This window comes from Amphiura filiformis, chromosome 13 (genome assembly GCF_039555335.1).
Source record: "Amphiura filiformis chromosome 13, Afil_fr2py, whole genome shotgun sequence".
NCBI lineage: Eukaryota > Metazoa > Echinodermata > Ophiuroidea > Amphilepidida > Amphiuridae > Amphiura > Amphiura filiformis.
This window is the reverse complement of record NC_092640.1, coordinates 40,097,935-40,242,113: the sequence shown is the minus strand read 5'-3', so window position 1 is coordinate 40,242,113 and position 144,179 is coordinate 40,097,935. Positions and strand designations below refer to the sequence as shown.

General features: G+C 36.6%; 2 protein-coding genes across 2 annotated transcripts; one reads left to right on the top strand and one right to left on the bottom strand.

Annotated features, from left to right (window-relative positions):
* The first annotated feature begins 63,444 nt into the window (after positions 1–63,444).
* LOC140168341 (cartilage intermediate layer protein 1-like) lies at positions 63,445–85,147 on the top strand. The gene is made up of 14 exons (XM_072191713.1): positions 63,445–63,535; positions 66,304–66,515; positions 66,807–66,923; positions 67,902–68,048; positions 69,373–69,432; positions 70,261–70,575; positions 71,609–71,785; positions 72,554–72,868; positions 75,533–75,641; positions 75,784–75,935; positions 78,606–78,937; positions 79,332–79,470; positions 79,987–82,582; positions 82,628–85,147. The coding sequence occupies exons 2-13, from the start codon at positions 66,362–66,364 to the stop codon at positions 82,188–82,190; spliced, it is 4,221 nt and encodes a 1,406-aa protein (XP_072047814.1). The 5' UTR covers positions 63,445–63,535; positions 66,304–66,361; the 3' UTR covers positions 82,191–82,582; positions 82,628–85,147.
* A 1,004-nt stretch (positions 85,148–86,151) lies between these two features.
* Positions 86,152–143,877, bottom strand: LOC140167655 (uncharacterized). The gene is made up of 27 exons (XM_072190952.1): positions 143,568–143,877; positions 140,362–140,588; positions 133,947–134,157; positions 132,905–133,104; positions 130,312–130,370; positions 129,507–129,717; positions 128,172–128,291; positions 127,449–127,500; positions 126,660–126,727; positions 124,450–124,600; positions 123,529–123,655; positions 122,992–123,128; positions 118,562–118,679; positions 116,453–116,534; positions 113,201–113,247; positions 112,785–112,790; positions 111,823–111,979; positions 111,008–111,117; positions 110,494–110,569; positions 108,974–109,052; positions 107,670–107,785; positions 107,436–107,530; positions 102,789–102,923; positions 99,871–100,000; positions 99,219–99,364; positions 92,101–92,203; positions 86,152–91,241 (listed from the first exon to the last, which is right to left on the bottom strand). The coding sequence occupies exons 1-27, from the start codon at positions 143,704–143,706 to the stop codon at positions 90,960–90,962; spliced, it is 3,384 nt and encodes a 1,127-aa protein (XP_072047053.1). The 5' UTR covers positions 143,707–143,877; the 3' UTR covers positions 86,152–90,959.
* Positions 143,878–144,179: the final 302 nt, after the last annotated feature.

Sequence of the window (144,179 nt, the reverse complement as noted above, 5' to 3'; positions counted from 1 at the left end):
TTCTACCAGTTTGCCCACGCTTATATCAATTGTTGCCTGATCTACGTTCGTACAAAAGAGCCGATTTTTGAGATTTTAGCACAATTGTAAACTGTTTAAACTTTCATTCCCATCTGAACTATTACCGAGGATCACGTCACTTTTTTCACGTGTAGGCCTACATACGGCAACATCGTCAACATAAGCATAATTGTACATAATATAAATATAAACACGGACATACTGACCATGCGCATACTTGATCAATTCTACTTCCGGCACCGCACGCAAGCATCATTGTATATAAAATTGAGCTTCGAGCATTCGCTACAACTTGGCGCACGCCGCGACAGCAGGACTATTTTGCTCCAGGATCTGTGGCCGATGAAGATGCAGATGTGCGGAGATAGCAAATTTTAACGGAGTTTAAAAGTTTAAAAACAACGAATTTACGGGAACTTTAATTCTAAAACAGGTTCGTGAAAGATCTTTTCTATAATATTGATTTCTATATACGTAAGAATAACATCTTGGTAGTTATTGTTTAATGCCATGAATTGAATGGTAGATCCATCAAAACATGTAATGTTAGATAACTCATGTAGCCTTCCTTTTATTTCTTGCGGGTTTTTTTCTATTAACTTATGATAGGTCAGCATATTTTACAGGCTTTCTTAGCCTGGTTTATGCATTTTGAAGGGGTCTGGTGTTTAGATCTCCCACTGACCCAAACGTGTGTGTTTATATTGACCGACCTAAACAGACAAATAAACTTTGAGAGTATTTACAAGATTTCGAAGACCCGGAGCAATTCTTTCTCATCTCCAGCATTGCCTTGCTGTGGGTTTTGTTTCTTTTTGGCTGCCTTGTGCTTTGATCTCATTTGTTGTTTATATTTATTTATTATGTTAATGTTGTTATTATAATTATAATGCTTATCGCATTGTAGTTTTTTGCGATTTTGTGCGAATAAATGAAATTGATCACATATCATATAAAACGGGTCCTATACCCCCTGGAAAAACGTTTGTTTGCAGAAAATTGACAACCACTCCATTTTGGGTTCAAATGTATTGTTGTCTGCCAATGAGCATTTCATACTTATTCATTGTATTTCTATATGCATACTGAATTATACGGCCGAGCGCACACAATAATACTGACTGTTTGGGCGCACTACAGTGCAGTTCTATGGCAAATTTAACTTGACACTCTGCTTTTCCTCATAATCATTATTAATTTTATTCTCCTCTAGATTTAGGTTTTCATGTACTTTAGTGATTGAGGATGCCTATCCTTTCTAATTATGCAAGAAGCAAATCTTTTGACAGTTTTAATAGCTCCTCTTCAATTAAAAAATAATACTATCATGTTGGTGTGCCCCATTTTCACATTATAAAAATTGTTTCTGCTTTGAGATAACGCCAAAAAGTTTTTTTGTGTCAATAATTAAAAATTTCAGCATTTAGTAGTAAGTTTGTGGTGTTTTTACATAAGAATATTTTGAAATACTTATGAATATGAACAGAAAAGCACGTCTTTTGATAAATTTCAGCCCATCTCCATTACATCCATATGGCAGGGTTAGGCCTAAGACCAGGGACCGTTGAAATATCAGATTATCTGTTACGACCATCGATACCATGCAAGGGCTAGTGTTGCGCCGATGGCGCGATGTTTGAACTTTTATTATGAACTCATGTTGCACTTCACAATTTAAAACAAAATCATCACAATATTCCAATATTTTCTCATGTAAAAATTGAGCCAAATTTCTACAATTTTTCGAGGATAATGTCTGGGTAGCGTTTAAAATCATTTAATCATGATTTTGGAGAAAAAACCGCGATAATTTTTTGGTTTTGGAAGTGTAGAATGCTAGAACAAGCAAAATAAAATATATCCTGGAATGTGTACACCGTACGCTTTTCATTCCTATCCTCCTGATTTGATACTGAAATAATTTTTAAAACAATGTCCATGATTTCACAAAATTTAGTTTTAATGCCTATGAAATTTCCAGGATATATAAAACAGGTATGATTTAATTGTTTTAAAAATATATGTGTTCTCTTTGTTCATAAACTGGCCGTATAGGGACATTTTAGGTCTAAATGAGCCATATTTTGTGTCAATTATAAGCAAACCTTTGGTATTTTACAGTTTGAAGTCCCCTTTTTATATATTATATGTAATGGACAGATTCCATTTTGCTTTTTGTAAAGGAAAATACCACTGGGCAGTTAGACAAAAGAATTATCTAAGTTTTACAAGAAATTGCACGGCTTCATTTACTTGTGTGTACTTACGCCTATGCGTGACTAGCCCATGCAGCCACTGAGCATACCCACTTACCTGGAGTTTTGAAGTCAGAACTTTACATAACTTACGAAAACGAATGCGAATATTCACTTGCTTCAACTTATTCGTAAGTGACAAAAGGCTATACTAAAAAGATTGGTCACACCTAGGAGGCTAACACTTCAGAATAACAATGACGAAAACGAATACGAAAACAGAAACTAACTAGAGTCAACAGACGCTGAATACAAGCCGCAATTTGACCCCTATAACTTGACCCCTGGGTTACGGATGGGGTCAACTGCTCTTGCATTGTGCTTAGCATGTCATAAGAAATATTCCTGGTGAATTTCAGCTTAATCGGAACTTATACATGGATTTTGATTTTTTGAAAATTTTTGATTGACCTTTTGACCCCTTTAATGACCTTTGACCTCAATGTAAAAAAACCTTATGTACACCGACAAAATGTATTGTTCCAATTTTAATTAAAAAATTCTAACATGTTCAGTTCTTGAGATAAAAATTCTTGAAGTTATTCAGCTAAAAACAGGAAGTGACCCCTTAATGACCTTTGACCCCCAAAATAAAAATACCATGCATACATCAGGGAACACTAATTCATGTATGTTGGTTATATTATTCTGGTCTGTTTACATTTTGAGATAAAATTTTTTTGAACATTTTTGATTTTTGACCGGAAGTAACCCCTTAATGACCTTTGACCCCAAACCTGTAGGCATCCTAAAGACCCTGGCTAGTAGCAATGCATGTGTGCTAATGGCGACTCTCTGCTATATATTTTGTAAAGACAGTGATTTTTTGAATATTTTTAGCTTTCAGACCGGAAATGACCCCCTTAATGACCTTTGACCTCAATTCTTTTTAGGAAGTTTTAAGCACTGCCACATGTTGATTCATATGCATGAGTCACATGATCATTGCATGAAATTTGTGGAAGGAGTAGCATTTTTTGTGAAATCACACTTTTGACCATTATAGCTAGGTCAAAGGTCACAGCAAGGTCAAAGTCAAATGGAAGGTTTGGCCTAGTCCAGTGGTCATTTGGCTCAAGTATGGTTGAAATCTGTCGAAGCATAAGAGAGCTAGGGCGAAACGTGGCAATTCACGCAAAATGTCACGAGGTTGCCAGAAGAAAGAAGAAACTAGATCTGGTTACAGATCTGGACCTAGCCAGGGCCGGAAATGCCAGTCTTAACTTAAAGTTTGACCTTTGACCGGCTATTATGGACATCTCACACCATTAATGGTGCATCACTGTAGCATGTAGGGCTTTATCCGTCTTCCATAGGCTGAGATACAGCTACTTTTCCGTAATTTTAAACATTTTTTTGCAAATTTGACGTTTTGACCTCCTTAATGACCTTTGACCCCAATATAAAAAAAACCTTATATACACCGAGAAAATGCATTGTTACAGTTTAAATTAAAAAAATCTACTATGCGCAGTAATGGAAAAAAAAAAAATTGAAGTTATTTAGCTTAAAACCGGAAATGACGTCTAAATGACCTTTGACCAAAAAATAAAAATACCGTGCATACATCGGGTATCACTAATACATATATGAAATTTATGTCACTCTGGTCTGGTTACGTTTTGAGATATAAAAAACGAACATATTTGATGATTTTGGTTTTTGACCGGAAGCGACCCCTTAATGACCTTTGACCCCAAAACTGTAGACACCCCAAAGACCCTGGTTGGTAGCAATGCATGTGTGCTAATGATAACACTCTGCTATGTAATTTGTAAAGACAGTGATTTTTTGAATATTTTTAGCTTTCAGACCGGAAATGACCCCCTTAATGACCTTTGACCCAAATTCTGTGAATGATTTATAGGCACTGGATATAGCCGATGCATATGTGCAAGTGACGTCATTATATGATGTAACATGTAGGAGAAGAAGCATTTTGAAGATATTTGGTTTTATACCGGAAATGACCCCTTAATGACCTTTGACCCCAAATTTGTGAATATCCTATAGACACTGGATATAGCCGATGCATATGTGCAAGTGACGTCATTGTAGGATGTAATATGTAAGAGAAGAAGCATTTTGACATTTGTTGCCAGAAGAAAGAAGCAGAAAGAAGCAGAAGAAGAAAGAAGAAAGATCCGATAGCATCACAAGACCTAGCCGGTGTCCCGGCTAGGTAACTAGAGTCAACAGACGCTGAATACAAGCCGCAATTTGACCCTATAACTTGACCCCTGGGTTACGGATGGGGTCAACTGCTCTTGCACTGTGCTTAGGATGTCATAAGAAATATTCCTGGTGAATTTCAGCTTAATCGGAACTTATACATGGATTTTGATTTTTTGAAAATTTTGATTGACCTTTTGACCCCTTTAATGACCTTTAAAAAACCTTATGTACACCGACAAAATGCATTGTTCCAATTTTAATTAAAAAATTCTAACATGTTCAGTTCTTGAGATAAAAATTCTTGAAATTATTCAGCTAAAAACAGGAAGTGACCCCTTAATGACCTTTGACCCACAAAATAAAAATACCATGCATACATCAGGGAACACTAATTCATGTATGTTGGTTATATTATTCTGGTCTGTTTACATTTTGAGATAAAATTTTTTTGAACATTTTTGGTTTTTGACCGGAAGTAACCCCTTAATGACCTTTGACCCCAAACCTGTAGGCATCCTAAAGACCCTGGCTAGTAGCAATGCATGTGTGCTAATGGCGACTCTCTGCTATATATTTTGTAAAGACAGTGATTTTTTGAATATTTTTAGCTTTCAGACCGGAAATGACCCCTTAATGACCTTTGACCTCAATTCTTTTTAGGAAGTTTTAAGCACTGCCACATGTTGATTCATATGCATGAGTCACATGATCATTGCATGAAATTTGTGGAAGGAGTAGCATTTTTGTGAAATCACATTTTTGACCATTATAGCTAGGTCAAAGGTCACAGCGAGGTCAAAGTCAAATGGAAGGTTTGGCCTAGCCCAGTGGTCATTTGGGTCAACTTTGGTTGAAATCTGTCAATCCTTTGCGAAGCTAGATGCAGTTGATTGGTTGCCAGAAGAAGAAAGAAGAAAGAAGAAGAAGAATTGAGAAGAGACAGAACAAGCCGACATCCGTCGTCGGCTTGTAAGAAGAAGAATTGAGAAGAGACAGAACAAGCCGACATCCGTCGTCGGCTTGTAAAAAGATAAAAGGACCCATAGCTTACACGCATTACAAACAATATTCATGATTTCCTCGTGTGCAAATAATATTTCTTCTTTTGAATGATACCGCTCATTAATTTGGCTTATATGTTGTTAGGATTTTCCAACTAAACATTATGATGTCATAGTGGCGTCATATGGAGAATGTTGATACTTAAGGGTACTCGATCTTTTGTGCGTAATTATAGAGGACCAGGGGATTCACTCTACCACTAAAAAAATTACTTGAAGAGCCCTAGGAATAAAAACTGTAGTGTAATTCACGCCAGATACAATTTCTTTATACGACAAAAATTAATTTTTGTATATATCAATTTTTAATTTAGCCTGAATCCGTAAATATGATACCTCTCGCCCTTTTTTTAGGTCAAGGCTATTTTTACCATTATGCAGCGAACCATTCTTGAAGCTATTCTACATTCATGTACAAAACATTCTAGAGAAAGAATGAGGACATATAGTGTTGAAATATCTTTTGTTGATTTCGAATGATAATGTCATGAAGTCGTAAATTTTAAGGTCAAATTCCTAAAACCAAAACAAAACATTGCGACGCAGATAATTCCCGACTTACGCAATTTCATCATCACATCAGTGTCTTTATTATTTGTTTGAAACCTTTCCCAAACGTTCGTGCTATTTATGCATAAAACGGCTAATCTATCTTTACAAACGCGTCTTTTGTTAGTAAACAAAAGGCTGAAGATGGCATTATGAGATTTATCTTTTATCATTACACTCATCCGCTCAACTGCTACGGTGGCCGAGCGGTAAAGCGCTAGACGCGTAATCGAAGGAAGTTTAGAATCGATGGTTTGAGTCCCAACGAAGCCTGTGGAAACCTTCTTTTTTTCTTCAAAATTCATGATCGCATTCCGAAATGAGTCACTTGTCGGTAAATCATGTATCGTATCCTTAATTTGTTATCACTGGATAGAAGATACCCATATAGCTATCTCTGTTGGTATCAAATGGAACAGCATAATATAGGGCGTTTGTTATGAAGTATAAAGAAATCTACAAAGGACAGTGTGTAACCAAAAAAAATCAGTTTAATGAACAGAGACTTGAAAGGTCATATTATATTGCTCGGACAACATCATATCATTGGCAAACTAATATTATGAAGACAATGAAAATGACTCCTTTTTTGAGAAAATAAGACGTTTAAAATTGATATTCTGCAAAAACCAACTTAAGCGGTGAGTTCCTTCGAACGAGACAGATTTGACCTAGAAACAAATTGACGTCATGAAATGAGATGTGTCTGCTTTGAGAAAAGGGATTGGAAACGCTCTCAATGCACAGAACGTATACTGTTGTTGTCCTCAGAAAAAAAGTCTAATCAAGTGTTACAAATTTAATGGTTTTTAAACATATGGATATATTCAGCCGCTTCTTTGTTTATATATTAGTAAATTGAGATATTACTATTCATGTGTTTATCAAGTTTTTGGAAATATTTGGACTAAACAATAAAAAATAGTTTAGACCAATTTTACCGTGCAATTTTAGAACTTGAGCGTGATGTATATCGATGTTGTATTTATGATGCAAATAAACAATTCCAATGGCCTTTTGTTCGAACTTTTCCGATTTCTCGTGGAACAAGGTCGCATATTATACACATGACTGAATGTCAAAAGAGCTCATATCCAGGGCTCATGTATATATAACGATTAAGCTTCATTTACTGTGACGTTACCAGTCTCCTGGAAATCAATTTTGCTTCGATGGGGGGAAGGATCTTAAAATGGTGTATGAGGCAGAATTTACAAACACAATTTCTCTTTTTTCAGTAGAATTTTTTTTTTCTATTTTCTTTCTTTTTTTTTTTTCTTTCTTTCTTTCTTTCTTTCTTTCTTTCTTTCTTTCTTTCTTTCTTTCTTTCTTTCTTTCTTTCTTTCTTTCTTTCTTTCTTTCTTTCTTTCTTTCTTTCTTTCTTTCTTTCTTTTACTCTTTTCTACTTGCTTACTTTCTTGCTTTCTTTTTTTTTTCTTTCTTTATTTCTTTCTTTCTTCTTTCTTTCTTTCTTTCTTTCTTTCTTTCTTTCTTTCTTTCTTTCTTTCTTTATTTCTTTCTTTCTTTTACTAGGTATGTCACAGTGGCTGCACAATAATTCTGCTACACTGTGCATGCAAGCATAACAGTGAATTGAAAAGGGCGCGCTTCAAATTTGGCCAATTTTAGAAAACATCCATGTCGATAAATGAATTTCTTAATATGCTTCATTTATCCAAATTGTTTAAATTTTTAATATATGATGTGTGAAGCCTTTCCGAGGCTAACATCGGGTCCTCCAAAATTAAAAATTGTTTTGTTTAAGAGCTACTGCCTGTTTTTATGGATATAAATCAGTAAATATAGGCCTATTGAAGTAAAGGAACTACCACCATTTAGCTGAAATACTAATCTTTCTTAGCATGTAAATTAATTCCGTCGACAACAAATGAAACACTTCCCTAAAACAAGTTGAAGCAAAACATTAATCAATGTTTTTTTTAGGGAGTAATTTTCCAAACCACAATAGCTCTAAGCCATTGTGTGTGTCCAAGGCCATACTATTTTTGTATACGCGGTACAGTAAAATTGCTGTTCACTTTACCGATTGTCCTCCCACGTTAATCCAGATGACAAAATGTTAATTTAAAGTCTCATTGCAACTGAATTTTAATTTTTACTTTTCGGACTTGGCTTTGAATAATGGTGACACATACCATGTTTACAGTAAAAATGAAAATTATATTCTAGACACCGTCAAAATGTCAAACTTTTTATTTTTTTTGTATTGTTTTTAAATAATTAACTGCAGTTCATTTATTCAACCTCATAACAGGATCATATTTAAAAAAATTATGATGAATGAACAGACGTTCATTAAATATTGAAAAAAACCTAAAATTACTCATGCCTAATTTGCATAATAATAGCATAAATACATAATTAGCTGCAATTACCTAATTGGCATAATTAATTACTTTTTGTGTATTTTTTGTTATCAATTGAAAGAACGTTGTATACATATGTGCGCAAAAAAAACCCGCACCTTTATATCATGTACGGTGCATATCAATTTTGCATATTAATTAGCTGAACTTAGTCATTTTTTGAGATATAATTTGTCTGCAGATTGGCCGAAATTGCTCAAATAGTATATTTGGTTAATTTATTATGATTATTCAATGATAGATTTTTAATTTTGTTTTCTGTAACGAAGTCAGGAAAGATAGGCATTTAACATGTGATATTCAAATTAACGCTGCTTTTTCAAGCAAGCGTCCAAATATACCTTCAAAATCTCGAAATGTGCCAATTTTGTCATACAGCCATTTGTGGCAGGATTTCATTCCATCTACGAGCATCTTTAAATTGACACTACATCACAATGCATTGACCGATTTCAATTCTGTTTTTTGATTTTTGATGCTTTAATAAAGCTCAATAATGTAGGAACATTAAATAACGTGTTTCTGCTGCGATTATTTTTGAGGTGATATGCCTACTTTTACTCTATCTTTTGTTCTTTTCTTTCTTAACTTTCTTTCTTAACTTTTCAGTAGAATTTTTCTTTCTTTTTTTTTTCTTTCTTTCTTTTTCTTTCTTTCTTTCTTTCTTTCTTTCTTTCTTTCTTTCTTTCTTTCTATCTTTCTTTCTTTTTCTCTTTTCTTCTTGCTTTCTTTCTTGCTTTCTTTTTTTTCTTTCTTTCTTTCTTTCTTTCTTTCTTTTACTCTTTTCTACTTGCTTACGTTCTTGCTTTCTTTTTTCTTTCTTTATTTCTTTCTTTCTTCTTTCTTTCTTTCTTTCTTTCTTTCTTTCTTTCTTTCTTTCTTTCTTTCTTTCTTTCTTCCTTTCTTTCTTTCTTTCTTTCTTTCTTTCTTTCTTTCCTTCTTTCTTTCTTTCTTTCTTTCTTTCTTTCTTTCTTTCTTTCTTTCTTTCTTTCTTTCTTTCTTTCTTTCTTTCTTTCTTTCTTTCTTTCTTTTACTCTTTCTTTTGTTCTTTATTTTCTTAACTTTTTAAAGCACATCATATCGGGCAATATATCATAGTTTTGGCAGAATTTCGGTTTTGATTGCACCATTTTTCAATTCCGACTACCAATAGTGTCAAAATCAACTCGGGAATGTATCCATGGATGGATGATTTTGCAAGCCACAATAGAAATATCGATTATTCTGCTTCCAATTGCAGAAATCAAAGTTTTCTGGGACAAACTGTTATTCATCTTCAGTGAAAGTATGAATAACATAAGACCATCGGATTATAAAATAGATAATGTGGACCAAACTTAATAAGATACATAAACTTTAGGAAGAGGTGGGCGAGTATGAAAAAGCCCCTGTTGATCAAACTTGGAATGAACTGCATTGATGCGCGCATTGTGTAATTGTTATTTTCATCGCAATGGGTCAACCGAATCAAATATAATTTTCGTATGTGATGCACAATAAAAAAGGCTATACGCTATACATTTTAAATTTTTTGATTCTGATGTCTATTTCTCGACTTACGTTTAATGTTATTCACTCGATAATTTTTTCTGGGACACCCTGTATATGAGGTATATAATATTATTTGTAAAACAATGACATGTTTATGAGGGATCATTGGAATACGCTTATATATTTTGAATGACTACATATTCATACTGCAAAAATGTCCAATTTGAGAAATTGTTTCATTATTTTGTAGAAACAACAAGAAATTTGACGAAGGTTTTACACCCCTTCTGGTACTGATGGATGAGAAAGAAGAAATTGGCAAATTGTCGCGAAGTGGCGAAGTTACTGTGAACAACCCAGTATATGAGAAAAATGATGCCGAAACTCAAGGTAAATACCGGAATTAAACAATTCAGAATAGAGAGGCAAATTCAAATTGTTTTTTGTTGTTTGCTTGTTGTTGTTGTTGCCAATTAGTTGATTTTTTCTTTTTTGGCTTTTATTTAACCCAAGTGTCCTTTACACCATATATGAAGTGTCTAGCAGGTTTAATAAGAAAAAAATGTTTTTGGTGCACACCTTCCCTTAGCCCAAGTCATTTGGTAGTTCTTACGAAATCTCTCAGAGACCATCATGATGCGGCAGTGAAAGTTCTCTCAGTTTAAAGGCTTGTAAACGAGCCTTTCTACACTAGTACAAAAGTAACAGAAATATGACAAAATTTAACATGTTTAAAAACAGTTTGACATGTTATTGTTCCACTGTGCACAGATAAAGATGGAAGAATTTGCAACTGCCGTTTACTTATTATTCTGCTGGTGATAATTGTGGTAGCTATAAATTAATTGTGGCAGCTATAATTGTGGCAGCTATAATTGTGGTGGTGGTCTTATTTGTTGGATCGACTGCGGTGTCTCCTTCAAACAGATCAGGTATGCGAGCTTTGGCCAAAAATTCACAAATATCATTCAAAAAATGTGTGATGCGATCAAGCAAAATCAATCGGAACTCGGAGATATTACATTTTCAGTTTCTTACAGGATAGTAAAAAAAATCTACACAGCTGCATTTTCCAGAAAACCCCGTTCCAAAGATATGAGCAATTAAACATTATTATTATTATTATTATCGGTATTTTATTATATCACATATCGTGGCCAAATGGCCAAATTACATGTAAAATTACAAAGCAGTTATACATATTAAAACATTAAAAAGATTGAACACTTAAAGAATTTTAACAGGCTTCAAAAACAAATTGCACACAAAATATTAATTTTTACCAAATATTGCACATCTTTTTGGAAAACATCAAAATATACTAAATTTCAAAACAATTATAATTAATATTGACATTAAAGAATTACAAATATTATAGCAGCTGCACCAGACCATTAAAACACCATTCATGGCACTGAAGAACAATCCTAAGAGGAGATTACTGATTTAAAAGATCAACAAAATATGGGATAGGACTCAGCCGAAAGCGCTCGGTCCTGGCACGGAATTTGGAAAAATTGTGGGAATTACGCAAATTGCGACCATGGCTCTGAAGTCTGGTAGGAGGGATTAACGACTGTGTTCGTTCATTGTTAGGCAGCCCTTCAGCAAACCTACGACAGTGTTGCACCCTCCTATCAGACAGGGAGTCAAGTTTACAGTTGAGCAGCGCATCATGATATGAACTGTAATCTCCTCCCAGGATTGTTCTACAGGCTCTTTTTTGAATAGACTCAAGGTCTTTGGATTGTTTAATTGAAATACTAGAATGCCACACAACACTGGCGTACTCGAGAATCGGTCTAACATAACCACTGTAAACGACACTCAGCTCTTCACTATCAAAGCCAAACCTCTTGAGGGACCTTAGCATAAACAACCTCTTATTGGCTTTTTTAAGCATGTTACTAACCTGGGTGTCCCACTTGAGGTTGTCCTGAAGATAAATACCAAGAACCTTAGCTTCTGTGACGTATGACAGTGGTTCTGCGCCAATTCTCAAGTCGCCAGCCTGGGGCTTATTTTTACTGAAGCATACTTGGAGGGCCTGACATTTGGAGGGATTTAATTTGAGCAAATTACCCTTGGACCACTCAGTAAACTGATCAAGATCAGATTGTAAAAAGCTGGAGGGTTGTGATCCATTTACATTCTCTGCAAATGTCAGGTCATCCACGTATTTCCAACAACTAGAAGTGGAATTTTGAGCAGCATCGTTTATGAGAATCTGAAAACCAATGGGACCGAGTTTCGTGCCCTGAGGTACTCCCCCATGAAGTGGAACATAGTCTGAAAGAGTGTCATTAAAGCGAACACATTGCTGCCTATCATGAAGGAAATCACAAATCCATGGAACGATGGACCCACGGACTCCCAAGCGTATTATCTTATCAACAAGGATGGTGTGGTCGACCAAGTCAAACGCTTTGGAAAAATCCGTTAGGACCACCGTTCCAACATTGTGACTTCCTTCTGCGCCTTGATGCAGATGGTGAAGAAGGCTAACAAGGTAATGGGATGTCGAAACACCTTTAACGTTGCCAAATTGGCGCTCATCAATTTTATGCTGAATATCCTCAAGGATCCACCCCGCAACAAAACCTTCTGCAACTTTAGCAAAAACAGAGGTGAGTGACACTGGTCTCAGTTTTTCAATAGTGGGGGGTAGTTGCTTAGGAATAGGCACAACTATTGCTTGTTTCCATTGTTTTGGAACTTTACCTTCTGAGTAAGAACTATTTAAAATATCAGTCAGGGGCACACTGAGTTCATATGCAAACTCTTTTACTAACCGGGGAGGAATTTGATCAGGCCCTGTTGCTTTGGCAGGTTTCAGTTTACCAAGCTCAGCAAAAACCTCCCATGGATACAACTGAGGAGGTTTTTCAGCAGGTAAGTAAGCAGGCAGATGACTAAAATTTAAAGGGTCAAGGCCCTCAGATACCTGAGCAAACTTGGCATTGATGGCATTAGCTTTACCTTTCAAGTCAGAATCGTCAATACCTGGGATGTCCATGCTGAGCTTAGTTTTACTGGAGTTGGTAACAACCTTTATTTGCTGGTGCCATTTTTAGGTTCAGTTTTCTGTAAATTCCTGATCCTATTAGCATGGTAAGACTCCTTGGCCTTTTTTATTTCACGTTGAACCTGATTTCTCAATTTACGCCTCAGCTCATGATTACCCGATGCAAATGCATCTTGTCGTTGAGAAATCAAGCTTTTAATGCGGCTTGTAAGCCATGGCTTATCATTAGAGTGCATTTTTGATTTAACAAGAGGAAAACACAAGTCAATAGCCTGTTCAAGCATTTCATAGAACACATTGCATTTTTCTTGAGTATCACAAGACTGTAAGATTTCATGCCAATCCTGATCTTGAACCCACACCCCAAACGCTCGTAAACCAGACTCACGTAATGGACGAGAAACACGGATCTCTTTTTTGTGTTTCAACCTGTTGTGAACACTTGGCTTCCATAGGACACACAGATGGTCACTCTTACCAATTGGTGACAAAGGAACAGGTTTTTTGTAGTGAGTCTTGAGCATGTGGTTTGTGAGTAAAAGGTCAAGGATTGCATCCCCTCTAGTTGGAAAGTCAATAAGCTGATATAAGTCATTGCCATTAACAATTTGCTGTATATTCATTCTGTTAAAGTCACCTAAGATAACTATACCAATATCAGGATACTTTGTTCTTAAATAGTCAACAGTCTTTAACAAATGCATCTTAAGTAAATCCTGATAGGGGGAGTCAGTTACAATATAAACTGCGCAAATTGCTAAAGAAGAAATTCCACGGGGCAGTCTATTAGGGCGAATGTTGACCCAGAGGCATTCAAGAACAACAGGAAACAAAAGGAAATAGTTCCTTTGTTTGGCTATATCTCAAAATCAATATTTCCGAGTTCGACTGATTTTGCTTGATCGCATCACATATACTTTAAAAGGGATTTTCCTTTCTACAGGCTAACATTTTTTTTTCAATGATTTACACTAAAACTGAGTTAAAATTAATTGGTTGAATATTACAGAAATCCCCAAAGGCTTCTGCGATTTTCGGTCTATTAGTTCTTCAGAATGTAGAGGATCAAGAGAGAGAGAGAGCTGTCGGCATAAAAATGGTCATAACATTTTTTCAAGTAGGGGACTTGCATATTATAAAAGCAAATGACATGTCCGTGTGGAATGTCAATGAGTTGATGGATAAGAAGCATCCTAATAGCCTTTAACAGACATTGAACGATCAGATAAAAAAACATATATAGTTTTATCAGTTCATAATAGGCGGGAAATGTTGGGCTTTTACCACTACGCCGCAAAGTAGACCCACGTTAAGAGTGCTATTAGTTTGACCTGCCTGGTCTATAATTTTTGTGTTAAGAGAGCAGACAAAGTATATGACTTGAATTAATAATTTGTGATACTTCTAGCGAGATGTCACAACACCTCAAAATATCATATTTTGATATTAATCCGCGATGTTATAAGGCCCGCCGATTACCAGCTGATCAAAGTATATGCCTAGTTAATTATGTTAAAATAATCTCACCGTGGGCATGGGGGTGTAGATGTATTCCAGGGGAAGGCAAAATTAAAGCATTAAATGATTGATTGCAATTTTTGTCATAACAGAGATACCGACCATTACTTCACCAACCGCTCCAAGTGCTCCAACCCAAGGTAAGTTTGAAATAGGCTTAATTTTTTGGATAATAAAAACCCTTTAACATATCTAGTTTAATGAAGGGAAAAAGGCAAAAGAAAAAACGACAGTTCAGGTTTTGTCAAAACTATTGAAAATTATAAATACGTCGCAATGTGTGTTCGAGAGTCTGATTCAGCCTTGAGGGGCAAAACCCTCAAAAACTAATGGGTGAAAAGTTTTAAATGGCCACGATGAAAGAGTCGTATCCCAGCAAAAACAAAAATGTTTTTTAAAACGTTACAAATGCGTTTTGGTTTTGGTCAAAATTGTTCATGGTTGTTTGATGTCATGTAGAACTGTATCTACCAAAAAACGTTGACAACGTAAAGAAATCAGCAAGTTTAAAAAACCCACCTCGGCTCACTTTTTGAAACTTGGTCCCATTTGTAAAAGATACTGATTTAAACTTTATCATATTTATATAAATTTAAAACATTTCCAGTAGTGTTATATGTATCTTTAATGTGCAAATGCGATTTTAATTTGTAAGCTTTCTGAAACGGCTTGAAAGGTTATTATCTTGTTCTTGCATGGTAAACCAATATCCTATTGTGTTTTGTTTTATAATAATCATGATTAATGATTAAATTAAACGAATAACAAGTAGGCTTGTAATCTTGTTGGAAACGCTGTATTCTGTTGAAATAAAATAAAAACAGTGATTTGGTGTTGGTGTTCAAAATGGGACCAAGTTTCAAAAAGTGAGCCGAGGTGGGTTTTTTTAAACTTGCTGATTTCTTTACGTTGCAACGTTTTTTTGGTAGATTTCTTTTCTTTTTATGACTGTAGCCAATCAGCTCCAATCTTGTAAAGTCATCAAGTTACGAAGTGCTCCATAAAACGAATAAAACGAAAAATAGATGTTTGAGATTGCTATTCTTGATTCATGACAATAAAAAATAAATTAAACAAAACTTTATCAGTCGTTTATTTTTAAAACTTGCTCGTCACGCGTGACTGTAATGTTAATATACATTTTAATACACGTAAATATGTAAAGAAAATGTAAATATGAACAACACACACCCACTGTTAACAATGCCAGAGAGACACAGAGAGTAAGTCCGATTTAGGCCTACTTCAAGTCGGAACTGGTTAATGCGCATATATTTAAGCCTATACTACGGAAGCGTCTAAATGCCCCGACTAGGCAAGATAATCGTGTTTTAATGTTTGTGGTTCTTTGTAGCCCTGCGGGGCAATTTACTTGTCTATCCGAATTTCGCGGTTTGTGGTTCTTTGTATAGACCTTCGGGGCAACCTAGTTGGATATTCCTATTAAGCGGCGGTTGTCGGCGATCTTTCGTGGTTTGTTGTTTTCAGCAAGCCCTGCCCTCTATCGGGAGCTAATTTATAGTTTAAGCTTGTTGGATATCCAAATTTCGCGGTTTGTGGTTCTTTGTAGCCCTGCGGGGCAATCTAGTTGCATATCCAACTTTCGCGGTTTGTGGTTCTTTATAGCCCTGCGGGCAATCTAGTTGGATATCAATATTGAGCGGCAGTTGTTGGCGATCTTTCGCGGTTTGTGGTCTTAATTTGTTGGATATCCATATTTCGCGGTTTGTGGTTCTTTATAATCGATAGGCCTGCGGGCAATCTAGTTGGATATCCAAATTTCGCGGTTTGTAGTTCTTTGTAGCCCTGCGGGGCAATCTAGTTGGATATCCCTATTAAAAGGCGGTTGTCGGCGATCTTTCGCGGTTTGTGATTTGAATTTATCTTATCAAGCCCAGCCCTCTATCGGGAGCTAATTTATAATGTAAACTTGTTGGATATATCCATATTTCGTGGTGTGTGATTCTTTGTAGCCCTGCGGGGCAATGTAGTTGGATATCCAAATTCGCGGTTTGTGGTTCTTTATAGTCCTGTGGGGAAATCTAGTTGGATATCAATATCTAGCGGCAGTTGTTGGTGATCTTTCGCGGTTTGTGATTTTAATTTGTGACAATTTATAATATTTATTCCAAATATAATTTCAGTCTGAGCTGTGAACAGAGCCACTGATAAATTGTTTGTTTGATGAAAAAATAATATCACCATACCAATGGGTGTTCAAAATGGTGTTATTCTTGATTTATGACAATAAATTGGTTAATAAAACATTGAAAAAAAGGTGGTGGGAAGTTTCGAACTTGAGCAAAAGTCATAAATGGATTAGAAGTCCATGGCCTTAACCGCTTCACCACGGGGACGTCTCGATATAACGACGTGTAAAAGTGGAGTATTTATTAATATGAATGTATGCTGTGGTCAGGAAAGAATAAAAGAATTGTGAAAAACTTGATTTTTTTGGCGAATGGGATCCAGAATTTGTATGGAGGGTATCCAGGAAAATGCTAGGGTATATTTGGAAGTGAATCTCAAAAGGTAGTGCGACAGTGACAGCCATGTATGGCTGTAGCAGTGTCGAAAGATTCTGGATATCAGTATGATTAGCCATGATTTGCCACTAATTTTGGCTATAAAATACCGCGTGAAATGAAGCAAGAATGTTTGTTTATTGTCAAACAATCGGATTGACTGTAAGATTGGTGTAACATTTGAATTAATGAGTTATTAAAATATTACACTTTGGACAGTAAATAAGATTTAGCATGGTTTTAGATATATTTTGTACCCAGCGAAAAATATCATAGAACAATAGCGTTTTGTTTCGTGTAAATATAGTCCCGCGGTGCATCTGTTTATTCTTCTTTATCAGTCGTTTTTTTTAAAACTTGCTGGTCAAGCTACCGCGTGACTCTAATTCATTTTAAAGCAAAGTAGAACACTGATGGCGCTATTTACTTTTAATCTTGTTTGCATCTTTATGGCATTAAACATCATAAAATGGGAAGCATATAGCAAGGAAATTTGCTTTTTATGAAACCACGTTCGTGAGATGAAAGGAATAACTCATATTATTTGGCTAAATTTAATTTAAGATATATGTATAAATTTGCACACAAATATACAGTTTATAGAATAAAATGACCACAAAAAAACAGAAAAAGATGAAAAATTTGACAAAGAAAAGAAAATCTAAGTTTAATAATAGCTAAAAATATAATGTGTATATTAGTGAGACAGCTGTTGGTATTGTGAAGGTCTAGAATTGAAAATTATGCAATTTTGTGTTAGAAACATTTATAAATGATCACATCAAACAGCCGTGTTTTAATAATATATAAATGTTTGGTTATATCAATTTCATTAAAACAATTCAAAAAGTCTTATATACAAACACAACATTTTTAAAATGTTGTTATTGCAAAATACTTAAAATGTTGTTATTGCAAAATATATTTGGGCAAACATTTTTGCAAAAATATTTTGGCAACACTTCATGTTAGAATGTTTTGCAACAAGTTTTCAAAAATGTTTTCTGAATGTTACTGTATTGATTGATTGATTCATTGATTGGTTGGTTGATTGATGTAGTAATTAATTGATTGATTGATTGGTTGGTTGATTAATTGATTGATTGATTGATTGATTGATTTTTAAAAGAAATTGTATGGGCTTGGTCTTCATGGATGAATTGGGGTCAGTGTGACGAAACTTGTGACAAAGGTGTACGACTCCGACAACGAGTTTGCAGTTCCAAAGTCGGCGATGAAGATAACTCCCTATGTGCTGGAAGACCTACGGAGAGTGAAGCATGTTCCGATTGGCCATGTCCAGGTACTTATCAGTAAATTTTAATATAAAGTTATAGACATTTTGCTTTACTATTATTATTATTATTATTATTATTATTATTATTATTATTATTATTATTATTATTATTATTATTATTATTATCTTAGATTGTAACCGGCAATGTGACGTAGGAACCCTAAACCCTGCTTGTGACGCATGTGTATGTGAAACCCATACGCTAAATGGTTTTGTACATGATGCTGATAACAGACCTTTAGTGGGCGTCACTATTGCCTACGAGGACAGACCCTACATCTATCTCGTAAATGACACAGATAGTACGGGTGTGTTTTCGATAGCCGGAATATGTGCCACTCCAACATACATACTTACCACTAAGGCGCTTTATGGAGAACAAACGGTATTAACTACTGTGGTTGACTCCATCACTTCAACGGCTGATATCACAATGACCCGAATGGGTGAGTTATTAATTCGAATTTTATAAGTGGATGAACACATGAATTCAGTTGAACTCGAAATTATACTGATGTTTATTACATCAAAATAAAATACTAGTAAATGGTTATAATTTTTTTTTGTATAATTAGTTATAGTAAAAGTAAAGTATACATAGGCTTATATTATTGAATGCAACATATCTTAATGTCATAATTATATTAATAGGCTCACTTCAATACTGAACAATTCTGATTTTATAGAATTTACCAGTTTATTGATCGCGAAAGCCCGAGTAAAAAACAAACAAACAGAGGGAGTATGGTGACTGAACAGATCAGATGTGAAAATCTATCAATTGTGCACAAATTAATACGAATCAGAGTTTTAAGCTTAAATGCAATAGCCAGATTATGCACAATGCAGCTGATAATGGGCAAGTGGACTACGGAGAAGCCTAAGGCTAGTAGTACCGCCGCCAGCTTAACAAAAAACTTTGTCCTTACAGAACTGCCGATGATTGTTAACAATCCAAGTAGCAAAATGCGAGCTTTTGGTGAAAGTGTTGCATTTTGCTGTTCAGCTACAGCTAGTCCTCCAATTGCACAATACGAATGGTAAGAAGAAATAATTATTAGCTATTATTGAAATATAAAAAGCTTTATTTTTTTTAAATTATCCAACACTGTGCATTTCAACACTTTTGGATTTACTTGGTCCTAGTTTTAATTTGCTTTATGGCATTGGTTTTAACATTAACAATAATGGAAAGTCAACACATTTTAATTTTTTTTTTTTGGATTTGGAAATCTAGGGTTTAATTGTGACGTGTCATGTCAAAAGGAGACACTTTTGGGCAGGATCGTAAATGGAGAAATGGCCAAAAATCTCCCCGGGGATGATTTTTTCACAATTTGAGTTTGTTGCGAATTTGTGATGTTATTAATGTTAAAAATAATGTCTGATACTTTCAGACCGGAATATAACTGGCATCTTGTATTTTTTGAGACATTTTTCAAGGTAATTCCTATTCTCAGCATTGTCAGTAATATTTACAAAGGTCAATATATCTATTTCAAATTTTATAATACCATAACTTACGAACTCAATATCTTCGCTTAGGAATGTCCGATTTCATTTGGGAAAACGGCGTTGTGGAGCAAAATATGTCTATAATTAAGATGTGTAAAAACCTCAAAATTGATAACCTGCCCAAAAGTGTCTCCTTTTGACATGACACGTCACAATTTACTAAATATTATGTGCAATAGTGATCGCTACAACATTTGTTGTTTTAATTTTACCAACTTTTTAAGTCGATCGACAACAATAAAAATCATTTTACCTTTCCCATACAATTACAGGAAGATAGTAATTTGCTTTCATAACAGTTTGATACAGCAAAAATGCCTGTTATAAAACATCAACAAAAAGACAATGATTACCAAAAGGACTTTATTTTACTTTGCCATTTTAACATAAAAAACATACGTTTTACCATTTGCAAAGGTTTCGAAATGGCGACATCTTAGAAGGTCCCGAAGCAAGTACAAGTACCCTTATACTCACAGAACTGGACTTGGAGGACAGTGGGGCTTACAGGTGTAGGGTAACCAACAAGGCAGGGTCAGTGTACTCCGATGAAGCTACACTAACAGTAGGTAAGGTAATAAATAAATAGGAAGTTTATCAGACAACAATGAAGACTGATTTTGAATGACTTGCCAGGCAAAAATTAACATAGATTTACTTGATCGTTGCCAAATCGATTAAGTGACCCAAGAATCGCTAGTACTATGGAGTGAAAATCAAGGATGAATATGCATGAGCTGTACCGCAAGATGCTATTGTCAGCATTAGAGAGGTGTCTAAAGTTAATTTTATTTCAGCAGAACGTATCTGTCAATTTCCTTCCTTGCCTTACTCTCTAAATGTATCAGAATGAAAATCCACTCTTTTGGAGTGATCTTCGGGACCACTTGGAAAAGAGTGACATTTCACACCTTTAGCAGAATTAAAATAATGATTACTATCGCCAATTTACAAAATGACGAAATCTCTATTAAAATAACACTCTTCAACATGCAATTGGACTGTTGGATGTTATTTTTATTCAAGACCTGTTCAAAGATTAAACTTTTCTATCTTTTGCGAGTGGGCCTTCAGATCACTCTGTTACCATGTTTACTATTTTACTATGTTACAATACATTTAAAGAGAGTAGTTGATGCTTCTAGTGGATGTTTTAGCAGTCTGGTGTAACAGCCATTTAGTCAAGTTCTTTAAGAAGTCTGTGGGCGAGTGTCAAATCCTCGCACCTATTATTATCCATTATAGAGTGTAAATATTCTGTACCACTTTCGCTGTACATCATGTTCATGTAGGCGGTACGCTGTTTGGTAGATTGATGACGTAATCCCGTTATATGCTGTTACTTTATGCATTGCTATTTGCCTAATTGTTTTCTCTGCTCTCCATACATACTCATAAGTATTTTTTAAACGACCCTCTTCTACATGTTCTGGCTTTTATTCATCTTAGCTTTATACTCTTATTGTGTATTAAAACCGAGTTTAAATCATCTTTTCTCCCTTCAAAAGCTACGATATCTTTGATGTTATTTATGATGCGTCCTCAGCTCTGACTGTGCATGTGTTTGACATAAGGCATTTTCGCCCTTTGATTTTGGTGGTACAACTTTTCTTCTTCATATATATCGTAAGCCATATCTATCAGAATGCAAGTGGGCCCAGTCGAACGGGAAATTTCTCGGTCGTTCGGGTAAAACACGAGCGACTGGCTATTTTAACCAATCAGCGCAAATAACCCACTCGTTCTTATTTCATTCCACTCGAACGACATATTCACTAAAAAGGACCGTCCATTTTCAGCCTATGTTTCACTCGACCGGGATAAGAGGCGTGGCCTGTCCACGTGATTCTCCGTTGTTATCATGGTTAGGGTCCTAGTTCTTCTTTTCATTCTTCTCCACCAGTGGCGTAACCAGTGGGCATAGCCCTCACTTTTGTCAGTCAGTCAGGGAAAATGCACCTAGTCGTGGGAAAAATTTGGGGGTTACGGCGATCGAAGCGAGCCGAACATGTTTGAACAGTCAGGGAAACCTGTGGACACCACTATTCTCAACATGTTACTTCATGTTGTCACTACGGTTGTGCGCAAAGCGCATTCAAAAACATCAAACAATGCTACTGGCTCTTAGCATTACGTTAATTTTGCCAGAATTTCATTTTTTCTGTGTTACAGATAATGCTAGCGGACGTAACTCTGAACCAATTCCTAAACTCGTACAACTTCCACCTGATTGTGTGCAACCGGAGAGTGGAGAAGCAACATATGACGTTCGAACGTGTCCCTATACCAGCTGTGTCGGAATACAAGCAAATCAAACGCAATGCCAGGACCCAACCGAGTATTACTGTGGTGTAGCTGATATTGAAATGGTTAACATTACGTGTATGAATTATGAGATATCCCTACAAAGAGTTTTAACATGCGGTTGTACGGTCTGCCAGGTATTACCGGTTAAAATATACGGTAGAGCTGTTGCTGCATCTGATAATTCACCACTTCTTTTAGGCGATATTTTGCTCAACGATGAGCAAGTGGGTAGAACAAATCTCCAGGGATTTTTTGAGGTTCAAATTTTGGAAGAAGTGACGCGTGTTTCATTAACATTCAAAGATTCCTTTTGCAACGATCTTGTAGAAAGTACCCGTGTAATAAATGTAGTAAGTGGTGCCGACATCTTCGTGCTCGTTAAGATGCGAAGTCGTCCAATTCCGTTGAAATTTCAAGTAATGTTGAAAATTCAATGTCCTTTGGGTCGAATGATTATGATCCTTTTGCTGAAATTGCGATACCGCCAAATTCTTTTTACGATGAAAATGGGGACTTATATACAGGACAAGTCAACGCATACGTTACTAGTATTGATATGCGTAAAGAGTCTGATCTTGAAACTGCTCCGGGAGATTTTACTGCTGTAGATCCTGAAGGAGAAATGGTAAACTTAGAGTCATATGGAATGTTCATGATGGATTTTACAACACCCGATGATAATAGTTTATCTGTTGCAGGTTCAGTTCCAATCTATATAGATCCAAGTGTAGTTCCAGCTGTGGGTAGGGACGTAGGACCTGATGGGGTATCAGATGTCGAAATGTGGGTTCTGAACAAGAATACTGGAGTTTAGGAAGTGATAAGCCAATTGAAACCTACGACAGGACGGCGACGTCGAAGGCAAACCACCCGATACGTTGGGGAGATAGAAATTAGCAAGTTTCGTACTTACAATATAGATAGAATAAGGAAGAGGGGAGAGATTTGCCTTGCTAAAATTATACCATATGCTACAAATGCCTATTCAGATCCAGTTTACATCTGTACTTCAAGATACAACTGGCGTTGACATTCCCTTTGGTTCGATTGGAAGAGGAAACTCTTATTCTAGTACCGGGGCAGGGGTAGGTGCCTGTATACAAATTGGATGTACTAAATCGGGCTCTTTACAGACCTTCATCTCAGGTTCGCAGAATGGAAAGCCCCTGTTTCCTGAAAGGGACCCTAACCTTCTCGAAATACCTTCAAGCATTTTGTCAAACTTGAATTTTGCAATAAGCAATGGCGCCAACAACGTGGCTATAAAGTTGAAATTTCCAAACTCAGTCGTTGCATCATCCTCTCCACCTGTGTATCCGTATTCGGACTATAGCAGCAGGTCTGACTTAAACAGGTGCCGAGCCGCAACAACTGGCATGTACCATTTCAAGTTTTATCTTTCAAAAGAGACCCAACTTTCAAAGATGGTGACAAAAATCAATGCTCAGTCAGCTCAAACATGTCACCTTGGTAAAGACAAACTTGAAACCCCCTTATCTTTCTATCCTCGCAATAGTGCTTACGATTGCCCAACTGATCCGTGCTATTTGAGATTCTCTGTGCAATCAAATCGCAATAGACTTCGCGTTGTTGCGAAAAGCTTTTCGGGCACATCATCAATCGATGTCTTCTATGGAAGCCGTCAAGTCGATGTAAAACCAGATGCTAATGATGTAGCTCAAGTTTGCATTGAGTATAAATGTCCAGGTTTAGTCTTTAACGGAGTAACAAACAAGGGACATGATACAACCAGGATTCAGTTACAAATTTTGGATGTGAATAACAACCAATTAAGTTGTAGTGCATGTTCTGCTTCTGGGTTCATGGATAGGATAGCACATATGAATTCAAATAACATGATTCCTGCCTGTAATATGGCTACCGTTTCTAAGCCTTCGTGGGAATTTATAATCAATAGTTTTTATGATTCCTCTGTAGGAGTTTATGGAAAAGAGGTCGATATTAATGATAAAGAAAAGATGGATAATCATGATCTGAACAACTGTCAAGAAAGTAGTGGAACTAATGCGGATGCGTTGACTTTAAATTGTTAACTATCTTGACAGGCAAAGCAAAACAAAACAAACAAACAAACCAGCAAAAGTTCAAAAATAATTGGGGCTAAATTAGAACTGGTATAGGCCAATAAGGAAGACAAAGAAAACTTCAGGGGAATCTGAAAATTGATTTAGTAAAAGTAGACAGTCCTCTCGTCCCATGGAGTTTTTAATTGTTTTGTTCTGACTGGGGAAACTTGGGGAAGTCTGTGTTGGGGGTAGAGGTGTCCCTCATTTCGCCCGTAATGACGTCACTGCTTGACACCAAAAAGACAATAGTTTTAAAAATATGATTTAGGAACTCTCCTATCGATCCGGTTGTTCGTCACGGCCCGACGTATTGTTCGTTTGTAATAACATTAGTCTTTTTCAAAGTCTAACATGATATTTTCATATCATGATTGTTTGATTTCGCCTCGCTTATCTGTTATTGTTACCCTAATCTTCATGATCTGGCCATTGACTATCATGACTAAATCATTTATCGATTGAAAGACTGATCATGCTAATATAGGGATAAAAGTTATACATTTATCATAAATTTATATTCTGTAATATCTTGTTTATCCATTTTATCTGCTTTTTCTAGAAACATTCCCGCTGTGATTATATAAGAACATGTATAATATCCAAATATCTACCAAATTTAATCACTCGGGGAAAGATGTGATGTTCCATTGTTCTCGCTGTACCGGCTCGTGAAATGGAACAATCCATCATTCACCGAGTAATTATATTTTAACCTTTACATTCACTCATGCAGACAATCATATTTGTAAGGTTTGTAATTTATCAACTGCTGTATTTTTTCATATAATCATGGTAGAGATATGATGACTCGGGATAAATGTATGAAGCGTTTTCTTCCAAAAGGGATTGAATGAATACATTTTGTATTGTTTTGAGAAAATCAACGTTTTAAAAAAAAATAAGAATGTTGCACTTCTTTGAAATAGTTTATTTTTGTGCCCAATGCAAGATACCAAATATTAAAGCTTAAATACCGAGTTGGTTTCATTCTTTTGTTTTCACTGTATTTTCTATGTATTTCTTTATTTTTGGACACAAATGGATTTTAAAATCCATTTTGGAAACAAACATATTTGACAAATTTTCAGGAAAAACCTTTTAAACACAATGTGCACCTGAAAGTCAATGTCACAGAAAACCGCATTTAAATACCTTTAAAATTGTTGAATTATAAATTATTTTGTGAAAAAAAACCGTCAATATTGTGCATATTGTTTTGAAACAACAGCAATTGCGTTCACGTCTAATTTAAAGAAATCCATTGATTTGTAGTTTTCATGATGTCATTTGATTAAGAACATTCCTAAAAGAATCACATTTCATTTCCACCATTTTGGCTTAAAAACCATGAAATAGTGGATTGCATTCAAATTTACGAAACTTTTCTGAAAATACCGAGGGCCATAAATTCGGACCTGGCATGCTACAGTATGTAGAATAATGTTACAATGCTTGATTTGTAACTCTTTTCGATGTTCTGCACATAATTTAATTTCGACAAAAAGTGGTTTTAATAAACCCAAACGCCATTCTAACTTCTGGTTTTTGAGAACAATTTTGGGACACTTTGACCTCTGACATATCGGGAAAATTGACGTAATTATTATCAATTTTCTTATTGTTGTCATAATGTTGATCATTAAAAATACTAAATAATTAATTTATAAAATACTAATATTTTTTATATTTGTTTTAATTATTGTAAAACATTTTAGATTATATTTTGTACGTACAAAAACCCAATATTTCTGAATTTTCTGAAAGGTCAAAGGACAAAGTGACCCAAAACTGCAAAAACTGTCCTACAATGCATTGCAAACTTCCAATGCCGAATGGGCTTATTCCTTTTTGATACAAGCTCTTCATATAGTTTCATTCCACGAGCTGATGTCTACTGTTAAATATTAATGATTTAAAAAAAATACTAATTACACAGTTTATATTTGTATCATATCAATAATATCTACCACTACCCCAACAATGTCGTGTTGTATAAAAGGTATAAAACGTTTATTAAAATCCAGAAAAAGAAAACATTTTTGAAAACCTACTGCAGCATAATGTTATTAAAGAATTGACAAAACATTTTGCAAAAATGTTTGCCAAGAATATGCAATAACATTTTGACAACATTTACAAAAATTGTGTTTTGTTCATACAAAATGTTTTTAAAATGTTTTGTTCTAAACCAAAATGCGTTTATAACACGTTTGTAACATTTTAAAAACATTTTTGTGTTTGCTGGGATTTATACATTATACAGGGTGTCTCAATAAAAATAGGCCCTGTGGATTGGGGGACTTAATTTAAAATGCTGGCAGTAAAATGAAAACTTTTTTAAAGATTCAAACACCATGACGTTTCTTCTTCAAAATGGTTCACAAATCATCAACATCCGTCACTGAGAAAATTGAGATTATACAAATAGAACCATTTTCGGACCATTCCAATAGGGCAATACACATTAATTAAACACCAATGTGCTGCATTTAAACTACAGTTTAGAATGTCTTAAAGTAAACTATCAGTCTTGCTGGGTACGAGGTGATAAAATCGACCAATCAATTAATCACTCGAAGAATGCTTTTCATACCTTTCTCTTTAGGTTAACAATATGTGAAAGTATGTCTTCTAAAAATATTGTTCAAACATTACTCAAGCAACAACAGGGCCACGTAGGTCACTTAAGTTTCATAATATGCTCATACGTGGCCAGAAAACACGAAAAATGGTTCTTTTCCAAGAATGAATCTCACGAATGGCGTTTAAAGGGTCAAAAACGCTAGTTGATGCACGACTAGAGATTGTCCAAATATCATGCACCCCAATCATGATTTGCGCTTTTGAGGAATTAGCGTATTGTAAGTAGGATTTTTTATCTGAAAGGTACCACCAATACAAGATTTTTAAATGTTTACAACCTTTATATGTATTTTTACCATTTTTCTTTATTTATAATGTTGCAAATCAGTCGAGGAAACACGCTTTGCGAAATAGCGTGATCAATTAAATGACTCATAAGCGCATCAACTGGCGTTTTTGACCCCCTAAACGTGATTCGTGAGATTCATTCTCTGAAAAAGACCCCTTTTTTCTTGTCACGTATGTGTACATTATTAAACTTAACTGACCACCATGGCCCTGTTGTTATTTGAGAAATGTATGAACTATTTCTTAGAAGGTATACTTTCACATATTGTTAACCTAAAGAAAAAGGTGTGAATACATCCTTTCAGAGATTGATTAATTGGTTTGTTGATGTTTTCAACTGTACCCAGCAAGACTGAGAGTTTACTTCATTTCTTTGTTCCATTCTAAACTACAATGCAGCACATTATGTGTATTGCCGCATTGGAACGGTCCAAAAAGCTACAAAAAGTTACGATTTTACTGCCGACATTTTAAGTTAAGGGGGTTCGAAACGATGTTTCTGGAAAACAGAAACTGAATTTAGAACCATTTGAATAGATTGAATAAGTTAAGCTAAATACACTGAGCAAAATAGTTTTTGTTTGAAGGAAATCGGACATACGGTTGTCAAGATGTATATGTTTTCAGTTTCTTTGTATTCTATTGTTTTTGCCAATATATTGATGAAGTTAATGAGGAAAATTGGCAAAATATGCTCATGAATATTCATGTTTACCAATATTATACCAATATCTTATGAATAAACCTTCATACTACTTTTATTTGATATAATTTTGACATGAAACTTTGCCAATGTGTTTTTATGGCCTAAAACATTAACATGTGATTTTCCCGCCCATCTAATTTGCATATTTGCATAATTAATTAGCATTATACTTAAGACTAATTAATTATGCAAATATGCAAATTAGATGGGCGGGAAAATCACATGTTAAAGGTTTAGGTCATAGAGACACATTGGCAAAGTTTCAGGTCAAAATTCTTAAAGGTAAAAGTAGTATGAAGGTTTATTCATTAAATATTGGCAAAATATTGGCAAAAATTAATATTAATAAGCACATTTTGCCAATTTTCCTCATTAACTTCATCAATATATTGGCAAAAACAATAGAATACAAAGAATCTTTCAACAGCAATATCTCAAAAACCGTTTGCATATCTCTCTGCAACAAGTCTATTTTAACCTCAATCAGAGCAACTTGATTTTGCCTTTTGTGCCACCTTAACACGGAATATCTCATAGAAGCAGACAGACCGAGGAAAACGAGGGTAGGCAGATTTCTTTCATGCTTTGATGGTTGAGCAAGTGTCCCAAGTTATGCACACTGGTAACATTAAAAAAATCTCACGACCCCTCTGGTACGAGATACAAGACCCCCTAAAATGACCCCTGCCTCCCCTTTCCAACAAAAAAAGCTAGAAAATGGGTAGTTTCAAGATGATCAAATATATAGAAAACCTTAGTTTGTAAATTAAATCTAATACTGGAACTAATTTGCAACTCACTTTGCTACGTTGCGTCCGAAAACATCGGACTTCGTCAGGCATCTGATTGAAGATGTTGTGATGACGTCAGATGTTGTGACGTCAGACGGCGAGGAATGTCTCGTAACGCCGGGTCCCATGCACGTGACAACTGGAAGCGGAGTCCCCCTTTTCTGTTAATGGCGGGATCCTCCACTCTCTCCCATATGGATTCTCTGACTCCTCGCTCAAACCACTTCTCCTCCTTATCTAGAATAACCGCTTCCTCAGGGTTGAAGAAATGTTCAGTTTTCTTGTTGCAGTGGTTGTAAACCGCGGAGTTTTGGGCTTCGCTGGAGCTAGGGCGCCTGTGTTGGTTCAAACGCGCTCGTAGAGATTGTTTTGTCTCGCCTACATAGGAGTCACCACAGTCCGGGGCAGCACAGGTAATGCCATAAACTAGATTGCACTGTTTATCTCTGGGGGTTTGTCCTTAACATGCACGAGCTTCCCCGTAGGATGTTGGTAGGTTTGAAGCACGTAGTAATGCCGAAGGACTTGAAAGAGTTCTTGAGCCTTTCCGATAATCCAGCGATGTATGGGATGGTTACCTGTGTGCGATTGTCATGGTTTACCTCTCCTGTGGTGGATTTAGTGGAGTCTTTGGTTTTGTTCGCTTTGGTAAACGCCCAACCGGGGTATCCACAATTTCAAGGGCTTTCTGTAAGTGATCTTTTTCCTCCGGAATGTCCTCAGAATTGCTTATGACAGTGTCCGCACGGTATTGGAGGGTTCTGATCACGCCTAATTTGTGGATCAGCGGATGGTGTGAGTCAAATTGTAAATAGTGATCGGTATGCGTGGGCTTTCTATAAACCGTTGAGTTGAGGGTACCGTCACTGTTCAAATGAGAAAATATAGAAAACCATTCACAATGAAAAATATACTCTGCAGGTATTAAGTTGACATATTAATCTTAACGGATATGAAAGAAAAAGTAAAAAATCTTATTGGGTTGTTCCATTTTTTAGGAGGGGTGTTTTCCTATTTTTCACTTTTTGAGAAAAAGTGAAAAATGCGTTTTTTACCCACTTTTGACGCAAAAAATAAAAACCTTCATAACTTTTAATTTTTTTTATTTTCACATGTAAACTAGTTTCATGCAAGACTAATTAAATAAAGAAATAAAAATCATGGAGAGTATTTTAGTTTATGAGATATAAACCCCGGAAGTAGACTACTTTTTCCATATTCTAGAATGCAGATGTTGTAGAGATATTGAGTTTAATTGGTTTTTTGAAGTCTTGATTGTGTATGTTTAATAAAAAGAAATTGTTTCTCCTTTATAATGTCTCAGATGACAATCAGAGGTATTTTGAAGCCTGGGCTATTCCATTATAATACAGAGGTATCACTCTAGAACATCTTCAAGTTTGCTTTAATGGGCCAATTACATCTAAAAAGCTAGAAAATGAGTATTTTAACGATTATCAAAGATATAGAAAACCATTCACAATAAAAAATATACTCTGTAGGTATTAAGTTGATTACCCTTAACAGATATGAAAGAAAACGTAAAAAAATCTAATTGGTTTGTTCCATTTTTAGGAGGGGTGTTTTCCTATTTTTCACTTTTAAAAAAAAAAAATGAAAAATGCGTTTTTTACCCACTTTTTGACGCAAAAAATAAAAACCTTCATATCTTTTAATTACTTTTATTTTCACAGGTAAACTAGTTTTATTCCAGACTTATTAAATCAAAAAGTAAAAAGCATGGAGAGTATTTCAGTTTATCGGATACAGGCCCCGAAAATGGACTACTTTTTCCTAATGCTAGAATGCAGATATTGTAAATATATTGAATTTAATTGGTTACTTGAAGTCTTGATTTTGGTTTAAATAAAAAATGATTTGTTTCTCCTTTATATTGTCTATTATGACAATCAAAGGTATTTTGATGTGGGTTAAACCATTATAATACAGAGGTGTCACTCAAGAAAGGTACTTAGTAACTTATAATGGTCCAATAACATCAACAAAGGTAGAAAATTGGTATTTTCACGATGAACAAAGATATAAAAACCCCTTCTCAATCAAAAATATAATCTGCATGTGTTAAGTTAAATTGCTCCTTAGGAATATAAAAAAATGGGTAGTTTCAAGATGATCAAATGTATAGAAAACCATTCACAATAAAAAATATACTCTGTAGGTATTAAGTTGATTACCCTTAACAGATATGAAAGAAAACGTAAAAAAATCTAATTGGTTTGTTCCATTTTTAGGAGGGGTGTTTTCCTATTTTTCACTTTTTGAAAAAAAAAATGAAAAATGCGTTTTTTACCCACTTTTTGACGCAAAAAAATAAAAACCTTCATATCTTTTAATTACTTTTATTTTCACAGGTAAACTAGTTTTATTCCAGACTAATTAAATCAAAAAGTAAAAAGCATGGAGAGTATTTCAGTTTATCGGATACAGGCCCCGAAAATGGACTACTTTTTCCTAATGCTAGAATGCAGATATTGTAAATATATTGAATTTAATTGGTTACTTGAAGTCTTGATTTTGGTTTAAATAAAAAAATGATTTGTTTCTCCTTTATATTGTCTATTATGACAATCAAAGGTATTTTGATGTGTGGGTTAAACCATTATAATACAGAGGTGTCACTCAAGAAAGGTACTTAGTAACTTATAATGGTCCAATAACATCAACAAAGGTAGAAAATTGGTATTTTCACGATGAACAAAGATAATAAACCCTTCTCAATCAAAAATATAATCTGCATGTGTTAAGTTAAATTGCTCCTTAGGAATATAAAAAAATGGGTAGTTTCAAGATGATCAAATGTATAGAAAACCATTCACAATGAAAAATATACTCTGCGGGTATTAAGTTGACATGTTAACGGATATGAAAGAAAAAGTAACAAATCTGATTGGTTTGTTCCATTTTGGGGAGGGTGTTTTCCTACTTTTCACTTTTTGAGAAAAAGTGAATAATGTGATTTGTTACCAATATTTTGATGCAAAAATAAAAACCTCCATATATTTTTTTTTTTTGATTTTCACAGGTAAACTAGTTTAAGGGCTCGGATAGTGACGTTTGCACATATTTCTTTGTGGGACTTGAGAGCACATGAGCCTTCTGATATCAAATAATTGTGATTGTGATATAATAGATTTTTTTTTTCAAATACACCAAAAACATTTAGGTCTTTTTGGGAAAATATATCTTTAATATCTATATGAAAGGTCAAAATGTTCAATTGATCGTCGGCTTTTCATCCCAGCTACATAGGCCTACACTTTAAGTATATATCGTTAGATTTATAAAGTTTACTTCGAGGAATGTTAAATATCAAATTTTAATAATTTGCCATCAAATTTGTATTATATCGTAAATTTCAAAAATCAAAATTATTTGATATCGGAAGGACATTTCTCGTAATCAGAATGCAATAATTTGGAAATGTCGGATGTGCTCTCAAGTCACATACAAAATACGTGAAATGCCGCTATCCGAGCCCTTAATTCCAGACTAATTAAATAAAGAAATACAAGTCATGGATGATATTTTAATTTACGAGATACACACAAGTGGACTACTTTTTTGAAATGCTAGAATGCAGATGTTTTTAAGATATGGGCTTTTAATCTTTAATGTGTATTTGTAATTAAAATATGATTTGTTTTCAGTGGGGTGCCACGGGGGTGCTATCCTCAACAAATGCCCCTAGTCAGAACTCTTTCCCCAGTTGCCTCCCCCTAAAGCTGGCGCTGCCATTGTTTGTGTCTCCTTTATAATACTTAATATGACAATTAAATGTGTTTTGACATCTGAGTTATTCCATTTTTATAGATGGGTGTCATTCTAGAAACTAAAATGGAGAACATTTTCATGACAGAAATAAAAAAAAAAAAAAAAAGCTGAACACAGTGCATCTGAATTCCAAATCAGTCATAATACTTAGTCATAGTCACAAGGTGCAAATGGTAAATTTTGTTTGAGGCGAGTGATCATACTCTCTCTCACGCCACAGCTTGCCCAAACTCAAATGCTAGAGAGCAATTTTCCACTCACCATAGATACAATTTTATGTGAATGTAGATACCTTTACATACTTTCATTAAGTATTACAGCTTCAAATCTATGTAGCATTTCTTATATAATTTATAGTTGAGATTTGGACATACCCTCGTTTCAACTTTTCTGTTTCGGGAGCTCTATTGTTCAGAAACGAAAACGCAAGGGATTAAGTAGGATGGTGTGTAAGTTGACTTCATTGTTACGTTTGGGGCATCATGCTTCTCATTTGAAGAGGTAATAATAGGTGCTGTCAATCACACTTATGTCTGTCAATAAAGGTTGGATAAGTCAATTATATGCAACACTGGCGTCTCAAGTGGGCAATCTTACTCACTCTTCATCATCATCATCAGTCGGCTGCGGAGCAGGCGACTACAAGCTTTCTCCAACTAATGCGATCTTGGGCAAGCGAAACAATTTTGTTTGGCTGCAGCATCCCTTCAGTATCTCCCAGGAGGTGCTGGACATACTGTAAGTACAGTGTGCGCGGCCGTCCCGGTTTCCTCTTCCCATGTGGTGGAATATAAAGCGCATATTCTTTCACAGGCTCGCCATCTTCAAGACGCAGTATATGGCCGAGAAATTTGAGTTGATGAATCTTGACTCTGGCAACCAGTGGTGTGGTGTTGGTCAGGATGTAGATGGTTTCGTTTGGAATCCGATCCACACGCTTGATGTTTAACATGACTCTGTAGCAAGATGTTGCAAATGCATTGATTTTGTTTTCCATGTCCTTGGTAATTACCCATGACTCGCACCCGTACAGAAAGACAGTAACACACGTTGTCTGAAACAGCTTGATTTTTGTTTCGATTGGCAGGGACGGGCTTCTCCAAAGGCGTTCCAGTTTCCAGAAAGCTGCCCAGGCTAGTGCTTTTCTTCTTTTAGGTCTCCAACACTAGAGCCCATCTTGGAACCCAAATACCTGAAGTCTGTGACATGGTTGATGGTACTACCATAGACTTCAAGTGCTGGTTGGGCGTTACAGTTTGCAGTCATATATTCTGTCTTAGGTGCGCTGATTACAAGGCCTAGATCTGCTGCTGCAGTTGCAGTCCTAGTAAGCTGTGACTGGGCCCGGTCTATGGAAGATTCCAGCAGGGCAATATCATCAGCAAAATCCAGGTCATTCAGCATCTTGGCAGGATACCTGCTTGACCGACGTGGGTAGGTAACAATTCCAGCGTCAATTCCAGAAGTTGATTTCATCAGAAGGTAGTCTACCAGGATAATAAACAGGAATGGTGCCAACACATCACCCTGAAGCACTCCAGTTGTTACTTGGAAAGGCTCTGAGATACTGCCATCTACCATAACGGCACTATTGGAGTCTTTGTAGAGCACCTGGATGGCATTGACCACAACCTTTGGTATTCCATAATGCCGCAGCACTGAAAACATGACGGACCTGTTGATGGAGTCGAAGGCTTTTTGAAGTCCACAAAAGTGACTGTTAAGGGAAGTTGGTACTCCTTGAAGCCTTCCATGATCCTCCTCAAAATGTGTATTTGCTGAGCACAGCTGCGACCAGATCTAAAGCCAGCCTGGTTGCTTCTCAGTAAAGGATCAATGTGGGGTCGGATCCTGTTCAGAAGGATCTTGTTGTACACTTTTGCGGCAATGGACATAAGCGAAATACCACGGTAGTTTGTAGAGGAATGATTACATTCGTAACCCATTGACGTGGTGGTGTCAGCGTTGAGAATACTTCCATACCGAATTCGAGAATCATATCAATCATGCTATCCCCTCCTCCCTGAAGTGCTTCTGCAGTTATAGCACAGTCCAATCCTGCTGCCTTGTTGGTCTTCATGGCTGCTATTGCTTTGACTACTTCTTCACGAGTTGGGGGCTCAGTGATAATAGGAAGATCTTCAACAGCTGGTGCAGGAAGTTCTGAAGCTGCTGTGCCACTGTCGTTGTTAAGGAGTGAGCTAAAATATTCCTTCCATTCCTCAAGCAGTTCATGGTCACTGGTTGGAGCTGATCCATCTCTCTTTTTGACTTTCACCCCTTTCCTTGAGTTCTTCCCAGAAAGCGAGTGTATAATTTTCCAGGTGGTGGTATAATTCCCCATCTCGTCGGCCAGCTTCAGGTCTTCCATCTGCTTATTGAGGGTAGCAAGCTCATCAGATTTATAGGAGTTGTTAAGGCTGGTGTTCAAGTTCCTCCATCTTTCTCTAGATTGACGCGACTTTGAAATGGAGTACCGCTTTTTGGCCTCATCCCTTTCAAGTTTAAGTCTGATGGTTGCATCTGATACCCAACTTGGTAGTCCGCATGGCTCTTGCTTTCCAATAACTTTCTCGGCAACTTCACGGACCGCTGTTTCGAAGGTCTCATACCTGTCAGAGATGGGTGTGGTGTCATCCATGCTCAAGACCTGGAATCTGTTTGATAGCTCCAGCTGAAATTCCTCCTTTGTATCAGGATCTTGCAACTTCTTCCAGTTGAATTTTGGTCTCTTGCAAGGTTTTCCTTTGCTAGTTCGCAGACTGGCAGCTAGACGGATGCTCACAATACGATGATCGGAGTCCACTTCTACTGAGTTGTATGCTCGACAGTTGCGGAGAGAATTTACCCACTTGCTGTTTATTAGTATGTGATCTAGCTGTGCATGGGTTGATCCAGCTGGATGGGTCCAAGTCCAGAGACGGTTCCTGGGTTGCGGGAATCTCATCTGGGCCGGTCTGAGATTGTACTCCTGGCAGGTGTTGACCAGACGCTCACCATTGTCATTTGTTGAATCATGGTAGCAATGTGGACCAATGACCCAAGGATGGGAAAGATGACTGTCTGTTCCTATTCTGGCATTAAAATCGCCGAGGATGAGATGGATGTTGTGTCTTTTCATACCATCCAGGTGGTCAGATAGAGATGAATAGAATTCCTCCTTGTCAGAAGATGTTGCGCACTCAGTGGGTGCATATACAACAGTGATGCTGAGCTGAGGGTTGCCATGGAATGTTACAAATAGTATCCTCTCGGAAACAGCTTCAACACTCTTAAGACATCTGTGAATGTGCTTGGACATGACCAGACCAACTCCTCCGTGCCTTTGCTTGGTAGCAGAACTGAATGATAAAACCCAGTTCCTATCATCTGACCAAAGTTCATCGGTTGGGCTTGGTGTAATGAGACGATGTTCTTGAATTCCGGCAATGTCAATACCTGCATCAGCACAGCCCATGAAAAGCTGATGCATTTTCCCTTGTTGATTTACAGTACGGACATTATAAGTAGATATTACAAGAGGTTTGAAGGTAGACAGGCGACAATAATCAGGGCCAACAGTTCGTGATGGTGTGCCGAGTTCCCGCTGGTCCGTCATGAAGTCAACAGTAGACTGCCGCTCATCTACCCTCGGTATTTTCGAAGATTTGCTTGTAGTTTTCGTAATCATGAATTTTGCTGGGAATTATTTTGGTCCAGTCCCAGCAGCTTTACGGGTGATCAGCCCTGTTTCAGCTTATTTCTGGACACACAGCAGCCGAGATCTACCAATATGTAGTAGTTCGCCCCTGATCTGGAACATGTTGGCCAGTGTTGGAAGGTTGACCAATGATGACATGTTCAACACCAGCCTAATGACCGTTGAGAAGTAAATCTTCCTCTTCCGCTCTTTGGCCCATGATGAAGGTTTAGAGCCATTGGGATAGGCTACTCCAATATGGGCAAATTTTTTTTTTTTTTTTTTTTTTTTTGAGACTCTGAGCTGCCCAGTAATCAGAGTCCCCCTCTTGGCCTCGTTGATGTAGTCCAAAGGAGAGCAAAGCAATACGTTTGGCATCAACTTGGATGCAGGAGCTGCCGGAAGGTGTTGAAGTTCATTCACCAGACCGCCTTAGGGGCTCCACTCCGGATTTGTGTAAGGTTTACTCCCTAGCCTTTGCCTCTCCCGAGGCGCTCACAAGGCAGTGAGGTTCATCCACATTTCTACACAAAACTCTATGATTGGGACAGGAAGAAAGAAAAGATGAAGAGGAAGAGGTAAGAATAGACACAACACAAGCTGGCACCCACACTAGCTTTTACCCGACAAAAGGAAATGGACGATGATGTCCGTCTGTGGACAACCTTTTAGTCCACAGTCCGGATTTAATTGACGGCATCGCCCATTTCCTGATGCCCGTGGGTGGGGTTACGCTGTCACCTTCACACTGGGGATCTGTGTCCTGTACCGCCAGTGTGAAATGATTTATGTACCCATCAGTACTGGAATTCAGCGCCTTTACCCTACTATGTGGAATAAGAACTCCCATCCTCTACGAAACTTAGGACGGAAGCTCCAATCCAAAAACAACACCAGACAATAAAACAAGCTACCAAGCCAACTAATTTGGCTCACCTTTCCTAACCAGCTGTGTTGCGAAAGGAAGTTTCAAGGTAGAGTAGGTAGACAGATAGAAGGATGAAAAGTAGAAAAGGATGAAATATAGAGTAGTGTAGGTAGGAGCATCCAAAAGGGACAAAATATAGTACCCATTTGGAGAAAAAACAGCATAGATGGAAAGAATTGGCAAAAAGTGCCAAAAAACTCACTCTTACTTTTAAAAAAAAGGACCCCTGCCTCTTCTCCTCTCGCTTTCTTCTCTTTCTAGTCTGTCTGTCTCTCCCCCTCCCCAACTCTCACCTGTGCCATCTTTTGAATAATGTGGATATCTGAATTATATTGGATGTTGTATTTCCTTTACCCTTCTCCCCCTCTCACTGTTTTAGCAGTAGGCCTATGATCAACGTGGAAAAATCAAAATAAACGGAATAAACTCCTCCCTGCTCTGCTCGCCCCTCTCTTCTCTCGATCTCCACTCCTCTCCTCTCCTGTCCTCTCCTCTCCTCTCCTCTCCTCTCCTCTCCTCTCCTCTCCTCTCCTCTCTCTCCTCTCCTCTCCTCTCCTCTCCTCTCTACATTTAAAATAGATTTTGAGTCTGGCAATTTTGCCTGAAGCAATTATCAGATTACCAATTCCAATGAAAGAAATCCTATTAGTTTCACTTCAACGCACTTCTCTGGTGTTGCATATTACCAAGTTTTAAGGTGTATTTGGGATGAAAACAATTCCCCGTTTAATCGCTACATAATCATAATATAACCGATTTTTGTGCGATTGCACGAACAAGTACGTAATTCTTGACAACACTGATTACTCGTGTTAATGTATATATTTCTACGTTGGGCAATTTTCACAATCTACTCCCGCTTAGGCTGGAGTACCTATACACCAACGCAAGTCAATTGAAGCCGTACAATTTATCGCGAATTTACGACCGTAAAATTTAGACACTTCTTTTGTCTAGATTAGCATCAACCCTCTCATCTCACTTTTTTCCTGCCAGAAATTAACATAACTCCCGAAACCGAAACAGAAGTTATCTTCGTTCAACTTTTCTGTAGTCAACAAAAGACTAGAATAAAAGGATTGTTCACACGTACCATGCTAACACTTCAAAATAACAATGAGATCCGAAACCGAAACCGGAAACCGAAACCGAAACAGAAAAGATGAAAAGACCCATAGAATAAAGGACATCAAAAGACATTTTTTGAGCCTTTTGCTGCTTATTGTTAGAATTGTCATTAACCTTTGTCACGGATGTAATACCGTATGAGAACTTCATGGCTTGGGGCAATTGGTAATGCAAAGAAGTTGGCATTTCTCAGCGTGGAACGTAACTCCGCATAATATAAGCATTTTTACTTGTGGAGTTCTTGCAAGGTGTCCAGATCGTGTTTTGATTGAACTTTGGTCAGCATTTTGGTAGACCGTTTATGTATTATCCCTTCAATGTTAGACATACGAAACAGTGAAATATGGCGAAAACCATGATAATTAAGTTTTCTACAAACACCCCAGTGACATAATGTTAATTGGATTTTTTGTTGAAATCATTACCATCTGTTGTGATAAGGAAGTAGTTTGTGTAAGAAACACATGAAGAAAAACAAATGCTTCATTTGACCAATTGTTAAAAATGCACTGCATTTGGTGGACATTGTTAGATGCTATGGTATTCTCTGCAATGATATGACTGTATATGTGTGCAAACCGCAATAATGGGGCAATGCTAAAATGCACTGTACTGAATTGGTGGACATGTAAGTAAGATGCAATGGTTGTCTCAATGATATGACTACATATTTGTGCAAACAGCAATAGTGGAATAATGTTTAACAAAAAATAAAATATTTTCCTATAAAAACACACAAATTAAAATTAGGACTAACTAAGGCATTTTGAACATTTTGAACATGGAGACCTGGATATTTAAAAAAAAACCCATTTTTTTAAAACCCTTTCGTTATTTATTGTTATAACCATATATTTGTTAAGTTTGACCAAGCTAATGCAACTCTCCTAATTAGCATCATACGGTAGAGATATGAGCATTTAGCAGACCGTACAGCTATTATCTGCTCAATATCAGCCATTTTACACAGTGGAATATAGCAAAAACCTTGATACCCCAGTTTTCTACAAACACCCCTTTGAAATAATGGACTAACCCTGGCTAATATTCCATGTTTGTGTCACCGTAGTCATGTGGTATAGAGTGATAAACAAAATGTTGCAGTTTTGAATTGAAGTCATCATCATATGCATTGATATGGAAGTAGAAGTGTAAGTAACACAAATGCCTCATTTGACTAATTGTTAAAAGTGCCCTGAATTGTTGGACATGTAAGTAAAATACTAAAGAAGTTTCCATGATTTTGAATGCATTTTTGTAAACATCAATAGTGGGGTAATTTATGACAAAAAAATAAAAAATAAAAAAAAAAGATATGAAGGTTTTTATTTTTTCCACCAAAGATTGGGGCAAATTAGGCATTTTCAACATTTTAAAAATACAAGAATATAGTCTCACCCCTCATGCTGAAAATGCAACATCCCAAACAATTTTAAAGCTTGCTGTGCATTTTCATATTGTGAAAATATGTAATATTACATGACAGAAAAAATAAACTGATAAACCATTGTGTTATATTCAAACATGTCATCTGAAATGTGTCCAACATTCAATATTTTCAAATTTGTCAGGGGTTAACAGAAGCATATTTTAGGGCGGTTTTAGGGGGGTCTGGTATCTTGCTCAGGGGGGATATGAGAATTTTTCATCACCATTTTCATGAATACTTTAAGGAACCTAATGAAACTTCAAAATATGAGTAAAAATGCTGACCCCTCTTTTCCTCGATTTTGCTATATTGTACTGTTTTCTGAGATATGTAGTGTTAAGTCCACCAATCCACAGGGCCTATTTTTATTGAGACACGCACTAAATATTGCCTGTGCCCCAAAATGAACTTATAAAGCTGATTTGCTCCCAGAATTGATGCTATCCAGCTATATCAAGATATCCAGCTTCCAAACCTTTCATAATTCCACATCCTATTTGGTGTTCTCATTTTGGAAACAAAAATCCGTTACAATTAGTAGAAGAAGTAGTAGTAGTAGTAGAAGTAGTAGGTAGTAGTAGTAGTAGTAGTAGTAGTAGGAGTAGTAGTAGTAGTAGTAGTAGTAGTAGTAGTAGTAGTAGTAGTAGTAGTAGTAGTAGTAGTAGTAGTAGTAGTAGTAGTAGTAGTAGTAGTAGTAGTAGTAGTAGTAGTAGTAGTAGTAGTAGTAGTAAAAACATCTATCCAATTTGTATTTTTTCCTACAGGGTGATTTAAAATGAACTGTACCCAACTTGAAAAATTAAATTAAAATACTTACTGACATTTAAATAATATGTGTTTGTAAACTCTAACAGGATAGTATGTTTCCTATTGTTGGTGAAAATATCATATCTTTGCCTCTAATGGTTTTGAAGAAAAATACATTCTTAGAAAACACACCAAAAACGATGTTGCACATGGATGAGTATTTTATTCAAACTATCTGTTCTACAGCATTTTGCTCACTCAACTGCCCTCAGACACTTTTAGTAAATTGCGCATGTTTATATAAAACTGAAAATCAGATGAATTGATAAATAAATACAATTAAAATTAAATACTTACTGACATATTGAAAATAATTTTATTGCAAGCTGTAATAGGGTAGTAGGCTATGTTTCCTATTATTGGTGAAAAAATCAGGCCTCAATTACGAGTGTATGGATATCGCACCAGCACCATTTCTATTTGAATTCAAATTTCCCTCTACAACTTCAAGTCAATGGGTCCTTTGTTTTACATAATATTATTTAACATGTAATCTTTGCAAACCTGACATTGTAATTGAATATCAATATTATTGATTTAATAATGCGAAATAACATTTGTCTTGGTTTTGCTGTACATGTACAACAATTGTATAGTCATGGTAGCGGTAGAGAACACTCATAAACTTAGTTCAGTGTGTTGGTCTAAATATGGGATGATAACTTGAAAATGCGATATCTTCTGACTAAAACAACTTATTATCAAAATTCAAAATTTCTACTACAGAACACTTATCACTGCTTTCTAAGATGGTTTTTTGATATGTACAATCTCCGCAAATATATATAAAAAATGGGTGAAGTTGGGTACAGTTCATTTTTAAATCACCCTGTATTGTATTTAAATGTTAATAGATGAAAATAAACAAAGTGAATTTCGGTCTGAGCACAGGCAAAATAAAGAGTTTATACCAAATGCTTATCTTTTATCATGTTTATTATCTCTATGTGTCAATTAATCCCCATTATATGCATTCAAGATGCAACATAATGTTCCTGAGTTATAGTTGAAAGGGTCAAAGCTGGGTTGGGCAGGGCAGCTTCTTTTTATTTTTGTTTGTTTGGCCACACAGGGGTCAAACATTAAAAACGATCCGATTTTCACGAAAATTGTCTCAAAATCGCTCGTCGTGTCAAAAACAGGTAAATAAAATAATGATTTTCACTGTATATGATTAATGCTCGACCAACTATCATTGCAGTGATCTTGTGATGTTTCCTATGTAAAGAAACCTTGATTTGATGATTTGTTTTTACTTGAGCAATTTGTGACCCTTTCGTTGAAATTTGGGCATTTTAATTTTCGACCCCTGTGTGACCAATCCTTGACATGAGAGGAATATTTTCAAAACTTCGAAATATATTCATCGGTTTATGTTATTTATTCGATGTTTAGTACTTTTGTCGTCACAGAAAGTGTTTTAATAATAATTCGGTCTGAATCCTAATAAACATAATTTGCCCTGAAAAAATTGTATCTTAACAATAATAGATAATTAACCAGCATCGATGTAAGACACGTCCTATGAAGCTATTTTTAGACACGGAGACACGACTGCTGATGTAAAGTCCAAAGTAAGACATACATAACAAACCCATGTCTCATTCTTTACACCACCTGGCTAGTGAGGCAATAGCATCTGGTTGCAAATCGCCGTTGGTATTCCACAATAGCTTCTGTATAAAGTCAAATAGCATATCCTTTGTCGCCCTGGTCTCCTTTTGCCATGTGATGGAGCATAAAGAGCATATCTTCCAAAGGGCTCCTCCACTGGCATCCTCGGGATATGTCCGAGGAAGCGAATTTGACGCTGCCTTTACCATGATGATGAGAAGCTGGGTTTCAGACATATAGATTCGAGCGTTGGTCAAGATGTGTCGAATCTAATTTTCCATATCACCAGTTATTACCCAAGATTCACAGCCATATAAAAGTACTGTTGCACGGGTGGTGTTGAAAAGCCTGATCTTGGTTGCGATGGCGGCGATAGATGGGGTTTCAAAAAGCAGTCCAAGCAAGTGCTTACCGCCTTGTATAGATCGCTGGTACTATTATTAATCCCAGATATTTGGAGTTTGATACATGCTTTATTGGCTCTCCACTGACACACTTGAAGTGGTGGCTGTGGTTTGCAGTTGACTGTCGTGTACTCAGATTTCAAATACGCTGATGATAAGACCTATTATGTTCTGTTGTGCCTGCTGTTGTGGTTAGTTATGCATGTGCTCGTGAGATGGAAGATCCCACAAAGCAATGTCGTCAGCAAAATACTGATTATTTATAATTCTGGCTGGATATCATCTTGATTGACGAAGATGTGTTACCACATCAGAGTCGGTAGCCTCGGTTACATTTTTCATCCAGTATTCTATCAGTGAGATGAACAAGAATGAGGCAAGAACGTCCCCCTGCAGTACCCCGGTGGATACCTGAAGTGGTTCTGAGATGTTTCTATCCACCATAACAACATTCTTGGATTTGTTGTAAATTGCACCTATACCACTGACCAAGGGCTCTGGAATACCGAAGTAGCGGGGAATTGACATGATACTCAGCTTAACTGAACCAAAAGCCTTCTTAAAGTCGATAAATGCGATAATGAGTGGAAGGTGATAGCTATGTAAGGCTTCAATGAAAAAATACTACTGATTAGTTTACCAAAATATACCTACTTCTTTACTCTAAACCAAGAAATAACGGTCTATTACAGGATGCTCTATTTGAAATAGAGCATGGGATACCATGTTGCGTGCACAGGCAACATGCTCTTGGCAGAATATCATGAGAGTTTGTAAATTCTCTATGTGTTGGTTATCCTGTGCTACAAAACGAGGTACATTTGAACCAGTTTGCATAGCCAATAATGCTATTTGAATACAGCAACGAAGGAGATTTTGAGTATATGAAGTAATCCTCCTCCCCAAAGCATCAAAGATCTTCTGTTGACTTGCTGAAGCCTGTTTTATAAAACAACACATCTGTCAATAAAGTGAAGCAGTGCAGAAAGAAGCCTGTTTAGAGATTGTCATCTACGCAAGGAGTTAGGAAGAAGAGAGCAGCGCAAGGAGTTTTAACTTAAAAGTGTTTGGAGAAAGCAGCACCATTTTTATGCGAGGATTCTATACACAAAGGAATTATAAATGCAATGTGACTGTACAATGGACTTCGCTAAAACAGTGATTTTCGCAGGACAAGCTAACAAAGAGATATACATCAGTTGTCCAGAACATTGCAATAGAAGAAGACTACTGCTTAAGTACCGATTAGTTAAAATTGTGATATTGTGATTATATTAACTTATGCTGGTTTCATACTACCCTGCCGCTTGCCGCTGAGCGGCGTGGCGCACGCGCATTGCAGACAAACGGACACAATAAAGGCTTGTCATTGGTTGAAACGCCCTGCCGCTTGCCGCAGCGGCAAGCGGCAGGAAAGTATGCTGGAGGCTTTAATCAAACAGTGTATTGTTGTTGTGCATTGGAGTGAATTTGGGTAAATGGTGATTTTGGCCTTGAGTCATTGCGGCTCGTAACAGCAGGTAGTAGAAAATCAGATGTTAATGATCCATTGCCATTGCTGAGCAAGGTGGAAAAATACTCTCTACACTCAGCAAGTAGTTCTTTGTCATTGGACGGGGCTGATCCATCACGCTTCATCGCCGTTGTGTTAGAACTGAGCTATAGGAAAGTGAGACATGGCATATCACCTGGGAATAATACGTTCTGGCTTAACCAACTCTTAACAGAATCAATAGAACATACCAGCTATCTTCTGTAGACAGCAACAACTAAACCTTCTCCCTAGTTTCCTATTGCAAATAAGCACGAGTGCCCTCATGTATTTAGCTAGTATTATATCACTAAGACGCGGGAAGTGTTTGAGGGCACCATATCACTTAAAATTTTCATTTTGGTGAGGCTGGTATCATATTTTAGTCAGGATAGTATCTTAGGTAGCAAAGGCGTGGGCAATATCCCTACATAGGTTGACAAATTAAAAGGACCACATAGCTTACTGAAAAAGTACAAGAAATAGTGCGGGAGCCCAACGAATTTTACACTGAACTAGGTCAACAAATTATTGGATACATTTCGCGTTTTTCTTTGTTTCTCTTTTCCATTTGATAGACGTAATGTTGGTGAAACCCATTCATCAATAATGCTGCCCAAGAGAACAATTACAGCTCCCTGTAATAACATTAAAATTGGTGAACTAGTAGTTATACTCTTTTCGAAAAATTGTGTGGTACTGGCAAGTGACCCACCTGTTCTCCAATGGCCGGTGCCCAATGTCTGCATTACTAGGTTTTGGCCAACATGGAGTCGCCACAGCGATGAGACCCCATTACAAGAAAAATCCTCGCGTCCATCTCAAAGACAAGAGGGAATCGTACTGCACAACAGACTGTGTTTACGAAATCTCCTGTTCAAAATGCAAGCATCTTACGTGGGTGAAATGGAGCAGATTAATATGGCGCCAGTTTCGAATAGGTTGCCATTTCACCGATACCTCTTTATTATAACCAGGGTCAATGAGCCATTGTCCCTGGTTTCATTTTTGCACATGTGCATAATGTTTCTCGGGAGGGGGAAACGTTAAAAACTTCCGTTTTGATATATGATAAGATATCCAATGATATCCAACGTCACGAAATACTCCCAAAACACCTTCAAAGAGGCATTATAATGGAGTGCTCATCTGTATAAGGGTGAAATAAGGCTCCGAAGGTGAATGCGCTGGTGCTCTACCAATGAATTACTTCTCTTGGCCTTAACTCAAGAGCTGCACGGCTTATGTTTTAGTTAAAAGACTAAAACTCGACAAATATGGCTCCTCAGCCTATTGTTTAAGCTTGTTTAGATGCCAACCAATACCGTAAAACCTCGTCTACAAGCATAATGTGTTTTTGATGAAAGCTTAATTAATAAGAAACAGCAGTAATCATGCTAATACACTAAATCGGTCATACAATAATACTTGTTTGTATACGCCTGTTTTGGTAATTTATTTGCTCAAACTCCATAATGTTATGATTTGGTTTATGAAGAGCGTCTGGATTAATTAAGCCGTCATCAAAAACACTCTATATGCTTGTGAGACTATGTCATAGTCGAATTTTGATTTAAATAAAAATATGTTATTTTTAATCATGATGAACGCATCCTGTTGGCACTCAAAATTATACTGATGTGTATTATAATTGATAGTAAAATGGTCATAAAGAGTTTATATAATTAGTGACAGTAAAAGTAAAGTATACTTTAATATGTTATTGAATGCAACATATCTGAGTCAAAGTAAGTAGTCCACTTGGGAAGCTAACAAACAGAGGGAGTACGGTGACTGAAAAGATCAGATGTGAAAATCTATCAATTTCACACAAATTATACAAAATCAGAGTTTTATGCTTAAATGTAATAGCCAGAGTATGCAAAATGGGCAAGTGGACTACGGAGCAGTCTGTTTGTAGACGAGGTTTTACGGTATTCCATAGAATATTTTATTCATTTAAAAGTTTGCTACAATTCTTTAAGGAAACATTTCAAAATGAAACCAGGCCAAGGACGATGCAAGTGTTCATGTTATTAAATGGGGCCAGTTGTGGTTTACCAATGAGCAGGCCTCATGTCCTCTTTCCCAATTGTACAGGAAATATATAACACATGGTCAACGTCTTATTATGTAAAATGTTTTTTCACTCCACTATGCTCCCTGTAGTATTAGGCAAAAAAGTGTATATATGTTTGGCCTCCATCGACTGACCCTAATATTGAGAAGTGGGAAAAGTGTTTTTACTGTACAAAAGAATACCGATCCTAAGTTATTATATTACAGTCTATAGTTTGGCATTCTAATTGACCAAAAATACGTATTTCTAAACAAAATTTATCACTTAAAACCTGTTTTAACATGAAAAGTAAGCACCACAATAGCATAATATTGCACGTTACACATTATTTTAGGTACCTGCAGGTATAATGTTTAAAAAAAAGTAATCGACCGACCCTTTTTTTTCAAACCAAGTGAGGCCAACCATACACTTGTTTGGCCTTATGTAGTGACCAGGTGATGCTTTAATAGGAGATGACAGTGCGCAGTGCCCAATCAAGCCTATCAATGTCAGTCAGTAGCCACTTGCTGATTAGACCCTCCCTCGGGTCCATGGAGAACGACTGGTAATGTAGATTACATAGCATTAAAAATCAACCCAAGACTTTCGCGTTCAATTATAATACGAGTAAATTTCTATTGCTGCATGGTTGACTGTGTGTGTAATCATTGGCGTCGATTTGTGGATGAAGAGGAATGGGTTTTTGACATTGAAGAAAATAAGGGGGGGAGGTTACAGGACTTTTGATTTTTTTTTCATAGGGCATTATATAATTATTTATTGTTACATTATCCAGAGATGAAACTGAACCGAGACTGGGGGCCAGTCTACTTGCTGATAGGCTGGGCATTACCATTTTGATAATGGTCACCAACAGAAACGTATACAAGGAAGAACAGTATACAATGTATATGCGTAGACGCTCAAACCGCGCTAGTGCATATTCTGTGCTGGACTCTGTACGAATAACAGAATACTCTATCATTCAGTGGCGTAACTAGGGGGGGCAAGGGGGCAACGTGCCCCGGGCGCTACACTTAGGGGGTGCCGAATTTACCAATTCAGCATCGATTCCGCGCCGCTCCAAGCGATTAAAGTCAAAATTTTCGCGCGCTTGGCGAGCATTTTAGCACACAATTATTTGAAAAATCAATTTAAGACCGATATTCAACTTCATTATACCAAGATAATTAGTGGTAGGCCCTATTTGTGCAATCCGCGCGCAATTGTTTCAAGAATCGGCCCCGGCGTCATTATGTGTCCTTGAACAAAACTGCATGAATGCAATTTATTTTAATATCATAATGCCGATGCCATTCCCACACCCCGCGTCTAAGATATTCTCGGTTGTGGGGGGTTAGGGGCGCCAATTTTGTTTCTTTCCTCGGTCGCTACTATTGCGCCACTGCTATCATTAGCGTACATACTGACCTTAACACTAGAAACATAGTAAGGAAAATCATTAATATACGAAATAAAAAGACATGTAATTAGCTCTGAGATTGTTTTCTCACCTATCAATTGCCAGGAATTACCAAAAGTATATTTCATTTAGAACAATAATTATTATTCCAAATGTAACATTAACATTATGAAAACGGGACATAGTGGGCGAACAGGACAGGGAGGAGTCGGGCGTCATTGACAAGTTTAGGCGTAATCCTGTCGGTACCTCAGATAACCCAAGTAACCTTCAACAGAATACCCAGAATTGACCTTTGTAGCCACTAGTCACCGCACAGTGTCATCGCCCCGATAACTTCATACCAGAAATTGGCATGATGGTAGGTCGAATCCACAGCCACGAATGGCCATTTTCTTCCGAACTGTTTAATAGTTTTGAGACGCATAATGGGCCGAGGGACATCCGGCTACGGCTATTGACAATAGCCTGGTGGTGACTAACTAGCCTCAGTGAGCACGGTACGTAATCTGCTTTTAGACTGCCTCCACCAGCGGCCTACGCTGCGCTATAGTACCGTGTATCATCCGTGATCCGATTGTTTACGAATAAGGGCAGCTGTCATTTTTTTTTGTTCTGCACATATAAAATCTGACTTTTTGTCAGTTTTTGAGTTCAAAAGCGGTTCTTTGTCAATACACAAGCTAACGACTACATAATTATTCTTTCAACACATATATTCAAGTGCAAGCCTTAAAATTGGCTTTTTTGAAACAAAAAATTACTGGAGATATTCATCATTTTCTACCCGGGTATCCAAAGATTTACCATCTGAATATCAAATCGTGCATAGCAGTTACACGTGTATTGATCTCGGGTATTGATTTAGTTTCCTTGCCTGTAAAAAATAATTATTTCCCTGGCGTCGTCGCTGTGCACCGTATTCAGCGAATAAAATGGTCTTCTATAATGTCAATGGTTGACAATCTTGTGCCCTTCAAGTATGGACTCTCGACCAAATGGAATTAAGACCTCTTTGTTTTATAAATGACATATCTCAACGAAAGCAGCCACACTTTGTAAAATTCCCACGTAATCTATGGCACTCGCCTGTATCACTGATATAATGGTATGAAACCAGTTTCAAAATTTAAGAAAAAAATCACAGATTTTATATTACATATCATTTGACATCCTGTATTTAATGTAGAGAGCAATAAGCCTATCTGAACAAGTTAGCGATCAATTCAACATACATATAACTCAATCGGAAGTGATACTTTGTTGCAAAGTACTGATTTTACTGATAACATACTATGTCACTAATGTAAACTTCATGAATGAGGAAAATTAAATGTATACAAGCAAGGGCTTAGAACCAGAACTGATTATATCCACAATAGTTAGCTTGTACTTGGATATTATACCCGCATGCGAAGCATGAACGGGTATATTGCCATCCTATGGTTGCGTATTGTGAATTTCAATCCATCAAATTGCATAGCTTCACTGTGAATTAGAGAGACTGACAACAGCAACCTAAGTCCTCAGCAAATAAGGACTGTAAGTTTGTGTACACCGATAACATGCGGGTATAGCCGTATTTGTGTACAAATATATAGCCTTCTAGTTATAATACTTTCTCATGTGCCAAAGGTGTCTGTCTTATTTTTTAAGATTAACTCAAGCTTGCAATGTTCATTTTTTTTCCAAAACCAATAACTGTGACCCAATATCTTTCCTGACGAACTTAGACCTGTACATTGCGTAATACTCGTCGTGATGATCGGGTCATAGACATGACTTAGAAAGTGGACAGCCTCGTCTCTGTTCATGATTTGTGGTGTTTTCTTCCTTATCCTGATTGATTTCATTATTTTTCGCGATCTATTGTCACATTACATGCTTGGAATTTTGACCCCTTACCAATCGATGACATGACTTTGCTGGACTGAAATCGGCTCATAACAGACTTGCTGAGTTTGCTTTCAAGTTTGTTTTCTAGTCTAGTGGAGAAACAGCGCTCTATTTCACCCACATAAAATGCTTGCAATTTGAACAGGAGATTTCGTAAACAAAGTCTGTTGTGCAGTCCGATTCCCTTTTGTCTTATGAGAGGGGCGAGCATTTTTCTTGTAATGGGGTCTCATCGCTGTGGCGACTCCATGTTGGCCAAAATCCTGCTGGCCTTCTCCGATAATCCATTGACGTAGGTAAAACAACCAATTATTTGGATTTTTCGGTGTTTTCACTTTTCTTAGATGTTTTCTTAGTTTTTTTGCTTTCAATGTGTTGTTTAACCTTGTTTAAAGACCAATTGAGATAGCCGCAGAGATGTATTGCTTTTTTGATCATTTCTTCTTCCTGTTGTTTATCATCCTTGTCAGACACTGAACCCGGACACTGAACAAGGTCATGACGAAGGTATTTTACCTTGTGTATTAAAATCCGGGCAACTCCCAGTCTGTGATGTGACTTGAAATGAAAGCATAGATATGTGTGCGAATCTTTGCGGTAAATGAGCAATTTCGACTATGAGTGTTTCGAGGAATAAGTTTTCCATCATATTCTTTTTTATATGTGAATTTGATATACCCTCCGTGGGGTTAGATCTGTGATGTTGAGGTGATTAGTGAGGTTGTCAACTTCGGATTTCACAATTTCTAAGTACTTTTTCGACATACGCGATTTACAGAGGCGGACGCGATACATTCTCTACCACCGATGAAATTGGGCTGCTAGTACATAATTATTATGCTACTAACAACGGTGCAAAAAACGACTTTTGATGATTTTTACAATTTTTCGAATGAGCAAATCACTGAATATGCCTTTAATTGTATTGTTATACATCCTGAATACTTACAAATAATGTTCTTGTTTCCTTATCTTGTATAGGCCTATTTTTAAATATTTTTTTTAATGTCAAGCATATCTAGGCATTAACAGTTGAAATCTGGAAGAACGCTGACGAAACTTCGGCCAGGCACAAGTAACCTGGAGGAGGTCGCCATATATAGCTGGTCGGGCATTTTTACGGACAGGCAAGAGTAGCCAACAATCTGGCTTACCCTGATCGGAACCGACTGTAACGAGGTCTTTTATCATGGGTCATCTGCCCCGCCTTTTACCAGATAAGCCACGGGGAGAGCGGAATTAGATTTTTTTTTGTCCCACGGGATCATATTAAATAATGAATATCTGTTAGGCCTACATCTTTTTTTCTTACATATTGTTCATAATGTGTGATTTGCTTCACAGCGACGCCCTCAATTTTACTCGGATTTCTACTTTTTGCATAATTATAATGCCCAGTGGTATACTAAAATACCACGTAAAAGACTAAGCCTGAAGTCCTTTAATAACAGTAAAATTTAACTTTTTGTATTAAAACCGGATCTACCCGGTTTTATTCAGAGTTCAACGATCGAGTACTTGCTAACATGTACCGTGTATGTCAGCTTATATGTACACACGTCGAGCGATACTCCGTGCAGTTACATGTAATACGGTCGGCGAGCGTAGTACACGCATTGTAGACGTTGGAATGAATCACAATTTTCTTCGTTATACCTCATTTGTTTGGCTCGAAATTAAAAGGGGATAATGTGATCAAACATTTAAATAAGAATCTATTCTTTATGCAAATCACACATTATTGCTTTAATACAACTCTTTGCAGCACTTATGCAAATGTTTGGATGGTACAGGGTGTCCCAAAAAAAGTGGCCCCTCATTGCGCCCTCGTTTTCTCCTATTTCTGAAAAGTTGATTAAATATATTTTGGTATGTAAAGAAACCTTTAATCGTTAGCTTTAATAAACCAAAACAATTATTTCAATCGGCTCACAACTTTTGAAGATATGTCCTTTTGAATAAAAGTGCCCATTTTCACTCTGTCCACGGATAGCAAACAGAGTGATTGGGATGGCTCATGCTGTGGAGTGGCCTGCACGATCACCAGACCTCACACCACTTGATTTATTCCTTTGTGGCAAAATCCAAGATCTCTGCAAACGTATTACTGAATGCATTCGCAAGTATCCGGCGCACAAGGATTGTTCGCAACGCAATTGATGCCATGAGGACCAGGGCTGAAACCTGTATTCGCCAAGGAGGCAACCAGGTAGAGGGCAGAGCAGCACAGTAAACTCATTTCAAAAGAACTAAAGACAAACCAAACAACCTTTTAGGTCTCTCTTTTATCCTAAAAAGAGAAATGACTTATGTTGTAAATAAAAAAAGAAAGCAAGAAACAACAAAGTAAGAAAGTAAGAAACATAAAACAAAAAGGCATAAATAACCAAGAAAAAAAAGGTAATTGCAAGTAAAGCAAAAGAAGTCCCATTCGGCATCCATTTTACCCACAAATTAATGATACTATTAACAAAATCCATTGCCCATAAACCCTCCGGTAAAGCCCATTCCATAAATAAAGTTATTTTATAAAGTTATCATTGAGGAATGTTTGATATTCATGCATGGTATGTGTACTCCTTTTTAATCTTTGAAGTAGCCAAACCTTCTCCGTGGACAGAGTGAAAAACGGGTACATTTCTGTAAAAGAGCATATCTTCAAAAGTCGTGAGCTGATTGATATAATTGTTTTGGTTTATTGAAGCTAACGATTCAAGGTTTCTTTACATACCAAAATATATTTGATCAACTTTTCAAAAATGGGAGAAAAGAGGGCGCAATGAGGGGCCTCTTTTTGGGACACCCTGTATTTTGAATCAGTTTCTTGTCTCCTTGCGGTCTCCTGAAGTTATTCCTCTCCACGCAGGTGTCGGCTGCAGACGACAATTTCAAATTTTCTTTAAAGACGCAAACAAATTCAGAATTTTACATTTTCATGACAATATTTGGAAACAGTATGAAAAGAGTATCAAGATGAGTACAAACATGTCTTGAATTGGTTTAGTGGTTCTTGAGATAGTAGCTCTTGATATTTTGATTTTTTTTTTATGTTGTAGTATATGGCATGCAGAGCATTATTGTTTCCTGGGTAGTCATGATGACCTTGGAGACACGGTATTTCCAATATCCGTCACCAGACCAGTAAACGTATTCTTGGATATTTTTCCAAAAGCGCTGCACCCTGTCAACAAGTTTCTGGACAGTTTTATAAGGGTGGGGGTGGGTGGTTCTATCGGGGTTTGGGTAGGGTGGGAGGGGGTTTCTATCGGGGTACAAGTCCTTCACTTTTTCACTTTCTTGACAGTTCCCTCTCCTTCTCAGTAGGCGTACTTTCCTTTGTATTCTTCGCCGCCATTTTAATAATAATAAAAATAAAAATAAATAAATATGTAAATAGTCCTTGAGGTTTTGGGACCTTAAAAGTTCACGTTTAAACTTGATAAGATCTTCGGAGCAAGATAAATCAATTGAATGGATAAAGCCCACTTTCAGATTGTCTACTTTATTCAGGCTGTCACATATACAAGTTCCCCCAGTAAGTTCACAAGTAGGGAACGTGGCACTAATCATGCTCAGGGCGAGATAATACTTATGACACTTATGAAATGGGGTCTAATGAACTATGACCCATCAAACACAACAAATACTTGCAAATTATCTTGCAATTAATCTTCTCCACATTGATTGTATTTAATACTATACAGCAAACCTGACTTACTCAATCGTTATTTATGAGTTATAATCTTCTTAGTCTCATCTCAATTATCTCAGTACATGATTATTTCTAATGGTAGTTATTATTTGATCTAAAAACTATTGGGCTATATTAATTTTTGAATATATACCTGCTAATGTCTGATGCATGGTCTACTCTTTGCTCAGGGAATTTGCTCTCCAGCTCCTTTGGTTTTTCAAATCATGCACTTGACATTGCAAGTTTCAACATTCTTCTGCTTCACATGTTTGTTTTCTTAAATCTTATTTGACTTCACTCAATGTGTTTATAATTATTTATCATAATCTTCTTGATATCATTTCATTATATATTATATTACAAGTGATCTCAGTTTATGATTCTTACTGTATAGTTGTCTTTAATTGATCTAAACATTATTGGGTTATGCTGATTAAAGTCACTTCATTATTCTTGATTAAAATTTGCTATATTTGATGCATGATTTACTCTTTGCTCAGGTATCTTCTCCAACCCTTATATGGGCCATTCATCTTCAATCATGCACTTAATACCTGCAAATAATCTTGCAAATAATCTTCTCCACATTGCTTGCATTACCATACAGTCTATACAGCTTATGGTTGATAATTTTTTTGAAATTATTTTGTCTATATTTGTATCCAAAATGTTTTTCGAGCTAATGGGTTACTATATCAGTCTTACTTACAAAGTTTGCTAATGTTTGATGCATGATTTACTTTTGCTCCGGCAATTTGATCTCCAAATCTTCATGGTTTTTAAATTATGCACTTGACATTGCAAACATTTTCCACTATGCCTAATGGTTGACACTCGACCTACTAAACTCATGGTTTATAATTTATTTAACTGATCTCAGTTATGACTAATTATTACTGACTGGTTGTTATCATGGTTATTATTTGATGGTTTTTCATCTAGTGGTTGCTATGCACAGTGTCGACGCCCTATACGATAAATATATATTTAATACTCCGTTGGTGAGCGACGGGTGAGTGGTATTTCACCGAACGCAAGAAAAGGAATTCTATCTGATTGGCTAGCAATCGATCGCTTATGTCGCTCAGTAGTCAACTACAAACTCAAAATGGAGAATTGTATTCAATTCGATTGAAATCGATTATTCTATTATTGACGTAGATAAAGAAAGTGATAGTGTGTCAATAATATACATTGTATTGCACCTGGGTTTTACATGCTTTCCTTTATATAATTATTTTCTCTAAGAGTTGAATATATCCAAATTTTTACCCGGGATTTCAAATTTTTTACCGCAAAATTGCAGTTAAACATATCCACAGCAAACTACCGGTCCTCACTAATTAGTGCATTTAATTTCCAGTTAGTGCATTTAAAATAAAACCTGTGATTTACCTGACAACAAATAAAATTTTCTTGCAATAGAAATATCATATAGGATACTGATATGGTAGGCCGCAACAGCCACAACGTGGAGCTGCTATACGCGTAGCTGACTTTTTGCTCCGTGGAGCCAAATTGACCAATCATGTTAGAGTTTTTCATTACTCGGAGGTAAAACTGACCAATCAAGTACGACTTACTCATTTATTCATTAAGAATTTGCCAGACGAGCTTCACGTAGTTGCAAGATATCCTCGGTCACGAAAGTTATGATAAAAGTAGTTTATGAAAAGTACGAACCGTTATTATTAAGATGGACATGCACTCATAAGAAACTCATACAGTATTGTACATAACTATAATAGCTAGGCAGAGTGGTGGTAAACCATGCACACAATTCTGCGATCTGCAGTGTATCGCCGGGAGCTAATTTGTACAACTTGCGCGGCGTGGCCTGCGGAATTCGACCTTCAGCAAACCAGTTCGGATTTACTTTATATACTAGTAGTAGGCCATTACATACTGTAGTTACTGTCCGTTTTCCTATACACAATACTCAGTGCGCTCACCACTGACGCGTGACCTCTACAAATAGTGTATGTTAGAAGTATAGGCCATTGCCTAGTTGACGTCACTGTATAAAAAATAACCGGCCAATATTTAAAGTATTCTCTGAAATTCTAGAAAATGTCCTAAATTTTTAGCTAATTTAGGTGTTTGGAAATATTGGTACTTTTGTGTTTTAGGAAGGATATGTAAACGACAGATAACACCAAAAAATATGAAGAAATTATTTCTAAACCGTGTTAAGTCTGCAAACCATTATGCTTCTCATTTTCAAGAACGCTGGTAACAATAAGCAGACTATTGTCTCATTTCGTAAACACTAAGCCCACACAGTATTGTTACCTTGCGTTCGCTTTATAATCGTTCACCCAACTGAAACTATAATACCAGCTCATTGCTCATTGCACAGGTAAAACAGACACAAGTGCAGTGTGTATTTAACCAGAGAAGATCTGATGTAACATAGTTGAGCTGTTTTCATTGAGTGTTATCTTGGTTTAATAGCTTTTAATGGGGTTTAAGTCCTTCAAAGGTCGTGGTGAATTCTACTGTAGACATGACTGCATCATGATTATTTTAAAGTCAACAACATTCAACAATATGATCACCGTGATAGTATGACAGTATCAGTACCGTGGGTGTCAGTGATCCTGGCCTGACACAGTAGACAAACAAACAAACAAACACGCCACACACATGACACATGCATGCAAGGTAACATTGACTATACACTAATCAAACAATGGTATTGGTCCTGTACAACTGGTTGTGGTTTATTTACATTCGATTCATTTAAAATCCCCATAGTAAACATTAATTTTGGCAAGAGTTTTCTCTCTGGAACGAGGATGCATCCACTGGCTCCGCGTAATGAAAAGATCTAACATGATTGGTCAATTTAGCTCCGCGAAGCGAAAAGTAAGCTACGCGTAGCAGCTCCACGTTGTGGCGGTTACGGCCAGCCATATACTGATCATGCGAAAATCGTAAAAACATAGAATAGAAACAGTGTGACAGGCTCTCAAAATCTCAAATTGTATGCTTTGCCTGAGTCGCTCGGGCTATCTCGAATAAAATCACCATGCGTAGCTGTTGAAAAACGTGAGGATTCATCGTACTATCACGGCAATTTTTAACACGAAGATATAGGGACGATAACGGTGTGCTATGTTTCATTATTACTTTTATTTTATGTATGACATGTGTTATCATGCATTTTGTGCAGCTTTGGGCTCTCTGAATTGATTTCTAGATGTTTATGCTCAATTCGACCAACTTTTGATCTCTACTTTGATAATATTACCAGTGCGTAAAGTGTGACTAGGCATACTCTTTTCCGTGTTTATGCTTACAAATCTTGTTTCCGTGACTATATTACTCACAATTCTATCAACTATTAAAACTGCCTAGTAAATAGTTGCATGTAACTTCCTTGTTTTGAAACACTTATGCTTACAAATCTTGTTACTCACACATTATGTCATTTAGGCGTTCAAATTGCTGTACTTAGATGGTTGAGTATCTAATTGTTGATGTGCTCCAAGTACATTATTACTACCACTTATTCCTCTGACAGCTATGTTAGTAGTACTAGTTGTACATGGTCGATTGAACTGGTCTACGTTGCTCCTTCGATACTTCTGTGACGCTCGATCGATCCATGCATGACTACCTGACTACCAGTCTTTTATGTATCACTATTCTTTTGTGTTCCATAATTGCTTTAACTGTTTTGCTCTGATGAACACTACTTTTATGGTTTCTGTACTTGTCAATATTTAGTAAGTTTATTTAATTTGAATTGATCACTTCTTAACTAAGTGATTATTTTTGTATTTTACACAACTTTTTTTTGCTATTGTTGTTAATTGTTTTATGTTCTATATATATGTCCGATTTCATCCCTGATATCAAATTTGATCCATTTTCATTCAACTGTTCACTTAATTCACATAATGATTTTTTTGATGACTCCCAGAATCTTAGCTATGACAAAATCAATAGCTGCAATTATCTAGGTGGTGATGATTTGCCTGACGCAACCGATTTTAGCACCAGTAACCTCTCAATCCTGCATCTTAACACCAGGAGCCTCAATAAACATGCAAATGATTTTTCAAATTATCTCTCCATCTTTGATCATCACTTTGATATTTACGGCTTTAGTGAGACATGGTTTAACGATCAACATGAAGCCGACTTAGTCGACTTGACTAATTATTCATCTGTAAATTGCATGAGGCCAGAAAGACAAGGTGGTGGAACGTCGCTTTATATAAACCCAAACATAAATTTTCGCGAAAGAAATGATCTTAAACTTGAGTGTAGTCATTGCGACTCAGTGTTCGTTGAGATAAATCACAAGTCACAAAACACTATCGTTGGTATCATTTACAAGCCAGAATATGTGATTTTTGACGATTTTAGGAACCAACTTTCTAAAACTTTGGACATTATCGCCAGAGAAAAGAAAAATGTTATCTTTTAGGAGATTTCAACATCGATCTCTTAAAATACGATCAATGCTCAAAATCCAACCAATTTGTCAACTTGATCTTTTCGCATGATTTTTTCCCATGTATTGATCGTCCAACCCGTGTGGTTCGCAATCGGCATGGCGTCATTTCTTACTCATTAATCGACAATATATTTACAAACGATGTCTCAATAAACATAAGTCTGGCATCACTATTACAGACCTCACTGATCACTTCCCAATCTTCACTATCTCAAAGGGCGCCAGGTTCAATTCGCCACCCAAACCAACTGTTAAACGAGTCAGGCAACTCAAGCCTAATAACATCAAATGCCTCAATAACGCCCTTTCTCTAACTAACTGGCATCTTGTGTATGATACTGATGACCCTGAGGTAGCTTACAATATGTTTAATGATAAATTACTTACTTTACTTGATATTCATTGTCCTATAAAAAACACTAAATCTAATAGCCGTAATAATCCAAAAAAAGCCATGGATCACAAAAGGCCTGATACAATCTATTACAACTAAAGATAAATTATACAAAATATTTATATCTAAACCCACTGATGATAATAAAACTAAATATACTAAATATAGGAACCACCTTAATAGTCTCCTCCGAATTGCCAAGAGATCCTTTTTCACCAAAGAAATTGAGCTCCATAATAATAACATGAAAAAGATGTGGTCTACTTTGAACAGTCTACTTGGAAGAAACAAACATTCTAAACTCCCTGATTTTTTCACTGATAGCTCTGGTACCAAAATCACTAAACCACATGAAATTGCCACCAAATTCAATGAGTTCTTCACCAACATTGGAACTAACCTTGCTGATAAAATTCCATCTCCTGACAGGGATTTTCAGGCTCGATCCACGCCTTCCATAATGAACAGCATTTTTCTATCTCCAACAACACCAGATGAACTAACTAAATTATGTGCAAAATTAAACGCTAGTCATAGTTTGGGTGTGGACGGCATCAGCACTATTCTATTAAAATCAATTATTAATAATATCAGCAAGGTCCTCTGTCATATCTTTAACTGTTCAATCAAAAACGGCATTGTTCCTGACAAACTAAAAATTGCCAAAGTAACTCCAATTTTCAAGTCAGGGGACTCCCATAACTTTTCAAATTACAGACCCATCTCAATTCTTCCAGCTATTTCTAAACTACTTGAAAAGGTTACCTATAACCGAATTTATGACTTCATTTCATTTCACAATATCCTTAGTCCCAAACAATTTGGTTTCAGACAAAAACGTTCCACCTACATGGCTATCAATGAACGCTACACCAAAATTACCAATTATCTAGATAATAGGCTCCATACAGTTGGTATTTTCCTAGACCTTAGCAAAGCCTTCGATACACTTAACCATGAAATTCTCTTAAATAAACTTGACACTTATGGTATTAGAGGCACTGCTAATAATTGGATACGCAGCTATCTTAATAACAGAAAACAATATGTAGTTTTCAATCAGATTTCCTCTGATATGACATCTGTCACATGTGGTGTACCACAGGGATCGATATTGGGCCCACTTTTGTTTTTAATTTATATTAATGACCTTCCTCTTTGTTCCAACAATGCGGACTTCGTCATATTTGCCGATGACACCAATATTCTTTTTTCACATAAAGATCAAAACTCCCTTGAAACTCTAGTTAACCATGAACTAGTAACCATTTCGAACTGGTTTAAACTAAATAAACTTTCCTTAAATATCAAAAAAACTAATTTCATGATTTTCAAAAATAAATATAGTAATATTCATAACAAAGATATTAAAATTCTCATAGATAATCATATTTTAGACAAAGTTCACACAACTAAATTTCCAGGCATATTAATTGATGACGATGTTTCATGGAAATCTCACACTTCCAATGTATCCAAAATGGTCTCTAAATATAATGGTATTATCCGTAAGGTTCGCCCCTATCTACCTCAGGAATCATTACATACACTTTACAACACTTTTGCTCTCCCCTACTTATCCTACTGCAACATTATCTGGGCTGACAAAAATAATTCCCATATAAATTCGTTATTCCTTATACAAAAAAGAATTATTCGGACATGCACCAACTCTCTTTGGCTTGCCCATACAGACCCGCTTTTTAAACAACTCAATACTCTCAAGGTGCAAGATATTTATTTCCATCAACTCGGTACATTTATGTTCCAATACCACCACAATCTCCTCCCAAAAGATTTGTCCATTAATGAGCTTTTTAGAACTAACAATTAAGTATTCACCATCACCATACTAGACAAGCCAATGATTTCCACGTTAAAATGTCCAACACCAAATTGGCTGATAATATAATTAGTATTCAAGGAGCCCTTTATTGGAACTCACTTCCCCAGTCTATCAAATCTTGTAGTTCAGTACCATCTTTCAAATCCAACTCTAAAAAAATCCTCATCAGCACATATGTACAACACTGATTAGCCTACACCTGCAGTTGTTGTTTTGGGTTTTTTTTTTCCTTTTCTCATTTGTCAGGATCTACTTTCATAAAATTAATTCAGTATATATTTTCCACATCAAATCGGACCCGTTTGTCTGTCTGTTTGTATTGTTCCAGTCTTTAGTTATTAGTATTATTATTATTTTGTTATATTAAAAATATGCTATTTGATAAATTTTGTCAGCTCGCTTAGCCTTGTATGCAGACTATCACTTTTGCATTTAATTGTTTTTTGCTCTGCAGAACTATACACCATTTACCATGTTAATTTATCATTGCATTAAATATCTTGGTGTAGATTTAATTTACAAAATATTACATTAAGGTTATTAATTATTTTAAACTGTTGTGATTTGGTAGTTCACAGCATCTTACGAATGGTAGTGACCTTTGGCAAAAACTGCATTGCTCAATTCATAGCGAGCGTGTAGAAGAATTAAAATATCACAGATATACTTTTATAGGTGCTGCGGTTCTTGAGTTACGTTGTAAAGAGGGCTGAAACAACAACACTTTTGTAAAACGTACATAACTCATTAACAACAATAAATCAAGCAAGTTTGCAAAGTATACGATTTGTAGAATGAACTTTTGCAAAACATCAAGGTGTTAATTTTCAATAATATATTGATCTAGATAATGCCAATCGATTTTTAGGTTGCTTCGACCAACAATACCTCGTCTACCCTTAAATAGTTACCTGCTATGTAAGTTATAACTTAGCTCATTATTTAGACTCGTTGCAAGTGCACGTGCAATCATGTGCTTATGCTTTCACCCGGGCTAAATACATTTTTGTTATTATTGTACCGTAATACTTATGCCATGCCTGAACTGTTTTATATTATATTGGGATTTTACAACCCCTTTACACCCTCCTGTGTAGGTTTGGTTGTTATTTTCACCATCATTACTCATTGATTTATTTTTTTTTTTTTTTTTTTTTTTTTTTTTTTTTTTTTTTTTTTTCCAGTGTACATTTTACAATCATAGTTTACTCAGATAAATACAGAAATTTTGATTTCTATACACCAGGTATTTTTAAATATTAAACAATACATAAACAGTACCAGCACACACACACTCTCACATACATATTTATATAGCATTTGATTTGTCTAGCTTTTACAATAAGAACAAAATGTTTAGTTGAAAAGTCCCTTCCAAACCTGCCATTTATTTTGATAAACTCGGTATTTTGAATCTTTTAAAAGAATGAATCTTTCCAATTTATGATAATATTCTATTTCCTTCTGAAGAGGGATAAAAGAAAGGGTTGAATTTTGGCATCTTTTTCTGTATATATAAAACTTAGTTAGAATGAGAATTAAATTGATAGCACTATTTAGTTTTCCTAAATCTGTCCCGAAAAGAATATGATTTCGGTTGAATGTGATAGGTATACCGAGTTTTGTAAACACCAGGTTTCGAGCTGAGACCAAATGGGTTTAACCTTTTTACAATCTGATAAAAGATGAATTATCGTTTCGGGTTCCTTGTTGCAAAAAGTACATATATTATCATTTCTTTTGCCAATTTTAAACATAAATGTATTTGTGGTAAGAATTCCATTTAAAATTCTGTACTGAAACCACCGTAATTTTGTATCCATTGTACATTTAAATGGCAACAAAGAATATACCTTCCATTCATCATCTGAAAAGCTACTATTTAATTTTACTTCCCATTTTCGTTTTGCTCTTGGTATCTTTGAGGACATAAGTTGTTTACAGATTGATCTGCAACCTTTTTATCTTTTAAAATAAAACTGAAATGAAATGGGATAAACGGCTTAGGAATTGCAATAAATGTAGCGTTTTCCTGAAATAGATGCTTGAAATTACTCTTAATTGCGCAAATTACACTGTTGTATTCCAAAAAATTTAGCCGTAATCCATAATTTGTTTCAATTTCATGAAGAAAGAGAAAACGGTTTTGGTTAACATGGACAAGGTCAGAGACAAAATCAATACCTGCTGTCCGCCATTTTTTATAATTTATTTCTTTACCACCAATCTTAAACCATTCGTTTTCCCATAAACATGATCTTAACACATCATCAATTGTATTAGGATTGTGTTTTTCTTTACCTTAGACCAAGATAAAGAACTTCTTTCCAAAAAACATTTTGGGAATTTTGTGCTACTTTTAGTGTATAATTTGCGCCCTTTTCAAGATCCTTAATATGTATACCAGTTGAAATAGAAAAAAACATCAATCCTTTAGCATCAATACATCCATTTACAATTCGTCTAATCCATGTACATTTCAGTGCTTCAAAGAATAAATCTACTTTAACCAATCTTAATCCACCTTCAGAATAATCATTTGACAATTGATCTCTACTTATTTTATCTCTTGTACCTTTCCAAATAAAATTATAGATTTTCTTTTGTAAATCTTTTATAAAGTCTTTTGACGGGTTAGGAATTGAAAGAACAAGGTGGTTAAACTTTGGTATCAGTAGGGATTTGACTATAGTTATTCTTCCAAATATGGGGTGATTTTACAATTAATATTTTCAACTGTAATACCACATATATCAGTATTTTTTCGTATGAGACAGCCCAACATTTCAGCACAAATTAGAAAGATATAAGGGGACAAAGGGTCCCCCTGTCTGCAACCTCTACCTAAATTGAATTGTTTTGAGGAATGTCCATTTACCAAAACTGAGGATTGACTTTTATTATAAAAAAGTTTGATCCATTTTGTAAAAGATGGACCGATATTTAGAAAATCTAATGTTTTAAAAATGAATTTATGAGAAACGGAATCAAACGCTTTTTCAAAATCTATAAGCAATAGCATACCTGGTTGGTCATGTAATTTTGTGTATAAAATTAAATCATAAAGTAATCTTATATTTTCTCCAATATACCTTATATAATATTACTCATTGATTTATAATTGAAAGCTTAGCTCTTGTGATAATAAGTTTAATATACCTAACCCACAAGGCATATATCTTGCTATTGTATTTATTATTATTCTAAAATTTTGTTTATCATAATTATTTAATACTAACTTTTGTAAAGGGTGCCACAACAACACGCTCTGCGTTCAGTGGCATCCTCATCATTTTCACCATATTATACGATGTTTGTAAAAGCTTTTTTATATTGTAATTATTTAATGGATGGAATTTGATGAAATAATAAAACTGAACTGAACAAGAAATGTCTTTAAAAAAGACAACGACATGGATGAAGACAATGTTCCATAACTAAAAACGTTTAAAAATTAATATCGGGTTATGTAAAGGATATGTAAAGGGTATAAACCGTTTTTATAATATTAAAACACATTTTTGAGAACTTGCTGCAATTCATTCTATCATAATGTTATGTAAATATTGACAAAATAGTTTACGCGTGTGGGAGTATGTTGTGGTTTAAGTAGGACAGCTCCATGTCCTCTTTCATGCTCTATAGGTCGGAAGTCCACATTTTAGGAATTCAATCGGATACGATGGATATGACATTAACCGGATTAAAGGCTCCGTTTACATCATATATAGCAGGTTCAAGTTCATCTTAGACGAGTATCAATTTGATTCTGAGTTGGGATAGAAGACCAATGACAAAGGTAAGATTTTATTCGCTGTAATTTGTCACTATGTTTGTTTGTTTGTTTTATACTTTTGTTTCTACTTTTTCTTTCCACATTCATGATTGTAACTAAATATTATTGCTATTGCTATCTTAAAAGCACGTGTGCATCTCCCAATTTGCTAATCAATTGGTTCTACACCCACTGTGTTGACATATGCAGTTGCCTGTCGATAGAGCTGAAGCTCTTCAAAGATCGGGAAAAAAGACCTCGTTACAGTTGGTTCCGATCAGAGTAATAAGCCCATTGTTGGCTACACTTGCCTGTCCTGTAAAAATACTCCGACCAGCTACGGCGACCCCTGCACCCGATCACTTGTGTTTAGCCGAAGTTTCCTCAGCGTTATCTCCTAGATTTTAGCTGTTTATGCCTATGCTTGACATAATATAATAAGATCACTGACTGCATCCCTCTCGTTTGCCATACCAAACTTTTCTAAATGAACTAAAGATCGCTTATTGAGGATCCTTCACAAACCTTGACAAAGGATATATCCCCAATTGCCAATGGCCATATGTCTTATATTTGGACCCTTAAAAGGGTGGCGGCGTGACATTTTTCTTGATGATAAAATGATAATTATATTTTCAAAATGAAGATGAATACTACACCCATCATATTGGTCTTGTTTAAAGCTTGGGTCTTTCTTTTGAATTTGACACCAACACCAGAGTTTTTCATTGATGCTAATTAATTTTATAATCAATTAAGCTAACAAGCTTGCAGGGTGGCGGATGTGAGAACACGTTACCATAGAAAGTCTATGGAAAATGTTCATAACAATTTGATGACATAATTTTTGCCTTTTATGTTGAGTTGAAAATAATATCAATGATTATGTAGTACTCACGGTTGTTTGATCGGATCATTTATTAAATTTTCTAACAAAACATTATATAATGTTCAATTATAGACCTGGACAATACCAGTAACTATCACACTAACATTTTCAGGTCTTTTTAACATAGATTTTTGTTTCTTTTCCAAATTATTCATCTTTTTCTGCTTTTTTGTGATATTTTTTATTCTATAAACTGCATATTTGTGAGCAAATTGAGGGCGCTATTTACACATATTTTGAATTGAATTAAGCAAAATAATATAAGTTATTCCAAACATTTTGTTGCTATTTGTTGCTCTTTTTCTGATGTTTTAATGCCATTATATCAATGTCTACCCCTTGTGAAGATGAAAACACGATTTAAGATAAATAGCGCCATCAGTGTTCAACTTTTCTTAAAAATGACGTATTTTTACATGCTATCAAACAACCGTGTACTGATGTCAGTAATTGTGGCAACTAAATAATTATGTACTTTGTTTATTTTCATCTCATTAATTAGACTAACGAGCACATTATACAGACTCGGCAATGCCTTTTTTTTCAACAGCCAATTTTCAGAATTGCACGTAATTAGTCTAAAAGTGAAAAACAAAGAGATGTTGTATTCTGTCTGGTTTGGAATGATATTTATGACTCATAGTAATTATTTAAAAGTTTTTAATCGGCTAATTAGCACTAATTAAACCTTTTGAATAATTAAGTAGGTCTGATAATGAAGGTGAGCCTATTCAAGCTCTGTTTGATTTTGTGGTCCTCAGATTGAGAAAATACTCCTGAAAAGATAAATAGCACTCCCAACCTATATATAACACATGTTCACCGGGGTTCAGGCATGTTCATTAAAAAGTTTATTGTTACACCCTGTATATCTTCTGGTACACCATGAATATTGACTCAGGTTTAGGTCATTATAATCTACGTTGTTTATGCTTTCCAGCAATATATACTTTTACACACCAGTAATTGGTACATAAAAGGTATAACCATTCATCTCAAAGTTGATGTTTTCAGCTATGAAAACGATTTGCCACGAATGTAGGTCTCAACTTGTGACACATGACCCTATCATTGCGTATAATAAGGACTGCAATCGTAAACAATCTGGTTCGCACCTCATATCCTAAGCCACTAGAGACCATTTATCATTAATTTGATCTCATGTGGTAGATTGTAATGTTTGAATGTGTCTATGTTCCAGTGTGAGACTCTTTCTTTGTTTGTGTGATATAGGCTGGCGGGTAATCCCACTCATGCTGGTGTGTTTGTGGGTTGTTTGTGCAGACAGATTACCCATGAGAACTAGACTGAAGACCCTGTTTATCAGGGTGACAGTCTTGTAGCTCAGTGGACAGCATCGGAAGCATAATCCGAAGGTCTGGTGTTCAAGCCACCGCCAGAGTGTTTCTCTGGCTTATCTACCTTTGCATATTACGTTTCTATTGTTTATAATTTCATGTTAAAATGTGCGATGCGTAGTTCTTCTTCTTTCATCTGTATTAAGAATTGCGATTGAGCATCATTACTTTAATCTCTAGTTTTTAATGTTTGAATGTTTCTATGTCCCAGTGTATGATGCGTAAGCTTGTTAATGGAGACTGTTAAAAAACTTTTACTTGCAAGAAGCAATACTTGAAACTTTGTCACGAATGATCATATCTTATGTATTAAAAGAACCCAAGGCTCCTACTCTGTGTAAATTATCACTTAAATTTAATTTCCAGCAATGTAGTTTATCGATTATGCTATTATATGTATTCATATTAGTCACCGGCCGGGCATATGTTAACGAGGGAACATTTCTGCATGCTCGGCGCGGTGTATTTCTGAGACTAATCACATCATTACGGTTTGCAGAAATATTTTGAATGAATACATGCTTATAATGTATATAATTTTGTAGAGACATCTAGAAACGGACCAGAATTTTAACGAAGGTTTATACACCCCTGCTGATACTGATGGATGCGAAAGAAGATTTTGGCGGGAAATCGTCACGAAGTGGCGAGGTTACCGTGACCAACCCAGTGTTTGAGAAGGAACCAGATGAGAAAGAAGCGCATCCTAATAGCAGTCAAGCTGAAGTCGATAACAACTATGATGCCGAAACTCAAGGTAAATAACAGAACTAAAGAATGCGTAATAAAGAGAAACACACGAAAAGCCAATTTAATTACTAAGTTGGTTTTGTTGTTGTTGTTGTTTTTGTTTTCGTTTTTTTTTTATTATTATTATTTGCTTCTTGTTGTTTTCAGGTTGTACATTTATATCATCAATGGAGGGGTTAAACTAATAAACACTTAATTGTAACCATTGAACGTTCTCTCATTTTTAAGGGTGGTAAATGAGCCTTGACACACCAGCAACAGAAATATAACCAACATGTTATTGTTCCACTGTGCACAGATAAAGCTGGAAGAAATTACAACCGTCGTTGGCTTATCATTCTGTTGGTGATAATTGTGGTAGCTATAATTGTGGTAGTGGTTGTATCGACTGCGGTAACTCTATCAAACAGATCAGGTATGCGATCTTTGACGAATGCCAAAAGTTCACCAATATCATCATCAAAGTCCCGGTAACAAAAATGTAAAGCCACAGGCTATAAAATGGCTTTTCCTTTCTACAGTCTATGGTATTATGTTAGGAATATGTTTAAAATGATTAACACTAAAACTGGGTTAAAAAGTGATTGATTGACCATTTGGACATTTACAAAGGCATTTGCGATTGAAACCCAATATACATCACCATCACATAAGTGCCAATCCGCCTTGAAATGTGTGTGGGTGGGGGGGGGGGGGGCAATCGGCTTAAATTGTCAAAAAGTGTCTGGAAAGGAAACAAAATAGGTAATTTTGCCAAAAAGGGAGGCACGTCCCCTGTCCTCCCCGGGATTGACGCCCATGGTGCGTCACACCGTCGAGCACATCGTTTCTACATCACCTACTACGTAGTTCGAAGTGCGCAGTGATGTGCGCATCGATTGCAAAGGACTCGCTGTGTAAATGTTTATGGCTGGTGAAGGTCTTTGCCTTTAGTGCAAGAGGTCGCGGGTTCAAATCTCCGCAGGACCAAAATCTGGAAAAGACGGGCAGATGGCATGATCTTGTTACATTCGGTTCCGATCAGGGTAATACGCTCGATTGTTCGCTAAACTTGCCTGTCCTGTACAAATGCCCCAAATAGCTACGGCGACCCCCTTCACCAGATCACTTGTGCCTGGCCGAAGTTTTGTCAGCTCACAGATATGCTTGACATTAAAAAATGGCAATACCTAGCGTGGACTCACGTTTGTATGTTAACATGCTCCAAATTGCGGCAGCCCATTTGCACATTTATTACTATATATTAGCATATAGATTGTATGTTTTTTTTCAATATGCCAAAACCTGAATGTTGATGAATTTGATGGTGTTTTTGGTTGAAAATCCTTTACAACAGAGTATGGATACGTTTTGACTACGAGTTCATAAGCTTTCATAATTTGATTCTTTTTAGGCCAAACTCAATCCAGACAACAATGGAGTACGTGGAGTGAATGCAGTGTGTCTTGTGGAACTGGGCAGCAGATGCGAACAAGAATGTGTAACAAAGATACTTGTCAAGGAAATACACAAGAAACAAAAATGTGCACTCCAATATGCAGTATGTTTGCTTACGTTATTATTACGTACCTTAGGCATATTAGACAAAAAAGTGAATTTTGACATAATTTTTAATACTATTATAAAACTTATACTAATAGTTCAAAGGATTCTCGATCAAGAATCGCCAGTAGACAACTACTACAATCGGAGCCCGATATAAAAATACTAGTTCGCGTCTGACGTCACCCGTCACCCAAACTCATAAACGGTATGTTTACTATTTGTCGTGGTGATTGAAATTTCTGAAGGCTGTGATATAATAGCGTTCCCTATGGTTAGTTTTTTACTTTCAAATATGCAAACCGTCTCAAAAGATTTGAAGAAGTCAATGCGATATAACAATTAATATTTTCAATCAAGCAGTCTATTCCAAAGATATCCCAGCAAACACAAAACGTTTTCGACATCATTCGCAAAAGGTTATAAAAGGTTGTCAGAAAACGTTTAAATGTCGGGTTATATAAAGGGTATATTAAGAGTATAAAATGTTTTCATAACCTTAAAAAACATTTTATGATAATCTACTGCTCAGCAAACAGGAATGTTTTACAGAAAACGTTTAAATGTCGGGTTATATAAAGGGTATAAAAACGTTTTAATAACATTCCAAAAACATTCTTGAAAACTTGATACAAAACATTCTTACAAAATGTTATTTTGGGGTTGAAAAAATATTTTGCGAAAAATGTTTGCCCAAAATATTTTCAATAACGTTTTAAAAACGTTTTCATGACCTTTATATAACCCGAAATTTAAATGTCATTAAAAGGTTTTGAAAAAAACATTTTAAGAACATTTCTGTGTTTGCTGGGTTCAAATATTTTAACATAATGTTATTTAAGTATTGACACAATATTTGACAAAAATGTTTGCAAAAATAGTTTACAATAACATTTTTTGAAAACATTTCAAAATATTGTTGTAGTTTGTTTTCATATAAAATGGTTTAAAACGTTATCATGACCTTTATATAACCCGACATTTTAATGTTATTAAAACGTTTTTACCTAAACCAAAAGCCAAAATATAACTTATTTAAAACGTTTTTGAAACGTTTTTGTGTTTGCTGGGGTGGTACTGTAGATAAAAAAGGATCTTTGACCACAAGGTCAGAAGTATCCTCATTGATTTTAACAGAATGCGAACGCTCAGATAAATATGAAGAAAATCATTATGCCAATCTTACCCTGGTTTATGTCAAAAATAATCTCACTGTATGTATGTGGGGGTGTGTAACACACACCGTGTGTTCCAAGGGCCTTGATGTGGTCCAAAGGCAAAATAAAAGCAATAAATGATTGTATGTGATTTTATTATAACAGAGATATCTACCATTACTCCACCAACCGTAACTTTGCCTCCAAGAACCACTCCAACCCAAGGTAAGTTTGAAATAAGCTTAATTATGCGGGTGTAGAAAATTTAAAAAACCTTCAACTTAGTTTAATGATGGGAAAAAGACAAAAGAAAACACGCTGTCCGATTCAGGTTTTCAAAACTATTGAAAATTATCAATACGTCGCAACGTGTGTTCGAGAGTCTCTGATTCAGCCTTGATGTTGTCCTTAATGTGTGTGAAATTTTAAAACGTCCACGATAGAGAGGGTTGTATTTTGCGACAAAGTTTGAAAAGTTAAAAAGTGACATCATTCATTCATATCATTCGACTGTAAAGTTTCTCCAAGCACCGCGATCCATAGTTAATGAGGCAATAGCATCTGGTTGTGAATTGTTGTTGATATCCCATTATTCCCTAACAATTTCTGTATAAACATGATAAAGTTAGATAGCGTGTCCTTTGTCGCCCTGGTCTCTTTCTGTCGTGTAATGGAACATACAGAGCATATCTGCTACATGGCTCCTCCACTGGAATAAACAAGTAAATAAGCAAGTCAATAAACGTAAAATATAAGTGAAAAAAAAAAAAAAAAGTAAATAATTATCACAAAACTTTCAAATTCGCATATTAACATTGTCTACAATTCGACATCTGCATTTTGATCAGTAACTGTGTTTGATATCGTTCATTTCATTTGACACCTTTCTCTATTCTAACTCTTTCTCTTTATATAAGATTTTTCTCTGCATTTGACCCATTACAACTTCTTTCAAGTTTTTGTTAGATTTCTTTCTTTTGTGAAGCACGTTAAGTGTTTGACAAAAGCCAACATTAAAAACATTAAGTATTTGCTTTAATCTGTGATTTATAGATGACGATGGAGACATGATCTTAAATTCAATGGATAACTGCCCTGTGGTGTCAAACCCCATGCAGACCGACAGAGATGGCGATGGTGTAGGCGACGCCTGTGACAACTGCCCTTTGGTGGCAAACCTCATGCAGACCGACGGAGATGGCGATGGTGTAGGCGACGCTTGTGACAACTGCCCTGTGGTGGCAAACCCCATGCAGACCGACGGAGATAGCGATGGTGTAGGCGACAATTGTGACAACTGCCCTGTGGTGCCAAATACCGCGCAGACCGACACTGACGGCAACGGTCTTGGCGACGATTGTGACACAGGTAAATAAATAGATAAAGAAATAAATAATTATACAAATAAATGAATAATAAACAAATAAACAATAAATGCATAAACAAGTAAATAAGCAAATCAATAAACGTAAAATATATAAAGTGAATACGTGAATAAATATTATATATTAATACCTAGGTAACGCCTATATGTCAAGTACCATTGAGGCCTATTGACCTTGACCTATTTTGCTGTGATACCTAGGTAACGAAACATCCAAGATGGTGCAATCCTATCCTTATTTGAATTGTTTTTATCAAAAAAAAAGCAATTAGTCACATTTACAAGGAGCATTTACGTGTTCTTTTTACATGAATGTTTGAAAGGGACGACATTTTATGTTATACGTAAGTTTTAAAGAATTCGATTTTCCCAATATATCAGGTCACCTTCCTTTACACGGCTGTTTGATGTGATCATTTATTAGTTTTTTCAAACAAAACATCATGTACAACCCCATTTTAGGCTTTAACAGCTAAAACCGATATCATGCTAATGTATACAGATGCTTTTGAGTCATTATCAACTTTAAATTTTCCCTCTTTTACATAATTATTCATTTTTTAAAGCTTTTCGGATATAAAATGTATCTATTTATGACAAAATTGGTGGCGCTATTTAGTGACTGAAAATTACTCTTTCAAGCTTTTAATACAAACAATTTCTATTATTTTTTGATGAAATGTTTATAAAATTTCTTTGCTCCTTGTTTCACCTATTCCATCTATTTTAAAGGCAGTATTGATCACCTAACCTTGCAAATTAATATAATATGATTTAGGATAAATAGCGCCATCTATAGTTGGAATTTAGTTAATAATGAAGAAAACTCTATATACATCATACAACCGTGTTTAATGGGTCCTTCACACGTGAGCCTATTATACTTAACATGCTCAGTGGCACAACCACGGGATGCTAGAAGCCCTCACTCAGGACTCGAGCACCCCGCCCTCTCCCCCTTTGAACCGTCCATTTGTTTGTTTGATTGGTTACTATTATTGATTGATTGGTGTTTAGAAGCAATTGTATGGGCTTGGACTTCATGGATGAATTGGGGTCAGTGTGACGTAACTTGTGAGCAAGGTGTACGACTACGACAACGAGTTTGCAGCTCCAATGTCGGCGATGAAGATAATTCTCAATGTGTCGGAAGATCTATGGAGACTGAAACATGTTCCGATTGGCCTTGTCCAGGTATTTAATGTAATATTACTAAACGTTATTGTGTGGAAACAACAATAACAACAACAATAACTAAAACAACTACAAATAATGAAAATTGTAAATATTTTGGTATTTTAATTGACAAAACGAAGTTTGTTTTTTTTCACAAAAATATTTCGTCCTTCACATCGGACTGGGGACTTCATCAGATAATACGACTGATATGGTCATCTTTTTCACTTCCCCGGAAACTGGACTTGAAAACAGACTAAGAAGTACCAAGGAACCAGTTTCTCGGGAGAGTAAATCAGACGACAAGATCAGACGACCATTTTCAGTCCCAGAACAACGCCAAATATGGATTAAAAGACCTTTGACCTTGGATGTACAACAGCATGTTATGATCTAATGGGAAACTGTGCACATCAACAAACACCATTTCTATCAAAAAGGCAACAGCCGATATAATTTGAAACCACATTAATTACTAGAGTTGGTTCTTCTCTTGGATTTGGACCAAGCTTTAGAATATCGACTGTTGCGTTTTGAAATAAAACAAACCAGAAATTTATCACCCATTGTAAAAGATATGGCACATGTATCGAATACATGTACATACATTGGCTGACCTTGTGGATTTCCTGGCCCAGCCATGCTAACCACATAAGGAGATTATACGATTAACCTAGTGCAGCTATTGTCATAGCAGGGTATTATTATGTAATACTCCTGATCCATATTTGGCGCTCTCTTGGACTGATTTTAAAGTATTCAATTGTTTTTTTCTTCTTATCTTAGATTGTAACCTGCAATGTAACGTAGGAACCCTAAACCCTGCTTGTGACGCATGTGTATGTGATACCCACACGCTAAATGGTTTTGTACATGATGTTGATAACAGACCTTTAGTGGGCGTCACTATTGCCTACGCGGAAAGACCCTACATCTATCTCGTAAATGAGACAGATAGTACTGGTATGTTTTCGATAGCCGGAATCTGTGCCACTCCAACATACATACTTGCCACCAAGGCGCTTTATGGAGAACAATCGGTATTAACTACTGTGGTTGACTCCATCACTTCTACAGCTGATATCACAATGAATCGAATGGGTGAGCTATTAATTCAAATTATAATATCCGGGTATAATATGGATGAGTGGGATGACCCGAATAACAGACCCACTTAAACATATTTTTTCTTATAGTTCCAGTAAGATTTATGGCTGGTGATAGCGGGATGTGTAGCGGTTCAATACCACTAATTCTCTATAACACAGTTTTCAATGGCAAATAGATCTCATGCATTAAGGTTAAATACAATTGAGTTTCAAGGCTTGATTCCAGAGGGGCGTAAGTTAATAATCGAAACAGCCATGCAGAAAAGAATGAACTCACGCGTACAATCTGAACTAGGGCCACGGACAAACCGCGGCTCGTGAGTCATCCTATATGTTGCAGGGATAGGGAAGGGGCGACCATGATAGGACCATATGGGCTGATGGGGGGGGGGGGGGGGTGATTGTGGGCAGCCGTTTTCGGCAATTTTCCTTTGGATTTTCTAAATTTTCAATTTTTAAAATGATCCTGGATGATATCTGTCGTGAAATAAATCAATGCTTCTATAGGCTATAATAGGCCTAGTATGCCTATTTATACCCTGATTATGCAATATATAGGCCTACAACAATAACTACAACAACAGTAACAAAACCAACAACCAATATTTTGTTAATCTAATTTGTAAAAATATATTCATAGGCCGCGCCTATTAGACTAGTACTGTAGGCCTATAGCCTAAAAATTCCTGAATTATATAATGAAAAAAACGGGCAAAAACAATCAATCGCTGCAGTCAGAAAGAAAGAAACGAACAAGAAAAAAGAATAAAGTGAGAGAAAAATAAAATAAAATAAATGGAATGGACCACATAGGGATTCGAACACGTACCAAAGTTTTCCAGCTCAAAACTATAGTATTAAAATAGTCGAACGTGAGTCCAGCGCGCTAACCGATTGAGCTACTGAGTGATCTGTGAAATCGATTGATCTCAAACTGACTATTATGGAATAGTGCATACCAGGCTCTTATGATAAACAATCTCATCACCGCTGTAAATGTCGGAGGTATCGATGGCGAAAAACCTCGATTTTTGCAAAAGTAGCTTAAATTTGGAGTGAAATTTAAATGGTAAAGGAATCGACATACTTTTGAGAAATAATGTAGGCAGTTAGAAATCAAAATTAATGTTCCACAATCCAGATATCGATTATGTAACATAACAGTGTTTTGTGGTACAAGATTCTCGAAAATTGTTCCCCAAAACGGGCTAATAAAATTTAATCGGTACTGTTTTTGGTTCTTCCCCATGGCAACATTATTTCTTTGGTCGATTTGTAGTACAATACAAAAAAGGAGAAAACAATCACTCGGCGTAGTTTTATACGGAGCGAATATTTGAAAAAAACTGCATGGAACGTGTTTTTGATCATGTGAACATGGTGCGTAAAAATGATATAAACGAAGGATTTTCAAACGGATTCTAAAAATGTGTATAAACACACAAAAATAATGTTAAGATACATCCATGCACCAACATTTGACTCACTGCGATATTTGATTGCTGAGAAAACGCGGTTTTAGAGAACAACTTTATACGTCTTTTATACGTTTTTATACGTTTCTTCGTGTAACCTTAAACTCGCACAGCAAATAAAACATTATCAGTCCAAGAGAGCGCCAAATATGGATCAGGAGTATTACATAATAATACCCTGCTATGACAATAGCTGCACTAGGTTAATCGTATAATCTCCTTATGTGGTTAGCATGGCTGGGCCAGGAAATCCACAAGGTCAGCCAATGTATGTACATGTATTCGGTACATGTGCCATATCTTTTACAATGGGTGATAAATTTCGGGTTTGTTTTATTTCAAAACGCAACATTCGATATTCTAAAGCTTGGTCCAAATCCAGAGAAGAACCAACTCTAGTAATTTATGTGGTTTCAAATTATATCGGCCGTTGCCTTTTTGATAGAAATGGTGTTTGTTGATGTGCACAGTTTCCCATTAGATCATAACATGCTGTTGTACATCCAAGGTCAAAGGTCTTTTAATCCATATTTGGCGTTGTTCTGGGACTGATTATTATCAAGTAAAAGTAGACCGTTGAATCCCCAAATGACTACAATTTCAGCATATTATGACTTGAGATATGTTTTGCCTTAAACCACTGAAGTGTAGAGACCACTTGTAAATGGCCTTCCTTTTTTGGGACCTGAGAGGAAAACATAACCGGTAGGGTGGGACTATCCAGTAGATGTCCAGTGGATGTACATGAAGGAACTTTTCATCAAAACTGTCAAAAAGAATTATTATAGAAAACATGTCTGCCTGTATACTCTGAAATTTGCACATTTTTGGCTATATAGCTTGAAAATATTCAGTGATTTTAAATAGTTCCTCTGAGCACTGCCCAGCTCAGTGGTAGTAACTAGAGAATGTAAGGTTCTTTGAGCTACTGCAATGCATATATTCTTGCTTCTAATATCCAAACCGGTGGACGTGGACCAATTTTATTCAAAAATTGAAACAAGAATGTTTAGGAGATGGGCCTTCATGTAAGGGAGAAAACCACCCGGAACCGGCGGTCAACCAGCGATCGAGTTTGGATTTTATTCCTAAATAAATGAGATCACTCGCTTTTTAATTGCCGCCAAAAGTTATTGCAAAGATAGTATACTAGTCTAACAAAAGGACTTTTGTCGTTACAGAACTGCCAATGATCGTCGACAATCCACGTAGCAAAATGCGAGCTGTTGGTGAGAGTGTTGCGTTTTGCTGCTCAGCTACAGCTAGTCCTCCAATTACACAATACGAATGGTAAGAATAAATAAATATTAGGTATTATTGAGGGGAAAACATTTCAAAAAGGGATGATATTGATTATTCCAGTTTTAGCCACTGCATTTATTTTACTTTCTTAATTTTAACATAAAAAGCACTCGTTTTACTATTTACAAAGGTTCCGAAAGGGTGACATCTTAGAGGGTCCTGGGACAAATACAAGTACCCTTATACTCACAGAACTGGACTTGGACGACAGTGGGGCTTACAGGTGTAGGGTAACCAACAAGGCAGGGTCCGTGTACTCAGATGAAGCTACATTAACAGTAGGTAAGGTAGTAGTTTATTATTATGGTTAGGGATTGTTCAGAAATACTTTGGTGGGGGGCTGGTAAAAAGGGATTAAAGATGATCAGCAACATGCAACATCTGGGTTGGTCTAAGAAACACTGGCACTTTTTATCATAAAATTTTATATATCTTCAAAGTAGGCTACAAATCAGTATGATTATGTACCAATCTGATCAAATACAACTAAATCAAGAAAATATTGCAAATAAATTGGATTTATTTGCACGTAAACTTAACATACTTCAGCATGTTCAGTTTACTATTTCTCATTGCAAAATTATTTTGTACACAAAGGCCCATGGGTAGTTTTACCATAGGCAGAGTGGGCACAGGCCCAGGTACCACGGTCTTTGGGGGCCAAAACTGATACCTGTGTACATTTGCGTGACCAAATTAATCTCATATTTGACCATTTTAGCTTTTTGCATAAATTAGTTCTAATTTTAACAATATTTGACCATTCAAGCTTCAATATGGCCAAATTTTTTGGGCGGTTCACGCGCATTTGTACAGTACTATCATAATAGCCATGGATCCAAATTATGCACCTATGATCCTCCAAATATATCCTCTATTTCATTTATCCCTGTAAAATCAGATAAACACCCTGATTTGGGACAAATCTAAATTAAGTATAAAATGAAAATTACCCTGTGCTTGTATTTCATGCGCAATTGTCCCACCAAGGATTGTTTCGAACATTTTCAAGTATGTTTGTTATACGATAATGGAAGTCAAAAAGTTTAGCGGTCCATCGAGGGGGTCAAAAAGTTTTAGAGTGAAAAATTTGAGGTAGACCAGCCCCCCCTACCAAAGTATTAATGAACACTCCCTTACTAGCGGGTCTCCGCTAGATGAGTAAATGGGAGCGTTCACTATAACAGGAAGAATTACTGAACAGGTAGAATCATTGAAAAGGTACATTTTATTTATCTAAACTTGTCTCTTCTTACATTTTCTTTTTTAGATTCTTCTGCTTAGCATGTGATTTTCCGTTTCCATGTTATTTATTTATTTAACCCCGTTCCCATTATTTTCTAAATCTGTTCTTTCTTACATTTCTTTTTTTATTTGCTGCCTGTGATTTCCCGTTTCCATGTTTTTATTTAATTCTGTTCTCATTATTTTAGCTTCTTATTTTTATTATTATTTATTTCCTGATTAGTTTGTTTCCTTCTTTGTTTCGTTCCCGTTTCATTTAGTTACTTTAACCCGTTGGCCTATTAATTAGGCCTACTCGTACCTTTTTTGTCCTCATTTTAATTTTATTTTCCTTTATAGTACCGCTTTATGTTGTTTATACAACACACATCTTTTTCCCGTATTTATTACGTCCTCTCATAGCATACGCGTGTCTGCGGACGTGTTCACCCGTTATCATAATCCCGTGACCCGTCCATGTATCTTTTTGTCCTTTATTTTTCCTTCTTTCCGTATTATCATGTGACTGGTCTCTGGCTAGCAAGTCTCGTGGCTCTGCGCCGTTTTCGCGCGAATTGGCGTAGTGCGCATGACGCACGCGGCGCCAACGCGCTGCCGGCCAGCTGCAGTGACGCGTAGGCTGGCAACCGATTTTCATAACAAAAACCACGTTTTTACCCATATATTTTCACTGTTTCTGCAGCCAATTCTTGACCGTTTTCAACCAAATTTTCGCATTACCGTCTATATGCCTCGATGTCCCGTATGAATTTGGCGACATTTGGATCGAAACTATTGTAAGATAAGACACCGCCCAGACAAACAAGTACCTAGACCCATGACTTTAATTCGCGCAGTGAAGCCGACACTGCTTAGCAACGACTTTGACAAGGACGCATACCCGGACGCAAGCAAGCAGATATGTTCGCGTCTACGTAACATGTCGCATTTGACGCGAGCGATAATGGCGCAACAATCACGCAAATGAACGCGTCTTTCTCTCAAGACATGAACGCTTATTTCTCCGCATCCGACCACCCGACCTAAATCACCTTGGATACGGGGCTTCACCTCCCGCTGTGGTAAGGGATGGGCAGTCATAGGTCTAGGTGGTATGTCTATGGACACCGCTGCATTTGATTGATGTAAACGCGATATGGTAGACGCAGTACATGTGTCCAGGTGCGTGACTCGCCACTAACCGCGCGTGTTGGACAACGGTTGTATTTGACGCGTTTGTTGTCATGACCTGACCCGCATAAGGTTATTGACCTCAACGGTATAGCACACCGAGGTTATGTTATTTCCATAGTGATTGAATAGTTTTGCAAAAACGAATGTCCGATGGAAAAATGGCAAAAATATGTCTTCGATCAATATACCACTAAATCGAAGTCGAGAGTCAAGGCAATTCGGAGAACACTCGCGCACAAGATGTCGCAATCTTTCTTTTATTTATATAGATTATACACAATTGCAACTTAGACATTTACAAAATATACCTTGTGAATTAAAAAGTGTCGTTATACTGAGAGGAAATCTCAATCTTTTTGCACACGCATATGCGTAACATGGGGAGTGATGGTGATTACACGGGCCATCAAGAATACTACATCCCCCTTCCACCCCGGTATTTTCGTTTGTGACGATAATGGCACCGTTATTTAGTTTCAAAATAAACTTGACTCAAGTTAAATAATGCTAGCCTATTCTTATATTATTAACTAGCTTGCAAAGACCGCCTTGGGGTAGAGGATGGTCGGATAAGTGACGACCAACTAACAGCGTCCACCGAATTTGTTGGGGATGACCCTTCTTTGTACCACGGGGCTAACAATGGTCGTCTGAACCGCGTTGCAGTGCCAGGTACTACTGGAGCATGGAGTGCCCAGACCAATGACGGCAACCAATGGATCCAGGCAGCCCTTGTCGGTCCAACATGGGTTACTGGCGTGTTGATTCAAGGAAGGGAAGATTATATTCCACAACAATGGGTGACCAAGTTCAGGGTTCAATACAGTGATAACGGTGAAGATTGGAATTCTGTTCAGGATGATATGGTAATATTTTTATATCTTCATTAGGGGAGTAAAAACAGAAATTAATGAATATCACGTATCAAGTATTTCCACGGTGCCATGAATGTAGCAAACCATCCATCGAACATGGATAACCCAATGTAACTTCAACAGATTTGTACTCTTTATAAATTTATTTATGGGGGGCACTCGGTACATGTAGTAAAATACCGTAGAATTCCGTCTGCACGCATATGCATCTAAATGAGTGGTTTTATTTATTTGGTTATTTGTTTGTTTTTTATTTGATTTGTATGCAGATTGGTATCTTTTCTTAAGGACGCCCAGTACAATGCAAGCAAAATATACACATCTTTTATATTAGATTATGTCAGCCATTATTTTTTAATGATATTGAAATCATTCCCTACCACAGATATTTGATGGAAACACCAACCCAAATGAGGTTGTCACCAATCTATTCCATACACCAGTTATAACATCTTACATCCGAATAGTACCTACAGAATGGGTGGAACATATCAGCCTGCGTTTTGAACTGCTTGGTTGTGAAGGTAAAACATGCTGTTCTAGCTAGCTCAAAGTGATTTCCCTTTGATCGCGATACCCGAATAGAAAGCAAAGGGATTTCGTAATTTCGCGAGGGCACCGTTCACATGAAAGCAATATTTTAATATTTCCATAAGATATAGAATTGAATTTCATTTCCACAAAATGTTAGTTATTACTGTCAAATTATGTTCCCTTTTAATTTTGAACCGAACAGGCCAAACATAGAAAATCGCTATTAATTCCAGCGCATGTCGCCAATGTTTGTCACTCTGTATATCGTGACTGAAGTCGGCTCTTTTGCTGGCAGTGTTATGACCTTCATCGACACTCTTGGCCATATCGAATGTTTGGTTAAGTTCTCCGTTGTACATGTTGTAAGTTTACATAGAAGCTTTATTCTCCTTCTCGACGTGATGTTATTGCTTTTGTCACAATGGCAAAACGCGTACAAATCGTCGAATACTACTACTGGCTCTTATGTTTTGTTAACTTTTCAGAATTTTTTTTATGTTTTACAGATAATGCGAGAGGATGTAATTCTGAACCAATTCCTAAACTCGTGCAACTTCCACCTGATTGTGTGCAACCGAACAGCGGAGAAGCAACATATGACGTTCGAACGTGTCCCTACACCAGTTGTGGCGGAATGCAAGCAAACCAAACTCAATGTCAGGACCCCACCGAGTATTGCTGTGGTGTAGCTGATATTGAAATGGTTAACATTACGTGTACGAATTATGAGATATCCTTACAAAGAGTTTTGACATGTGGTTGTACAGCCTGCCAGGTATTGCCGATTAGAATATACGGTAGAGCTGTTGCTGCATCTGATGATTCGCCACTTCTTTTAGGCGATATTTTGCTCAACGATGTGCAAGTGGGTAGTACAAATCTCCAGGGATTTTTTGAGGTTCAAATTTTAGAACAAGTGACACGTGTATCATTGACATTCAAAGATTCAATTTTTAACAATCTTGTTGAAACTACCCGAGTGATAAATGTAGTAAGTGGTGCCGACATCTTCGTCCTTGTTAAGATGCAAAATCGCCCAAGTCCCGTTGTAATTTCAAGTAATGTTGAAAATACGATGTCCCTTGGGTCTAGTGATTATGAACCGTTTGCTGAAATTGCGATACCACCAAATTCTTTTTACGATGAAAATGGGGATTTATACACAGGGCAAGTCAACGCATACGTCACTAGTATTGACATGCGTAAAGAGTCTGATCTTGAAACTGCCCCGGGAGATTTCACTGCTGTAGATCCTGAAGGGGAAATGGTAAACTTAGAGTCATTTGGTATGTTTATGATGGATTTTACTACACCTGATGACAATAGCTTATCTGTTGCAGGTTCTGTTCCACTCTATATAGATCCAAGTGTAGTACCAGCTGTGGATAGGAACGTAGGACCTGATGGGGTATCAGATGTTGAAATGTGGGTTCTGAACAAGAATACTGGGGTTTGGGAAGTGATTAGCCAATTGAAATCAACGACAGGAAGACGACGTCGAAAGCAAACTTCCCGATACGTTGGTGAGATAGAACTTAGCCAGTTTCGTACTTACAATATAGATAGAATAAGGCATAGGGGTGAGATTTGCCTTGCTAAAATTATACCATATGCTACAAATGCCTATTCAGATGTACTTGCCAATGTCCAGTTCACATCTGTACTTCAAGATACCACTGGCGTTGATATTCCTTTTGGTTCAATTGGAAGAGGAAACTCTTATTCTAGTTCTGGAGCAGGGGTAGGTTCCTGTATACAAATTGGATGTACTAAATCGGGCTCTCTACAAACCTTCATCTCAGGTGCGCAGAATGGAAACTCACTGTTTCCTGAAAGTGACCCAAACCTTCTCGCGATACCTCCAAGTATTTTGTCAAACTTGAATTTTGCAATAAGCACAGGCGCCAACAATAACATGGCTATAAAGTTGAAATTTCCAAACTCAGTCGTTGCATCGTCCTCTCCACCTGTGTATGCGTATTCGGACTATAGCAGCAAGTCTGACTTAAACAGGTGCCGAGCCGCAACAACTGACATGTACCATTTCAAGTTTTATTTTTCACAAGAGACCCAACTGTCAAAGATGGTGACAAAGGCCAATTCTCAGTCAGCTCAAACATGCCACCTCGGTCAAGACAGACTTGAGACTCCCCTATCTTTCTATCCCCGCGATAGTGCTTATAATTGCCCAGATGATCCGTGCTATCTGAGGTTCTCCGTACAAACAAATCAGAGTAGGCTTCGCGTTGTTGCGAACAGCTTTTCGGGCAAATCAGCCAATGTCTTGTATGGAATCCGCCAAGTCGATGTCAAACCAGATTCTAATGGTGTAGCTCAAGTTTGTATTGAGTATAAATGTCCAGGTTTAGTCTTTGACAAAGTAGCAAATAAGGGACCGGATACAACTAGGGTACAACTGCAAATATGGGATGTGAATAACAACCAATTAAGTTGTAGTGCATGTTCTGCCTCAGGATTCGTGGATAGAATAGCAAATAGTAACCCAAATAACATGATTCCTGCCTGCAATATGGCTACCGTTTCTAAGTCTTCATGGGAGTTTATAATCGATAGTTTTTATGATTCGTCTGTTGGAGTTTATGGGAAAGAGGTCGATATAAATGATAAACAAAAGATGGATAATCATGATCTGAGTAACTGCGAAGAGAGTAGTGGAACTAATGCGGATGCGTTGACTTTAAATTGTTAAAAAGATTGACAGACAAAACAAAGAAAGTAACAAAAGTTAAAAACAACCAGAGCCAAATTAGAACATAAATATGCCAATGGGGAGAGAAGAGAAAATTTTAGGGATATCTGGAAATTGTATCTTGGTGTAGATTATTTATCCAGTAGTCTAAAACTTATTTGGCTACGTTGTGTCCAATACCATCGGAGTTCATCTCACATTTTTTTTATTGCATGTAAAGCTGAGTCATTTTTAAGAAGAGTTGAACAATGATGGCGCTATTTACCTTAAATATTCTTTGCGTCTTTTCAAGTTGTAGACACTAGTTGTATAATTATATAACTCATATCATTTGGCTAATTTGAATTTAAAATATATGTAAATAGTGTCCTCAATTTGCACACAAATGTACAGTTTATAACTGAGACCATAATACCTATTAGGTATTATGGTCTCAGGTTTATAAAATAAAAATTACCACAAAAAGCAGAAAAATGTATTTGATATAGAAACGACAATCTATGTTAAAAATTGCTACAAAATATCTGTGTCTATACAATCTATGTGTTGGTATTATTCAGGTCTAAAATTGAACATAATTTATATAATGTTTTGTTGGAAAAATGAATGAATGATCACATCACATCTGATTGATGATGGTGTGATGTCAGACAGCCAGGAATGTCTTGTACAGACGGGTCCCATGAGTGTGACAATTAGGAGCGGAGTCCCCCTTTCTATTTTTTTTGATTGCTTTTGTAAGAAAGGATGCGTGTCACTGCCGACATAAGATATAACGTACCTCATGTTCAAGTCTAACTGATAATTTCAGAAATAATGTCGTTGTAATATTTGATTCATCCAAGCCTAGTTGTAATATTTGATTCTTCCAAGCCATTTTTTCCTATTACTTGATTACTATATCCTAGATCAACGGAGAGCCAAATACGATTTTCGTATTATAAACTTATACCTCGCTGTGTATTAAATGGCAGATCTGGAGCAATTAAAACTTGCATAAACTTTGGACCAATTTTGGGCGTAAAAATATCTCCAAATCCCACGGGAATGACCCCTTGTCTTGGGTGTATCTCAATTTGGGTCTATAGGTATTGATACTGTATAGTATTACAGACTTGACATTTAATATGGAATATTTTTTCGCAAAATTCCAAGACTGGTCTGGACGCAGACTGCGTAAACCGCACGGGCTAAATATTAATTGGGGTGTGTCGGGAGATGGTATCAAATAGTTGTTGGATAGAAAACGTGCTTTCCATAAGTTTACATTATGGAGCTCTAAATGTAGCGAATTTGCCTAAAATGGCGGATTTAGGGAGGCTGAATTTGAGCTTTGTGGGGGACACAATTTCGGACTTTATGCAACATCCAGTGCTGTTATTATCAAATTTATAGGGGTTTGAGGTGATATTTCTGAAACTTTGTCAGCAATTGGCATGTAGCACAGCTGAAATACGCTTGTAATGTACCAATTTTTTGAACACGGGAGGAGCTTAAAAATAGGGCTCTTAAGAGTGGTACATACTCAGAAAGGTTGAATGGGCCCCTGGGGTCAAATGGTATAAACTTGCGGTACAAAAACAATTACAAGGATTCCTGGTTGTCCAATGAACTCACGATGTTCCTTTGTGTACATTAAGTTTATAACATTTGGCCCCAGGGGACCATTCAAATTCCCTGAGTACGAACCACTTTTAAGAGCCATATTTTTTAAAGCTCCTCCCACTTTCAATACTGGTAGATTACAAGTGTATTTCAGTTCTGACGAACACTTATAGGTATTTACGTTCAGTAAAATCGCCTCAAACCTCAATAAATTTGATAATATCAGAATAATGTTGCTCAAATTCAGAAATTTTACCCCCACAAAAATCAAATCCAGTCTCCCTAAATCCGCCATTTTAGGCTTATTAACTACATTATGAGCGCCATAATGTAAACTAATGGAAAGCACATTTTTTGTCAAACAATATTTTACACCATCTCCCGACAGACCCCAATTAATATTTAGCCCGTGCGGTTTATGCAGATCCCTTCCAAACCAGTCTTGGAAGTTTGCGAAAAATATTCCATATTAAATGTCAAGTCTGTATTATGTCCTGTGATGAGCGATTTTGTGTGCGATATTATTTAACAAATTATTGGAAGATCATAATCTAAAGCAGATTATAATACCGTAGAATTCCATCTACAAACACACAATTTTCCTCGAAATGGGGGTTTGTTTAACGAAAGAGGCAGACATCCTCCACAAAACATTATTTGGAGTTTGACTAACTATACTGATACAGACGACGGTACAAACATGTATTATTGTAAGACCAATCTATTACAATGTCAAAAAAAACCAAAAAACCCCACTCATTTAGATGCATATGCTTGTAGACGGTATTTTACTACATGTACTAGGACCAACGTTAATGGTAATGTGCTATTCCAGTCGAAATCCATACTTACCCTATGGAAGACATGACCTTAATTTTTCACACATGAGAGTGATTTTCAAATGGAATTACCTGAATGGATGACTCCATTTGAAATTCTACACCCCCTGTATGGGAGATTAAGAGCATGTCTTACATAGGTGTATGGATTTCAACTAGAATAGCCCAATTTATAGTATCCAGTGAAAATTATATATTTGGCCGTTTATTTGCACTTAAAAGAAATAAATAGGCAATCAAATCAGCTGTATGAGTTTGTAGACTTTATGAATGTAAAATTATAGTGTGAAACAATATTACTGTGATGTTAAAGATAAGAAAGCAAAATAATAATACAATCCTGACAAAAGGAGTAAATACAAAACAGAATTTGTCAAGTGTCATTTTTTAGTTATTCTATTTTCCCATTACACTTTAATGAAGTCACTGAAATATATCAAATTGTTGGAAGAATTCTACTTTGTGAGGCTATGCCACCCTGTACCAATTATTAGGTTTTAGAAGACTAAATTTTCTCCGTCACTATTCATTTGGGAAAAATATGGGAAACTAAACTCGTTCGTTACATTATTAAGCAACATGACATTTTCGTTTTTCGCGAGCCGCCATTTAGCTCTATTTGTATTATGGAGATTACTACTACTTAATACTGCCGTTGCCCCCAAATGATTCCAAAAAGCTGATTTGCTCCCAGATTTGATGCTTGTATGATCATGCACTAGTAGAAATTTATAATGAGAATTCTTTCAAAGTGATGAGAATTGGACAAAAGTATGAGAATTTAACATTTTCTCATTTCTACGAAACTTTCTCATACAATTAATGAGAAATACTAATTAATGTGTCAACCACCTGTCATATTGTTTTAAATGAGAAAAGGTTGTTGACAAGTTAATTAGTATTTCTTATTCATTTGGATGAGAAAGTTTAATAGAAATGAGAACATTTTCAATTATCATAGTTGTGTTCACTTCTCATCGCTTTGAAATAATTCTCATTTAAGTTTCTACTAGTCTAATATAACGGTATGAAAATATGGAATGATTTTACTTCAAATAGTTATACAAAACTGTTTGTTGTGTCCATTTGAATTTGATAACTTTATTATTCTCAAGATTTTTATACACAAAATGCGGTAATGATCAATTCTAAATATTTCATTTATTTGTATTTTGATTAAAATTCATTGTGCGATTGGTGCCTGGATTTTTGACATGCGGAAAAGTAATTGTCATTTTTATATGAAAAAATAAAATAAATTTGTAATTTTTCAGATACTGTTACCCCACGAATCCATCTTTAGGTCCTCATCCTGCGACGAGATACCAAATCTTACTTTACATTTCTATACAGCATTTATTCTAATCTTTCGAACGAATGCGGTAATGTTAAATGACAACCATGTTAGAAAGAGCTCAAAGAATTGACACTATCTTACCTATAAACCTGGGTCTTTCTTAAAATTCGTAACAATCAACAATTTATGAAGATATATAAAATAAAAAGTCTGCTTTGCGTTTAGTCTTAACCAATGTCTAATATGGGTTACAAGTTTAATATTGAAACAAAATATTAATGACAGTGACAATTTACGGTGCGCACCCGGGGGGGGGGGGGGGCACTCACATTTCCCAGCTATACGGGTATGTGCCGCGGCGACGACCCCCTTTTTCAGAGCCGCTGGCCGTTCCCTAGACCCCATGAATTCATTGATTGCCGCTCTTGATGACTCGATTTTCTTTTCTAGCCGTTCGCTGGACTCACAGAATTCATCATCTCCGCTCTCATTGGCATGTTTTCCGCGCTACGTTTACAAGCCCAAAAGCTATACTTTTGCAAGCCCAAAAGCTTCCTTCAATGGGGATTTTCCATCATTTCTTCCCCATTTAACACATTGTAAGGAATAAGGTGAATTTTGGGCTCCTTTTTAGGCAACACTGGGCCAGTGATTGTTTTCAAAATGTAAACATCACTCGAAACTGAGCGAGCTGTGGGTGTGGTCATCGGACTTTTCGGCTGATGGTGACATGAACATTAATGAATTGAGACCATCATTGCGAATAAAACTGGAAGTAAATATTATGACTATAGTACCTCAAATATGTACACTTCATTGACTGGCCCGAATAGTGAATTTAGAAGTGATTTTCGATCTATCAGCCTGGTGGAAAGACTGTCGAATTCTGCACACTTGACATTCATGGCTCCATTCATTCACATAAAACTAATCATGTTTTTCTTTGCGGCAATATTGAGAAGGAAAAACGTTATAGATGGGTTTGCAGCAAAAATTAAGGTACATCATGAAATCTCGATATCCCCTTATTCCAAATGTGACACGACCTGGTCCATGGTACTATAACTACTACATGTACCTTATACCAACATTGGGCTATACTGAAAACACCAAAGATCTAGCAAACTTGGTTCTAAAGTTTTTTGATGTGTATTTTCTTATGTATTTGCCAAAAATGACTTCTTTGGCCCCATGGAGCAGATTGTGTCACAAATGAAGCAAACTTGTTTACAACGTCAGCTGCATGTGCTACGATCTTGTACACATATTATACACTAGGCATAACTAAGAATAAAGAAAGATAATAATTTTGTGCACAAACTAAACAAGTGACTGCAATGAAAAGTATGTACATAGATATTGCGTGTTTTGTGCCATTCTGTTCATACATATACAGGGTGTCCCATAAAGAAGTGAATAACCGAGTGAATAAAATTGAATGCAAGTCGAGAAATAGAAATCAGAATAGCCTATTTTATTGGGGTCCTCTCGCTATTCCGAAGGTCCGCCATTCCGAAGGTTCACTATTCCGAAGGTTCGCTTTTCCGAACGTGTAATTTTACCATTCGCTATTCCGAATGTAATTAAAGGTTCGCTATTCCGAAAAAACGGTTCTCTATTACGAAGGTTCTCTATTCCGAAAATTCCCAAAACACAAACAGGTTCTCTATTCCGAAAACAGAAAGGTTCTCTATTCCGAATATGTAAAAAGTTCTCTATTCCGATTATTCAAATATGGGTTCTCTATTCCGAAAACGAATAAAGGTTCTTTATTCCGAAACAAGTCACCGTGTTCTCTACTCCGAATATGAAAAAGGTTCTCTATTCCGAATATGTTATAAGCAGTGGAATTCGTAACATCATGGCTAACCGAAAAACTTTACTTGGTTTCTTTTAGGGCCTTTTCCTCCGTCATCAAACACATCATTCTGTCAAGGCTAGCGCTAAAACTAAAAAGGCCCCAGGGCCCATATGTGGTCACTAATGGGCCCTACCCCGTAGATTTATCCTTTGCCCATCTTGGCCCCAGAGGTCAAAGGTCACGTGGCCCAGATTTTGGAATGGAGAACCCTTTTTTGATATTCGGAATAGAGAACCTTTTTTTCATTTTCGGAGTAGAGAACACGGTGGCTTATATCGGAATAAAGAACCTTCTTTCGTTTTCGGAATAGAGAACCCATTTTTTCATATTCGGAATAGAGAACCTTTGTAATAGAGAACCTTTTTAATTTTCGGAATAGTGAACCTTCGGAATAGCGAACCTTTGGAATAGCGAACCTTCGGAGTAGCGAAGTTTGTCATTTTATTGTGCATCACATACGAAAAATTTATTTGATTTGGTTGACTTGTTTCGAAGAAATTAACGATTACATAATGCGCGCATCAATGCAGTTCATTCCAAGTTTGATCAACAGGCGTTTTTTTCATACTCGCTCACCGCTTCCTAAAGTTTGTGTATCTCATTAAATTTAGTCCACATAATCTATTTTATAATCCGACGGTCTTATGTTATTCATGCTTTCACTGAAAATGAACAACAGTTTGTCCAAAAAAACTTTGATTTCTGCAATTGGAAGTTTTCCAACTTTAATTCTTTAGGTTGTGAAAATATGTTATATTTTAACTTTCCAACGAACATTTGAGCCAAGAATGACAAGGATCGAGTGCTTACAGCGTTAAGTTTTAAAAGATTTAAACTTTGCATTACAATTTCTTGGAAATATTCCCAACATTAACAAAAAAGATATTTACAAGTACCGAGCATCATCTTACATGCAAGCTTTCATTTTCAATATCCTGCAGGTTTTCAAATTTGAACAAAACCTAATTAAATGTCTTGCAAGAAACAGATTGTTTAAAAAGAACGAAAAGGATTTCACCAAACAAAATATGATGTCCATTGGCAGTTAACCACTAGTGTGCATTGTGTTGAATGATCTTTCTTTCAAACTTGGAATGAAAGGAATTGACGCATGCGTTATGTAATCGCTCATTTCTTCGCAATCGGTCAACCAATTCCAGTAAAATTAGCGTAAAAAATGCAAAATAAGATGGGTTACACGCTGATTTTTAGATTTTTGGATTCTGATGTCTATTTCTCGACTTACGTTCAAATTCATTAGCCCGGTAATATTTATGGGACACTCTGTATATGGCTGGCTGATAATGGTGTATATGCATCTATGCAGCTTTCCCTACAGTGTAAGTGTTTGGTACTGTTACTGGTCTACATTACGTATAGTGTCCAAAGAGATTAGACCCAAAGAGTACCAACTCAGAATTGACCTGTGCGTGATGGTTAATCCACCATATTGGTTTGTCACACATGGAGACCAAAATAGTATACCTCTGGCAATTGCTATCTAACAATAATTAAAATCTCTAAATTAAATTTAGCATGCATTATAGGCACAGAACACAATACAAAGAAGCATACACATTTCAAATCAAAGTTTACGGAGTGAAATAATATCCATTAGTGAAACTAACACATAAAAAAGGAAGGAAGGTTTTATTTCAAACTCTAATGGTGACCCGCAGGTCAAATTGCTAGAAAAGTACATTAAACACACCTAAACAGACACAATGCAATTTGCAGGCAGCAGCTTAATCAGCGCCAATATTGAAACATTGAAACAAACAAATATACAAACATCCAATCCAACCCAACCCCATCCCCCAGTAGGCAATGAGGATAAAGTGCCTTGCCCAAGGACACAACAAGTTGGCACGAGCGGGGCTCGAACTCACAACCTGGCGGAGTTGGTTCTCTTTGTGTTCAATCCCTTTATGACAGTCACAGAAACTTAATTTATTTGTTGGGCTTGCATAGTAAACCCCTTCAATCACAGCACATATCTTTGAAGTAGTTGCTGTTGGAAACAAGATTATACCAAAGTATGCTTAACTAAATGACACGGCAAAAATTATTATATACCCCTTTCATTCCTCCACCCTATGGTTAATGATTCTAGTAGTAAGGTAGTTACTTGCCACACATGAAGCCTGAGTCATTTACTCTAAATCTACATCTCCTTACAATTACATGTTACATTGGCAACAAGATTATGATTTTTATAACAAAACTCAAGGATTATTAATTGATACCGCTATATCTACATGATAACATCATCACACAAGAGTTATATACTATTATCAATAATTACATAAAATTCTAGTGCCCATTTCTATTCACCGTTATGTATTCTTCTCCCGTGCGTTATAGTTTACGAACTGGGTGACCATACATATAACAAGCCACCGTAATTACAAATAGTCATCATTTTACAAATTAAATTAAGTCTAAAAATAATATACATAAAGACAAACAAATGTTTGCGCCATATCATCATGACCATGCTCATATTATAACTGGCCCTAATAAGTCATTGGGAAGTATTCAACTAGAACTAGAATATTAGAACTAGTAATTTCAAACTGTATTTTACAAGTATATAGATTTGAAAGTTCAAATTACAGAACTGTAGGACTATAATGAATTCTAGTTAATATTTTAGAGTCTTTTCTCATAATTCACTGCATACATAGAAGCGTGTACTGTAATAGGTTTTTCCCCCAAATGGATTCAATTCCGCATTGCGTCATAATACTTGAAAAGACAATAAATTATATCAATGCCATTGGTATACAGTAGTTTGGGACAGTATTTAATCGAGTGCCCGCATTCACCGAGTGGTAGTTAACTTATGCAGTGGTGATTTTCCTAACAAGTCACTGTTTTAATTTAAGATATTTAGCGTTTTAATTTAAGATATTTATTTCCTAAATTTTCAAACTAAAATATCAATGCAGCAATTAATTGCCCATTGTTTTATTATATCTGATGTACTCGACAGGTTTATGCAGAATAATTACTTTGCAGAAGTGCATTGGTCAAGATAAACAGTTAGCTAAGACATCCCTGACCTTTCCAGCCTTTCTGCCGAGGTTGGTAACACATTGTAAAACTTGGTTCCTTATTTCATATTTTAGATATATTCCAATGTATCTATAATTTACCAAGGTAGATCATCGGTTAAACCACCAAGCCGTCACTTTGGTCTGCGATGCCCTGAAGTCATCAGCAGCCTTACGTAATGCTGTAGCGTCCTGCAGCTCCCCGACGGTAAGTGGTTCTTTCGATTGCGGGTCAGTTCCATGTGTCTGTAGGTGTAGCTCTATAGCCAATCTTTCATAGGCATAACCACCCGGAGTTTCCACTGGTTCAACGAAAATCTGTCCTGTCAGCGGGCAGATAAGGTGTTTGGGCGGTGGTCGACTTGAATTGTCAGCTGAGGATCCCATAATGTCCTAAGTTGTTGCAAAGAAGAATATCATAAAGCCAAATTATCCAAGAAAATAAGAGAAGATGGTCGAATTAATATTATTTTAGCTGTAAATGGTAATAAACTAATCATAATATGTGTTTTGGCCTGCATTTTCTCTCAAAATGTAAAGACATCGCTTTTTCTCCATTTTCAAGTCAAGCAACTTGAAAAGTTGTCAAAAGCTAAGCAGACTGAATTTTTACCATACTATATAAATGGTTGGAAGCATCAGGAGTTGGGATACTGACATGAAAAGTTTGTGTATAATATGTATGGGTATGTGTGGCAGTCAATTCAATGGTCCGATTCCCTGGCCTATAGGCATGATAGGTGGCAGTTCCAAAGGGATTTAGGGATCATGCTCTTTAGCCCCATTTGCGTAAGACTCCCAAATTTTTTTAGCCATAATGGGAAATTTAGAAAATTTGAATAGCCCCACAACCACTATCTTGGCCCAATTTGAGTTCATTATGAATAGGTCCAAAATATGTGTACATTTCAGTTCAGCATCCCTTATTTTGGCAGAAGTTTTCGGTTCCAAAATTTTGATGCTCAGCACCACACACCCCTACGAAATGGACAGTTGAGTGCCCCTGCGGGCTTCGCCCCCAGATGGTAAATGGCACCCTATCTGGCTCATCCACTATTATTTTACATCAGCAAAAGCTCATGTGAGAAGGGAGACGTCTTTATATTATCCTGTACAAAGAACATGAAAAATTAAAATTTATATTTATATTAAACACAGGAAACCAATCCAGACTAGAAAGATTTCTTGTGGTTTTCTAGACCAAAGATCTCTAGCTTGATGTATGAATGATATTTTTCCTAATTATGATTACCTGTATGCATTCAGCAAGTGGTTTTGCAGCATGTTTTCTTGTCATTTCTTGAGCCTTTGTATTGTACCCTGTTGGATCCATAAGATATTCTTCGGCAACGACCCTGCACAAACACAAAGAAACATTGGTGGTTATTCCATTATTTCCTAATTCGCAAGCTCAATCGGAAATAAATCATTTCCAATTGCGCCTACTTCTCTAGGATCTATCAACCTGCAAAACAAACACACAATGAAACAGTTTATCTTACCAGGGGAATATTGTTCGTCAGCCGCGAACTACGGACGGAAATCGAGACGGTCAGACCTATAACGGGTGTAACTTAGTAAGAAGCTAGAAGACCTACTGATAGGTCTGCGATTCATAAAGAATAGTATAACAAGACCTATATGCTAGGTCCAATTATCCTTCACTATGCTCTGCTCAAGAAATCGTTTCTTCATTGAAGGCCTAATTTAGGCATAGCCTTAAACCATATAACGCCTGTCAACATAGATAATATTTCTATGCATAAAGCAGAAAACATTTACGTCACATGTGTTTATTATAACATAAACTTAAACAAATCAATCTATGCCATGCGAATAAGAATAACAAGGAACCAAAGTCCTAACAATCAGAGGATTCGAATTATCTGAATTCTCAGCATCAAACATTTCCCATCTACCCAAATTACTGGACGGACTGTGACACGGATCAGACACAACCCAAGCTATCACAATTATCATCAAGCAGGTCCCATAGGGCCTAGGCCATACGCCATTGGACATGTTGGACACAATCCAAAAAGAGATAACTGAACACAAGTTTTAATAAGCGTACGGAAAATTAGACGTCCGTAGTCCTCGGTGCTGGCAACAATCAATGCCTTGATCACACCACGCTGTACACAATTCATGCATACCGCTGAATTGACCATTACGTAATCCTCGATCCGCAGGCCTCCAAAGGAAATGTATATTATTTCCTAATTCGCAAGCTCAATCGGAAATAAATCATTTCCAATTGCGCCTACTTGTCTAGGATCTATCAACCTGCAAAACAAACACACAATGATACAGTTTATCTTACCAGGGGAATATTGTTCGTCAGCCGCGAACTACCCCTTATCAAGATATAAAGAACGGGCGGGCAAACGGTCCACACTGAATAATTTCTATGCTGAGCTCAAACTCAAACTAATCTGGAATAATTTATTCCGAGCTACAAAGTCCCTCGATGAATGTGATACTCCTATAGGCCTATATATAGACATTATGCTACTAGTACTTATTTCCCCGCTCGCACCAGCCCTCAAACATTGTCAAAACAAAAACAAATAACATTTCCCCTAGTCCTGATCCCAGGACCTCGGGCCCCCTCGGCCCTGAATCGCCAAATAAATTGCCACCTCAGTACTGAGACTGTAAAACCAATGCTCTTTTGGCTAAAATAAAAGATGCCTATATATATATATATTAACTATATACATGTACATGAAAATCACCAGCGTTTAGTGTAAGGACAGATCTGTGGTGTAAGCATCCAACATATTTATAACATACAACATTGCACTAATGTACAGAGCTTGGACCAATAAAGTCACTTTGACTCTCTGTAAAAATATGTAAATATCTCGTCTAATCAAAGACCCTATGGTCTCATTTAATAAGAACCACTAACGAAGAAACTCAAACACTTCTGCCAAACTGACAATTTCAACAGGTGCATGATCTCCGAACGCCACAGATACTTGTGTAACAGCAGAAGGTCTATAACTCAGTACAAGAAGCTATTGTAGCTTATTACTGCCTTGAGTGTAGTCACAAAGGCAGATGCAACGTCTGATGAATTTTGGCGCATCTCACAAATTTACTTACTGAAATACTAGTTACTGGTGAAACATGAACACATATATGCCTAATATGAAGAGCAGAACCGCAACTAAATATGTGGATATTCAGATCCAAGTGCTTCTATGAATAAAATAAATTCTTCTGACATTTTACTTTCACAAAACACTGCCCTTGTCACATACGATATCCTTAAGATATATATAGAAAAATACCTGTAGACATATATAGTAAACGTAAATCTAGCTCAGTCGTGCATACTACATGTACTATAACTATGCATAAGCAAACAAAAATGGACATCCATGAATAATATAATGAGCATACTCTCCGAAATGCTCACATCTGTCTTCAGGAATAATCCAATTACTGAATCTTGAAAAACAAACCAAAACACCGTACCTATAATGTATTCTTTAAGGAATACGTTAACATCTACTCAGCTGGGAATACCTCGTGAACATGGAGAACGCCTATATAGAAATCTCAAAAAACCAACTTGGTGAGACTGTACATATCATAAATGTCAAAAAACATGAACAGACTCGAATATCCATCTCCAATACACTCACTTATCCCATGCACGAAACTTACGAATTTCTACCTTCCATGATCTTCATGATCTTTGATAATAATAAGCAGAAACCCAGCATGTCTTCGAAGACACACATATTCACTGCTAACAATACAACATGCATGTAAATATCCTAATCATGAAGGTAATGCTGTGGAAATGCGTATCCATATCCCAAATCCATGCCGCTGGTAATACAGTATAATCCATTTCATCCGTTTACCCCTACAAGTGATGCACTTCCAAAATCTTTCATGACGACACAATGATGGTATAGAACACATTGCTATAAATGCTTAGCTTGCTCATCTCCGTCTATTATGATCATGATGAGGTGTACCCAAGACTACCCGCTACGGAGTAAAGTTCATTAAGTCACCAAATATCGAGATATTAGCCCTAGTTTAACCGGCTGAGGGACAAATCAATTGATTTAGTCTATGGTCTATTAGAACCTACATTTACTATTGTCCACGATCCATGTCATGTAAATACTTTTGCATTGCCACGTCCATGGAAAAGCTCCAACAGAGATCTTTCATATCCATGAGACTGTCCTTTATCAATGGAAAGCTCCAGTATAAATCTGAAGGAATGCTTCCTTCTATACTCTATCATCCATTCTGCTCAGAAAAAACCAAACCAACCGGAACTTTAATGGGAATGATCAAATTCCATTAAACACATCCTCTGTGTGTATGAACCCAGATATGCCTATACATCCTCCTTTGCTCCATACACCTCAATAGGAAATTCCATACACATCGATGATACTGCTCCTGTGACACATCCATATGGGAATGCTCCTATAAAATAATGTTATGTTATACGCAACCTTTGGGACCTTGCTCCCATACACATCTACAGCCAGGATCCATGAGAATACTCCCATCCACATCCATGGGAAAAACTCCCATACAAACCCATGTGATGCTCCCATATATGCACCCATGGGATGCTCCCATCCACGAGATACTCGATCCCATACACATTCATCCCAATGCTCCAATACACATTCATGGAAAAACTCCCGTACGCATTATGTAAATGCTCCCATGCACGTTCATGGGAATGCTCCCATACAATGTACTCGTTCATTGGAATGCTCTCCCATAGACTCTCCCATGAGAATGCTCCTATGTATACCAAATTCATGGGAATGCTCCTATAGACATTCATGGAATGTTCCCAGACACATTCATGTGAATTCTCCCATACACTTAATATTCAAAAGCTCCCATATACATTTATAGAAATGCTCACATACACTCTGCGTGATGTTCCAGATAGAGCTTATCAGATGCCAAACCGAGACACCGCACATTCATGATAAACATAAATTGCTCCCAAACTCATTCAAGGGAATGCTCCCATACACAATCATGTGAATGCTCCCATACACGTCCATGGAATGCTCCCATACACCTTCATGGGAATGCTCCCATATACACTCATGTACGTTCATGGAAATCTCCCATATATAATCATGCGTCTGCTACCAAGCATGCACATCCTCACATACATTCCGTGAGAAATCTCCAATACGTCCCTGGGAAGCTGCCTTTACCCATAGTAAGTACTTTACTCATCCACGGGAATGCTCCCAAGATCAGAAAGCTCTAGCCTCTGCAAACCTCAGAAATTATGCGAATCTACATTTTCCTGTAGGAATACTCCCATGGTAATACAAATCCATATATATTCCACATAACAAACATATTCATGCCAAGCTCATTAATTTCTTATTTACTCGAAATTTTTAAGACCACGTTCGTGGTAGGGCGACAATGCTCACGCCCATGGAAAAGCTCCTATATGCCTCAATGAAACCACGTGAGAGGAATGATCTCATAAAGGCCGATATGGAATTCCTCCTAAATAGCCTAACAACACTGGTAATCGTCTATCCTAAGCAAAAACCGAAAATGACGAAAATTTTGAAAACATCCTGAAGCATATAGGCTTAATAAGTACCTACATTCTTATGCGACATTACCATAAGCATATAAATCAGTATGAATTTGCATTCTACTTCTAATTAACATTCTTATATTAAAGTGCCCGCTTTGAGGCCCAAGGCCAACGAAAGGCCAAACTGAACACAGCCATGCAAGCTGACATGATAAAGCAGCGTTCCCTGACATGTGCAGCGTTCTGAATAACGGCCCTTCTTGATCTCAATCTCGCAATCCATCGAGCTTCAAACTGGTATGAAACTAATCAATCGTAAGCCAGGTGTTATTCTGGATCAAATCTTAATTTAGAAATTTTGAAAATTAATACATGCGAAAATCAATACTTGCGCGAGAAAAATATATCGGTGCGTTTCCAACGGCAAAATTAATCATGTAACGTACTAAAAGTATGACAAAAGCTTGCAAGAAATCGAGATGTCAATACCATTAAACCAATCTACAATCTCTATTATGACTACTACTCTATCGCAGTCGAGATTGAAACCTATGTATGATCATGATAAAAGGGGTAACGAGAACAACCTCTCTGCCTGACAGCACAACCGCATTTATGTCATAATATGATATAACAATTATTAGAAGATACCGTATAACAAGAATTTATTAAAAACGTACACAGGTATTATCTATTGTTTTATACTTTATCCATAATGATTTGGAGACCTCGTCAAGCGAGTCGCGTACAATTAGAACCCCGGGTTAGAACCCCAAAATCAAATGAAAGCAAAACCATATGATATTAAGTACCCGCATCGATCACACGATATGATAATGATGCCTATTTATTTATCTGATCAATCAATATACAATCACAATGCTTTCACTAAGCAGTCTTGTACCCAGACTAAATGTAGCCCATCGTAAAGATAACGACAGAAAATCCGGCTGTGATGGAGACCACATAAAACCGTTCATGCCAGAAATTGGCGACCCAGGGATGGCGACAATTACTATACTGATAATAGACATGGTGTATAACCACCATTTATGTTTGATACCATCCTAAATGTTGATATCAACTCCTACAACTCCTATGCAATTCACATCCAATGTACTGGCCATGAGTCATTTCAGTAAGGCCTATCCATAGCCCCATAGGCCTCCAAGGCCTATGTATTATGAGGAATAAATCACCTACCTCCTTACATCTGTTACTTCTTGTCAATCAAAAACATCTTACCAGGTCTCACAAGCAACCGCCATACATACCATAGGTACTTTTCAAACCCCGATTCCAACTTGGCCTACAACAAGCTTGATAGTAATATTTTTACTAGGCTCATATCTGTTTTATCTGAACTAAATACGCCATCCTTATACAATTTGACCAAAAGGTGTACACTAAGTACAGCGCTGGAAATTAGACGTCCGTAGTCCTCGGTGCTGGCAACAATCAATGCCTTGATCACACCACGCTGTACACAATTCATGCATACCGCTGAATTGACCATTACGTAATCCTCGATCCGCAGGCCTCCAAAGGAAATGTATAATCTCTATAACTCGATATAACAAATATTTTTTTATTGACGGACACACAAAAAAGTTTAAAGTAGACACGACTGACAAGGTTGACCAATAAAATAGTAAACAGCGCTCATAGCAAAACGAAAAGGTTTCAGGAAATCTGTCGGAGATCTTCGGGAGACATCCCGAAACCTTAATCTTGTGAAGTATCCCAAAGTCTCCTGTTAGACACTTCTGGATTACTTTGCCCATTTACCGGGCGCTCTCCCACAAAATTGGGCTGAGTATTTCAAAAACAGAAGTCTACAACAATAAAATAATTATGGTTTTGGGAGACAGACAAAAGTATCCTGGAAAGAATAAGGCCTCCCGGATGCAAATGTGACAGGCATGTGATCAGTGAAGGATTTATACAGGACTATCTTGTCACAAAAATTCCACAGATTTGAAAGTGACAGTTATTAAACAACATACTTTGGATACTTCACAAGATTGACAGTACAAATGCTTGAATATTAAATGGGTTTGGCTGTGCCTCGCCCATTATTTACGTGTGCTGCCTAGGACACATTATTTGGGAGTGTCAAGGATAATGCTTAACCCTTTATTTCTTAAATACTGGGACACACGATGCAAGAAATAAAATGTCAAAGAACATGGTTCGCTCTATCAGATTCATGGTTGTTATTTTTCTAAATGCCCTTATAAAGAGTATTTAAAATAATTAACTTTCACAGACATTTCAGAGCACGAAATCATATGTTGAGTTTGACAGACAGCCAAATGCAGATTTGTCTTTTGTTAAATTCATGTTTTGTCATGTTCAGGGTGATAAACGGAAAAGGGCGGCATACAGGGTTAGCTAACGGTGCAGAGCAGTACAGTTGATCACTGTTAAAAAAATGACATGCTGCCCTCTGTAGCTAAAGCATTGATACTTGTTCGCCTTGTTCAATGCATAACATGAATGTAACAAAAGATTAATCGGATTCGGCTGTCAAACTGTGAAACTCATAACGACATATAAGCGGTTTATTGGAGTCTTTTCAACAATTGGGGCATAAATATTTTAAATACAGTTTATCATTGTTATTTCGACCACAATTATAGGCAGAGCAATTAGTATGTATATACTTTCCTAGTTGATAAACCACTCGTTTAATTTTGAGAAACAGCCGAATTATAGAACCTATTTATATAGGCCTCATCTGTTAAAAGCAGGTCAGCTCATAAACACTCAGATTTAATATTCAAGCAACCTATACCTACGTGTCGAGTGGGTCATCCGGTTCTGGAGTCATAAGAAGCCCATAAATGGCACTCAATATCTTGTAGATGTTGATGCCTGAACTGTAATCACGGTCAAATATGCTGTGACAGATCCGACCAACGCTGTTGATATTGCAATGATGAATCTAAATTTTTGTTAAAGATTACGTAACCAAAAACATTAATTGCATCAAGTTCTCACCTCCCATCTTCCAAACATAACAAATTTAACATCTAGGATAAGCAACGCTGACATATAGGTCACTTACTTAAACTAATTAACAGCTTTTCAGTGGCAGCCAGGACTCTTTCAGACTGGGCAAAGTTGGGAAAGGCAACTGTTGGGGGGGGGCAAAATTTGACGAAGATTGTAAAAAAAAAAAAAAGGGCCGTCGAGCCAAGAGGGGCAAAAATTTCAAAGCGTCCCATTGACCCGCTACTAAAATTACTGGGACAAATGCGTGTGAAGCATGCCAAATTTGCAATTTTAATGCTAAAATGGGTCCAAATTAAGATTGTGGACTGAAACCGGGCCAAAGGATCTGCACATTTGGTCATGATTTTGTTCGAGCCAGTGGAAAACTTGTCACTGCCCCCAGTCAGTACATCTCTGTCCTTGAGCTTCACAGACTAAAATAATACCAAAGGATACTGGTGTGATGAAACGTACTACTGGTGGAACTGCTGGATAATTATCAGGAAACTCGGCGAAAAGTGAAAATACACCATTCTCATACGGTGTTCCAGTTGGTCCAGTCATGAATATCCGCCAGAAAAAGGCACTGTTTAAAATGATAAAAAGGTGGGTAATAAAGCAATTGATGTTACATTTAACTTGTTTTTTTCATCATTTGGACATTTATGCCAGTATATAAAAGGCATTGTTTTTCTAAACTGAGAACCAAAATAACTTTACATGTACATGTATAGCTCAATGTTAGCACACTCTCAATTGATATTATAAGACCTATTGATATATCTGAAACAAAAAAATTGAATTATAACATACATTCAGGGTGTCCCGGAAACAAAAATACCGGTTGAATGAATAATGACATAAGTCAAGAAATAGGCATTATAATCCAATAATATTTAAAAAAATGTGTAGCCAATCTTATTCTGAATCTTATACGCTAATTTTATTTGAATCGTTTGACTGATTGCGAAGAAATGAACGATGAGATAACACATGCGTCAATTCACTTCATTCCAAGTTTGAAACATATGAAAAGATTTGGCTACAAAACGATTCTCTTATAAATGCATCTACGCACAGTTTGCACCTCGATACACCCGAGTACACAGGTATTTCCAAGCACAGCATGTCTAGCCTCTACGCAGTCTGTGTTTATACTACACGGTTGAGTGCATAGCATCATAAGAGCTGTGTAAGATCTGGTGGAAAATAGGCATCTGTGATCCGTTTTTGTCAAAACCTCAAGTGTTCCCTTCATCCAATCAGAATTTTTTCTATATCGAACAAAAGCTAACACTTCCCCCTAAAACACTTTTTTTCATTACGTCAACAGATAACGCAATTCAATGTTTATAGCAAGGCGAATGTGGTAAATCTGTTGAAACCGACCTATCCATGCACAATTTTGACCAAAATGTAGGTTTTAAAAGTCACAACCTCAAGTGTTCCTTACAGCATTTTTCAAATGTCATTAAATGAAAGAGCACACTTATATTGTCCATATACTAACTTCATTTCAATGAGGAATAACCAATTCTCTTTAAAAATGCAAATCTTTTGCAAAAAGCTACCATTTTCGCCTGTTTTGTCCAGCTGAGGCACGGTTGTAAATTCAATGAACTATGACTTTGCTAAAGAGCACTTACACATTGATATGGAAATATCACCAAACACAATGCGCACTAATGGTTAACATGTCATTTATATTCTGTTCGGTGAAATACTTTTCGTTCTTTTTAAACAATCTGTTCCTTGTTAGACACTTAATTAGGTTTTGTTCAAATTTGAAAATACTGCACAATATTAAAAATGAAAGGTTGCATGAAGCTGATGTTGGGTAAATATCTTTTTCGTTAATGTTAATATATTTATTGCATAAAGAGTTATCGCATAAAGAATTCCAGCAGGCTAAAAGGTTAAATTTTTCCCACATCTTTGATATTTTTAGAATATTTCCAAAAAATGGTAATGCAAAATTTTAATCTTTTAAAACATCAACATAATGTTGCATGATATAAAAAAAATCACATCTAAAGCTGCAAACACTTGATCATTGTCATCCTTGGTTCAATTGTTCTTTGGAAAGTTAATATAAAATATAATTGCACAGCATAAAGAATAAAAGCAGATTGCAATTGCAGAAACCAACGTTTTCTTTAAAAACTGTTGTTTCAAATATTGTGATACATAATGAGCGCAAAAGTTTTAACTTTAAATAAAAACTTAAAATCATTAAACATAATATCTATTACATTGTATGAAAAATAAGAAGCTCCAAACTCATCACTTAATCACGTATTTCCTATTCGTGGGCTTTTAGCGGGTTCGCCGTTGGACAAGTTTAGAACTGTCAGTAGCGAACCCGCTAAAAAGCCACTAATTGTTATGAATTCCCGTCGTAAAAGCTTATCCCACAATATGTCTTTCCTGGTTGTTTGAAAAGTGCAACATAATTGCATAAAGAATTAAAGCTGATAATGTTATAGCTATCCAATTTCAGGAATCCAAGTCAAGTTTCTTATAATTCAACCACTCTGAATCAAAGTAAAGACAAATCAAAGTTATATTGAGGTTGTTCACCTTCAGCGAAAGCATGAATATATTGAGGTAAATATCTCAATATATGGCTATGTAGGCTCATACGTTCCGGTAGTTAAAATAACCAAGAAAAATTTAAAACTTTCAACGGAAACTGAAGGCAAATAAATAAATATTTACCTGCTAATATTTTCGGTAACTAACTGTTACCATCCTCAGGCAGTAATGACTGGCTGACTGTCTTCTTCACACTTGGATGATTTTGGTGTTTCTAGAAGACAGTCGTAAATTCTCGGAAGATCCCGGCCCCCGTCTCTGAAGTTGAGCTTGACTATGAGAGTGTGTACATCGGTGAGACTGCACGGGCTTTGGGTGATCGTCACGTCACAAAGCAAAAGTGCAGTCAAGAGTTCTGCTGTCGCAGAACATCTTAAGAACACAGGTCACAAATTGGACTCCCCCAATATCAAGATTGTTAAGAAGGAAAGCAAGTTCCTAAATCGCAAGATAAAGGAGTCCATAGCCATCAGACAGGAAAAACAAGTCAAGCTCAACAGAGACGGGGCCGGGATCTTCCGAGAATTTACGACTGTCTTCTAGAAACACCAAAATCATCCAAGTGTGAAGAAGACAGTCAGCCAGTCACTACTGCCTGAGGATGGTAACAGTTAGTTACCGAAAATATTAGCAGGTAAATATTTATTTATTTGCCTTCAGTTTCCGTTGAAAGTTTTAAAATTTTCTTGGTTATCTCAATATATATTTGTGTTGAATGACAGTTCAAATCTAATTTGCTAACTACACATACACATATACATTTGGGAATGAATTCTTACTTGTTTTCTGCAGGCAATATCTTAAATGCTGGATGAGGTTTTCGGTGAATTTTAGTCATCTCTTGCATAACACGATACACCGACGAGCGAGTAGCCATTGCAGATTGACCTTTTTTGGCGGCAACTTGAATAGATCTGCAACATTAATGCATGAATTTACCCAGTTATATATCATGAATATAGGCTTTTCCATTTGAGAGAGAGTCTAGCTCTACTATCTCTGTAGTGGAGACGGGAATAATTAATTCTATGTCCATACCTTCCTGTAAGTGTCAGTAAAAAGGGTATTTGAAATTCTATAGTCATTGAAAACCACAAAAAAGTTGTTGTTTTTACACAATTTCCTCGATTTTGCATGATGAAAACGAGAGGTAAATTTGATTAAAAATTATTGCAAACGGGTCGTCGAAACATTGAGTCATGCGTATGGTTACCCACGTTTGTGTTGAGTCACCTCAGTATATTATGTCCAGTAAAAGGTGGATCATGACCCCTATCATTAACATTTATAATCCAGTCCAAAGTCAAGTCTAAAATTATGGTTCCAAACCTTCAGCTTTTTTAGTAGTCGACACCAAATAGTCATGACTAGTCGACTTGTCAGAAGTCAAATTTTGAGCAAAAATTCAATTTAACTTTCATGCCCAAAATTCACAAATCAACACATGTATCTCGATGGACTGAGGGATTAATCTAACTCTCGACAAATGTGGCAATGCGAATGCAACCGACGATAACGAGACAGGACAAATACAACTGTTGCCTACGAATAAACTTGCCATAAAATATTTCAGTAACATTTGTACGGATGTCAAACACCTCACCTCACCTCACAGGCTGTGTCACCCACTGTCGGATGTAGCCCTCCTCAAGTAGCTTCCATTTACTTCTGTTCTGTGCTTCTCTTGCCCAGGTTGTACCCAAATAGGATGTGAGATCATCACGCCATCTTCGTTTTTGTCTTCTCCTTCTTCTCTTTCCTGTTCTTGGCTGCCATTCCGTTAACCTCTTTGTCCATCTATTGTCGTCTTTACGAGCTATGTGTCCCGCCCATCTCCACTTTGCCTCTTTGATCTTTTCCACGATATCTTTGGCATTTGTTTTGTCCCTAATTTCCACATTTTTTACTTTGTCACGTATGGTGATATGTAGCATTTTCCTCTCCATAGCATGCTGTGCTACCTTGAGTTTTTGTTCTAAAAACTTGGTTGTTGTCCAGGTTTCACAACCATAGGTCATTGTAGGTAATACACACTGGTTGAAGACTCTCGTCCTCAGTCTCATTGGCAATCTTTTGTCACATAGGATTTGTTTGTGTCTGCCAAAGCAACTACAGCCAGCCTTTATTCTTAGCATGACTTCTTCAATCGTGTTGTCTTCCATCTTTACTGTCTGGCCTAGATACATATAACTTTCTACATGTTCTATCTGCTCATTCACTACTTCAATGGACTTGTTTGTCTGGTAATTTGTCATGAATTTGGTCTTCCCCTTGTGTATATCCAGTCCTATCTTCTTACTCTCCTTGTTCAAACTGTTTAGTTGCACCTCCATATCCTCAACTGATGCAGCTGTTAATGCAACATCGTCAGCAAATCTCAGGTCTGTTAGATAATATCCGTCAATGTTGAATCCTCTCGGTTGTAGGTATAAATTCTTGAACACTTCTTCCATGGCGGCTGTGAAGATTTTCGGAGAAATTTGTATCACCCTGTCTTACACCTCTTTTGATGTGTATTGGTTTGGATACATCATTTTCAAGATGAATTATGGCTGTTGCATCTGTGTATATATCCGCCATGATTTGTACATATCATTCGTTTACTCCAATCTTTCTTAAAGCTGTGAATAGGTATATGTGTTCTACCGAGTCAAAGGCTTTTTCGTAGTCTATATACTTCAACTGGTATTCATTTGCCTTTTCTATTAATTGATTTAGTGTATGAAGATGATCTGTAGTTGAGTAGCCCTCTCTGAATCCGGCCTGTTCTCTTGGTTGATTCTCATCCAGTATTCTCTTGATGCGGTTTTGTATTATTCTTATGAAGATTTTGTACGCATGGGACAGTAAACTTATTGGTCTGTAGTTCTTGATATATGCTTTGTCGCCGTTCTTGTGAAGCAGTATAACTTTAGCCTCTTTCCAGGTTTTAGGTATCTTTTTCTGATGTAATATGTTGTTATACAGTCTGACTAGTTGTATGCATATCTCTGCACCGCCTACTTTGAAGATGTCGCTGGTTAGGTCATCAGTGCCTGGAGCTTTGTTGTCTTTCATTTGTTTCACTGCCAATTCCACTTCTCTTACTGTTATACTTGGGAAGTCAGTTTGATCAGTTGATTTACAGTTTGTATCTGTCTTGTCCTGATTTGATTTTGAACTGTACAGATCTTGGTAAAATTCTGCACATACGTCTAGAATTTCTTCTCTATCAGTTGTGATGCTGCCATCCTTTTGTATCATTTTGCTTATTCTGGTTTTCTTGCTGTTCATTTTTGAAAGATGTTTTAATCCTTTTCCGCTCATCAGGATGGTTTCAATTTCTTCATTTCTTAATGTCAAACAATTAATTGCTAAATTCTATGTATTATTATAGTTGTCTTTAATACTATTAAAATGTTTCTTGAGGACACAATAGATAGTTGTCATTAGTCGACTATCACTATTAAGTCATATAGTCGTTACAAGTCGCGACTACCGCTAATAGTCGCAACTACGACTATTGGCGACAACATCATGCACCCCTATCTAATATGTTTCATATGGTGAGCATATTTGCAAAAGCCTCTGAAGAGACGTTTTGAAAGTAGTTTAGGGAAATCCATGCAGTTTGCAATTGTATAATATCTGCACTGTTGCTGGTGTATTGCATTACTTATAATTATAGTCTGGTCCATTTGTGGGAATTATTTTGTCGAACTGCAACTGTTGGTGTTAGAGGGAGCCTAGCAATTCTGGCTCGGTCCAACCCCTTTTGAACTAAATCTGTGAGGGCCAAAGAATGTCCAAATTGGTTCCGTTGCTAAAGAAATGCAAACACAGATTTACCTACTGGTGTTTGCTTGATCTTGTCAATGCTTGACAAATTGACAATTGGCTATTCAGTACACTAATACACCCCAAATAGAAGACATGACCTTAATCTCTCACACAAGGGGAGTATATATTTCAAATGGGAGTCATCCACTCAGGTAGCCCCATCTGAAATTCACACTCATTGTAAATAGAGCTGTTTTATCTAGTTAAATATTTGAATTTCTATGAAAAAGATATTTGTGACCTGCTACCATGAAATAAGTTGGTAGTTTCGAGACATCCTGGCTGCTGAGTTGATGTTCTCTGTTTGCCGAGCACCTGTACAATCCAGAAGTATGTCCTTCATAATGGTCCATTGTGCCCCCATTTGCAAAGGACATACATATATATATATATAAACATATATATATACATATACGAGGGACGGTCAGTAAGAAATGAAAGTTGTCTTGTGACCCCATATATGGATTATTTTCAAGGCATTTCTCTATGATCACATAAACATTGTACCTTTGTCTTTGAAACAACACATGATATCGCGCACTTGATTTATGAAGGGAAATAAGATGCTGAAATGAGGAATTCTTGTATTTTTAAATTTTCTCAGGATTTAAAGTATGGAGAGTGCTGCCTTTTGGAATAGTAGTAGAACACAAACTTCCAGCTCATAAAACCAGCTGTAAATGTTTTAGTTTATTTATAATGTGTGGTCAAATGTGCTATTTTTGACAAAAATGGCTTCTCTTTCTCTGGAAATACATTGTTGGAGGAAACTTATGGTCGCCTGCTCCGCAGCCGAAAAACCATATTCCCCATATGCTTTTTTATTATACATAATTATCTTCCACAAATGGAGCATGTCAAAAGGGTCATTATCAAGTTGTCTATTCTCCCTGTGTGGAAGACTTTAGCTCTAAAAGCTTCCACAGGAGTGTGGATTTCAAATACATATTATACCTTTAATGGCAATGAGAACTACAGACAGCAAATTGAGAATTAAAGTACCAGTTATGTTTACCCCTGTATATCCTAAATATGGCAAAATTAAAACCAGCAGCCAACAGTGGCATAGCCAGGAGGACCGGGGTAAAAATTGCCCCACAGAAATTTTCAGAGGCTAAATGAGGACGGAGGCGAGTAAAGTATAAAAAATATGATTTGGCTTTGCCTCACACCTCCCAAAATAGGACGAAATATTGACAAGTGAAGATGAAAATTTGGCTTCCAAAGGCCAATACCTGTACCCTTTAACTCTGATTTAAAGAAACGCAGATCGAAAACCGAAGGAAATGAAATCAAAAGTTGAAATTTAATGTTATAACCAATGGAAAGCACAGCGCTAGTTCTCTTGTTCAAGAATGATATTGTGTACAATGTACAAATCAATAGGGCAATCTGCCACTTTTGAATTAGCATGTTCCTTCAGATTTTGGACCACTGTGTTTTTATTTCTTGATCGATTTCAACCAATGAGGTCTTGAATCTGAGCTAAAAGATGTATCTACTGGCTAGTCCTAATTTTGATATATATATGTCTTTTTGTTTAGGATATACAGGGTGAAAATAACCGGTACCTGAATGCTTTTGCTGTCTGCATATTATCAACTCACGAATCAGTGCTTGTAACTGGGTCTTTGACTTCAGCTGGCAGTCTACGCTTTGGATGGTCATCATATGGTTTGGTCGACAACCTCTGCAAATCCGACTGAACAGAATCAATGAAAATACACAGAACAGAAAATAAAAGGACAGAATGGTTTTCCATACAAAAAAAATTAAGACTGTTTTACCCTCTCCATGGAATAGCAAATATCCCATATTTAATCCGACATAATTATGCTTACCAAATTTTTGACCTGTTGATGAGATCTTTCTTCCCGAGCTGTCAGTGACAACATCGTCTCCAACTCAAATATCTTGCTTGCTTCGACTATGTTGATGGGGCGGAAACAATATCCACCTGTGGTTTTAATTGAAACAAACAAATAAGTAAAAAACACATGTTAACATACAGGGTAAGCCAAATCTACAACAATCAAATCATCAAAAATTGCAGAAAATGATAAGACTAACATGTTTTCCATTGTACCTTTCAGATTACAAGATCTCAAAATCGACACCTCAAAAAACAAGTTGCACATGGATGTTAAATGGATCAAATCGTACTTTCATTTTATGTGACCTCTTCATAATTATGCAAGTACAAAAATCACCCATACACAACCTGAAAGGGATTTCAGTGTTCATATGAAAATAATCAAGCATCAGAAATTTTAACTTTTCATATCTGAACTGAGTACTACAAAAAAAAGCTGTATTGTAAACCAAGACCATATACAATCTATCCAGACATTAGCAGCAGTTATCTATTTTAAATAAACATCTACGAGATAATAACTCAAAGTCTATGCATCAAACTTTGAAACTGAAATAGCAAAAGAAAACCCAGTATTGTTTTGCCAAGTTTGATGTCTCATTTGTCTTAATAGCCCAAAATTTGTTGTCATGATGACCCGTTGAATTAAAAAAGACCCCTATATATTCAAAAGTTGCACCTAAACCCATTGAAAATGTTGCTTTTGTTGCTAGAGTGCCTGGTCGTCGCTGGTCACCGCGGGTAATCCTTGACCAGTCATGTAGAGAATGAAATGGTACACTGACTTGAGTGGCTTTTTAGTGTAACTTTTTATTTAAGGAGTAACCATGGCTACAAACTTTGATCTATCCAAACAAATGAGGTATCAAAATTTGAGAATTAATCTGTTTTTGCTATTTCAGTTTTTTTAATAATAGATTTTGAGTTTTATCTAGTAATAAAAAGGGGGAGTAAGTACTTTTTGTAGGCGTTTACTAGGTAGTGCTGACAGGTTGTCACCAAGATGTCGATTTGTATATCCTGGTTCCATAAGCCAGCAGAAAAGGGAAGAAATAATATTGTGGGTGGCCAAGTAAAATCTGGGAACTGATCTAAGAGCTTGGAATTCTGATTTGAAGTAACCAATCGGTAAAATTCAAATATAAATATATATTTTTATTCTGAGTGGTCCAAGATGCCAGAAAAGTAAAGTGTAAAGTTGATTCACAGCCATTTTATCTTGAGAAAGGTCTCATTCAATGTTTTCATGAATATCGCTGTAAAAAAACATACCAGAAGCACTGCAGAGGCCCTTTATAGTTTGGACTTGTTTGGTTCCAATATCAACTGCATCGAGAATGATTTTCTGTGACTGAAAGAAAATTTATTTTACAAAAATATCAGTGGTTATATATTAATTCTTGTTTCCTTGTGTGAGTGATACCCAGACGGTGTCCATGGTAACCCGGCCATTTTGAATTTAGCAGCATTGCCATATACCATTATGTTATCTTGCATGCATGCATATAAACTAGCTCTTATTATGAAAGACAGAGATAAAAAGAATATATCGCGTTTGACGTCATCTGTCAATCAAACTCGAGCACGGTTTGTTTACAAGTGTCGTGATGATGACTTGCTGAACGCGGCGGTATAACCGGGCGCCTTATTGTTAATTTTGCACCTTCAAACATGCAAACCATCTCAAAAGTTAGGTCTTTATAGTAGGAAACTTTCATTCGCGAAGGCACCATATTAAAGCTGCTTTTTGCCTTGTAAAAGTACCGTTTTTCGCCATTTGTTGCTATTCCTTTTCTCCGATCAGCACCAGATAGACGCGATAAATTCTTTTTATCTCTGTCCTTAATTATAATCGATGCAGCCGGGGAGCACATTACAATTCAGCCATTATTTGGATGACATAATAATATTGTACTGAACATTGCATTACATTACAACCTAGTGGTTTAATGCAATCAATAATCATGGTTTTTATTTTACTAAATATCAGTAAGACTGCAAATTAAGCTTTGTTGGGACACAATGGTGCAAATTTTATAACTTTTTATCTGTTTTGGTTTTGTTGATTTCCTAAAAAGGATTGCGGAAGGTAATTTGCAAACAAATGCACTTTTTTCTCCAAATATTAATATACCATTTATGGAATTTGAAGAATTTGAATTATTTATGTAGCATTTTGTGTCACTTTTCCCCAGTTATTTTATAAACCATTGCAATATTGCCTTTCTACGATAATGGAGGAGTGATGGTGGTTGCTTATTTATTTAGGTTTCCAACAAATCCATGGAACATGTAACGTATGTATAAATTTGTTCTTATCAAATTCAGAATATAACATTCTGAAAGCTATTTCTTTCATCAGAGTTATATAACCAAGTTTATTATAAATGCTATATGATAAACTAGTTATCTTCTCTCAGAATAGAGTTAGAGTTAATAATTAACATTATTAACACATTAACATAATTGAATATTAATAATTACTTCCTGTGCAATTGATTATGTAAGAAATGTAAGGACAGGAGAGAAGACAAAGTGGCCTTTTGTTTGGTCATAAAATGTTAATTGGAAATAAAACAATAGTAATTATATATGTTTCTTTATCTACTTGTACTATAACAGTACTTCTCCTTAGTATTACTAATACAGAAACATTTTGTTAATTATATTTGGTGCACTTTAGCTTAGTCTCAGGTACAAGAACAAACAGAAAACATTGCCAACATTAATCAAGGGAGATTTTTTTTGTAACAAGTTCATGAGAATCTGACTAGCGTGCTTTGTGTACTTACTTGCAATTTCTTTGCGATTGTCAAAGGAGCTGATGTGGATTTGTTGTCTTCTCCATCTGAGAGGCAAATGATTCGTCTAAAAGCCAGTAAAAACAACATATATTTGAAAAGATTTCTTTTCGAAAAGGGGATGTGGAGTTGTGCAACTTTTGAAAATGCACCAAATTTCATATACTGGTATCAACCTTTGTCAATTTTGAGCATTTGGTATAAAATGCGGTATCAAAATAGAGCTAACAAGATGCTGCATACGACCATGCCAATCAAATTGTCATAACATGAGCAGCTTTAGACGATTATGCAAGTGTGGAGTTTCTTTTTGTGTTATGTTTATATATACCTCAGAAAATTGAAAAAATGGTGGATTTAGTTGTGTGCCCAAAAAATGTAACAGTTATTATATATCAATTTTTGGTGACAAAAGTTTACCAGTTATTTTCTTTTTATTTAATCTCGTTATTTCTGACATAGGAAAAGTGATACATTTCTACATAATTGATATCTTTCTCTATACCTTTTGCAGTCAGGAAAAAGCTTCTTGATTTCCTCAAACTGATCAATGGCAGTACTTATCCCATCATAGAGAGCGGTGTTCCCCGATGCGTCCATTTTTTCAAGCTTTGCCTGCAAATTCAATTCAGAACTATTTTTTAAATCATGCCAGAAGATGTTTAATTTAATTTTCCTCGCCTTTAAACAGACTTGTAAAATGACTCGACTCGAACGATCCGACTCGATATTTTAGTACTCAAGCTAGAGTCGACTCAAGTCTAAAATTTCAGATGACTCGACTCAAGTTTGGTGATCCACCACAAGTCTGCCGTTAACAAAGGGAGTAAAAAAGAACATTAAGATTAAGCAGTAAAATAAAATGCACATCTGGAAACCATGTAAGGAACGTAGATTTGAAACCATGAAGGGTGGTAAACTGGTTAATTATGCTAGCCAAATCCAATACAGAAAAATTATATTTATAAACAGAAAAAAGGGCAAGAACTCACTCAACCGGGACGAGGGCGCATACCTTCTAGATCATGTATTTGACCCACTGCAGTGGACCAGTTCATCTGTGATCGAGCCATCAGCCAAGATGGCGAAAGCTCAGTTCCGTGATTAATATTTATTGGATTTGGCTAGCATAATTAACCAGTTTATGATCTCAACAATCATACTAAATGAATCTCTTTCCTCATGAAGCATGATACTTAATTCAGCCAAAGCAAAATATATGCACATCATTTTAACACCTTATGCCAGAAAATTTGCTCATCAGTTTAGAACAACCCAAAGTTATGAGATGAAATGAGCAATGAAATGAATATATAGTACCTTAAATTCAACAAAGAATTCCGTCAGTTTGCCTGTAACAGAAGGTGTTGAGTTAAATGTTACCAATCCTATAACATGCTGGAAATTATAAGCCATACTCCTATCAGCAAATGTACAAAACATCTGCTGAACGACTGAAAGTCTCGACTGATCGGACCTGAAAATTAAAAACAATGTACATGTATAAAGGGGCTATCGTTTTTTCTTCGGAAGGGGGGTGGTACGGGGAGGGTTTATTTTATTCAAAAAGACCGATTTCAATAGCCTATTTAGGGGGTAAGGGGTATCGGTGGTGGTGGATGGGGGGGCATAAAATTGTTGTTGCCAAAATAGGTGGGGTGGAAATTGTATTGACGTCGACTTTTTGTAAATTTGGGACCCCCCACCCCCTTCCGAAGAAAATGATAACCCTCTAAAATGTCCTAACAATTTGTTTTTAATTCTGGAAGAGGCTCATTCTGGTACATACGGCGTCAACACAAGGTAAATAATACATTGCCAAGCGAATCATGTATAGTTGCCATGACGTCATCATAATCGACTGCGACTCGGAAAGCTGGGGAATCCTTTTTTTATTTGTAGCTTTTATCCACAGTCATTTGCAAGATAATTAATATGCGCACCATTACGTGTCAGGTAAACCTATGAGATTGTGCGTATAGCAGATAAACTCATTATAGATACAACTTCCTATACATGTGATCAATGATATGCCTTCTCTTCAGCATTAATTAACCCAAATCCCGCAGAAACCTACAAAACCCTACAGGCTAGCATGGGGCCTCGCTTGAGTGGGCGGGGGACGGGAAACACCGAGGACACCTCCGACCAAACCCCTCAGAAGTGAGTTAGCATTCAGCAAACATTAAAAACACAAAACAAAAATCATAACAATTGAAATCTTACCTGTCCTGAGATAATCTGAGAAATCTTACCTCCTGAGATAATCTGAGAAATCTTACCTGTTCCTGTAAAGAAAACAATTGAAAAAGAAGAAAATAATAAGTGTCCAGTAGAATGCACAGGAATAAGACAACGGCATATTATTTGATTTATAGCTTTATTATACAGTGGCAAACAATGTTTCAATGACAAAGCAATAACATTAGTTGTGTTTACAAAACAATGAAAGCAGAGAAACAGAAAGAAAGAAAATAGATTCAGAAACAATTTCAGAAAACAATACGAAGAAAGTACGGAGAACGAAAGAGCGAACGAAAGAACAAAGCAAAGAAAGAGCCAAAGAAAGAGCAAATGAATTAAAAAAAAGAGCCAAAGAAACAAAGAGCAAAAACGAGAAACAACGAAAGAGCAAAAGAAAGAGCGAAAGAAAGAGCAAAAGAAAAAAAGAATGATTGAATGAAAGCGAAATTATTACCTGGCAAATGATTTTGACTTCATTGATAAGCTGATATCAACAGCCATCTGAAATATAAATAATTATTATTTAATTTAATTATTACGTAAGGTGTATTGTTATACCTGCATGCAGAGCATACAAACGAGGGTTGTTTTGACGAAAGAGACGAAAGGCAGACACCCTCCACAAAAACATTGTTATTTTGAGCAACTATATGCAGGCGGCTATATAAACATGTACTATTTATATAAGACCGTTCTATTGTCAAGTTTTTGTGGAGGATGTCTGCTTTTCGTCCCTTTCGTCAAAAACACTGGTCTAAAGGTATATGTGATGCGATCAAGCAAGATCAGTCGGAACTCGGAAATATTAAATTTTCAGTTTCTTACAGGATAGTAAAAAGCATTTGCAAAGCTGCATTTTGCAAAAAAACAAACCATTGAAATTGAACAACAAGTTCCAAAGATATGAGAAAACAACAGGAAATAAAAGGAAATATTTCTCATTTCTTTAGAGTAATAAATAATAAGCCTAGTATTATTTCGAAAATTAAATCACGCTTTCAAATGTAGATTGACTTGTTCGTAAATTGCACTGCGAAATTTAAAAACTTCTTTTGTTTACGTTGATCAAGGTAACTTCAATCTGCGGTCACACGATTATGTAACAACTGAAGTAAAAACCAAAACTGTTTTCTACAAATTTCAAGTTTCTAACAAAGGGTACAGACAAAGGTATCGGTAATGACGTCAGTCAAGAGCTTAGGCATGGTAATAGGAAACCACGTGATCAAACCCAAAACCAATACCAAAGCTTGTTATTTAAAACGACCGATTGTGTGACTTCCGGATGCATGCGTGCTGCACAAATTGATCGATACCTCCACACGATGCTACGTTCTGGTATTGTGTTTATATATACTTGGGACACACAATCGTGAATATACAGCTAGGTTTACGCATTAAGGATACGATCCATGATTTACCGACAAGTGACTCATTTCGGAATGCGATCATGAATTTTGAAGAAAAAAAAAGTTTCCACAGGCTTCGTTGGGACTCGAACCAGCGATTCTAAACTTCCTTCGATTACGCGTCTAGCGCTTTACCACTCGGCCACCGTGGCAGGTGAGCGGATGAGTGTAATGATAAAAGATAAATCTCATAATGCCATCTTTAGCCTTTTGTTTACTAAAAAAGACGCGTTTTGTAAAGATAGATTAGCCGTTTTATGCATAAATAGCACGAACGTTTGGGAAAGGTTTCAAACAAATAATAAAGACACTGATATGATAATGAAATTGCGTAAGTCGGGAATTATCTGCGTCGCAATGTTTTGTTTTGGTTTTAGGAATTTGACCTTAAAATTTACGACTTCATGACATTATCATTCGAAATCAACAAAAGATATTTCAACACCATATGTCCTCATTCTTTCTCTAGAATGTTTTGTACATGTATGTGAAATAGCTTCAACAATGGTTCGCTGCATAATGGTAAAAATAGCCTTGACCTAAAAAAAGGGCGAGAAGTACCATATTTACGGATTCAGGCTAAATTTAAAATTGATATAAAACGTTTGTTTTTGATCGATTACAAAAATTAATTTTGTCGTATAAAGAAATTGTATCTGGCGTGAATTACACTACAGTTTTTATTCCTAGGGCTCTTTGACTGCTTCAAATAATATTTTTAGTGAATCCCCTGGCCCTCTATAATTACGCACAAAAGATCGACCCCCTTAAGGTTCATTATGGTGTGTTTTCTGTCTTTGACTGTCAAAATATTGTTTTACTTCTATACCCGATATGTTGGGATTGTGTATATACATGTAATTTCGAAATGGCTACCTCGGTTGCTGGACGGTCCAAGGTACTGACATGCATAAGGGACCGCTCATTATTTACAGGGGGCCGGGGAAAATGTAGGGGGGCTATGTGATTTTCACTTTAACAAACAGGGGGGGTTATGTGATTTTATTTTTCCTGATAGGGGGGTCAGGTGAAATTTAATATTAAATTATTAACTATGATTATGATTCACTACAATATTTACCTCATATTTGGCCATTTTAGCCACAAAAATATCAATTTTTGCGCTCTTCGCGCAAATTTATTTCTGCAGCATATTTGGAGTTTAGCTTCAATATGGCAACAGTTTTGTGCGCTTTGCATGCATTTGTGTCATAAACTTATTCTCTCACCAAAAGGGGCTGGATTCACATAAATACTTCAAGAAATTTTTCCAACAACCTCATGTCAAAAAGAAATCTACGCCACTGTTCATCAGCACATTAGCCATATGGCAGGGTGGCAAGTCAGTCCCCTCCCCTGATCAGTAGACAGATCAATTGTTACAAAACTTATGATTTGCATCTTCCTTTTGGTCTATTTTAGACCCTAAATTAACCCCATTTTTTAGTAGCAAAATGCCAAATTGAAAAAAGAAAAACCATTCTGTGAGTAGATTTGCGTAGAGTTATAATTCCACCCATTCTATAATGTAAATCATAAATATGAGTGCTAGGGCAGCTCCTCTGATGCTTGGAAAAAGCATAAAGCTTGTATACTGGATCAAAATACTGGGTTTAATTAACCAAAAGTTGTGAAAGCCATATGCATCATCCTTTGGAATGATTTTAGGCCACATAATATTATTGTCCTCAATTTTGTTCATTTTAGCTTTTTTTTCTGTGCGCTTCGAGCGCATTTGTCCAGGGAATGTTCTTTTAGTAGCAGATCAGTGGGACGATTTTGATATTTTGCCCCCTGGCTCGGTGACTCCAATACATATCTCTTTGAATTTATATAGCATTGAAATAACATATTTTCTGGGGACAGCTTGGAAAAAAACTTGGATTACAATTGTGGGGAGAGGGGTGTCTTCTATACGAAGAGCCAGAGGTGGCAATCATGTTGCCATGCCCAGGGGCCATCAAAAGGTGAATCCGGCCATGGTATACCAGCAAAATGTATTTCTCGATGTGAGGGGGGGGTTACGTTTTTTTTGTGGCAGCAATAGGGGGGGTTATGTAATTTTAGATGCTGCTAATAGGGGGGGTTGTGTAACTTTATGAACTCAGTTTTGAAACCCCCCTTCCCCCCTCCCCTATAAATAATGAACGATCCCTAAGCATTCAATAGCGGCAAGGTGCACTGTGGCTTCGAGCCGATCCTCTACCAACTAATTTCCGTTTTGAAAATATTACGAGGTCAAACCATTTTTGTTTGCATGATCCACATTAAAACAGCCACCAAAGTATTACACTCACCACGATGGCTTCTTTTGGTGGCCTAGTAAATAGGCAGTCACTACCCGTCACATCATCAGTTGTGCTAAAATACTTCTTTGTACTACAAAGGAGGAAAAAAAACAGACAAACATGAACCAACGCTGGTTTCAAATATCCTCCCCTGGGATTTTTAGTAGTTTACAAATATCGACGAATTATACACAAACACCAACCGAGGACATTGTGTTTTGCTATCTAACCGAGGACGTGTGTATCGTGTTTTCATCACCTAACCGTGAACTAAAATGGCGGATTTTTATGTGTATAATACGTAACGGAATTTTATCCATCAACTGCTGACGGTAGTTTTTACACGTGTGGTCCTCGGTTTAAGGCAAATAGCGCTATAAAGCATTTAGCATGCATTTGAGGTCTTTTGCAGCAGTTTGAGACTGCGGACTATCCTCGGTTGGAAGTAAAGCAGTTTAGGGTGAACAATTGTGTGTGTGTCCTCGTTTGCCGGCAAACACGTACGCACAGCACACATCCCACCACACACATCCGCGCCTCATCCATTTGGATCGCACATATTTTCTTTGACCTGAAAAATATCAAAACAATTCAAAGTTCAAATATCCTTCGTTTGCACTTTGAAAATTACATTTTGCTGTGCATGCATGCATACTATTAAAATGAAAATGATATCTTCCGCGGACCCAGTAAGATATAGGTTCTCGCATCACTCTGAGGCCCTATATCATTTTTAGAGGGTCAAATGGTAACATCCAACTATCTCTAAGGACCGCTATTCCTTTTATAAGGTTCGCTATCACTAATTGCAAAAATGGTCCTATATTCTTATCTTAAGGTTCGATTTACAAATAAGCTTCTTTACTTCTAAGGCACGATATCACTAATTTCAAAAAGGTTAGCTATCTCTATAATTTAAGTAAGGTTCGCTAACTCTAACATATAGTAAGGTTCGCTATTCAAATAAGGTTCTAAAATTAGAGATGTTAATTAATTAGCGATAGCAAACCTTATTTAAAATTAGTGATATTGAACCTGAGAACTAGCGAACCTTATTCCTAATTAGTGATATCCAACCTTAGGAGCCGACGGTTTGTTTTTTATTTCTATTCTTTTGCTGCAAAAATAGTGTGATTTAAAGAGAAAATATCACTTTTTCCCAAATGAATACCTGAATTCAAAACCCACCCAAGTCCATGGGAAGTGATTTTGAGAGAAAAACACGTGTATCATTTTAATTCCTTCAGTTATATTTACCTGGTCAATATGGTAAGTTTTACGTGCAAATGAGTGGGTTAAACTGTATTAAGTATGACGATTAGCATTTCAGGGACTTCGTGGGGTTCATTTTAAATTTTGGACTTGGGTGGTTTTTTTGAATCATATACAAAGACAACAATGTTTGAATGAGATTACCACTAGTAAGATAATACAAAATAAAGCACACAGGTATGTATAATGTTGATAAGCATTCTGCCATGTAATATAAACCACAAACTTTCCTTGATTAAACCCATTTTTTTTTTTCAAAAGTCACTCTCCAGCAATGAATGTGTTACAAGTGGACTTTTATACATACTGGATTTCAATCAATGTGTTACAAGACTCAAATCGTGGACTTGGGTGGTTGTTTCATACATGCTATTTTTAACATTCTCAATAGACACAGAGCCTCAGAGGATGAATTTGAGTTGTTCTTTCATACATATGACAGGCCAATGTATAGCAACAATTTCCCATGCTTAACTCAATTTGGCCAAAGTATGGACTTGGGTGGGTTTTGTATTCATTTATTCAAATACATACATACATACAGGTATAAGCAAGTACGCATATCCTCTAAGCAAGTGACTGCATGTATCGTGGGAATTTTGTACACGTAACCATATTGCTATGCGTAGTATGCGTTAGGGCACTTGACCCATTATGAGAAGGATCATTCACTGAGCAGAGTGCATTTGTCAAGATAATCGCACGAGACCGTATTTTATAGTTATTGCAATCTGCATTTAGCTCGAGAGCCGTTAGGCTTGAGAGCTAAATGCAATTACTCCACGGTCAAGTGCGGTTATCTTGACGAATGCACTTGTTGTCAATGTTTTGTTTTTGTTTTGTCACCTTTCAGCGAGGGTATCCGCATCTTCAGTTTCTGTAGTCTTGGTAACAGGATCATAAAGACGCAGAGGATAGGCGGCCGCAGCAGATTTGCACAAATCAGAGAAGACAACAGGTAGGCCTATAATATAGTTAAAAAGAAAACATGGGAACTTGGTATACTAACCTTAAAGTGGGCCTCAAAGTAGCTTAATTCAGCTCCCCCCAGTTAATGACATGGTTTTATCATATCATATCATATCATTTTATTTTATTTTCCAGTAAAAAACACATACATATAAAATATTGCACAATTTTAATATTACACACAAATATATAAATTACACATGCAATTGCAAAGATATAAAATGTAAACCATGGAAGGTCATAAAGCAAGACATTGAAATTGAACCATGTTGGAGAAAATAGAGAGATGGCATGCCTTAACCAGGAATAAAAACAAAGGACAAAAGAACCCCTGGCAGGGATAGCCAGATAGTGACAAGTCACTTTCAAAGTAGCTAAACCTAAATTGGTTCCCACAGGAACACAGACAAGCAACACAGGGGAACGGGGCAAAGGATGAATATGTCTACATTCTCCAACCTAAGATGAGGCTTGATAATAAGCACAACCTTTAGGTAAAAAGCAATCCCAACTAAAAACTATTTTGAATTCCAGCTAATTGTACTGAAATGTTTTTTAAGATTGTCCAGGAAATTAGAGATACTAAATTAACAAGAATTGGTCTTTGAGAGATGGAGGAAGTTGATCAAAATAAACTGGTAAACGATTGAAGACATGACAGTGTATTTAAAACTATCGGTTCTAGCATAAGAATGGGAGAACTCAAGAGAGTTACTATGACAAGTATTGATGGAAATAATATTCCAAAGGATCAATATCATGCTTGTAGTAAAAACACTTGGCAATAAAGGAAATAGCAAGATAATTGTATCTATTGCACACAGAAATCAGACCTAGTTTTTCCAGGCGTACACCTCACGCTCTCCCCTGGGTGCTGGAATACAGGCACGTGCCAGACGTCCTCGTATTTTTTTCCAAGGATTTTAAGTGTCCACTTTGATGTGGAAGCCAGGCTGGGATCCCATATTCAAGAATTGGACGGCAGAGGGTGGTATATAATTTGACCAAAATATCTGGATCATTACAGCGGACCAGCCGTCTAATAAATCCCAAAACCCGCGAGGTTCTTGAAGTGACTGATTTCAGATTTGAAGAAATCATAATGCCGAGATATTTATAACTATGAACTACACCCAAGGGTTTGTTAAGTAAGGTGTACTGTGGAGTGGATCTATTAACACCAACTATTCTGGACAATCTCATACCTTTGCACTTGTCTGGATTTAAAGACATTTTCTTAAAATTGCACCAGTTAACTATACTGTCAAGATTATTTTGAACAGTGTTGATGTCATCTTCCGCCTGGATGGGTCTGTACAGGAGTGTGTCATCAGCATATTGGGGGGGGTGAACTAACAAAATCTGGCCAAAACAAAGAGATTAAACAACAGAGGCACCAGGACTGAACCCTGAGGGACCCCGGATTCAACAGAAAACAGCAACAAACAAACAAACAATAGAATACCATGTCATAAAATGAGAGAAGACTTAAAGCTACTTAAAAAGATGGGAACCAACACACGAGGAAGATAAGAGGAGCAATCAGGACATCCAAGTTATTAGCTACGAAAATAAGAAAACCAGTGAGAAGAGGACAGGTGGTAGATCCTATTTGAGAGAGGAAGATTCTATGAGCAACAGAATCAAGAATAGAATTACCATTCTGTGGTCTTTGTGTATATTTAACTCACACTTCTTATACACAGCAATTCAGCTGTTGATTTCCCACCGGCTGTTCTGTCTTTGGTCAGTGTATGTTTATGGTGCAAAAAGATTATACTCCACGCTCTGGATATAAAAGTTAAAAGCCTATTTGAAACAAAAAAACATATTTCAAAAATTCCTGTGACTACGAAAAACCCGCCATCTTTCATTACATACTGCAGTTACTGTCCGTTTTCCTATACACAATACACAGTGCTCTTTCCCATTGACGCGTGACCTCTACAAATAGCCCTACGTTATAAGTATGGGGATATGACTAGTTAACGTCGCTGTGTGAAAAATAACCGGCCAATATTAAAAGTACTCTTCTAAAGTTCTAGAAAATATAGTTTTTAACATGTCCTAAATTTTTAGCTAATTTAGATGTTTGGAAATATTCGTACTTTGGTGTTTTAGTTAATGTTATAGGTAATAGTACATTGCCTAGTTAACGTCGCTGTGTGAAAAATAACCGGCCAATATTAAAAGTACTCTTCTAAAATTCTAGACAATATAGTTTTGTAACATGTCCTAAATTTTTAGCTAATTTAGGTGTTTGGAGAGGGTCGTACTTTTGTGTTTTAGGAAGGATATGTAAACGACAGATAATACCAAAAATATGAAGAAATTATTTCCAAACCGTGTTAAGTCAACAATCATTATGTTGCTCATTTTCAAGAATGCTGGTTTACAAAAAGCACGCCATTGTCTCATTTCGTGAACAAAAGTACACATACCATTGTTTCCTTTCGTTTCCTTTATAATCGGTTACCCAACTGAAGCTATAATACGCAAACTGTATTGCGATATCGCACATGAAAACAGTCACATGTGCACAGCCAGAGAAGATCCGATTTAATCAGTTGAGCTGTTTCAATGAGTGTTATCTTGGTTTAATAGCTTTTAATGGGGTTAAGTCCTGCAAAGGTCGAGATGAATTCTACTGTAGACATGACTGCATCATGAAACATTCTTAATCTTGGCTAAATTAAACGTTGGGTTTTCAATGGGAAGTAGCCGAATTGTTGCATGATTCAGAGTAGCTCTTGATCAGAGCCCTCGCAGTAAAATAAACCCAAGCAAGTGAGTAGTATTAGTAACGAAAATGTATATAGGCCAATCACTGCCTGGTTAGACCATTTTGTAAAAAAATATTACCACTCCCAGCAGTGCATGTACAGAGTTTGCCGAAGGCAAGCTTCACTATAGGCAAGCTACATAAGTCACCAACAAGTAAGTAGGACCACTATGCAGTAAAGATCACTGTCTACCCACAGATATTGGTCTACCCCACCCACCAACCGCGAAAGTCCACTCACCGAGGCGCCAGCCGATACCGTCTTCAGACTAGTGTAAGAGGGGACATATGGCATGGTTTTTCATTTTTCTTTCTATTGGATGGAAAATAGGTCGGACCTACGGCCGTCTTCAGACTAGTGTCAGAAGGGATATGGCATGGTTTTTCATTTTTCTTTCTATTGGATGGAAAATAGGTCGGCTTTGGAGCAAAGCTAGGTTCAGAGGGTCTCGTCCGTTTATTCCGTACACAACCAATAAGTCCGTCGCTCTTTGTTCCACGGACGTAACTTGAATATTCATGCTTTCAGGTTTCCGCATTTTATCGATGTGCAGGGGAATTGCAAACAATTGAAATCGATCAGCCATAAGGAGTGAACAATGGGAAGCACAATGGGTTTTCGCATGTTTGCTGAATACAAGGTCGTGCATATTATGGCCAATAACTTCATATGTTGAATTACGTGGGGCAGATGTAGATGATGACAAAGACTTTGCAGCCATTTCCGCTCAAAGTAACACCTGGCTGTTCATACACCCTACCACTACCGTGGCCCCTGGGCATGATCGGAGAGCAGTGGCGTACCGTGGCCGCCCCAAGCCCGGGGGTGAAGCAGGGGCTTTTTTAACGTGCCTCACCGTCACGTTCGTGCAATGAGATAAAAGTGTTGATGAAGTAGAGTGCGTTTCAAAAATTTAAAAAAATGGACATTTTTACCAGAATGTGACCGTAAGAAAGGCTCTACCATTGTCTACTATTAAAGCATATCTACATGGATAGTTAATTGTCACTGCACGAATATTTTATCTCGTCACGTACGTGACAGTGAGGCACGTTAAAATAGCCCCTGGGGTGAAGAAAATTCAATTTTGCCGCCCCTTCCAAAACAGCCCGAAAAGGTTGACCCAATTTTTTTCTCGGTCGTTTGAAAAGTGAAGAGCAAAAAAAAAAAAAAAAAAAAAGGGTTTCAGGCGCTAGCGCCCTAAAAGCAACACATTTTGATGTATAGTACCATTTTTTGCAAAATTTTCTATGCTTGATCAATTTTTCCGCCCTTTTTTATTTACTAATTCTTTTTGCCGCCCCCTTCGTTTTTGCTGCCCCTGTTTTTGCCGTCCCTTCTTCTTCCGCCGCCCCTTCATTTTGGCCGCCCCTGCTTTTCCCCCGGGGGGCTGGCGCCCCCAAATCCCCCCCCCCCCCAATACGCGCATGGAGAGTAGTTTCAAGGAATTTCATCATATTTTACATCATAGAATAGAATTAAGATAAACTACGTATAACAAGTTTCCTATTCAAAACCACGTACCTAATGCATTGAGTGTTACTAGCGGTACGGAAGTGCACCCGCCTTTTAGTTGCAGTGGCGTCTTTATCTTCAGTCTGTCGAATTTGCCCTGAAATCGTCGTAGATCCCCCAAGCTCTTCCTTGGAATGTTCCTCAACCTGGTCATATATTTCAACAAAACACATAAATGATCATCACCATCACTGTCAGCATCATCTTCAACATCATCGCCATTATAATCTTCTTCATCATCATCACCATCATGACTGTCATCTTCAACATCGCCATTATCATCATCAACAGCATAACCATTAATATCATAATCGGCACTTTTGCCCATTTGAACATGTTGAAAGGGAACTCGCTGCTTGATCATTTGCTGTAGCTGATGACTCGAGAGGGTTACTGATTTGTTTTTGATCTTCTCTCGACAGGACGCTTGCCATGTTGCCAAAGCATGATTTCTGACCACCTTTAAAATCTTCATGGAAGAGTATAACAATAGTATTGCTCTTGACATTTATCCAAGGATGTGATGATATCTGCACAACAACTTACCGTGATGTGACATTACTTGGTATATCCCATACAAGACATGACTTGGCCTCAAGTGGGTAACACAATAGCAGTTTCTGTATCTCTAAATCAGCGGAGCATCGGAGGACTTCGTTGTTATCAGATATTCCTGATAATGATTTCAATGGTAATACATTTAAGGTTGGTATATGCAGCTTTGTGTGCGCAACGTGAGGCAGTTTGAAAAAGTAAAAGTTAAGACTACACAAATATGCCAACAAATCATGCAGGTGTGAAAAAAAATAACCAATTTCATGTCATAATATTGTATAATATTACTTTAAGTTGGAACATGTATAAACATCTGAAGCATGCCGAAATCCCGGGCCAAACTCACTTTAAAAGATTATACACTGTGGCTTTAATAGAATAATTGCACTGATTGAAAATAACCAGGCAGCTGGTTAATAATTTGTTTTCAAACGACAATACTAAGTATTTAATACTAAATGAAATCACCGCTCTGTTCTCATAAACACATTTATTTCAAAATAAATCAGTACGTATAAACGTACAAAATATTGAACAAAATAAGTTGTATTGTCTTTTCCAAATATTAATATCGGAAAATCTATGGTTTGTTTTCTATTTTTTTTTTGAATTTTTTTTTTTTAATTTCATATATTTGGTAAAAATTCGCAGGTTTTTACTGATTTTAATTCGTAATGCACAGATCATCATTGTTTTCTTAAGTATTTTGCGTTTTTTAATATCGTCTGTAGCAATTTTGTTTTAAAGGACCGATCAACGCCAAGAGCTTTTAGGCGCAATACATTGTTTTTTGCAGGTAGTGAAGTCTTATGGTGAAAATCTACCTTTATTTTGAAAAAAAAAATCATTTAAAATCCACTTGTTTTTCGTCTGACTCAAAAGTTATTATTTAAAAAAAACCTATCAACTCACCAACTGAGTCATTCATCTCAAAGTCATGGACGCACATAACCTCTTCAGGTTGCAGCCCTGGCACGATAACAGGTAAGAACAAACGTGTGTAGCAGTGGGAGCAGTTAAAGCTAATTTCTTTGAATTCTTTGCTAGAATTACTTTCCTTCGGCTGCAATATATGGAAATATTAACAAAACGTAATGAACACAACAGAAAATACAGAGTGTCCCTGTATCGTCAGAAACTCAATTGTTTGGGTATTTTAACGCCACAACTAAATATAGGTAAATATTTGGTGTGGTTAAGGAATTAATCAGCATCACATACTTTTTGAATTTTGACAATTGACCATACCGTTCTTGAAATATAAGAATTTTACGAAACTCCTTCATTTCAAGCCTTTCCGCGGATTCAAATATCAATCGATGATCTATATAGGCTATTATATATTCAGAGTGTTAAGGCCATCTTGATTTAATAATTCGTCTCATATTGGTTCGCGTCATGTGCCTGTCAATAGACCCCTTTTTTGAGGCAAATCTGCCACCCAATGATCCCCTTTTTCATCAGCTTACACCCAATGACCCATTTTTTTTTCTTCAAATATGCCACCAAATGACCCTCTGTTTTCATCAGCTTTACACCAAATCTGCACATTTTTGCGCGCTTTGCTCGCATTTTGAACAACTTTTACATTTTTGTAGCCATTAACTGCAAAATTGCAGTTTTTGGCAAATTTTTGCCCAGAAAGTTACTTTTTCACGGTCAATGACGCCAAATTTTTAGTGTTTGCTGGGATATTTGTTTTTCTTTAAAAATATTTCTACATTCTCAACATCAAACAAGAAGCAAAAAATAAAGTTATATATAAAAATACACGAAAAAAAAGTACAATGGCGGCCAGAAGTGGGGTTAAAGGGAGTCTCCGGCAATCATAACATTATGTAAGAACAATAATTATCAAGCACGAATCACGTGGTTTTATTTAAAACAAAATCAGAGTGACCATAAAAACGAATAAAAACATCCGTCTCTCAACACGCGATATTCAAAATTCCCGGGCGCCATAATTGCACAAGTTGACATTCTCAGGCAGGACAGACTTCTCATTAGACGTGGTGTTAACATCATGTTGAGAAGAGCTGAAATCTGCATACAGAAGAATTGTGGGCATGTGGAAGACTAAGACTAAAACTGTCAATAACTGTAAACAGTAAAGAAAGTGGTGAGACTTTTTTGTGATTTGTATGTTGTTTTGATTTTAATTGACTTCGCGCAACTGCTTTTTGTACTCGGTTCACAAAAGTAGCCACCAAATCCTTATCATTGATCACAGGCCAGTGATTTTTCAGCCATAGGAGGACAAGATGTTGATTAAGTTATCAACTAGAGAATGTTGACCACAGACCTCATACTTTTTAATCTAGCGGCATTTTTCAAACTGTATACTTAATTTTGATACACCCTGTATATCAAAATAAAACACTAATTGCACATGTACATGTAATTTGATATTCGATAATATAAAGCGTTTTCTTTTGTAACAGATCAGATGTCCGAAACTATTTCGCCATGTACCATTTCTAAATGATATGCTAAAGTGTTCAACACATTGAGGCCAGTAGCGTAGAAAAAATAAAGAAAAAGGTGCCCCTGTGACAAAAAAATTGCACGCTACTCACGCACATTGTCACAATAAAACCCTTTTCATCCAAATCATGGGCGAAAATAGTGTAAAATACAAATATTTTCACAAAACCGGTATATGTATGGGTAGTAAGTATGCCTTTAGAGACATCTACTTCCAGTTACGTCAAAGCAGTAAAAATAACGTTGGCTAAACAATTTTTTTGAAATTTTTTTTTGGGGAAATTTCTTTTTTGAAATTTTTTTTTTTTTTTTTTTTTTTTTGAAATTTATTTTGTGGAATTATTTTTGGAATTTTTTTTTTTTTTCTCGATTCAAAATGGCGGCATTTCCGGTTGACCTTTCAAAATGGCGTTATTTCCGGTTGACCTTTGACCACTTCCGGTTGACATTTGACCTCGTAACCTGGAACCGGAAGTAGATGTCTCTAAAGGCATACTTACTACTTGTATGTATGACATGTGCCCCAAAAATTTGTTTTGCCTCTCCTGACCAAGAAAGCTGGCTACGCCCTGATTGAGGCGATAGCTCTGGGCTCTATTTCGACATTTTTATCACCATAGATATATTAATTATCTTACCTTTTCTTTGAGCAGGTATGCCCAGCAAAGAGCCGAATGTTCAAACACTTTGTTATCTTGCACTTCATCTGTTTGAAAATTAACAAACCTTTCTTAGAAAAATGCAGGAACATTGAAACTGTCATATTCAGGCTAGTAACCAGTAACCAAATAGGCTCACTTTTAATGGTACAATGGTACAAATTACAAATGGACCATTTTTTGCATGTTAACTACAGCATGTTCAAAATAATAAGTAGCATGTAAGTAAGTTGGTAGATTTTGTTTGGGGGGGTCCACATTTTGGAAATTATGAACCCCCTGTAACACGATTCTATTGACATTTAATCAATTTAAGGCTATCCCTTGGTTGTGAGTGCTGTATACATCTTGTAAATGGCTCCTATTTTCCTGGTGAATTTCTACTATTGTCTCTCTTTCGGTTTGGGGAAATGAAGCATCTATATGGATATGTTCCTCCAGGGGGAAAAAGCACAAACCTCTTTAAATACACGACCACTAAATTGCTCATTCCTCTCATTTCTGGTTTTCCAGGCAACTTTCAATCAGATAACCAAGAAAGATCCTTTACTTTGACCATTTTATTAGCAGCGCCTTTTACCGGACACCGTCAGCTCTCAAAGACCCAACATCTCCAATTCGTGCATGGGGAAATTGTCTTTTTGACGATGTGCCTCAACCCTACAGCTTTGAATTGTTTGGTTAATTAAATAGATATTTTCAAAATAAATTTACGTGAGATTGAAACAATAGAAAAGGTACCTTAACAACAGTAATGGTAAAACTTACTGGATGGGAGAATCCTTCTGAACAAGAAGTAGAGTCCTTCAACAATTGCAACCTGTATGAAATATCAGCACTGTATAAGCAAAACACTAGGTATGCATGTGTAAGGGGAAGCTTTGTCCCTCAAACCCAAACATGCATATTAGTATGTAAAAGGCCATCGTAGCGGATATCCCAATGCGATGGGCATTTTTAGCAGTTTTGTTTTTTTCTCTTTTTTTTTTTTTTAAAAAAAACAAAGCAAAAAACAACAAGAAAAAGGTGGGCTAAAAACACACACACACACATAAAAACACACATACATACAAATAAGCATAGCACATAGCTTTATTGCAAAATGTTTTAAAGACAAACCTTTTCTGTTTTTGCTTAAAGATTAAGAGCATTATAAGGTACTATTGCTAAATCATTTACCAACTGAACAGAAAATAACGTTTTATCTACACAAAGAGGCCATATCGGATGACACAAGATGCAAGTTGTTACGAAATGGATTAAAAACATGTCATCTTCTCCTTCTTTCTGGTTCCACAAGCCAAAGTTTTCCCCGCAACAGTCAACAGAAGTTACACCCGGCAGTTTACAAACCGACAGTCACACCTTAATAATAGTACACATACAGAGCTCTCTATGACACATGCTGGTGTAGAGCTCCATCGGTACAATTCACTCAATTCAATTAACATTGTTTTAATTAATGTTTGATAATTACTGGGGATCACTTACCTGCTCGCAAAATATTATGGTGCGTTTATCTGCAAGTTTCTTGAGGGCTACTAACAGCGGAGGCCAGTTAGTGAGTTCACGAATCAATCGAAGACAGCTTGTATCAAGCCTCTCAAACATCTGATTGTTTAATAAAATGAATGTAAAAATCGTGGCATTAAAATTCAAAGGTTTAATGGTTTAAGAAATGTTACCCACAATCTTGTGAGAAAATCGTTGGGACAGATGATGTTTTATAGATCAAATTCCTGTGAATTGAACATAAGGCTGAAAATGCATGATACGTTTCATAGCTCACGTTATGTACTTGCTTACTCCCCCTCCCCTCCCCTGGAAACAATGTTGGAGCAGACATTGGGCGCAACCACTTTTTACTTTTTTTTAGCATTCAACATTGAATAAGGGGAGCGGGTATGCGTAAAATAAACAAACTGTCCCAAGCTTTTCGCGCGGGATTGCAGATTCGGCCCATCGACCAAAATTAGGTAAACACCTTTATAAACAATACCGCGTGACGTGACAATATAAACGAGTAAACGCACGTGATTTTGTTGCAACATATAGCGCGCCGTTCAACTGCGTTCAGTGCAATACTCGCGCGCAGTTAGACACTGGCTCGAGCGAACATTCTCATTTATTGTTGTCGCATGGCTTCCCGTTTGTTGGTATTTTTTTCGTGTTGTAAAATACCCTTTTCATCTCGACAGGTTTTTGTCTTAACCAACCAAAATAGAGGCCGTCAACGTGACGTCATATGCCGCCATCTTGTGGGTACACGCTGCGATGGTCGTTCGATTTCCATGCGTGAACAGCAAAATCACCGTGTCGATGCGTGATAACAGCTTCATGGCAAGCTACGCCCTGCGCGTAGTGTCTGACACATAAACGCGCATATCATTTGTACCCACAAGATGGCGAAAGGCTGATGGCCTCTATTCATGACAAAATGAATGTTTATGTGCCTATATCATTTTCTTTTCAAGGTATTTTGTGAACATAAAAGTTTTCCTGCAGGCATTTATAAAATATATAGCTATTAGGAGTTGTGGAGAGAAATTTGGAAGCTTTTAAAACTACATATCAAGCAAATGTGAATTTTCGCTGTGTGCATTCATTGTGTACACTTTATTAATAGCGCGCAAAGTTGAATGGCCCTCCGCCTGGTACGATCAATATACAAATATGAAAAAGTACATTAATTAAATGGCTAAAAATGTGGCTCCCGCGGCCATCGTACAACACAAGTATACAGGTTTGAAATACTAATCAATCATTAAACTCGTGATGCCATAAGGACTTTTCCTTCGGACGACCTAAAATCCAGATACTACTCACAACATATAGGAAACAAGCAAATGTTGACATTCCCATAGGCGTCTGCTGAACATGCGGCTTCACGTCACAGTTGAAAGTTTCGCGCCATCCTTTATCAGTTGTGCTCTGATCGATTGATTGGATATCAATCAATATGGTATCTCCTTGTTTGATTCCGTTGTTTTGGAGAGTGTTGTTGCAGTTCATTGCAAAGGACGAAGCACCAGGAAGTCTGTTTTCATAATAATATTTCTAGTTACCACAATATTTGGAATGATGCATCATGAAATTTAAGTTTTGTTGAAATCAATTAATAAATATAAAAAAAACGAATTAAACAAACAAGGAAAACATTTACATATATTGCCAATGTCTTATAATCATATTGAAGTCAGTGCGATACTGTTTTTATTTCAGTCCCGAGCCGAGTAATGCTAACTACTTGATCTAAATATCGTAACCATTGTTCAATGAGAGCTAATGAGATAGGACCCTGGCAAACCAGATATTCCATTCCAACTCATCCCCTCCCCCCTACAACCAAGGAAAACCTTGTAGCACGTTCTTGCATCTGTGGTGTTCTATACGTGAAAAATAGGGTCTTGCTAGTCGGGCACTTGCTAACCATTAACAAGAAGCGTTCCACTTTCGAAAGGATTGCTAAAACATCAAGCATGAACCTTTAACTTCATTTACATAATTAAAAAACAGATTAAATACATTATACCCTTATATAATAAATATTTTTCTGAAACACTTATAATGGTCATGAAGCTAAGTAGTCCGAGTAGCGTTATATTGCAATATAATTAGGATAAGACGTTACCTGAGATGCTGGACACAGTCCGGAATTGACGCCTGACAAGTTATCTTCTTCTTTACGTCCTATAGGTAGTATAATGTCATATGAAAAGGCAATATAGTTATTATTGAAATAGCTTCTAGATGATATCAGTATTTACCTAGTCGTAACAAGGCTTGGCCGGGAGGCTAGGTCTTGAAATCCAACTGCAGTTTCTTTCTTCTTCTTTCTTTGGCAACAGGTCCACTGCGCCTTCACGTAAAGGCCGATTTTGACCAAACTAGGTCACAAGCATAACTGTCCAAGATGTAACATGTTATTTGAACAGTTCCGGGTCAAATATCACGCAAGGGTCACAGGGTTCAAAAACGTGATTTCAGCTTAAAGCATTAAAATGCTACTCCTTCCACAAATCTCATAGCTCAAGAGTTGGGACTTGCACACATGCATTAACCAAAATGCTACTTCTCACACAAATTAAGTAGTACAGAGTTGGTACTTACGCACATGCATTGACCTTAGCTGGTGAATAATCTCCGATTTGGGGTCATAGGTCAATAAGGGATCACTTCCGGTCATTTACGATATAGCTTTAAAATGCTGCTTCTGTTACAAATTAAGTAGTACAGAGAGGGGATTTGCACACATTTATTGACCTTAGCTGATGCACAGCATTTAAAATCCGATTTGGGTCAAAGGTCAATTAGGGGTCATTTCTGGTCTGTTGCAGGGACAGGTAAAATAGTAGTGTTCATTGCATTCTTATGAAAGGAAATGATAAAGGCATATCCAACAATGTTATATGTGTGTACATGATATCATGGGATTAGTGTGATGAGTTGATCCTCTTACAAGAAAGTTGTCTTGAAGATCCAACTTTCTTTCTTTATGAGGGGAGATGTTATGGAGGTGCATAATGATCAAATCTGTTTGAAAGACAACGGTGCAGTGCTTATGTGATCATAGAGAAATGCCACAAAAATAATCCATATATGGGGTTACAAGTCAACTCTCATTACATACTGACCGACCCGCGTACAAGGCCAATGTTTTCTGCCAGTCTTTTGCGGAGAAATGCTAAGTATACCAAATACCAGCCACCAACCTCCAGATATCACCCAATTTTCCACTACCTTGTTAGAGACAATTATCATCAAGTCTAAAAAACCAGATAAAGCATCCAGTCCTGGCCAGATCATGCAACCAGCAACTGAGCAGAGACCTTTACGCCATCTCTTCCGCAGGTACTCCTTCTGGGGTGCCATTTCCAAACCAATTTATAAAGAGGCAATGGAAGCAGGAATCCATGAACTACAAAATTACCTGCTCCAGAACAACTTGATCTCAGGCAGACAGTGTGGCTCCAGATCAGATCATAGCACCGTCAATCTTTTCACCATCCTAGCTCAGATGTTGAACACCTTCCTTTACAATTAAGGGATAATAGGTTTGTATCATAACTCTAGAAATCAAGCACTAGGAGACAAAAATCTGTGTTTTTCAACCAGTCACATATTTTTCACAGAAAAATGTCTCCCAGTGAAGGGAGGTTTAGACAAAGTCTGCCACGATTCTGTGCTAACATGAAATCCAACATTTATTTATCTGGTACAGAGCTTAATCCATTTTTAACGTGCTAATCAATGGAAGCACGGCGCTAGCTCCCTTGTTCGCTTGTTTGTGAACAAATTAATAGCGCATGCAATGGAGGAAACTGCAACTTTTAAATTGGCACCTTCCTTGGGATTTTGGATCGTCGTATTTTTATTTCTTGAACAGTTTCAACGAACGAGGTCTTAAATTCGAGCTAAAAGATGCAGCTATTGGCTGCTGGTTCCACTTATGACATATCGGTCATTGTTTAGGATATACAAGGGTAAACGTAACTGGTACCTTAATTTTTGGCTTACTGTAGTCCATTTGGCTTCCTGCTGCACGGTGAGCTGCAGTTCATGCAGTATTAAATCATGTATATTGACTCAAATAATTGGCATGTTTACACACTTGATAAAAAGGCGGCACATCTGTACATGAGCAAAGTAAACTCCTACACTGACGTCACTCTCTCGAGGAAATCAAATGAACTATCATTCATTCATTCATTTTATTCAGTACTCACATAAAAAATATTACAGCACATTTGATATACATTATAAATACATACAAGATGTGGTCAATTGCATGAAATACCAGATATAGCAACGAAATAATGGATTATGGAGTAAACACCAGACGAGTACCAAGGATAGCCCAAAAAGCCTCAATAAAATTGAGGCTTATTTCCATTGGGGTCCTTAAAGAAAAAGAAATGGGGAAACAAGCAGATCAGGCGACAGAACCAAATAAATAAATAAATATTTCCCAAACCCAAAATATTACACATAAAAAATAAATAAATAACACCCAAAGTATTGCACAAAATAAATAAATCCCATATATTGCACATAAAAGTACGACCAAAAGGAAAAAGATCAAACCCCATCAATACCTAATGAAAGAACTCTGCTCAGTTCTTATGGCTTGAGCAATCAGATGCATTTTGACGGTATTTTTAAATTGGGTCAAATTGGTGATCTATAATCATTTTTTTTGTTTGGGGGGCACCCTATACACTTACCTCTGGTGTGTCTTTCTCCAGATTAACCTGAACTTTATAAGACTTCCCATGACTTGTCTCACAATAGATGTATTCTACGCCCTGGTCTGGTCGCATGGTATCATCCCACATCCTGTAACCTTGACTATGACCGATGTTTGGATCTCGCAGAATCACGCAGATCATCGAGTTGGTTTTGATGCAACGTTGATTCAAGCTCCCTTGACATATATCAAAAACAGTTAATTTATAACATTTAAGATATAATTATGTTTGTGGGGAAAATAATGCAAGGTCGATAACAAAGAGTATAATTTTAATATTTCCCTAGAGGAGTCCATATCAGAGGGCTGGAGCTGCTTTTGATATACTCTTCCTAGAAGACACTCACTTCAGTATGTAAAGATCAGCCCTCTGATATAAACAAGGTACAATTCTACTCATCATTCGTTGTTTGTCACATTTTCATATCTTCTTACTGATTTGAAGTGGGATGTCGACCGAAGGGCAGACGGGGGAATGTTCAATCTTCTGGCTCAAAATATAAAACTGACCAAAATTTGTGATGCATACTTTAATCCCTGTTTGTTTGTTTTTTCTTTGTTTTTGTTTGTTTTTGTGGGTTTTTTTGTTGTTGTTGTTTTTTTGCCTAATAATTTTGACTTTCATCATTTAAACCGAACGCCAAAATTGATTGATTTATGTAGTTCTGATCATACACAACTGGGTCCATTTGGTTCCCCTTCAACACGTACAGCACCTGTACGTGCTCACGTGACCTACGCACCTGCCTATTCGCTGTCGTAGTGCATTTTAGAATATGGCCGTTACTAGGTCAACTGGATCACGCTTTCTTTGTTTCGAACCACTGATCGAAATGATCACAAAACAAAGCCTATGGCGTATCAAATTTAGGAACATGTGTATTCAGCGAATAGCCACTGATGATTTGCTTGTATTATTCTAGTATTATGATTATTATTAAATACGTTCTTACTAACATGATTCAGAAGATTATTGTGGTACTTTTTAAAATAAAAACAATCCAATTTTTTTTACTCACACGTTGCCATGTAAGGATCATTGCTGAGTGGTACTCCAGTATTTGTAAATAACTCGCATGTTATCAGAGACCTCTGTAGTTTTTCTTTGGTTAGAATCGTCTCCTTCAGTGCCTCAATGGTGGTTATATCTGGATCTAGATTAGGAATTGACTTCACTTGAATGCAATCGATATGTTGGAGAACTATGTAGTTTAAAGTGTAGTCCGAAGCCTAGAAATAAAAAACAAGACTCCGAGGATAAAAACTGAACGCCTTTGGAATGAAAATGATCTTGACAAAATTCATAGTGCAGTTATACTACACAGCAAACATGATTCGACATTTGCAGTACTTAATCCTGGTTAACAGGAAACTACTCCAGCAAAATCAATCGATAAAGTATAGTCTATCATCCACATTGAATGGTGGAATGCACGTATGCCCAAATATGGCACTTGCCAATCAATAATCACCTACTTGAAATCCCTTGACTCGCTGCACTGACCAAAGTTATGGACAGATATGGGAGCTGTTTTTGCTGTCATCTGTCATTTACATTTCAGGGAGGTACGAACATTTGCAGATGCCCCACATACTCAGTTTTTAGTATACATAATGTATACATTATTCTTGATTGACACCAAGTACAAAAAAAATCACTCAAGTGGTTTAGCTTCAATGCCCTTCGGAATAGAGCGGTGTACAAGTGAGTGAAAGTTGCATTCGATTTACACAGGGATTTTGCAAGCCATGCCGTGCCCTATTTACTAAAACACCAAAGTGCGAATATTTCCAAATATCTAAAAATTTAGGACATGTTACAAAACAGTATTTCCTAGAATTTCAGAGAGTACAAACAATATTGGTCGGTTATTTTTCACACAATGACGTTAACTAGGAAATGCCTTATCTAACATACACTGTTTGTAGAGGTCACACCTCAATGGTGAGAGCATTGTGTATTGTGTATAGGAAACTGAACAGTAACTGCATTATGTTCAAGAAATTATGCCCAGGATAGAGGAAAAAGTAGATTTCTGACATGATTTTGTCGGCAAATAGCTCTTGTTGTTGTTGGCAGATCATGTGTTCATCTGCAAATTGGAATGTGTCGCAGCAATGTCAAATGTGCGTTCCTGGTTACAGGAGACATTTGATTGAAATAGCAATGGGATACTCAAAAATTATATCTCAACCTCACTCCACTCGGGCGAAAAGGAATTGGGGTAATTTTGGTTAGCAAAAAATGCAATACCCTCTTTCCAACTGGTCTATCGACAACCCTGGTGGAGACTCAAATCATATTTTATCAGTCAACTTGCTAAAGTTGTTTTTAGAAATATATACAAATCTTGCAGTGACTACAAATGTCCGAAAAATTTAACCAGATATGAAAATTTTAGAATTAGTTTAACAAAATTTTAACAATTTCAGATTTTGACCCTGGAAGTTTGACAAGCAAGTAAATTTTATCTCCCCTTTCGGAAGATATCCCGCGCGATGTAGCACTTTGATCATGACATAGGCCTTCTGTAGCGTTACGTTTTTCCAAGATTGTATGCCGGAATCACTTTCATATTTTGTTCTTCGTCTTCTTCTATAGCCATATGGCCATGTGTCCTGAACTCCCCACCCTTAGCGTTACATCACAAATATTATGAATTTTTACACCAATCGAGTTTGAAATTAGAATATCTCCACAATTATCAATCCTAAACGAGCAAAAATATACATTTTTTGGAAAGCTGAAGGCAATTCAAATACATGTTTCATATCCCCGGGAATGATTCATATCCCGAGAATGATTCATATCCCCGGGATTTATGTATACATAATTTTTCATGGGTACTTGATTTAAGAGAAGAAACTTGAATAATGACCTGTAAATTATATTGAATTATTATTCATTAAAGGTACACTCAGGAATTCTAAATTGAGTTACGATGATAAAAATATTTTTGCATATTTTGCAATCATTAAAGTTTCAAAATTCATAACCATACATTTTGGCCAAGGATTATAGACTTTAGCAAACATGTAAACATATGAATTAATTTAGATAGTTTCCAAAATTAATTTAGACAAAATAGGTAGCAAATTAAATTATTGTAAATGATTTTAATAGAGCACTTTGAAAATAAAAATGTACAGCCCATGCAGTTTTTCATTGTTTATTTCTAGCCCGGTGTGTTAAAAAGGTGACCTACCCCTGCTTTAGATGGATGAGGATGACACTCTCAACATATAAACTTGACAGATAAATAAATACTTAAACATCATTCGCAGTCATATAATAAACCAACAACAGAGATATTTGCCTCTTATTTCCTGCGTGTTAATTACTATGTGTAGAATGAAAATGTTAATCTATTTAACAGCGGTATTTAAAGTCATGTATATTAAAGTTTAAATATAGAAAACTGAGTCGTATATTGCCATTAACCAAATTATGGCTAATTAAACCATATGGAATTTTCGCCATTTCACATTTACGTTAATAAAGGATATGTTAAAAGGTACCCTAAATACAAAAACGGCTATTAAAAAGATCTTATTTGTTGAAATTGGTTTGGAATTAAAGAAACGGTGATCTAAAACCTAATGAAAAAATGAAATCAAAAGTTGCACTTTTGTGTAATCAATGAAAGCACGACGCACACCGACATCGCCTGGTTAAAAATATATAAGTTATATTGTACAGCAGAGACACTAAAATGAATACACAGGATCGATACACGTGAATGTGCTATGCACGATTGGATATTCAGGCGATAAATCTTTGGATACCGGGGTAGAAAATGATGAATATCTCCCGTATTTTTTTTGTTCTAAAGAAGCCATATTTATTTCCTTGCACTTGAACATATGTGTTGAAAGGATATGATAGTCGTTAGCTTGCGTATTGAGAAAGAAGCGTGCATCTTGAGCTCAAAAACTGACCAAAATTCTGATTTTATATGTGCCGAACTATAGCGCAGCGTAGGATAGCTGCACTCACTCGTGGATGCAGTCTAAAAGTAGATGACCCCGTGGCGTATACATGCTCACTCACACACAGAGAGGTCAATTACCAGGCTATTGTCAGTAGCCTTAGTCGGATGTCCCTCGGCTCATTATGCGTCTCAAAACTAATAAACAGGTCGGAACAAAATGGCCATGCGTGGCTGTGGATTCAACCTACCATGGCGATTTCTGCCATGAAGATATCGGGGCGATGACACTGTGCGACGCTAGTTTTAACATGCTAATCAATGGAAGCACGGCGCTATAAGTTATCTTGTTCGCGAACGCTTTGTGTACAATAGGGCATGAGATGGAGCAAGCTGTAACTTTTAAATTGGCATCTTCCTTGGGTTCAGGCAAAAAAGTGCCGGAGCACCGTCTTACAATAAAAGTAGGATAAAGACTACACATTGTAAAGTAGTGCAATAATATCACAGAAGAAAAATCACAATATAAATCACATAAAGGTATATGGTCGAATCCAACCAAAAGTGTCCACGGGCCAAAAATAAAAGTCCGAAATAAAAATGTCTCGACAATTTTTTCCTTTTGCCCATTGATTGATGAAATATTGGCCTTATAGGAACCAAAAGTGCCATTACTAATCTTGAAAAATAAATCCAGGACGTGTGATAGTAAATGTGATATCAAAACCCAATGTTACCTACGAATACCACTAGGATGCTTTCACTATCGCAATTTTTATCAACCTAAAACAAATGGAATATTCCCATTAGTGCTTGTTTCGTGTAATTTTGTAGACCACAAGGTGTCAGGAAAATGCTCGCTCAACCAGAAACTATTTGTTTTTATTTTTATAACGCGATCAATATGATCTTAGTCAATTTATGCTAGTTTATTTTTGAAAATGAAGTTTAGGTCAGTTTCTGTATTTTATTTATCAAATGAGTATGAATCAATTTACACATTGTATAAGAACGAGTAGGATATATGTTTTCAAGAATAGTAGGAATTATACGCATACACCTAACGCTTTATACAATGAAAAGGTGAAGAAACCCGGGTATTCGTAGGTAACATGAGCGATTTAACAATATCTATATTGAGTTTAGAGGTTTAAACTTTGCTATTATGGTAATGAATTAATAAAATGGTAGTTTTTAGATCTCTTTCAGATGGTACGTCCAAATGAATAAATGCTATTACCTTAGATCAAAACAATTTTGATGCTTTTAGCAAGATTTTGACCACTTCATTTTGATATACAAGTAGTTAATCAGCAATTTTACATAATAAATAATTGTTGAATGAATCCGTATATGGATAATAATAGTGTCCTGGGGTACCGCTTAAAGTTTTGACAATTAATTTCCATTGGTAGGGACACTTCATTACACATGTCATGTATTATGCTGTATTCGTAAGTAACATTTCAGTATTTGTAGGTAAGAATTAGACTTTTGGTGGATATCGCAATAAAAACTTCATTTTATAAAGCACTTTGTGTCTTATTTTCTTTATGTGGGTTTATTGATACTTTAGACCCTATCATGTATTAAAAATGTCGGTTCACAGCGGTTGAAAGAGGATTGAAGTAAGAAACAAAGGCACTAAAGTGACTTTAATTTGCTTAATTGCACACAAATCGCTTAAAACCGTTATTGCAGACTTGTGAAGTCCATCTTGGAGTCAGTTACGTCTTGTGGCCTTTCGTTTGAGGGCAACTACAATTAGCTTTATACCAGGGTCCATCACTGTGTTGTCTAGATCATGAGACAATGAGGACAGTCGTTTTTTCCCATGGTATTCGTAGGTAACCTTAGCGAAAACGTCAAAAGTTACCTTCGAATAAATCAATTTGGACATAAATTACTCAAAAACCAGAAGGTCGGTAAACATTTAAAACGAAGCACACATAACAGTTGACAAATCCAAGTATTTATCCCCTTCTAATCTTCTTTGAATCTAATTTTTCTTTCAAATGAGCAGACCGTCGTCTATTTCAGTACATATTTTTCACCAATTAAGCCGTATTCAGTTTTGCATGGTGGGCATGTATGTGAATTCGCAACTTTCATTGACATATGATTTGATATCAAACATACAGGCCTTCGTTATGTACCAATATGGGCATTGGCATGAATGGCGGTGTTTCACAATACTGTCATGATGTCAAATTGTATTCGTAGGTAACATTCGGTTACCGAAATTTACCTACGAATACTTGCTTTTATTGTTGACATCTCAGAAATATTTAAACGCAGGCTATTGAAACTTGGTAGAAATAAAGAGTGTATTACCCTGCACCTATTGCTTAACTATTGCTTACTATTCTCTCACTTTGTGGAAATGACACAGCTTTTAACATGTATTCGGAGGTAATGCATATTTTTTACCAAACCTACCTTTGTGCCATTTAGAATTTCTGGCAGCTAAACACAATAATTAAGATGTCCGAATGCAATGCATTTCAGTATTGGACATATCAAAGCTTGTATCAATTGCGCATTTATTAGTGATTTCTATTTTTTAAAGATATATCTTGTGCTATGAAAAATTGTATTCGTACTCTCTAAATTCCAGGGACTTATTAGAAGGACAAAACCTTGAAAAGACTTAAAATTCAAATCTAATGGATTTAAATTTTACTCTAATAAAGATTTGAATTTTAAGTCTCTGAAAGGTTTTGTCATTCTAACAAGTCTCTTAGACTTATTTTTAAATCTTAGGAATTTAGAGAGTAGGTAATGTAAAAAATACCACTCAAAAAATTATCACAAAAATTCATAATTATGTACAAATATGTGAAAAATTGAACAGGCAATCTTTGAATACACACCTTTCAGGAAATCAATTTAGATTCAATCCAATGACTTCTTTTCATAACTGATTTAGATGTTTTTAAAAATACTTTAAGAAATATTTTGAAAAACTGGGTAAAAATAGCATGTTTTGGGGCCTCTGTGTCTAAGTTTTTCACAGAAGGGGGTCTTATTATATATGGCGCGAAGCGTATGATCAAGGCGAATAAACACAATACAAAAACGAATGTCAATTGATTAATACTTTTAAGTTATGGCCCTGAACATGCCGTGTACACTTTTCGTTGGATTCGACCATATATCAGAACTATCACTTACTTTAATTTTTATTTTATTGGGGTGACCCAAAAGGTGATTAATCTGCCAAACTATTTTTACATAAAGGTCAAAATTATGTAAGCAAAAGATAAAAAATGATAACATGCAACCACGGGTTGAGTTTTGAAATAACAGGTATGCTACAAATCGCACTTCTGGAATTGTTAAGGCAGGCTGTCAGATGTGCTATTAAATTGTACTTGGTAAGAGGTTAAGGAATTGACGTGTGCTATAAATCGCACTCGGACAGCCGAGTTGAGGTGTGTGATCGAACTCACGCGCCTTAAAACTCAATCCCTGAATGCAATAATGTACAAAGATAGTGACGTACCTGTAAACAGAATCTGGGACGTTCTCGAGGAAGAGATGACCCTGATGGTTGCAACAGTCTTCCAGGAAGATATGACGCCGATGGTTGCAACAGTCTTTGAGGAAGAAATGACCCTGATGGTTCCATCAAAGAACTAACACTGGCCATTGACTCAGTTGAATCCCATCGCCGAAGCCCAAGTGACGTCACCATCTTCCTAAATCGATTCTTCTGAATCTGCGACATTCCTTTACATTTGAGTTAGAAAAATCAAAATGTGTGAATGACATATTGACTATATGATAGAATTGATTCAAACATATTTAGGGCTGGGGTAAGGGCAAACTTAAAATACAGGTAACTGGAGAGGGGAAGCGACGAGGAATCCCAAATCACAGCGCCAGGTAATGACCGGGCCACCGAGTGCGAATGTGCATTTAATTTGGAAGGTTCATGTTTGTTCTAAATTTTGGGGCGTTTTTTCCCAAATTTGATATTTTGGTGATATTTCAAGAGAGCGACATGCCAAAGACAAATCTTTGGGCACATACTATGTTATGTTAATAAAACTCTTTTCTGCATACCTACGTTACAATTTGTTTTGGTGATAGTAATATTATGAATTTTGTGACTGCATTTTAGCGTTTTTAATGCGTTTTAAGCTTACCGTGGAATTAACGCTGATATCTGGTCCTGCTACTTTTATAATTTCTGTCTGATCGTCGGCTTTTGCAAATAACAGAATGTAGATTGGTTCTGAATAAGTATCGTATTCCTCTCGGTGGGTCTTTTCATGATATAATTACTTTCATTGTAACAACCAAACATTTACTTCTGAATTCAGGGTTCAAGGCTGCTTTGGGAAAAGCTGTAGTCTTCGGTGCTCTATTAATATCTCAAAAAAGTGCACGAGTGGCGACCACGTTTTATACTTCCCGCATTAATGATGATGAAAGCACTTTTTCCTTTGGGCTCTCCAGTCTCCCCAACATTGATTGAGGGGAATGGGTAGGGAAGGGTAAAGGAGAAGGTATGTACTTCTCATCAAACATAGTTATACTAATTTCACTGAACTATCAGAGCGGCGATAAAGAGTTCCAACATATTGCCAAGGTGTGTCAACTATTAATTTCGTTGATTGTAGAATTTCGCGGTTCTCGACTTGCGCGTTTCTCGACGCAAAGCGTCCGCAGCTATTATACCTCGACCTTGCCACCAAATATTCATGGCATGACCATAAAACGAGTATATGTAAATTTAGGGATTCAATCATGTTTCACCGTTGTTCATCACCGATTAACAACGATGCGTCCGGGTCGTCTGCGTGGTTTACTTCGCTCAGGCAGCGAAAGCTGGAAAAGGTTTGTAAACTACACCACAGCAAACAAAACACATTTTACAGAAACGTTTAAATGTCGGGTTACAGAAAGGTGGTAACATGCAAAAACTTGTTTGAAAACTAGCTGCAAAATATTGGGACATTATGTTATTTAAATGCTGACAAAATATTTTGCAAAACCGTTTGCCACAGAAATGTGTAGGCTACATACAATATTTTGATAATATTTTTCAAAATGCTGTTGTAGTGTTTTTTATAAAACATTTTTAAAACGTTTTCATGACCTTTAGATAACGCAGCATTTAAATATTATTGTTTTTGACCAAAAGTAAAATACGGAAAACACGTTTTAAATACATTTTTGTGTTTGCTGGGTGTCTCATTTCTTTTCAATTTGGTCCTTAAACTTTTTATGGCTAAAATTGGTAAAATAAAAGTAAAAAATGCTTATTTTGACCTATTGTTGGTCCATATTTTGAAATTTAAAAAAAATATTGTACATTTCTAAAAAGTTTTACATTGTATGTTGGTCATTGAACGGATTTTTTTAATTTTGTGTGAATAATATGCCTTATTGCAATTACTCATTCTGACTCTAGATATAAAAGTAACAGTCTATAATTAATCGCTATAATCAAACAAAATTACATTTATGCTTGTGACCCATTATGTACACTCTAAATTACAAGGATTTAAAAATAAATCCTTAAGGTTGTAATTAGAGACCAATCCATTTTAGAGTTAAATTAATCTTATAGATTTGAACTTTAAATCTTAAAGATTTAATTTTAAATCTGTAAGATTGAAATTTAAATATAATACTTGATTGGTCCCTAATCACAGTCCGTAGGATTCATTTTAAATCAAGAAATTTAGAGTGTAACATGCCAAATTTATCCCTATTGAAATGTACATGTAGCCTACATTTGTAGAGGGTCAATAAAACAAAATTTGTGCGAATAAATTAAACTCAAAATCTTGGAATTTCCCTTAAATTTCCCTCAAAGTGTCTTAACACACATACTCTGTCACCACCATGATTACAAGCACAGCTTTTACTTGACATTTTCCAGATTTTTACTTGGCTCTTTGAAGCATAGTTAGTTGTAATGAATTGATATTACCAATGTTAACGTACATAAACAAAACAATGTGACCCAGAGTCGAACCATAATTAAGTTTTGTCGTGCGTCACCCATTGTTACAGGTTCAACATATGGCAGAAGTATGCCTCGCTGAACAACCTTTATTGAATTCTTAGGGGTGGTGCAATAATTATGTGTACCCCTGGGGGGGGGGGTGAATTCTCAAAATGGTCTGCCAAAAAACGCTTGCCCCCCCCCCCTTTGGCCATGCCAAAAAATCTTTGCCCCCCCTTTCGACGTGCCAAAAACCTTTCCCCCCTTTTGATGTGCCAAAAATTCTTTGCCCCCCTTACACATGCAAGATTTTGGGGAACCCGAATGTAAAACCTTAAATTGTCTTATCATATAATGCGAGCGCAGCGAGCAGGAAATTGTGCATATTTGAATGTGTTCCTAACGTTTTCCTATGCCTTTTAGGGCGTAATGTAGAAACGGTACCCAAAATATCTGTGCCAAAAATTGCTTGCCCCCCCTTTCGACCTGCCAAAAATCGCTTGCCCCCCTTTTGACCTGCCAAAAAATGTTTGCCCCCCCTTCTGGCCTGCCAAAAATCTTTGCCCCCCTATAATTCACCCCCCTCGGGGTACACATAATTATTGCACCACCCCTTATTTGCATAGCAATGTGTGAGAAATCTATCATGTCTGAATTTGTGTGAAATTTTAGTCAACACAACTCTCTAAAATTACAATTGCAGTTATCTGGAAAGTGAAATACTCCCGGGAAATACTTAATGTGCTTACCCATTTCCGTAAGATTTTGCGACTCTACATTTTCAAGATCTACTCTGCAAGTTACACCGATACGAATAAACTTCTCAGTAAACTCTTGAAGGCGGTGTTGTGTCAGGAGCTGCTTCAACTCCTCCTCCTCAGCAGCCATTTTTGCTTTAAAATGAATAAACTGGCTCAATCCAGGCCACTGATACCGACGATCCACACAGTAGGTTATAACTATATCGTGTCGTCGTGGATAGTATAGACCTATTGTATTTAGTATGGCTCATGCAATGGCTACTCATGCAATGGCTACTCATGCAATCTGATCGACCATGAGGGGCTCGCTCGCTTCAATATGAACCAGGGCCTGATATGAACCATGTGAACAGCGCAATGAATGGTTTATAGATAAATAGCGTTTGGCTAAGGTCCTTTTTCTGTCAGATTCTTTCTTCTGTCAATCGTATTATAATGAGCCATCGTAACCATATCATCATGCAGTTATTGTTAACTACATGTATGCACACAACACAGGGGCACTCACAATAGGCAATTGAACCATACTGGTAGCGCCGTGTTGTAGCTATTGAGGACGAACTAGTTAGTATCATATATCAAAAAGTTTAACAGCTATGA

Coding starts and splice junctions, on each gene's coding strand:
- LOC140168341 (XM_072191713.1), top strand. CDS start 66,362: ATGGATGCGAAAGAAGATTTTGGCGGGAAATCGTCACGAAGTGGCGAG. Junction 66,516..66,806: donor CTATGATGCCGAAACTCAAG/GTAAATAACAGA, acceptor CACTGTGCACAG/ATAAAGCTGGAAGAAATTAC. Junction 71,786..72,553: donor TTCCGATTGGCCTTGTCCAG/GTATTTAATGTA, acceptor TTCTTATCTTAG/ATTGTAACCTGCAATGTAAC.
- LOC140167655 (XM_072190952.1), bottom strand. CDS start 143,706: ATGGCTGCTGAGGAGGAGGAGTTGAAGCAGCTCCTGACACAACACCGC. Junction 127,501..128,171: donor CCATAATATTTTGCGAGCAG/GTAAGTGATCCC, acceptor TATTTCATACAG/GTTGCAATTGTTGAAGGACT. Junction 124,601..126,659: donor CATACCTGCTCAAAGAAAAG/GTAAGATAATTA, acceptor CATATATTGCAG/CCGAAGGAAAGTAATTCTAG.